The following is a 110,445-nucleotide window of genomic DNA, read 5'->3' as shown; positions in this document are numbered from 1 at the left end:
TAGGGTATCTGCAGTGCTCCTATTAACCCCTTTCTGACAGAACAGGAGCACTGCAGATACCCTACATTCAACCTGGCTGTAGTCAGACTGAATTCCAAGTGGGGAAAAAAAAAAAACAGTCTTCAAGCTCAGGGAAGGGGCAGACAGACAACCAAAAGGCCACCCCCCCCCTTCCCCAGCACCTACTGCACCCCAAACCCCCATCAACATCACTCTAGTATTTATCCCCTATCCAATTGCGAATGTATTCTGTCTGGGGGGACTCCATGCGTACTCTAACCGGACAGAATACATACGCTAATGTGAACCAGGGGTTGGACCGCGTAGGGACGTAGACACAAGTCGGGTGTCAGCCTGAGCTTATGTGGCCACGTCACACGACGTGTGATGGAGCGGTGGGAGGGGGTGGGGTCTGGAGAGCAAGGGAGCACAGAGGCCCGCAGGCCCGCTGCTGACTGTGGGCGGCCGCTGGAGCAACGCTGCTGCTGATAGGTGAGTGGTGAAGCAGTGCTGTCTCCAGGGCACTTGTTTTGTGTGGAAACCACATGGACCCCATTATAGTCTATGGGGTCTGTGGGTTTCCCAGGTAACCGCTTTTTAATGTGCATAGCTTTCCATTCGGGGATCCTCAAAACCCAAATGCAGATGTGAATATGGCCTCACTCACCTACCACATTAGGCTATACAGAAGTGAAACGCTTTTACACTCATGCATCCACACAAAGCTGTCACCACTCTCCACTTACAGTATGACGAGACACCAGTATGCCCACACTATGCACTCCTAGCACACAACAGGGTAACACGGCTAGCATTATTCACTCTTCAGAAATAGGGTAACACTACAGCCTAGGGACAATTTTACAAAATTTTAGATGTAAAAAAGGTATAGTGTGTTAGAATACAAAGATGAAATAACACAAAGACAAATACATGCAAACAATGTAAAATGAAAAAAGGAATAACAAGGAACAGACCTGGTTTGTTTAAGTCTGACTGGGAGCTTCAGCATAAGAAGACACACCAATCCCAAATTCGATTGGCTCCAAAGAATCTGACAACTGAAATCATGAACCTCATCATATTTATGGATCCCTGACCTCCAAGCTACAGTCATGGCCAAAAGTTTTGAGAATGATACAAATATTAATTTTTACAAAGTCTACTGCTTCAGTTTTCCTAATGGCAATTTGCATATACTCCAGAATGTTATAAAGAGTGATCAGCTTAACAGCAATTACTTGCAAAGTCAATATTTGCCTAGAAAATGAACTTTATCCCCCAAAACACATTTCAACATCATTGCAGCCCTGCCTTAAAAGGACCAGCTAACATCGTTTCAGTGATTGCTCCATTAACGCAGGTGTGGGTGTTGATGAGGACAGGGCTGGACACTTTAAAAGGAGGTTGGTGCTTGGCATCATTGTTTCTCTTCTGTTAACCATGGTTATATCTAAAGAAACACGTGCAGTCATCATTGCACTGCACAAAAATGGTCTAACAGGGAAGAGTATTGCAGCTAGAAAGATTGCACCTCAGTCAACAATCTATCGCATCATCAAGAACTTCAAGGAGAGAGGTTCCATTGTTGGCAAAAAGGCTCCAGGGCGCCCAAGACCAGCAAGCGCCAGGACCGTCTCTTAAAAGTGTTTCAGCTGCGGGATCGGGCTACCAGCAGTGCAAAGCTTGCTCAGGAATGGCAGCAGGCAGGTGTGAGTGCATCTGCACGCACTGTGAGGCGGAGACTCTTGGAGCAAGGCCTGGTCTCAAGGAGGGCAGCAAAGAAGCCACTTCTCTCCAGAAAAAACATCAGGGACAGACTGATATTCTGCAAAAGGTACAGGGAGTGGACTGCTGAGGACTGGGGTAAAGTCATTTTCTCTGATGAATCCCCTTTTCGATTGTTTGGGACATCTGGAAAACAGCTTATTCGGAGAAGACGAGGTGAGCGCTACCACCAGTCTTGTCTCATGCCAACTGTAAAGCATCCTGAAACCATTCATGTGTGGGGTTGCTTCTCAGCCAAGGGAATCGGCTCTCTCACAGTCTTGCCTAAAAACACAGCCATGAATAAAGAATGGAACCAGAATGTCCTCCAAGATCAACTTCTCCCAACTGTTCAAGAGCAGTTTGGCGATCAACAATGCCTTTTCCAGCATTATGGAGCACCTTGCCATAAAGCAAAGGTGATAACTAAATGGCTAAATGAATTCAGCGGCACTGTCGGCTTAGCCGATCTGTGCCCCGGGTGAAGAGCTTTCGGTCCAGATACCGTAGCTCTTTACAGTCAGAAGGGCGTTTTTGACAGTCTGTCAAGAACGTCCTTCTCCACAGCAGCGCCTATCGCGCTGTACAGTGTGAGCGGGGAGGAACGCCCCCTCCCCTCCTGATAATACTCGTCTATGGACGAACACTATGAGCAGAGGGAAGGGGCATTCCTCCCCGCTCACACTGTACAGCGCGATAGGCGCTGCTGTGGAGAAGGACGTTCTTGACAGACTGTCAAAAACGCCCTTCTGACTGTAAAGAGCTACGGTATCGGGACCGAAAGCTCTTCACCCGGGGCACAGATCGGGAAAGCTGACAATGCGCTGAATTCAGTGCACTGTCGGCTTTCCAGCAGTATATAGAACTGGCTGTGTCCAAACCCATTTGTGGGGGTCTACGAGTACCAACATGCCTTAATAGCTGTCACCAGGCAGCTGTTCCTGCGGATTCCTCCAGCTTTCACAGCAGGGATGTGTTTTTCATTGGAAAGAGGTCTATAAGTCGCTGCCATGTATTTACTAAAGTGTCCTGTTAGGGTATGTTCACACAGCAGAATTTGGTTTCCACGTGTGAACATTCCATGCGGCTAGCCGCGACAGGATCCCGATGCAGTGAACCAAGGTATGCCGATGCAGATTTCCGCTTCAGCTTAGGCCCCAATGAATGGGCCTATTCAGGAGGGAGTCTCACACCGTGGCGGAATCCGCGGCAAGATAGGTCATCTTGCTTCTTTTTTCCACTACTAGAGGAAAAAAAGAAGCGAACGGCTCCCATTGAAGTTAATGGGAGCCGTTTTGGCAGGCAGATTTTGAGGCGGATTCCACGTCAAAATCCGCTGCCAAAAAACTCTGCGTGAAAATACCCATATAAGTCTCAAAAACTGTTGTTCTTCTACAATACAGAAAGTACAAGGCGGCAGCGCTAGTCTACCACTTTGAATAACTGGAGATTGTGTTCTATAGAATAATGATTGTCATCCTCTCAGATGTTCAGGTAGGTCCAGGTCCCTTTGTCAGGAGGTGCCAGTGTTAGACCGTGTAACATGCCTAATTGACCCATGAAATGATAATGACCAGGTGTCTATTAATTCACACATTTCTAGGGAGGATGATAGAAGAACAGAACAATGAAGTGTATTAGAGAAAGATGTTCCAGAACTGCTATGGGCCACAGAAGCTGTTACTGCAAGGACACGTCAAGAGAGATCAACTGGAAAATATAAGGTTCTGTACAAAAAGTAAAATGGATTTTATTGGGGGCATTTTCTTCACTACTTACTACTTCTTCCAATTTCTTGTACAATGGTAGTTTTTCCATGAGACCCCTGGTGCTCCTGCCATTTATCCAGTTCACAGTAGTTACTTTTCTTGGCACTTGTGAGATTATTACCAGAACTGTTCACCTGCCTCCATAGTAAGAAAGATGAGATGGAGCATTTCTAATTGAAAGTAATACAGTCACTGTGTCATTCTTCTCCAGGTCACAATGAAGTTCAGACCTGTCACTGCCAGTAGTCTTCTTAGCGTCGTGATAGCTTCCTCTGTTATAGGACTATACGGTATCCATGAGGGTTTTGGCTTACTTCCCTGATATGTTTGTGTTTGACATGACAACTTCTACAAGATTCTTGTATCAAGTTTGTAAAAACAAAACAGAAAGTTCCCTAGTGTTTTATCCAGTATTCCATGGCTTGCCAGATATGTCACTATAATGCACAAACCTGTATAAAAAAAATAACATCATCACACAGGTTGTTAGTGTTGGTTTTGCTAATAAGCCACCATTACCACCATATAAACCACCATTACCATGCTTGGCTGCACAAGGACAATTGCATCTATGTATAAAATCCTTTAATGTGACTCGGAGGGGTCAGGACAGTATACAGGGAATGGCGGGTATGACGTTGATCATATATCATGTTATTTACAAGGATTTGCCAACACTTGCCAGGACTTTCACTGATCATACTCAATAGAAACCTGCCAATTTCATCAGGGCAGGATGATCGTCTAATTTGTACAAGGGTGCCCTAAGCTTATGTAAATTCAAGATGCTACTTCATTTGCCTGCTATGTGAAATTATTCCTCCCACTGTTTACACGTTGTTGTCAGCCTGTTATCTGTCTTCAGGTTGGATTACTCACTCACTTCTCTGTGGAACTGTTATTTACTCTTCTTCCACCCAGGCAAACAGGTAAGCTAATTGCAGTTTGCTGATAAAGGCTCAGGCAGTGTCAGTTATCTCTCTATGTAAGCAAAAAGATAACTCCTATAAAACAAAATGAATTCATCAATGTGCACGTTCCTGCGCAACCATCACAGTTAGTTTTGGTGCCTGATGTGCTATTTAAAGGGGCGTTCACACTACCGCCATTGTCTGTCCCAGGGTTTACATCTTAAACCCCGGGGAAACTGGACCGGGGACGGCTTGGTGGTCGTGAGTTTCAGAACCTGTTCATTTGAATGGGTTTTTCAAGGTAACCGCTGGTGTTCGTATGCAATTTTTTTTGAACGAACACAAAGTTCTGCATATACGACTTTGTGTCCATGCAAAAAAAAAAAAAACGGTTTCCAGGCGGAGAGGCTGCATACAGATACCAGCGGTTACCTTTAAAAACACATTCAAATTAATATGTTTTAAAGTTCACTGCAGGCAAACCATTCCCTGTCCAGTTTCCTTGGGGTTTAGGACGGAAACAATGTGGTGGACAGCGGCGGTAGTGTGAATGCCCACTAAGCTAGAGTCAGAGCTCATAATCACAACCTTCCTCTGCTCCTGCCTGACACCGCCCTCCTGGCAGTACAGAGCCTAAATTACATATCAAAGATAACATCATAGATTGCTCAGGAACTGAATCAGTGGAGCAGCTCCTATTAACAGATGCTAAGAACTAGAGTTGGTAGAGGTGGAGAAAGATCCTCTTTAAACAGTGAATGTAATGCTATATAGTGCCACACTCTTCAGCATTTCCTCTGTCCTATGCTGCCCTCAGATACAACAGCACTAAATGCCTGTCAGATCCTCTTTGTACATATGCATTAAAAGGGGCGCTATCACTGGGAAAAGTCATTTTTAACTAAGAACATACTTGCATAGTCTTTAGAAAGGCTATTCCGCACATAACTTTTATAGGTAAATTGCCTCAGTAGTTTTTGAATGAGCCCCTTTTTATCCATATGCTAATTAGCCTCCAGGAGCACAGGAAGTTCTCATCGAGCACTGTCTGCTGTGTGCAAGGAGATGAGTCATCAGCAGCAGCAGCCTGTGCAGTACACACAGCAGAGAGTATGCTCGCTGAGATTTCCTGCGCTCGCTGAGACTTCCTGTGCTTGCTGGAAGCTAATTAGCATATTAATAAAAAAGGTCTCATCACTGAGGCGATTTACATACAAAGGGTACGTGTGGAATAGATTTTTCTAAAGGCTATGCAAGTATGTGCTTAGCTAAAAATGACTTTTCCCAATGATAGAGCCCCTTTAATTTGTAAGTTGCTAACATAAAAAACACTGTGACAAATGGAGAGGTTTATAAAAAATGTACAGTTTATTACACTGGCAATGTGCTATGCATCACTCACTATGGATCTACAGCACGTACAAATGTATTTTCATTGTATATGTACATTTTGAACACAGTATGGTTTAAGGAAACCAAGCTTTTAACCTTTTTACTGTCAAGGGACATATAATTTAATGCAAACATATCCAGCAGTAAAAGGGTGGTCATATTTTAAATTATCCACATATATATAGAGAGATATAAAACAAAAGAAACACATTTCAATTTTAAAAAGAAAAAAACAGACAAACCTCAATAGATCACAAACACTCATGCACATACAAATAAAATGGTGAAAAACAGGACATTAGGGACCCCCCTTCCCCCAGAAACATACAATAGGTTTCATTCAAGTTTCTTTTCAGTTCCACTGAGGGAACAAGCATTCGTACTAATCTCTTTCATGTAAAGCTGGCCATACATTTTAGAACCTCTCCATGCTCACGCACACTCAGCTTTGCCGAGAGTCTAGGTATTCTGCTTGGAGAGAGGGGAGAAAGTCACCGCTAACGTCTCTAGTAGTGACTTATCTGCCCTGAGAACAAAGAATCAGGCATGTTGAAATCCAATCCTTTACTTCGCTGACATCTGATGTCAGGAGACCCCAATACATATTAGCTGGTTCTGAGAACATCATGTATGGCCAGTTTGACTATAAAGTGGCACAGTAAACTTGGGAGCTGCAGGTGCTTACAATATGATAAAATGTACACAACCTTTGCCAAAAGATAATGCAACAATATGCTGTCTAAAAGTGATAGCATAACTACACACGTACAACAAATTCTACTACACTATGCAAAACTATACATCATAGTAAAATCTAACAAGTACAGACATCTACTTTCTACATGACACATTAAATATGTGCAAACATAAGACGTCAGGCTTCTAATGTAAACCACAAATGGGGAAATATCTGTGGATTTAGAAATGCATGATGCTAAACATTAGTTATACATTCAGCAAAATGCCTCAAGCTGCTTTTGGTACAGGAAACACACACCATTTAAGGCTTTATGGGTTCTGTCGAACAGCAGGAAGACAAAAGATGTGACGTGCACGGTAACTTAAGTGTGTATTTGGGAAGTCTTTATACTGGTTCATACTTTGCTTCGCTATTAAACATGTTTAGTACCGTCACTCATACAGTGAGTTAAAGGGGCTATCAAGGAAAATGAAAAAAAAAAAAAAAGTTGCAATGATACACACAACCCTTGAACAAGCGTGGTGCTGGAATAAAGTAGTATTTTTACAAATTCACGACACCCCCTGAAAAAAAAAAAAGTTGATGCCTTTTGACGGAGTTTACTGTATACAGCGTTCCTCTGAACTTGAAAATGAATCTCAATGCAGTAAGCTGTAAAGCTCCCCCTTGTGGTGGCTACATGCAACTAAAAATGTGTTATTTAAAGGGAGTCTATCATTGGCTATAGTGATTTTTAACTAAGTATATATTTGCATAGCCTTTAGAGAGGCTATTCCAGACATACCTTTTATTAATTAATCATCCAGCCAATTTTGAACGAGCCCACTTTTATTGATATGGTAATTATCCATCACGGTGCACATGGAGGTCTCTGTGATGTTCCCTGAGCACTGCTTATGACATCAGCCTTCCCTGCTCTCACCTCCCCGTTCTTTACACATATCACACAAGCGGTGCTCAGAGAACATCACAAAGACTTCCGGTGCTCGGTGGTGTCTAATTAGCATATCAATAAAAGCGGCTAATTAAAAAACGGCTGGGAGAATTAATGAGTAAAAGGTATGCTTAGTTAAAAGTCACTATAGCCAATGATATATTCCTTTTAACACCATGGCTAAACAGAGCAATTCGAGCTTTGTGTCAAAAATATAAATCCCCAGTACAAATATATTAGGAAATGAACCTGTACAGAAATATGGAGCCAAAATGGACAACATTTAAAGTCCAAATTTCTTACTGACAATGGTTGTCTATAAAACATCTGCTGTATCTGGAGCATTGACTGTTCATTTCTCTTATTTATCTGTTCAGTAGTGGCCACCAGATAGCTCAATTGTTACTATTATTACTGGAAAAGACTGAAAAAGTCTACTTTACATTAAACCATGAAGGTCTCTTGGTAAGATAAGATATTCCCAAAGTGCGCAAGTTGAATATTTAAAAAGAAATAAAAATACATGAAAAAAGCAGAAACAAACAAAACATACGGACTTACACCTGAACTAATGAAGAACAAAAAAGTGCAAAACAACAAAACGTAACATTAGTATTTCTGCTGTAAATCTGGATACAGCACTTTAGTGGGATTCCACACAGTTTCATCATCATACCAGAGCAGCTTATTCTCTGCATGCTGTACTACAATGTCTTTTACCAGGCAGAGACACTGGCAATGCAGCTGGATTCAGGTCAGTGATGCTTCACAAAGGGTCAGTCACGTACCCATTACTGTATCCTCCTACGGGACAGCACAATACAATCTGCTGCTTAAAGCTTTACCTGCCATTATGGATTGTGGACAAGCACTGGCAATGGCAAGTCTTCAATTTTCTTCCCTTTTTAGAGAACTGAAATGTTTCACCAGAAACCTAAAGAGTAATATCCCGACTCTGAACTAGTAATAGGATAAATGCAAATAGACTGCAAAATTTGTTGGGTTTGTTTTCCTTAAGTCAATGCACCATGATCCTCCCCAGATTAGAAGATGGCTTCGTGGAAAATGAAAAGCTAAAATCGAAAAATACCAAGAGAGTATCTAAAAAAGGAAAAAGGTTCCCTTCCATTCCTTTTCGTCTAAGAACCATCTTGGATGCTAATGTCACACGTTTTAGTTTGTCACATCTTCTGTGGATGGTTCAGGACGGGCAAAGAGTTTTTTTCATATCCCTTTTGTTCACTTTTTCACATTTTCTAAACATTAAAATATCAACGGATGAATGAAACATTTTCCCAGACAGCAAAAAACACAACACTAGAAGCTACTGAGAGGTGCTTAGTATGAGAACTTTCTGAAGGTGCACACTCTTGAAGGTTCCTCCATCCCTGCTGGTTCCTCAGCTAGGCTTGGTGGGGGCTTTGATGCGGACAGTAGATGCTCGAACCTGGAGCTTTGCCTGCTGATTTTGTGCATCTGCAGTGGCCGAGGCTGGCGCTGGGCTCTGGTTTGATGAGGTTTGAAGCTGTGGAGATGCCGCTGCCACCACCTGCTGTTGCTGCTGGAGGATCTTCTGCTGCACCACTTGGGCTGCTGTTGAACCAGCTGGTAGGACTTGAACTTGCTGCTGGCCAGCGGCTGTAGCCTGGGTCAGTGTAACAGTCTGGGACTGGACCTGGAGTAATAATTACATGGCTGATATTACAGTATGATCCATTTATTTCTCCTCTTTATATCATTATTTCCTCTTTCAATAATAACACACGTATTCTAAATAGCATGAAGCATGACCCAAACTCTTTGGTATGACACAGAAATATGAATTGCATTTATGATGGAGAAAACCACTGACCTGCTGAGTGGCTGGTACCATCTGCTGGATGCTAGCCACTGCTGCCTGCTGTTGGACCACCTGAGGAAGCTTTGCAACCTTGAGGAAATGAGCAGATGATGAAGCGATGAAATGACCTCTTTATGAATTTTAGATATGAAATACAAGGGCAGAATATGGCAAATCCGCAAAGTCTTGAAGCCTTATTTTGCTGATTTTTAGTTCTCAGCTCAATCCCCTAGTGGCATCAAGAGCCAAACTAAAGAGCTTGCTATGTGACCTGAACAGAATATGTCATGACCAACACAAATGTTCAGTGACTCTTAACCATTTGACTTAACCCTGAATGTTTACATATACATAGGAGATTGGTATCCTATGGACATCCATCTCATGTTATTAGCCCATCTTCAATCATCCCTTCTCTTCACATCTACCCATCACTGTTCCTTTCTTCTGCTCTATCTGTCACTTCCATTTTCACCTTTGTTGAATGTTCAGGATTAATTTAAAGGTTTGCCAAGATTAGTCTAAGGTTCGGTTCACATCAGCTCTTGCACTCTGTACAGGGATTCCGTTCCCCTCTCCACATGAAAAATGTGGAGCACAAAACACAGTTTTTTCACCTTTTTCGGGTGGAAACCGAACAGTAACCATGCGAACCCCATTACAGTCTATGGCGTTCGTGGATTTCCACGGGTAACAGGTTTTTTTTTAAGCCGATTAGGTTTCCGTTCAGGGGGTCCCCAAACGGACCCCCCGAAGGGAAACCCAAAAGCTGATGTGAACCTAGCCTTAAATGAATGTGTATTCACATACAAAAACTATGGAAATGTGATGATGCTTCACTTTGTTGTCATTTTTGTCTGTGGCTTCTTTCAGGATATTAAAAAGTAACTAAACTGCTGAACAACTTTTCATTTTCTGGCAGTATTTGTGTCATTAATACATTTTATAAGTTACTTTATTAACACATTTTGTCTCCTTTTTTTTGGAAATCCTGCATTTTGTCATTGTTTCCCTTGCTTCTGTATTGAGATCTGTACCTGCTTCTCATTGTTACAGTCTACAGGCTTGTGTTGTAATGAAAGTTGACTTATACTGTATATGTGATTCATCTGCTCTATAATGTCTGTTGAAAGTTAATAGGGTTAAAGCGATGTAAATTAGCATGGGACTATTGCCGGTATTTCTAGTAGCTTAGTTTAGTTATTTAAAAAAAAATTATCTTTGTACCATATTAGCCAGAGGATATGACATATAAAGATTGAGAGTTCTCAGTAGTTGATATCTTTTTTAATGGCTAACAAAAAATGACATATTGCAAGCTTTCGGAATAACTTGATTCCTTCATCAGGCTGGTATAACACAATATCTGAAGGCAAGCACATTTATACAGGGATACAGTGTTCGATGCACCATTGTTAGCCATTAGAGATGAGCAAGTACTGTTCGGATCAGGCGATCCGAACAGCACGCTCGCATAGAAATGAATGGACGTAGCCGGCACGGTGGGGGTTAAGCGGCTGGCCGCCGTCAAAGCGGAAGTACCAGGTGCATCCATTCATTTCTATGGAGCGTGCTGTTCGGATTGGCTCATCGGATCGTACTCGCTCATCTCTATTAGCCATTAAAAAAGGTATCAACTACTGAGAACTCTCAATCTTTAGTTATTTAAGCATATTTACAATTGCTAACTACATTTTATACATGTTTGACTATGAAATGTTGCAGAATGTGTTGAAGGACAGCAATAATATATATATATATATATATATATATATATATGTTCACCACAAAAAGGACACTGCTGTGACATGGGCATCTAAATGATATATTGTACAACATAACTTTCCATGTACATTGCTGACAAAATTCTAACAAGGGCTGCATTACCAGAGGTTAGATATGAATGGTTGAAAAACATCTATAGCTGTTTTTATGCATGACTTATGTGAATGAGTAAATTGCCAAGCATGCCTGCCTTTGTTACCTATACCTGAATTTGAGCCTGTACTTGTTGGGCACCAGGCGACTTCTGATTCTGGGTGATAGGGGTGGTGAGGAATTGTGTTTTAATGGCTGGCTGAGTGGCGTAGGTCAGCTTCTGTTGTTGGGACTGTTGCTGTTGTTGCTGAGCTTGAACAGTGACTTGTTGAGTTATCTGCTATGAAAATACAAACAATAATGTTAACTTAATGTCTATAGATATAATGAAGAAGACACATGAATACTGACGTAAGAGGTATATCCCACCACACAAAATGATTACATAACCAAGAATAAGCCATCAGTTTCTGAGTGGCCGAGGTGCAACTACTGGGACTCCCACTGATATTGAAGGGGATGCTAAACTGACTCCCCTTCAATATTTTCCCTGCACAGTAGCAGCACTCCCGCCATAAGGTATACCGCAGTTCCTAAGATATCACTTGCACGGAGCGCTGCTGTTTATGGGAAATCTGTAAAAGGCACAATAATGATTTTTTTTCTTTGCACAATTCATTTTCATCTAGGAGAGAACCTGTTTTTACCTTCTGCTGCTGCACAGAGGCCTGTCCTGGAGATGCTCCAGACTGCAAGGCTTTTTGTTGTTGCTGTTGTTGCTTTAGTTTCAGGAGCTGCTGTACATTCAAGGGCTGAGCAACCACAGTCTGCCCACCTATAAGACAAATGTTGGAAGATGAGGACCTTTACAATGTATTGCTAACATAAAAGCATAGCTTTGCCTTTGTAATTACCTTCCTTAAATTAGTTTTTATTTATTACTATTTCATTTCTTAAAAGTGTAGTCTTATTTTGTAAAATAATGGCATATTGCTACGACATGCCATCACTTTATGATTGTGGGGGTCTAACTTCTGGGACCTGCCCTAACCCTAAGAACATTTTTGTTGGCAAAGCAGACCTTGACTTTTTATTTCTGCTCGGTGTGGGAAAAACAAAAGATGGCATTGACCCAGTGCTTTGGATCCTTCAATATTAGGACCAGGGAGGGGTTCATATGCCATCACTTTACAATACAGGACTACTCCTTTAAATAGTTGATTCAGTAATACAAAGCTAACTTGAAGGGCTTACAATCTGATTGAAAACGAATCTGTCATACCAGCCAAAGTTTGCTTGATGATCTTCAAATCCATAAACTCATAAAAGTCATGACTACCTAAAAGAACTTCTGAAGCCCCATAATCCTTGCTGACCTCTCAGATCGGCAGACACAAACTATCCATCTCCAGGATCCAGAATAAATTATTTAAAGCCAGAGCCTTCACCATGCAGCCCCGAATCTCTGGAATGTGTTACCCGGATTGATCCAAGACATCTCATCTTGAGCATTTTAAATCAAGACTCAAAACACATCTCTTCATTTGAAGGCAAATCATAGGATGCCACAAAATACTGTTTAGTCAACCACTGGACTTAGAAAAGGGCATTACAAATGTTTGTAATTGTTGTAATTGACCCCATTATAAAGGGACACAAACAATTCAAACAATAAGAAAAAAAAAGTATTTGTACAAATTATTACAATCTGCTAAATATAAGTAATAGCTACATAACATACCTGCAGCTTTCTGTGGTTGGCCAATAGCAACACTAATTCCTGCCACTGTGACTGGTAGTGTGGTTACCCCTGTGGATGACACAACAGCAGACACCACTGGAGGCTTTGCTAGTGCCACTTGTGCGGTTTGTCCTGGTTGGGCCTGGATTTGCCCCTGAGCCTGAAGCTGAAAAATTGACTTCATTAACTCTTCCCTAGAAACTCACAATTTTTCAAAAATGCAATATACAAAAGGTGAGAAATTAGTTAGATAGTGATTAATGAAAAGAAAACAATACAAAAATTATACTAAAATCACACAAAGCATACTAAGGCTGCATTCACACAGAGTAACGCCAGGCGTCATTTGTGTGTAATTTGTGTGTCTTTTACGGCCGTCATAAAACGTTTACATAGAGTTCTATAGGAAAAGACCCCGTCATTTACGGCCGTCATTTACGGCCGTCATTGTAATGACGGCCGTAAATGACGGCAGTAAATTACAGACGTCTTTTCCTATAGAACTCTATGTAAACGTTTTATGACGGCCGTAAAAGACACACAAATTACACACAAATGACGCCTGGCGTTACTCTGTGTGAATGCAGCCTAAAATGGAAACATGGCATCAATTATGATTGATACATGGCATGTCGGGTCCATTTTCTGCGTGGAACCCATTGAAATCAATGGGGAAAAAAGCCTCCTATGCTTACTACTAAACTATATTCTATACTTACTACTAAACTATATTCTATACTTACTACTAAACTATATTCTATACTTACTACTAAACTATATTCTATACTTACTACTAAACTATATTCTATACTTACTACTAAACTATATTTTATACTTACTACTATACTATATTCTATACTTAGTACTATACTATATTCTATACTTACTACTATACTATATTCTATACTTACTACTATACTATATTCTATACTTACTACTATAGTATATTTGGGAATTATTATATAATTGCACTTATTCATGCGCTCAAACTACATTGATCTAGAACCTTATGTCTTCTATGGGTGATATGGCCTTATATTACAAATTGTGTTTTTTTTTTTAGAATTTTTGGATTTAATAAAGATGATTATTGGGTTTTAGATTTTTTTCTCCTGTGTATTGTTTGTTGGAATGGATCTTCCGTTATAACAACTGAGAACTGTTTAAAGGGGTATTCCCATCTCAGCTAACCATGGTCTAGATGGGAATCTGCAGCTCCTTCTCCACCTCCATGAGGTGGTTGAGGGTTATGAATACAGTGTAACTTATTGTTGTATACTGTTTGTGTAACTTCTATTTGTCCCTACAGGAGTTACAGAGAGTATAGAGCAGCCATTGCCAGCTGTCTCCATAAGTCCTTACCATTTCTGGGAGCCAGAGGCAGGGCTATTCCTATTTTAGCCATGAAATGGGAATAACCACTTGACTTATAGCTTATTCATCACAACCTCAACACTCACTGACATACACATTTATATAAGTACCAAGGTTGTACATATAAATAAATAAATGGTTGTACAGGGTTAGAAACAAGAGCTGAGTTGCAATATTGCACATAACCTATGGATGGTTCTGTAGCACTGATTTAGGAACAATTCAGGGATTATTCTTAAATCTTATACTATCCCTATAAATGATCATTGTTATTATTATATACTGACTGTTAAAACTTACCAGACGAGCCACATGCAGATTAGTAACAGCTCCTGTGAGTACAGCTCCAGCTCTTGGTGCAGTGACTGCAGTGAGCTGCTGGGCCTGTTGCTGTGTTGGTGCTGCCTGGGGTTGCTGCTGCCCCTGTGCAGGTGCTGCCTGTGCTGCACTTTGCGGAGCTGGCTGCTGCGGTTGCTGTTGAGTGACCGACTGGGATGTCTGTTGTGGAAGCTGCATTTTCTGCTTTTGCAATTTGAGTAGTTGTTCCTTGTTCCAATAAAAGAATATGCAATGGGTATTTATGAACCTACTGAAGATGTAAAGAGCATGGAAAACCAAACTGTAGCCAACCTACCTGTGATAATTTCCCAACAGCTTTTATTTGTCCAGGGGACTGTGACTGAGCCTGGATCTGGGGAACCTGTACTTGGGCAGCCTGCTGTTGTCGAAGAAGCTGGAATTGAGCTGGAGTGATGGTTTTACTTGCAAGCTGAACCCCAGCCGTTGTAGCTGGAAAGTCAATGGGCACATCAAAATGAAGTCAGAGAACATTGTATAATTGGAAGAAGACAAAAGGATATTAAAACATACAGTACAATAATTCAATACCTGTTGTCACCTGAGTAACAATTGACCGGGCCTGTGTCTGGACAGGGGTAATACTGCTGCACACCACAGTTCCCCCAGTCACTGGAGTTACTGCTCGTACACCTTGGTTTGTAGCTATTGTGACCATCTCTGCAGGGGTCGCTGAAGTGGCTACTGCTCTTTGCTGGGCATGCACAACCTGTGCTGCCCCACCAGGAGCCTAAGAGAAATGCAATCAATCAGTTCAGATATGTTTTAATGAAAACCTAATTATACTTTGTTTTGAAAAAATTTAAAATTACCTGAATATCCTACAAAAGATCTGCAAGTTTTTTTTGCTTTTTTTTTTACTGTAATATATTTTGGCCTTTTGAAAAATGAAAGGTATACCAAATCTAAAGTTTACAACTTATGCCTTGTCTCAGTGCTTGGATCTACACAGATCACAAGAATGGGGGGTCCCTTGTACCCCCATCTCGATGGAGCAGAGGTTGCTCAGGCACACTGCAGATTCATTCATCCCTATTGGTATGCTGAAGAAAAGCACTATGCTCCCCTCACTTGACACTTGACTTGAGTTGTCTCCTTAAAGGTAAATTCCATACTCTTGTAAACCGCAATCTGTATGGCAGATTATGGTTTTTCAATGCCTATTTTGGAACATATTACTTTTTACTTACTGTAAGGGTCCCTGGTATAACAGGAGATGCCAGTCTCTTATTGATAGGTTGGAAGGTGGCAGAAGGGACTCCTGCAACAGTATTTACAATGACATTTCCACTCACAGCAGCTGTAATTAAAAATACCACGTATTAAAGAAAGAAGAGACACATCAAAAAACTCACTCTGAGGCAGGAGGGTTGTGCTTTACAGTATAAAATGACAAACTATCTGTTGTAATCTGTGGGAGAACTTGCAGTAAGAGTTCAATTTCGCAGCAGTGCCACCACAGGGGAGATTAAGCATTGCATTGTGACCATTTAAACCAGCGGGCTGGGTCTGTGCAATGCAAGATATGGTTCTCCAGAATAAGAAACACTCCCTATATGCTCTCTCCTCTGTGGCCCAGAGATAAATATGCTGAGCAGGGGAATCCGTCTATTAACTGACAGAACTGACAGGGTATATGTGTCTGATAAAATTTGGTTTATGGACATTTATAAACAAATGGCTTACATCACTTTTGTTGCATGTACACCAGATAAACCAGTTTGTCAGTAAAGGCTTTCTATGCTTTTCCTGCATGTTTAGATATAAACTCTGTAAAGGACTGATCCTATATATCTCCTTTCCATACTGATCACTTAGCTAGCAGGACACTATAGCTATATAATTGTCACAGAGGACTACAACATACATAGAACATACATATTTTATTTGGTGCCTAGTAGGACTCCTTCATATTTTGTTGTAGCATACTGATATGTATTTGGTGATCTTACCGGCTTGTATACTTGCTCCTGTTACTGCTGTCTTAATGGTTCCAGCCTGTACAAACACAAGCAAAGTTATGGAATATACAGACTTGCCAAAACTTGGCAAATTTTTGACAAAAGCATCATAATAACTGCATATACATTTTGTTACTAATAAATAGTAAAATATATATATAATATATATATATATATATATATATATATATATATATATATATATATATCAAGAGACAAAAGTAGACGGCACTGCTCGCTCCAATAGTATGAGCATAATTTTTGATAGTCCACTGATTAATGATAAATCCTTGTAGATCGGAAACACTGCTGATAGAAGGTGGTGCTCACAACCCTTGGAACAACAGTTAAGGATATGGAAAAACGAAGAAAAATATGGGTGGGCACTCACCAATCAGTAGACGGCATTTTCTTCTTTATATAAAAATAAACACTTTATTGAAATGTGATAAAACAAGTCCTCAGGGAGGGAGAGATGACATACCGTATTTTTTGGACTATAAGACGCACTTTTTTTCCCCCAAATTTGGGGGGAAAAGAAGGGTGCGTCTTATAGTCCGAATGTGGCGCCTGGCACCCGCCGTAATAGAGAGGCGAATGCCGGCAAGGGATAGACGCCGGGGCCTGAGACATCGCTACGCTCCTCTGCCCTGCATGAAGCCAGCAGCGGCAGGGGCGATGCTATTCCGCTCCTCCGTCCCCCCGCCACTGGCTTCATGCAGGGCAGAGGAGCGCAGCGATGTCTCAGGCCCCGGCACCTGTGCCAGCGTCTATCCCTCGCCGGCATCCGCCTCTCTAGTACAGCGGATGCCGGGTCAGTATCGGTGGCCCCTTCTCCCCCGGGGCCGGTCCCCACCGGCCCCGTACCTGTGAAGTTGCAGGCTGGCTCCTGCGCGGCGATATCGCAGGAACCGACCTGTTCGGGTGACAGCCGGGAGCCTAATGAGGCTCCCAGGCCTGTCACTGCTGTATTAGTATTGCGGCTGGGTCTATGACCAGCCGTAATACTAATATACAGAATGTCCCATAGACGGCAATACAGTTGTATTGCCGTCTATGGGACTTGCAATCAAGTGACCGCAGGTTCAAGCCCCCGGGGGGGAATAAAATAGTAAAAAAAAACAAAAAAAACTTTAAAAATATATAATAAAAATATGAAATAAATAAAAGTTCTAAATCACCTCCTGTCCCTAGAATATATATATATATCTAAAAGTAGAAAATCATATATCATAAACCACCGGGTTTTTTTTCAATAAAAGGTGATCTAAGAAATAGATATTCCCCAAAATGGTATAACTAAAAAGTACTTCTGGCCCCGCAAAAAAAAAACACTCTATGCATCCCCGTACAGCTGCAGGGTCACCTGTCAATGTGGCCTTGCAGCTGTTGCAAAACTACAACTCCCATATATTAAATATTTTACCATTTTTTGCTTCAAAATTTTTTTTCCCTATTTTCCTCCTCTAAAACCTAGGTGAGTCTTATAGTCCAGTGCGTCTTATAGTCCGAAAAATACAGTAGTTGGCAGAAAAACAGGCAACAGCCGTTTCGCGTTAAGTCAAATGCTTTTTCAAGCCTAGTATGCATACTAGGCTTGAAAAAGCGTTTGACTTAACGCGAAACGGCTGTTGCCTGTTTTTCTGCCAACTATGTCATCTCTCCCTCCCTGAGGACTTGTTTTATCACATTTCAATAAAGTGTTTATTTTTATATAAAGAAGAAAATGCCGTCTACTGATTGGTGAGTGCCCACCCATATCTTTCTTCGTTTTTTCACATATATATATATATATATATATATATATATATATATATATATATATATTACATTAGTTCAGTCAGTTTATCAGAGACATATCCCTTCTTGGCCCCATACATTACAAAACCATGTCTGAATAATATAACGTAATACCACTAAAATGAAAAGAGTAATAGAGTAATGCTGATCTGGTAGTTCTTGTTTGGGAAAGGTACATCTAGTGCTTTAGCTAGACACTACCTGATCATCGTCAGGGACATTTACTTACTTGTAACTCTAAATTATCTGATTTCTAAGACTGATGACCTATCTTTAGGATAAGCCACCAATATTAGATCTATGGGGGTCTCATATGGCAGCGCTGCAGCACCTACATTCGCTACTATAGTTTGTACCATGAGTGAGCAGCGCTGCATTGGTATTGGTGATCTCTGCGGGTTTAAGGTGCCAGAAACCCACAGATCTAATATTGAACTTAGAAATTGGAAAACTCCTTTAAGTTTTACTTCCACTGTTTGCTCACAGTACAATTTTTTTTTTTTTTAGGAATATAGTGGGTGCGTTTTGTTTTGAAGCTCTAGATCAGAATTGGAAACACAAAACCAATATGGTTATGGTGACATCTTACCAGCACTGCAGTGGTTGGTACATTTGTAACAGCTGGACTGGCAACTACTGCTTGTGGCTGCTGGACGACCTGTTGCTGAACCACTTGTTGCTGAGGCTGAGCCTGGACAGGCTGAACAGTTGGGGTTGATGATTGTTGCCCATTCTGTAGGGCCTGCTGTGGAGCCTGAGGACCAGTCTGTTGTTGGGACCTGTGGTGCTGCTCTACTAATGCCTGCACATTTACATTATACAAGAAAGATGTCAGAGGTCAAAATACTTTAGTGACTGCTGAATTAGGTTATGCCTTCAACTCATGTGGTGCTTGCTGACAAGGTTCTGTTCACATTTGCTGTTTTCTAGAAAAACGCCCAGTGTATACAGCAAACATATCCTCCAACAGAGGCCAAGTTAGGCTAGGTTCACATCTGTATTCGGGTTTCCGTTCAAAGGTCTGCTTGGGTACCCCCCTGAACTGAAACCTACTCCTCTTAAAAAAGTGGTTACCTCCGGAAACCTCCGGACCCCATAGACTTTAATTGGGTCCACGTGGTTTCCGCCCAAACAGGGCGAGAAATGCAGAGAGAAAAGTACTGTATCATTTATGTGTATAAAAGGAGAATGGTTATATTGGCTTTAACCTATTTATTAAAGAAGTGGCTTCACATTTTATCTTTTAGAAATATCATATTATAATATAAAAAAAAAATAGTATATAATATTGCAGGCTGAGGAGGAGACTAGCATGTGACTGCTGCCAAACTGTTACGATAGCTGAATATCTCAGTTAGTACTAGTTGCTTATGAAACACTGTCTAAGAGATAACATTTATATGGGACTGTTGAACAGCGTGGTCCAAGTAACCGTTTTTTCTCATATTAAAAATGGTCAGTAAGTATCATTGGTTTACAACCACCATCAACAATAAATTGCTGATTCTAATTCCTCATTTACCGCACTAGGACTGCAGGTACTTTTCTACTTATTGCATGCATATACTCCCCCATTTCGTCTGCGTCCTAGGTATCATATGTACAGTGATTTATATTCTAAGCTGCACATTGGTTTATTGGACCCACTGCCTCTGCTGACATGTTGGTTTAGTAAAGAGGAATAACACAGAAATGGCACAATCCAGAGTTATAAGAAAAGATTCTTCAGTCGTGTTATATTATAGGGAACACAAGTATTCTGTGAAATGCGTCCATGTTAATGACTAGCAGCAATGAAGTGGGAGTAAATAATACCTTCTTCTCCTTGGCAATGCGCTCAGCTCGGAGAGAGGCCACTTGAATAGGAGGCAGAGGCTTATCATAGTTTATTCCACTGCAGGTAAGAGGTGTAGCAAGTTAATTCTGGCAATAATAGTGGAGATATCCCAGACAGACATTAGCATCAGTCTTACATACTACTATATGTAGATAATTACCTTTCAGCAAGTACAGAGGCATGCTTTGGATTTTTCTGAAATGGGTTCATCCCCAGGCTGAAAAGTAAAATACAATAAAACATTGAACTAAATATTAAATCTAAATATATTCAAACTCAGTATTATACAACACTTCTGAAGCTCCTTCCCAGGAATTCAAGTTTACAACAATTCATGTTCTCGTACCTTTACAGCCAGCGTTAATAGATACAATTCCATCTACCTGCAATTACCATTAGGAGGGGGTCTCACGCATGACTTGCCACTCCATTCACACACAGGAGATGAGATTGGTGAAGGTCCCAGTGGGCAGACCCCCATCAATCAGTAAGCTATGAGCATGTGTCAAAACTTGCTTTGGTGGCACATTCGCTTTAATGTTATGGCTCTACATAGGTTTAAACCCATGTATGTAATAGTACAAAATGCTGTGTATAAAGTGTAAAGGCATGTCCAACCAATCTGAAGATGACACTTCATAAATGAACAGCAGAACATTAATATTGGAATTTACGGATCAGATCAGATGGCAGAAATTGAAGAGGAATTCCAGATTCCTCTTCATTTTCCAGTCCTCCACCTCCCTGGGGCAAAAAGGCAAAGCTTTGGCTTTCCATTATGGATTTCACTCGCTTATCAGCTCCAGATCAACTTTATTTTTTCAGTGTCCTGTTTTGATCTCTGTCTTTCATTGAAAACCCTAAGAGACCTGTCACGGAGCAAAGGTATACGTCTTCCTCCGGAAGGTCTTTTGAATCAACACGGACGCAAGAGGTCGGGAGACAACAGCAATTTATTGTAATCCACAAAGTTAGTAGCCGGCGGCGGTCACATCAACCATAATAACAATAAGTCCACAGAAGTCACAACTCAATGATAGCTTTGGTTCCCTGGTCCTGTAACTAAATCCTGGCTCTCTTCAGAGCTGTTCACAGGCCTGCTAACACATACTAACTGCTAGCTACATCTATATACTAAACTGTTACTTCCTCTATCTGTGGGTGGGAAGGGCTGAGTCACAGATCCTTCCCCCCTCACCTATACCAAGGAGAGCAGACTCCCTGTCTCTTTTGAACAATGCACAGTCCAACATCTTCTTGGAGACACTGATCAGATTATCTCCACCCATTGTCCTCACTGGTCCTCACTAGTTAGAGGGATTTGCATACAATGTGCTAACACACTAGACCCGAATCAGCCAACTACACACTGATGTTTACAACAGGTTAGAGAATACATTCCACATGAAATATATATTACACATTGCCTATTGCCGGACTCTAACCATCCCGTGACAAGACCATAAAGCTGTACTTGTTGACATAAAATAAGTCCTTACAGCGGCTTAATGGGTGGGCTTCGCTTCCCTGCTGTCATTTTCATCAGTTCAAAGCGGTTGGTGTATAGCTGTGTGTGAGTCACACCTTCATCCTGGGCATAGATCTGACTGGTCCGGAGGGGGCGACTGTTCTTAGTCTGAAGGTGAAAGGATGCATTAATGAACAATATAGCCTTGTAGAGAAGCAATATCATTGTGTTTTATAAGACCATTTTTACAAAGATATTAAAGAGCATGTCCACCTGAAAACAATAAATCACCAGAATCTATATATAACATATAAATTATTGATCTGTTCTTGGCCCTCAAGACTTTTAGGAGTAGATTCAGTCATTTCTTTATTACAAATGCTTGTTCTCTCCTAAAAGTGACAACAGGCAGTGGCAGCCATTACAGCTACTAGAGAGATTAGCTTTATTGTTTTAAGCACCTGGCAGCATAAATCTGCCTGCTTATTCATTGCTTCTCTATATTACCATGCTGGAGTCTGGCATAAGAGCTTTCATTCCCTGTTATCACCTAAGAAAAACAAGGATGAACAGCTACAACTAATTGAATGGGATCTATCTATCTCCTATCTATCTATCATCTATTTTTATCCTATCTATCTATCTATCTATCTATCTATCTATCTCCTATCTATCTATCTATCTATCTATCTATAATCTATCTTCTATCTATCTATCTATCTATCTATCTATCTATTATCTATCATCTATCTATCTATCTCCTATCTATTTATCGTATCTATCTATCTATCTATCTATCTCTCTCCTATCTATCTATCTATCTATCTATCTATCTATCTATCTATCTATCTATCTATAATCTATCTTCTATCTATCTATCTATCTATCTATCTATCTATCTATCTATTATCTATCATCTATCTATCTATCTATCTATCTATCTATCTATCTCCTATCTATTTATCGTATCTATCTATCTATCTATCTATCTATCTATCTATCTATCTATCTCCTATCTATAATCTATCATCTATCTATCTATCTATCTATCTATCTATCTATCTATCTATCTATCTATCTATCTCCTACCTATCTATCTATCTCCTATCTATCTATCTATCTATCTATCTATCTATCTATCTATCTATCTCCTATCTATAATCTATCTTCTATCTATCTATCTATCTATCTATCTATCTATCTATCTATCTATCTATCTCCTATCTATCTATCATCTATTTTTATCCTATCTATCTATCTATCTATCTATCTATCTATCTATCTATCTATCTATCTATCTATCTATCTCCTATCTATAATCTATCTTCTATCTATCTATCTATCTATCTATCTATCTATCTATCTATCTATCTATCATCTATCTATTATCTATCATCTATCTATCTATCTATCTATCTATCTATCTATCTATCTATCTATCTATCTATCTCCTATCTATTTATCGTATCTATCTATCTATCTATCTATCTATCTATCTATCTATCTATCTATCTATCTATCTCTCTCTCTCCTATCTATCTATCTATCTATCTATAATCTATCATCTATCTATCTATCTATCTATCTATCTATCTATCTATCTATCATCTATCTATTATCTATCATCTATCTATCTATCTATCTATCTATCTATCTATCTATCTCCTATCTATTTATCGTATCTATCTATCTATCTATCTATCTATCTATCTATCTATCTATCTATCTCCTATCTATAATCTATCTTCTATCTATCTATCTATCTATCTATCTATCTATCTATCTCCTACCTATCTATCTATCTCCTATCTATCTATCTATCTATCTATCTATCTATCTATCTATCTATCTATCTCCTATCTATAATCTATCATCTATCTATCTATCTATCTATCTATCTATCTATCTATTAATCTATCTTCTATCTATCTATCTATCTATCTATCTATCTCCTACCTATCTATCTATCTCCTATCTATCTATCTATCTATCTATCTATCTCCTATCTATCTATCTATCTCCTATCTATCTATCATCTATTTTTATCCTATCTATCTATCTATCTATCTATCTATCTCCTATCTATCTTCTATCTATCTATCTATCTATCTATCTATCTATCTATCTATCTATCTATCATCTATCTATTATCTATCATCTATCTATCTCCTATCTATTTATCGTATCTATCTATCTATCTATCTATCTATCTATCTATCTATAATCTATCTTCTATCTATCTATCTATCTATCTATCTATCTATCTATCTCCTATCTATTTATCGTATCTATCTATCTATCTATCTATCTATCTATCTATCTATCTATCTATCTATCATCTATCTATTATCTATCATCTATCTATCTCCTATCTATTTATCGTATCTATCTATCTATCTATCTATCTATCTATAATCTATCTTCTATCTATCTATCTATCTATCATCTATCTATCTATCTCCTATCTATTTATCGTATCTATCTATCTATCTATCTATCTATCTATCTATCTATCTATCTATCTATCTATCTATCTCCTATCTATAATCTATCTTCTATCTATCTATCTATCTATCTATCTATCTATCTCCTATCTATTTATCGTATCTATCTATCTATCTATCTATCTATCTATCTATCTATCTCCTATCTATAATCTATCTATCTATCTATCTCCTATCTATAATCTATCTTCTATCTATCTATCTATCTATTATCTATCATCTATCTATCTCCTATCTATTTATCGTATCTATCTATCTATCTATCTATCTATCTATCTATCTATCTATCTATCATCTATTTTTATCCTATCTATCTATCTATCTCCTATGTATCTATCTCCTATCTATCTATCATCTATTTTTATCCTATCTATCTATCTATCTATCTATCTATCTATCTCCTATCTATCTATCTATCTATCTATCTCCTATCTATAATCTATCTTCTATCTATCTATCTATCTATTATCTATCATCTATCTATCTCCTATCTATTTATCGTATCTATCTATCTATCTATCTATCTATCTATCTATCTATCTATCTATCTATCTCCTATCTATCTATCTATCTATCTATAATCTATCTTCTATCTATCTATCTATCTATCATCTATCTATTATCTATCATCTATCTATCTATCTATCTATCTATCTATCTCCTATCTATTTATCGTATCTATCTATCTATCTATCTATCTATCTATCTATCTATCTATCTATCTATCTATCTATCTATCTATCTATCTCCTATCTATAATCTATCATCTATCTATCTATCTATCTATCTATCTATCTATCTATCTATCTCCTACCTATCTATCTATCTCCTATCTATCTATCTATCTATCTATCTATCTATCTATCTCCTATCTATAATCTATCTTCTATCTATCTATCTATCTATCTATCTATCTATCTATCTATCTATCTATCTCCTATCTATCTATCTCCTATCTATCTATCTATCTATCTATCTATCTCCTATCTATCTATCATCTATTTTTATCCTATCTATCTATCTATCTATCTATCTATCTATCTATCTATCTATCTATCTATCTATCTATCTCCTATCTATAATCTATCTTCTATCTATCTATCTATCTATCTATCTATCTATCTATCTATCTATCTATTATCTATCATCTATCTATCTATCTATCTATCTCCTATCTATTTATCGTATCTATCTATCTATCTATCTATCTATCTATCTATCTATCTATCTATCTATCTATCTCTCTCCTATCTATCTATCTATCTATCTATCTATCTATAATCTATCATCTATCTATCTATCTATCTATCTATCATCTATCTATTATCTATCATCTATCTATCTATCTATCTATCTATCTATCTATCTATCTATCTATCTATCTATCTCCTATCTATTTATCGTATCTATCTATCTATCTATCTATCTATCTATCTATCTATCTATCTATCTATCTATCTCCTATCTATAATCTATCTTCTATCTATCTATCTATCTATCTATCTATCTATCTATCTATCTATCTATCTCCTACCTATCTATCTATCTCCTATCTATCTATCTATCTATCTATCTATCTATCTATCTATCTATCTCCTATCTATCTATCTATCTCCTATCTATCTATCATCTATCTATCTATCTATCTATCTATCTATTATCTATCATCTATCTATCTCCTATCTATTTATCGTATCTATCTATCTATCTATAATCTATCTTCTATCTATCTATCTATCATCTATCTATCTCCTATCTATTTATCGTATCTATCTATCTATCTATCTATCTATCTATCTATCTATCTATAATCTATCTTCTATCTATCTATCTATCTATCATCTATCTATCTATCTCCTATCTATTTATCGTATCTATCTATCTATCTATCTATCTATCTATCTATCTATCTATCTATCTATCTATCTATCTCCTATCTATAATCTATCTTCTATCTATCTATCTATCTATCTATCTCCTATCTATTTATCGTATCTATCTATCTATCTATCTATCTATCTATCTATCTATCTATCTATCTATCTATCTCCTATCTATAATCTATCTTCTATCTATCTATCTATCTATCTATCTATCTATCTATCTATCTATCTATCTATCATCTATCTATCTCCTATCTATTTATCGTATCTATCTATCTATCTATCTATCTATAATCTATCTTCTATCTATCTATCTATCTATCTCCTATCTATTTATCGTATCTATCTATCTATCTATCTATCTATCTATCTATCTATAATCTATCTTCTATCTATCTATCTATCTATCATCTATCTATCTCCTATCTATTTATCGTATCTATCTATCTATCTATCTATCTATCTATCTATCTATCTATCTATCTATAATCTATCTTCTATCTATCTATCTATCTATCTATCTATTTATTTATCGTATCTATCTATCTATCTATCTATCTAATCTATCTATCTCCTATCTATCTATCTATCTATCTATCTATCTATCTATCTATCTATCTGATCTATCTCCTATCTATCTATCTATCTATCTATCTATCTATCTATCTATCTATCTATCTATTATCTATCTATATAGTCAGACTGGGGATCCATTAGATTTAACAAGTTATTTATGAATCATCCAACAAGAAATAGACCCTAGTCTATTGACTTCTGCTGGGGCCCATGATTATGTCACAACCAGAGTCCACCTGGGTACTCTGGAGGGCCAGCCCAAACCTATCTGTCTATTTGTATTGCTAATAATTCCATTTCAAGTTGAATTGTTATTTAACCATATTACTATGGTTTTCAGGATTTTGGAACGAATGACTTATTTTTAGGCTAGGTCATCAGTATCAGAATGATCACACTCCCTTTAATGAGAGCCAAAGTGTTGTAAATCTGCTGTGTACTTCTGGCTCTATACACTGTTTTGGACCCCCAATGAATTGATATTGATAACCTATCATAAAGACAGGTCATTCAAATCCTGGAAAACCTTTTAAGGGCGCAATTACATGACTAAGGTTCAGCCTTGACACTGAGTCCATCTGTTGAGCAGATTTCTTGGCCTGAGCAGTATACTGAAAGAGTGACTCCTAGCAGTAGAGTTCCTGCATTCCAGCGCCATTCTGTCCCATACCAATTATAGCACAGGACTGTATGTCGCTGGGAGGCCAAGACTCCTAGCAGCGTAAATAACTATAAGGCCACTAGGAGTCCTTCTCCTGGAATAAGGTGCAGGATGGTAAATCCGGCTAACACATGGACTGAAACTCAAGCTGTAACTCAGTCATGTGAATATGCCCTAAGGGTTGTACTGTGCTTGGGATGGACAGTGAGCTAAAATTTCATGGGTGGAAGAGGAAGACCTTCAAACTCCACTTAAACATGAGTTACTGTTTTGGATACAGATTTTCCTTTTATACAAAAAGCACACTTTTTTTTTACATATTTCAATTGCATTCAGTGTTTACTGTATGATGCTTCATTTAACATAGCCATTTTGTCATAAATAAGATAGCTCCTATATTACGATATAATAGGGAAATAATATACACAACTGCTGTAAAATAGAAGCATGCTACAATGCTCCTACCATACTCTCAGTTAATGGCACATCTGTTATTACAGATTTTCAATGAGCTGGTAATTCAGAATTGGTAGTTTACTTTGCCAGTCTTATATTATTGTAATGCTTTGCATAATGTGATTGAACATGCAGAGATCTTATTATTATTGTATGACATTGTACAAGCGCTAAAATATATTTATATTGTATGTCCACTACACATAGCCAGTATACTATCAAACAGCAATAAAATTGTGGCACCTTGTTAGTCGTGTGTAAAAACAGGCAACATAGAGTTAAATGATATCTTTTATTGGAGTTTATAATGTATATTATCAGTAAAGATTATTGCGCTCAATATCCAATTTCCAAGGACAATTTTAATTTTGCTTCTATTCATACATAATTATTATGTAGTTAGCAGTAGTGCATATAATCCACAGTACTGCACACTGCAAATACAGAGTGCGGCAAAATGGTTTCACGCCAAAGTGACAGAAGCAAGAGCAACTATAGTTATATAAACTTATTTTTAGTGTTATAATATTATATTCTGCCACAGTATTAAGATGCAACAAAATGAGCTGCGAGATTTTCTATTAATATTTCATATCATACTGATATAATTGAACAAAATTCATTTTCTTTGAAATATGTATAACAGACAATATTACCCCCCTCCCCCAATAAATTAAATTTATGTAGAAGCTGGCGATATTTCTAATTTAATCTGTGACAACTGTGGATAAACCATAATTGGAAAATGATTAGAATTTATCATCACTCAATGACGAGGGGAACGTTGTTTATTTCCAAGTAATCTGCTTCCAGCCGGATTATTATGCTGTGGCGACAGGCTTATGAAGGATTTAAACATGTCTGAAGATCTGATATCCTCTGCTTGAGGCTCGGTTCACATCTGCGCATGGGTTTCTATTTGGTTTGGGGAGTCTGCTTGGGGTCCCCCTGAATGGAAACCTAATCCGCATAAAAAAGCGGTTACCTAAGGAAACCCGCCGACCCCATACACTTTAATGGGGTCCGTGTGGTTTCCACGTGAAAAATGCGAGAGGACATTTCTCTTTGCATTTTTCATGTGGAGAGGGGAACGGAATGGCCCAAACGAAGATGTGAAATGGGCCTTACAAATGCTAGATTTTTATTGTGGTAAGATAAAATTCTAATCCATATATAGAGAGAAAACATACAAACCTTGTATATACTCTTCGTTTTCTTCTTAGGGTTAGCTTCAAACATGAGCTATTAATAAAAAGGGACAATGGTTACAAGTAAATGACTTTGTAACACACGTTACCTAAATTAATACAACAAGTGAATGCATAAAAAATGCTTCTTCTCCAATTATCTGTATCTTCTTCTCCACCCCAAACTGACATTCATATCGCTATTTCTCATGAATCCTGAAATTCATCTGTCCTCCTACCTAAAACTGTATAGAGATATACCTGAGAGAAGAGAGTAGGAGTGATAGAGAAGACATACAGGAATAGACAGAGGCTGCTGGAGCTAAATAGGACATTTCTAGCACCTGACATTAATACTGTTCACACTTCTCTATAATCTCTCTTATGATGCTGCTGCTTCTGACAATGAATGGATTATGGAGAAGACTCTCTCACGTCTGTGTGAAGTCTATGGTACATATTAGAGCAGTGAATCTCCACCCACCAGTTCTCAGTATTGGAGAAGGAGTCTGCATAAGATAAAACTGCTAAAATGCAAAATATACGTCATATAATGGGCAAAAATTGAACACACACTATACTATTCATTTATGCTAACTTTGATGAAACCTTAGGAACAATTTGAGTAATAAAACACTATCAATATTGATCATCTCTTCCCACAAGTTTGAAGCAGCCTTTATGCAATCTGTGCAATCTCCAGTCAAGTCTATTGAGAGAGAGAAAGTACAGGTGTTCCTTCAGTCGCAATTTTTGGCTACACTTAGGGTCCCCGGGAATAAACACCCAACTAACCTATATATATATCCTGTAAGAATTTTATTGATAGGATAATTTATTCATCTTATAGTTGTAGAGCAATAAAACACTTCTCACCTTTCCTTCTTCTCTTGGGATGATGACATTTTCATAGCGACTGCGGCACTGTTTAGAAGATCGATAGATTCTGCTACATGAGTTCACCACATCACTCACTAGATCCCAGTTTGGGGTGTGAGCCGGTGATACCACTGTTAGATTTAAGGGCAACTCCAAGAGATGTTTAACAGCCTGTAAAGGCAAGAGACACAGTACAACAATGTCTAATAGTGTCATTTGTATGATATACAATTATCTCAATATTTCATGAAAAGAACACACACAGCTTAATGCATTTGCAGTGTCAGGAGAGTGTCAGCACAGGGTATCTAATGTAGAAGAAAACCGTCACAAAATCTGTATACCCTGCTATATCTAAACATGTATCTATATATGCATTCAATATTTCTCTAATAACAAGGCCATGTTGATGCTATCTGCCGTAGGTGGTACTGAGTTCTCATACAAAAAAATAACAAATAGGAGCCAAGTAAATAAGAAACTATTTCAGTTGGGGTCCAACAATTCCATTCAAATGAATGGGCTGCAGTTCTAGGTACAGCCTTTATTTACTAGCTGGTGAAGGTCTCAGAGGTCAAACAACCCCCAATCACACTTAAAGATAAGTCAGAGATGTTTGTATCCTGGAAAGTGTTTTTATTCATTTACACAATAAAATCAAAGTATTGTGTACCATGGCTGCATGAATCAGTGTGTATATAATATAATTGGGTTATGAGTAGCTAAATATATTTCATTGACTAGGTTACGCAGGAAGTCTAGCTGACTAACTTGAGCCAACATGGCCAAAGTAGGCTACCTAGTCTCCCTTGTATGCATCCAGCAGAGTCCTGGTCCATTCTTAAGGGATATGGTGGTATTTTGGAAATGTTGCCATATAACTAATAACATATGACTGTATCGGCATGGAAAGCACCCAAAGGAGTCAAAAATAAAACTCTCACTATGAGCTAGCGTTCATGCACCTGCAATAAGGCCCAGTCTTCGCTGATCAACCACTCTGGATTATCAGGTCCTGTTTCAGTTGCTGGTTTAACTAGGGTTGGCAGCGGTTTGGCAAACTGGGTTTGCTGTTTGAGCAAGATATTCTTCTTTTGTTCTTTGCCTTCTCTCTTCACTTTCAACATACCAGGGGTCGCTCTGTCAAACAGGGAGCGAGGAGGAACCACTGATTCCCCATGTCTCTGTTTCTTCTTTCGACCTGCAGCTAAATATGTAAAGAGCATATAAAACAATTCTTTATAAGGAACTGGTATTACGAAAAATGGACTGTAAATTTTAAAACAATTGGATCTTCACACAAAACAGCACTATACACACTTAATCTGGGTACTGAGTACGGTAAAGTATGTTACTAACAACTCATCTCATTGGCCAAAGCTTTACTTTGTCTGTATCCAGTGCTCCCTTTGACGCGTATGGGTGCCCCATCCACCACAAGTCACGCCAACATTGATCTTGGCTGCAGTCAGGCTAAATGTGCAGCAAAGGGAAAGAACCCCCTGCTCTCAAGATCAGTGGGGGTCTCAGCAGTCAGATCCCTACCAATAAGTTATTTATCCTCTATCCTGTCCTAAGGATTAGAGATGAGCGAACACTATTCGAAACAGCCGTGTTAAATAGCACGCTTCCATAGAATTGAATGGAAGCGGCCAGCACGCAGACTTTGCTGGCGGCCGGCCGCTTAACCCCTACTAAGGATACATCTTTAATATAGTTATTTTTAATTATGACAAACCAACCTGCAGGATCTGTCTTATGTCTCTTGTGCTCCTTCCTCACATAAACCGGAGGCAGCTTAGATTCTGGGATAGGGTTGGTATCATACATCAGACACATAACAGAATCAATATAAATGTCATTCTCATCTTGTGGGGGAGTGGGTGGTGTCCAGATCTAAAAAAAAAAGGCACAAAGTTTCATGTGTACTGTACATTATGAAAGTATTAAATATTGCTAGTAAACTATAGGCTATGACACTTACTGGCATCACCTCTGTCTGCCCCTCCGGATTGTCATAGATAAATTCCTGTTAGAAACAGAAAGCTTATTATTCTGAACAACTTTGTGGGACTTCATAGTTTGACATTAAATGGCAATAAGTTAGTGCCTGAGCATTCTATAGAATTATTAAAAGGGTCTTTCCTGTTAAATGCAATGAAGTAGATTTATCACTGCTTGTGCCCCAGTATTCTGGTATGTATTTTTCCTATTTTGCATCTTTTTAATTAAATGCCTGCACCATTTTTAAGATTTTGCTCATGATGTGACTTTTTTTCAAAAGTGACTTGCAAAGTGGGTTTGTTTTAGTTGGTGCAGCGGTGCATGCCTAATTCACTATATGCAACTTTTTAAAAAAGTATATCCCACTTACAGCTAAACAAAAATGCTCCAAAAATTATGGAGCATGAAGTGGAGTACAACTTGCAACAAATGTGTGAACCAGTATGCAACATTTAGAAATTTTGATGCAAGAAAAACCCACCAGAAATAAACAAGTCAGAAAAATGGCTTCAGAAAATACTCTCATAATAAACTGACCCCAATGTGTTTTAGTAACTGGTGGAAAGGTGCAAGCCGCTCAGAGGCAGAATCTACCTTATTATATGCATCCTCTCTGGTGTAGGTCAATAGTTCTTCATCTGCTTCTTCCCAAGCCATTTTCTCTTCCCATTCCTTGTCATCTTTTAACTTCCGCACTTCCCATTTTTTCTTTGCCATGTTCAGATCCTTTTACAAGAGAAATATGAAATACTGTAAAATGATCCACATTTACTAATGCTGTCTATTAGTGAGCATAAACTTAAACACTGCAATAAATAAAACATGCAACAATTTTATCACTGTAAAGCACACGGTGTGACAGATTTGGCACATCTTGCTAGAAGTTATACAGTTTCCTCTTTTTAAAGGGTATCTCTCACCATGAAAATGCAGATTATAGAGTAATGAGGATAAGCTGAGCATACTGAAATATAGTTTTGTGGGAAAATATTAATTTATTGATGTATTTCTCTCCTCTTTTAATGCTTAGGAGGAGTAATCGAGTCCCGTGGGGTTCTAACAGTACAGGACAGCCTGCCCTCTATGACTATGCATACAGACATAGTCATCAGTCACTGTTAGAATCACCCCCTGGGCTCAGTAACTCCTAAGCATGCAAAGAACTGAGAGATAAATGGATAAAGAACAATTTATACTGAATCTTTTACTACAAAACTGCTCCTCCTGCTCTATAACATGCTGCCTGCAGATTACACAGCATTTTCATGGTGACAGGTTCCTTTTAAGCTAGCTTCCTGTAGACCATTAGCACCAACATTCTCCAAAACGTTTTACAGATTGTGTCAAAACGGTGAAAGATAGGGTTCACAATTTCAACTTCCTATCAGTGTGTCTTTAAAAAACCTACACAAACACAGAGAGAACATACAAACTCCATGCTGATGTTGCCCTTGGTCGGATTTGAACCTAGAACTCCAGCGCTGCAAAACATCAATGCTAACCACTAAGCCTAAACTGATCCATGACAACAAGGTGGAACTTACACTAGATATGTGGTGGAAGGACCTTAGTAAATGTATGACAATGTGGCTTTTCTTCTACAGGGTGACAGCTTTGCAAGATTACCGTAATTCAAAAACTTTTCATGTGATTATACTGCCTTCCCATAAAGTTTTACAAAATTTAGTAAGATTAAAAATGGTTTCTTTTATTCCTATACCTGAAAAAAAGACGGTGGCGCATCTCAAAAAAGAGGACACCACAGCCACCTTAAGAACCTTTGCTGCTAGAAGCCACATTCCTAGAGAAAAGAGAGATTCTGCTGCCACAGGATTCTAACAACTTGCTGTCAGAAATAGGCTCCCTTCTGAACTTCATCAAAGATTATACACCCTCTGAATAGTGGAAATCACCTCAAATCATGCAAAACTTTTTGAAACATATTTATTCAATTATTTGTGCAATATGACAGAATTCCAAATCAGAAAACAGAGAGGAACAGAAGAGATCGGCTCAAAAAAAAAGCCATTGTAGGACCCCAAAGACACAATTAAAATCTTATCCTGTGAAAGCAGAGGACATAGACATGACCTGCTCACAGCAGAAATACAGACATAAGCTGAGAACAAACAAGCATTTATACAGAAAACCAATTTGAAAATACAACCAACTTTATATCCCAAACTTTCTCAGAACCTTTCAATTCTCAGCGACATCATAAAAGGTATCTAAATACAAACAGACCTGTGCGTATTCAGACCCTACTGCCATGTGTTACTCCTTTCCCTCTACTCCCTCTCCTACTGTAGATTAGCGGAGCAGACTACACACTTTCTTGTAGTCTGTAGTCAAGGAGATACATATGACTGAATTAAAGCCGTATACATAAAAAGTTTTTTTGATTTTTATAATGGATGCATATAATGAACTTTTGTTATCCTCTCTTTTCGTTGCTTCATTTGTTCTTTTAGATGCATAGAAATAAAAGTTGCAATACGCACACAGCCTATTAAACAATTTTTGAAGTCTAACTACTGCTTAAAGAAGGGTATGTTCACACAGAAAATATGATATAATAAGTAAACTTCTCGAGTTTACCTTAAGGCCGGGGCCCCAATGGACGTAAACGCCGCAATTTGCCCGCAGCGGAGACGCTACGGGAAAAATCGCGGCATTTTACAGTGCAAGCAAAGGGGATGGGATTCATGCCAATCGCATGCCCACTTTGTGGAAAAAAACGCAGTGCGGATATGCTGCGATTTGCAAAGCCGTTGCGGCTTTGCAAATCACAGCATGTCAATTATATCTACGGAAACGCCAGTGGCTTTCCCATAGATATAATGGGAAGAGAAAGTCCGCGGAGGAAAACTCCACAAACTTTCTGTTGAAAGCGCTGCGGAAAGAACCACAGTGCATTCACACCGCGGTTCTTTCCGCAGCGCTTTAGTGCTGCGATTACGGCCCGTGAGGCCTTAGCCTAAGTCAGTAAATGTATTTTTTTGGGTTTTTTTCATCAGTGTGCTAAGTATGAAGTATCTGGCAATAGTTTGCTGATCTTTCAGGGCCTAAAATAGCACAAATACCGGTGGCTGATGGTCACATAATGATTAGCCCTATTGACTGCATTAATGCCATCTGAACATATAAGTGAATTTTCTTCTCTATAAGGTTACAGTAATATGACCTCTTGGTTTGATTTCAATTTATCATCTGCTGAGAAAGGAAAAAATGCCTTCCAAGGTTCATGCTCGTTTCGCCATGATATTTTGAGTCTAAGTGTTACTTGGATACAAGATTACCAGACTCATTCTTACAACCTAAACCTACTGTCTACATTTTCAGGCTTGCAAACTACAAGGAGGAAAACATTTATACACAGTAACTGTAACCTTGATTCCTGGCGTTCATCAATGGTACATGATTTAACCAAAGGTCTTTGAGAAGATACAGCATCTTTCTAATGCTCTGTTCACATCTGCTTTTGTATTCCGTCCATCCGTGCACTGCCCATACGAATCATGCGGACAGAAAAGTAGATGGTGAACTACTTCCCTGTGTGCACGATCCCTGTTGAGATCTGGCAGTAAGCACACGGACCCCCTTATAGTTTAGGGCAGGGGTTCTCACACTTTTTCAGTGTGTGAGCTACTTTTTAGCTGACCAAGGCAAAAGATCTACTAGGGCGGGCCTGTGGACGGGGCCGGGGTGGGCCTATTGGCTGGACCGGGTGGGCTTGTGGGCGGGGTGGGCGTGTCTGTGGGCGGGACCGGGCATGTGGGCGGGGCCGGGCGGATCACGAGAGCAAGACAGCGGCGTTCTGTGGCTGCCCAGGGATCCCCAGTGTCTGCTTCTTCACAGCGCAGGCTGAGAGTCATCTACAGAAACTGGTAGGCGGGGCTGCCGCAGCCCCAGCCTGCCAGTGTCCGGAGATGATTCTCAGCCTGCACTGTGAAGAAGCAGACACCGGGGATCCCTGCATCCCGTGATCGACCCATACGTCCTTTGCGATCTACCAGTAGATCGCGATCGACGTATTGGGCACCCCTGGTCTAGGGGGTCCGTGTGCTTTTCCTGCACCAGCGCTTGCACTTGGTCTTTAGTTCGGGGGGGGGGGGGTATACCTCTTCTAGTGTATACATCTAAAGTGATCAGCCAAAAATTGGGGTTTTTATGTTTCACTGTTTCATGCAAATTGAATGTCCATCTCTAGGTAAGGTCAGCACTGAAGGAGTTAACGTGTAACCATTCTTTTTTCATCAAGCACCAGGGGACAACATATACTAACCTCTGTTTTATCCGACTTTTCTGTAGCACTTGATGTATAGAATTCCTCCAGGTAGTTTAAGGCATACTTCTCAATGGGGGTGAGCTGAAAGACACAGCGGGAGTTATGTTTAATGATATCGGCACTTCATAAAAAACGCTACGAGACACAGGTTCACACAAACATCCTTTTAAACAGCATGCTATTTTATGATAGCTCCTAAAATGAACACGATGCTGCTGCTGTGACCACAATATGCCGGGGTATTCTATAAGCATTCTAGTCTTAAAGTGCCCATACACATCAGGTAAAGATGGCTAAACCTACTGATATCAGAGGACCTGATGGAATATCTAATGTGTACTGGGGTTTCCTGACACTCTCGGATGGCAGATGTGAGGGGGGGGGGGATGATAGATTTCAACATGGCTGGTCGTTTGTTCCTATGGAAACTAAGTCGCTGCCAGACCCTTCTCCAGAGGCGCTTTCAATACCATATTTTGGCCTCATCTGGTAGATGTTACTCGCATGTTTTGTCTTAAAGCTTATTAGGCACGTCAAGTATTTCTGTTTTGTATTCTAGTTTTTATGGTGCTTTGTATATTAATAATGGGTATGTATACTTTTGGTGCTTGATATGAGGCTACTAATAAAGAGACATGTATTACATATGTGAGTTAAGCTTTCATTTGCAGTTTTTCTAAATATTATATCTGAAAGTACATGTAAAGTAATATATTCTATTCTATATATTATATATAAGTCACACCTAAATTCTAAGGTTTACGTATCGGGACATAATAAAAAGCATCAGGTCCTTAGAAGGTCTTACAATTAGATAAATATAACCTGACATGAATAGCACACAACAGATTCCACTGTTTCTCTATTTATTCAACAAAAATGAAGCTGAAATTGAAAATCCCCGTGTGAAAAGCTTTAGCAGCAATATTTTAAAGTAATAGTGTTCTGTAGGACTTTATCATTCTCTCATATCATTCTGGGATCATTTTGGTTCACACCATTGCTTTGGTTTATTGAGACATTCTTTTATGCACATCACTCTTAAGGTCCCGCCGCAGCATTTCAAGTGGATTGTGGTCTCAGTTTTGACTGGGCCATTGCCACCCCCTTGATTCTTTTCTTTTTCTGCCATTTTGTTTTATCTGTGATGGTGTGCTTGAGATTATTGTCCTACTGCATGACACAGATTCAGTCAAGCTTTAGCTCATCTAACTCAAGAATACTTATTTATACAGGAGTTTACTGTCAACTCAATGACTATAAGGTGCCCAGGTCCTGTGGCTGCAAAACAAGCCCAAATCATCACCCCTCCACCACCGTTCTTGACAGATGGTATGAGGTGTTTGCGATTATATGTTGTGTTGTTTTTGTAAAATGAGGCGCTGAGCATTATGGTCAAACATTTCTGGTCTAATCTGAACAAAGGACATTCTTCCAGAACTCTTGTGGTTTGTTGAGATGCAACTTTGCAAACAAGCAGTGTTGCCATGTTCTTTCATTCCTTCCAAACAGGCTATACTTGTTCAATCATAATTGTATTGTTAATAAGGTTAAACAATGACACAGATGCATCAAGTTCAATCTATATCCCTATAACGTTCACACAGGAAGGTGAAAACCCTTATGAGGCAGACACCAATTTCACCATATTAGGAATGTAAACATTTAACTTGCTAACTGAGGCCTGTACGTTTGAGATGTAGTTCTTGAGTTTTAAGTAATTTCTCTGAGCATTGCAAAGTCTGACCTTGGATGAATTTGCTGGGATTTCCACTACTGGGAAAACAGTCAACGGTCTTGAATGTTGGACAGGGAAACAAGGGTCCAATATCTGGGTGCCAGATCACTGGCTTTCCAAGTGATCAGGGGAATGGGGGACTGAAAGTGCTGCTAAGGGCCCCTTGTGAATGGAACACCAGTGAGCTTGTGTGACCAGTGCTCCATTCGCTTCTATAGGGCATCCGGGACTGTAATCTCCGGCAGCATCCAAAACCCTACAGAAGTGAATGGAGCACTAGTCATGCAAGCACACTGGTGCTCCACTGACAAGGCCTCTTTAGGGGATCTTTTGGTCCTCCTGATCATTGAGGGATTTTGAGGGACCCTGCGATCGTGCCCCCTGCAATCAGACACTTAGGTTCTGCCTGTGGTTAGTCTATAACAGGACAACATCTTTAATTCCTATAAAAGTAGCAAGAGTGGAGTTATATTTTCACACCCTGCTTATTTTAGCTTAGTTTTTGTTAAATAAATGAGAATATTGTGTAACTTATCAAGATTTAGTCATCTAACTATATTTGCTATTTTATATAACTGTATTTACCAAATGTTAAGACCTTCCAAGGACAATTTTTGTTTATTATGTCCTGATATGTAAAACCATTCAAAGAGAATGGACTTTGTTTTTCTCATGGCTGTAAATATATCGCTAGGTTCACACTAGCATTTGGTTTTCCATTCTTCGGGTCTGCTTGGAAAAAGCAGTTACCAGCGGAAACCCACGGATCCCGTGGACTATAATGGAGTCTGTCGGTTTTCCACCAAAAAAATGTGGAGATAAAAATCCTGCTTGCAGGATTTCTCTCTCCACATTTTTCAACCAGATTTGGGGACAGAAACCCCGAAAAGAGTTTGAATGCTGCTGTGAACCCAGCCTAAGGTGTGTACAGTAAATTCAGCTTCTGCAAATTCAATTAAAGGGTTTACCAGTTCTTTTAAAATGACAGAAGTGGTCCATCCTTATCCACTCATACAGATCAGCTGTTTGATGGGGCTACAGCAGTTAAGCCCTTGCACAGCTTCATTGTTTAGCTGCTATATACTCCTCCAGGGCATACACTTAGTATCATCTGTCCTACCTATTCGATATTTGTCCCAATCACTATTGTATATCCCACTGCTAGGCTGACCCTGAAATAAGTGGTAACATCTCCCATGTGGGCTGCATACCCTCTAACAACCAATGCTCATTTAATGACAGATAGGTTTTGTACTGAAACATGAGCTGAGTAGATGTTATTGGTATATGATACATAAAACAATTGTTCTGGCCATATACACTACATAAACGAACTGTCATTGTGTATGGGTAGCCCTACTATCCTACATTGCCTGTAGTCAGGGTAAAACGGAATTGTTTCATCATCTCTGTATTGAAATAAACTTCTCAGGATCTGTGTATTTCAATGACCTGACATGATTAATGTGTTATGTTATATATATATATATATATATATATATATATATATATATATATATATATATATATATATTTATACACGCACGCACGTATATATACACACATACACATGTGTATGATAATAAATGTATTATTTTTTCACCTGTTCCACCACTGCAGCCAGCTCTTTTAGTTCTGAGGTCTCCTCAGAACTATCTCCTGTTTCTTCTACCTTAATGTCTTGCTCGCCTTTTGTCTCAGGCTCAGATAATTCCATGTCTATTTCAGATCCATGTTCAATGCTCTTCAAAGCCTTTATGTTTTAATAAAAAGAGGTTATATTTTTACTTGTACAATAACACTTCTCGTGAGTGATTCTAACAGCAGAGCAATTTCTACTAACCTCTATAAATGGTTTGGCAAATTTTGTAGCTATTGTCTCTGCTGGAGGTGGTTCTTGAGAAAGCATTACAAATTCTTCTGCCTTTACTCCGAATCCCGAGTCCTCCAGGGGTGAATAAAGCTCAAATAGCTCATGAATTGTTTGCTGGGAAGGAAAATAAATACTCCTAGTTATCTTTGTCACAAACAAAAACAACTTTCCGAATATTAAGAATAGGATTTGGAGTCTGTTTTCTCACAATCTTAAATGTATTATTCAGTCATTAAGCTACTTGGCCCATACAGGGACAAAGATTTAGATTTGAAGGTAACATTAAATGTGAAAAAAGTGAAGACAGCCTGGTAAAACATCACCAAAATTTTTCCTACAGCAGTGAAAAATATACAAAGAAATATCTTCCTTTTCAGATATAAGGTTCTTACAACTTCTATACATCAGAGGTATACGGGGTATTCTCTGCTGTGTACCCCTGATGTATGCCACTGTATAGCAATAAAGTGGCGTATGTTAGCCACTGGCCACAACACAAAAATAAAACATTTTTCTGTGCAATGAACAATGCATGCCACTCTGATGGAGACCAAAGGAGACTCTTGTGAAGGGGGCCTATAGCTACATTCAGAGTATAAGCCAAAAGCTCTTCCAGCATATTAAATTGAGAATATTTGCCAGAAAACAATATGAACACAGCCTCCATCTCAAAATACTTTAGTCAAAATGAGGAATTTTACAAGCAATCTTTTGGATGCAGAAGCACACCTGTGTCAGAAAAGCCATAGAAAAGTCATTTCCCTGAGCCGCAACTTCTCGAATCAAATCCTTGGTGCCATTCTTCAGTAGCTTCTCTTCAACTGAATTTCCACTTATGAGCCTATAATTAAAAAAAGTTATGTTTAATAAAGATAGACCAATGCATACTGTAATTCCAGATAATGGGTTGTCAGAATACATCCTACCTATATATGTGGATATCTTTCGTCCTACCGATCTGATCACACCATGCCTGAGCTCTGGAGTCCATCACTGGATTCAGATCACTGTCATAAAAGATCGCTGTGTCTGCTTCCACATAGGGAGCTCCAAGAGACCGGCTTTGGGTTGATATTAAAATGCAAAATATTCGGGGATCTTGGTTAAAGCTTCTCATTAGGTCCTGTGTAAAAAAAAATATATTAACAGTTCAGGTGTTTCTATTAAGGTTTGTTTTATACTATAAAAGTGATTTAGGCTGCAAGAGGCAATAAAGTTTGCAAATACTGTATAACACGTGATAAATAGAGATTAGCGAGTAGTATTTGATCGAGTAGGTATTCGATCGAATACTACGGTATTCGAAATATTTGTACTTGATCGAATACTACTAGCTATTCGCAGTAAATATTCGATTCAGAACCAGCATTGATTGGCTATACAGTGTACAGCATTCAGCAAATCAACGATGGTTCTGCAGCAGGCTCGTCCTTGCTAGGAGCAGGCAGCTTGCTGTTACGAGCAAGCTTACTTTTTTTCATAGGAATGAATTGACCAGCGTTGATTGGCCAGTGTACAGCATTCGGCCGATCAACGCTGGTTCTGCCGGAGGCTCGTCTGTGAGGAGGCGGAGTCTAAGATTGGACCACAGCAGTCTCGATTGTGGTCCGATCTTAGACTCTGCCTCCTCACAGACGAGCCTCTGGCAGAACCAGCGTTGATTGGCCGAATGCTATACACTGACCAATCAACGCTGGACAATTCATTCCTATGAGAAAAAGTAAGCTCCCTCGTAACAGCAAGCTGCCACCTCTCTTCCGACTAGCAAGGACGAGTCTGCTGCAGAACTAGCGTTGATTTGCCGCAGGCTTGTCTTTGCTAGTCGAGAGAGCTGGCAGCTTGCGGTTATGAGGGAGCTTACTTTTTATCAGCGCAACTGCAAGCGTTGTGCAGTTAAAGCGCACGGACCCCATAGACTATAATGGGGTCAGTGCGCTTTAACTGCACTTCGCTCCTCCTAAACACTCTCCTCCTGCTACTCGTGGACTTGGTGACTCTCCTTTAGTCGAATAGTGGTTTCCCCTGAAACAAGCATTTTTGCCCATAGACTATAATGGGATTCGATATTTGATCGAGTAGTCGAATATTGAGGTTCTACTCGAAACGAATATCGAATCTCGAATATTTCACTGTTCACTCATCTCTAGTGATAAACAAAAGGTGGCCATAAACTGAAAGTGAACCTGTCAGGTGATTCTATCTGCCCTATGTAAGATTAGGTTATGATTGTGGGGGGAAAGCTTGAGCTCTGTGATATATAGCTTTATATAATTCTGAGAAGTATTTGTAAGTAAAAGCAGGGCATTCGGTCATAAGTTATCTTGCAGTGAACATGTCAGATGATTTCTGCTCACTATCCAAGAGCAGGACATGTTGGTAAAGTGAGACTTTACTGTACTTTAGGATTTCTGAGTAAAGAGCAATAAATCCTGACAGGACTCCTAGGAGACAGTGAGAGTCCTGATGACTTCCCCCACACAGGCTGACTGACGGCTCTCCCTGTAAAAAGACATCTGCATGAGGCAAAAAGGACTTTCACTGTCTCCCAGGAGCACTGTCAAATTTTATTCTCTTTCTTACTCCTAAATCCTGCTCCAAATCACATAAACTTATATATCACTGTGCTCAGCTGCTTTCCCTCTACTATATTGTGCCCTTGGACAGAGCAGCAGAAATCTTCTGGTAGGTTCACTTTAAGATAACAGTTGGTGAATGTTCATCGCAAATCCAAGTATCAGGCGTGTTGAAATAAAACATGTCCAACATTGATCCTTGGAGATAAGTCAAGAATATTGTTCACCTATAACAAATACAACAGTAAGATAAACTACTACATACATGGCACTGTTCATAGTTTGCAAACTCATCGATCCTCAAGAAAGTGAAACTGTTGAAGTCCAGGAATGTCTCCAATATATCGAGCATAAGTAGCATCTGAGAGAAGATCAACACGCGTCGACCCTCAGACCTCAGTTTCCGGAGAAGTATGGACAATGCTTCAAGCTTTCCTGTGTGTAAAAATAAATGTGAACAGGCGGCTCTTGTAAACAGAGTAAAGTAGAGGAAGACAATTCATTGAACTTCTACAAGTATCTTTTTTCAACTTTATCAACTATGTAACTTCTGATTTTAATACTGTCTATGCAGTTGTGAATCAAGATTTGGGGGAATAATAGCATCTTTAACCCTTCACAGCATGCAACCGACCTGAATCACACTGGATGAGCCGCAGATCAGAAGCCTGAACACAATTAGGAGATGTTCGTTCTCGCAAGCATTGCATGTATGGTGCTGCTTGCTCCCTTAAACTGTGACTTAGCATCTTCATGTTGTGGGTATATAAGGGAGGAGGATGTGGCACTGTCAATACTGGAGGAGAAGCAACAACGGCGGGAACCACACACAATGCACTATGGAACAAGAAGATGTTACAGAAAAAAAAGAGATGTTACAAATTTCTCATATTCTACCAGCAAACAGTACATATATAAACATGCAATAAGATAGGTGTCTTCATTTTTGTTATAACTGTTTTCTTTTCCATGAGGAATTCTTATATGATCGCAATTTAGAAACTGGGTATTGCCTGGGCTTGTACTGTCCATTTCTTGTTACTTTCTCTTGTGTTTTTCCTTTTTTTTTTTTTTTTATATATGCTTCTCTTCATGTAGCCATTTGGACTTTAGCCCAGATCTACTCTTTACGGACAGTTGACACAAGTCCCTCCTGGGGTCTTCCTTTTGTATCACTTTCCAATCTGTGCTGTATTGGACAGACCTCATCTATTTGGGGCTCTGCAAGTCCTCCTATTTTTCACGTCTTATGTCCTTTCTTTGATCCTTTAAGAAAGTTTTGTTGATTCAAAAAAAAAAAAAAAAAAAGATGGGTGTCTTCATATACTGTAATACTCACCTTTTTGCAAGGGTTTCGAGTATTGCCTTCTGCTGCTCTGCAGATAGAATAAGTTGCCCCAGAGGGTCACTGATGTCTTTGGAACACTGAGAAGATAAGAGACAGTTCACAGATCCCACCCATCTCCACTGGGCTTCTTTCACAGATGAGTGGAATTTAGAAGACTGCATCTGACAAACGGATAACAGGTCATTCCCATAAATGGGGGCCTGCGCACAGCGCCTTTCGTTACATGTGAACAGTCGCTCCAGGCGGTCTCTCAATATACGCTGCTTTTCTTCTGCCAAATCCTGCAAAAAAAATGCAGTGCAATCAAAATATTGCCTCAAGGGTGTCCAAACTCTTTAGAGAAGCCTAACTTAGTGCCAGACCTTAAACTATTACCATAGTACAAATAAGGCATCCTAAACTGGCAAGAAACTGCAACATACACGCCTTGGCAAAAATAATAAAGCACCAATTAGAAGTTGTTGAAATCAAATGAAACTTTCTATGTGTGAATGCAGTGATGATATATGTAAGTGATTACAATATTAGAGCGAACAGATACATTTATTGGGGAACACTGTACAACTGAAAGATGGCTCTAGGAACCTGCTGGGCCACCGCTAGCCTGAATACAAGATGAGTTACAGTTGGACATGGAGGCATACAGGTTTCATATAGTATCCTTCAGCACATTTTTTCCACAGTTATAGCAGCTGGGCCTGTAGATCCTGCACATGTGTAGGTTACCGAAATTCACATCCCAGTTGGTTCCATAAAGGTTGAACTGGTGATAAATATGGTGACCAGGCAAGTCAAGGACATTCCTGGCAAACTGTTGCTGCGTGCTGAAAAATGTTAGCTAGAAGCTCTTGCATGAGAGCACATGTGCCGACAGGATGTGCTGCTCATACTGCTGAGCTGTTAGTGTCTCTCGTTTCAGTGCTAGAGATGACTGACTGTCATATGTCATGGCTCTCTGGATCATTGCACCAGCAGTCAAGGCAGTGTGTCACTTCACAGCTAATGCAGGAATGAAGTGCTCACCAGTGCTCATACTAGAACCAGAATGTAGTTGGATCTCAAACAGAAATTGGATCTGTTGATACAACACAACAGCACTACAAAGTAAGGCGAGGGTAGCTGCCCGACAATGGCAGGACACATAATAGGCACTATCACACAAAATTTCCTTCTGTTAAGTGTCTGGAAATGGTCCTGTTAGAGACAGTGGGTGTATAAGGAAGATGCCACCTGTGTCTGCATGATGGACAAGGAAACTGTTGGAGCTGTTTTTGGTTGTCAGTGAAACAAACAATCCTCTCTGTTGGTGGTTTGTCTGAGCCAACCGGAGCCTATTCACTGTGTGTGTGTGTGTGTGCCCTCATGTAACCTCTGTTCCCACAGTTAGATCAGAATAGCCTAGATGGTGAGGAATGATAATAATTATAGTAATAATAACTTTATTTACAAAGTGCCAACATATTCCACAGCACTTTACAAATCAATTTGTCAAAATGACCATCCCTCTCAAAGTCTATCAGCCGGACAAAACGTCCTTGAATGTCAATGATCTCTCACCCAGAGGTACACTACCCAAAAGTACCTCCTGAGAGACTTTTTATAAGGTAGCACTTTTATGCCCTCTTTTGGCAAGACCAAACCTATAATCATTTACATATTTGTGTAAGTTTTGTAATAATCTAACACTTGTATCTGGGTGCCTTTTTTTATCAATGAGTGCAGTTATCGCACAACATATGAATCCATAGCAAAGCTTTATACTACACATGCTGTAACTTTGTTATTTTCAGCAATTGTTTACTTTATTTCCACAGTTTCTGCTTTGGCCCCATACAAATTTTAATAAAGTAACTGGAAAACGACAGTGTAGCTGCACAACTGCAAGTGCACAGTAATTAGCTTTTTATTGGACTGATTTGATAAGACGTTGCTCATATGTTCATGAGATATACTTTTAGATTTCTTGTTTAAAGACTTATTCACTAATAGATATATCAATGGATTACCTGTGCTGGGATCACTGAGCCCTGTGAGGTTTTGAGAGAAGATGCTGAATCGCCACCACCAAGGTAAGGCATGATGCTTCTTCCTTGAATTCCTGTAACATATAAACCAAAGCAGTGTAGAACGCCTTTTCTGCTACAGCCTTCGCTAATAGTTATTTACATTTTCATTTTGGAAAAGAGACACTAAAATAAAATATTTCAGGACACTTTATAGACGTATAGCCATATATAATAGTCACACCTGCAATTTTTTTCTTTGCTAGTCATTGCAGATGGTGTTATTCACATCCTTTCAAGCAGTACTTTTCTCTCCGAATGATTTGTGTGGACACCGCATGGAAAACACACGGACCCCATTGTACTCTATGGGGTCCGTGTATTTTCTTTGCTAACCACTTTTTAATGCATTCAGTATTCTGTTCAGGGGGGTCCCCATGCGGACTTCCCAAATGGAATACCGAATGCAGATGTCTAACAGTGGAGCATTAGGGACACTGAAAGGTCAAGATTCAGGTATGTTATTTCAGTCACTGATATCTCTCCATAAGAATACAATAGTAAACATTTTCCACACCTGTCTGAGTAGTCATAGATGGTATGTTGGCAGGATGCTGGTTTCCCAAAGCATTTATTGCATTTTGAATGGATGTCCCTTGAGCCACTGTCTGCATTACTACAGGTCCAGGGGGTCGAAGATATTGCTGTCCAGGAGCTGAAACAATCTGAAGAACACTCCCTGTGAATGTAGAATACAAAATGTTATAATAACCTCATACCTTCAATAGCAGCAGAGATCTTGATTTTAAGTCATTCTTTCCAGTACAGGTGACAGATGGAACTACCTAGGAGAGTTCACACAAGACTCACGATAATCCAGTATTTTACCCAACAAGCACCTATGACATAAGTCAATAAGGAGTCACTTTTCCTTCCACTGATCTTAGCGTTGTAGTACAGATAAAACTGACCTGGTGTTCCAGATCTCTAAACTTCACAGGTGTCTACATCACACAGTTACCTTGCAGTTGCAGTGGTTGTCCAGCAGTTAGCTGGCGCAGTTGGCTCTGGGACAGCGTGAATGTGTTTCCTTGAAACTGCAGTGTAACTGGGGTTTTGGGCTGTGCTATTCTGCCTTGAGTTGCCCCAGGAGTAGCCAGTTGAGCAATTTTTACCACTTCACCACCTGCGGAAGCAAAAACTAAATTAACAAAAAAAAAAAACGGTAGTTATTTTCATTAATCATACTCATTTACAGTTGGCCACATTTAAAGGGAGTTTACAATGACCAAATTTTCTGTTAAACCATATATAAGCTGTGGCAGGTCTTGTTAGTAGTGAACATTCCTTACATTGTGAAAGTGAAACCTTGCTTACCAACTCCTGTATTGCAACTAAAAGTTTGCTAATATGTATCTCGGAACTTCTTTTTCTGACATTTTTTGATTGTAAATTTGTAAAAATTCAATAAAAATTGAGAATTAAAAAAAAAATTCAGCTTTTGTTCCATTATGCAAATGAGCTGTTTGGTGCACGTGGAACTGGACCACATCTGCTGAAGCACCATTTTCTTTTGTGGTTGTGATTTCCTTTTTGGGGCAGCATTGTGTGGTGATCATACAAGAAAATGGGTGCTCTTGCAGGTATGGAATAAAATTGATTTTGCCACCCAGGCATTTATTCTTTAGCAGCCCTTTAAAGGAAGGCACGTACACAAATCAGGAAGGAGGGGAGAGGCACTTCTAAAATTTTCATATGTCTTAACATGATCAGAGGTTATCTTTATGAGACAACACCTTTAAAGGGATTGTGCAGGACTTGGGTTGTGTTGTAGAAGGTTGTGAATGTATAGCTACATTCTTCCTCTTCTCAGGAAGTGATCTTATTTGTATTGGTCATATGGCAATGCAACGTCTCCGTCTCATTAAAATGAGTGGGATTGAGCTGTGGCATGGTATTGTAATCAATGGACATGATGTTACTTCCTGAGAAAAAGAAAGCAGCCATGTTTTTCGAAGTCCTGTACAACCCTTTTAAGTAACAGAGAAAGAGCCAAATACAAAAAAGATAAGGGACTGCAATATAGAAAGTAAAACAACTACACACAAATGCACACTGTGAATAACATCACAAGCCTGTGCTCAGACACTTCTTATACCTTGATTTGCAGAGGCTGTTGTGATTGGGGATCGTCCTCGGGCCTGGCCCTGCTGGGTTACAGTGGCGGTTGTTGTCGTAACTAGTCGAGATGCTGGATTATTGGAGAAAGCTACAGTTCTTCCTTCTGGCTTTTGACCATAAGGAACTGGTTGAAACAACCTGTATGGTCAAAGGTGCAATATTTGAAATGTTACAAACTCTTTCTAAACACACGGTAATGGTGCCCATACACAATGTGCCTAAGCTGTGGTCTGGGCTTAGCATGCAGCATCACCCTAAGGTGTATGTTTATATAATGCAGTTCTTTATTAGGGTTTACTGGTAAAAAAAAAAACTATTGAACAAACCAAATTGATCATACTTCAACTTCAGCAGGAAGAATTAAGACATGGCAATATACCTGTTTGGTTTAATTTTCACTGGGTTGGGTTGAGATATAGTGTCAAGAGAGTTGTAAATTTCCTCCATTAGTCTTCTAGTCACCTTTAGGACAGGCAGAACCTGGGACTCATAATGTGTCATTTTATTTTCAAGTCCCACAAGATCAAAGAAAGAGAGATCTGTCTTCTGTTTAATGAAAAAAAACATGGCATCACTTTCACTATAACAGAGGAAACCTGAATATAACAGCAGATGGATGTGATAATGAAAAGATAGATAGATAGATAGATAGATAGATAGGAGATAGATAGATAGATAGATAGATAGATAGATAGGAGATAGATAGATAGATAGATAGATAGATAGATAGATAGATAGGAGATAGATAGATAGATAGATAGATAGGAGATAGATAGATAGGAGATAGATAGATAGATAGATAGATAGGAGATAGATAGATAGATAGATAGATAGATAGATAGATAGATAGATAGATAGATAGATAGGATCTATTTTCTTTTTTCACATAAATTGATATAACATAACTTTCTTATCAATTAAGAAAACTAAAGTATACAATATACTGTATATAAAAAAATATCATTATAGCAGCTGGAGGTCCCTTATTTCATAAAGAGTTCCAAAATTCCTGCATAGATGTAGCACCACCTGGTCTCCAAACCCTGCCACGTATAGGACAGGGAATTTTTTCAAAATGACACAAAGACATTTACTTAAAGCAACAACTATGTACATCTGTGAAATGACGGGAAACCCCTGATAAACTCTGATTACCAACATACAAGGTGGGATCAGCGCCTGCTATCTTCAGCAAGATGGACTTTTAGCTTACGTATGGTACAGCCAGTGTATTGTTTTTTGGAAACACAACATGCAATAGGATATAGAACATGAGTAGTATAGCATGTGTTGTGTCTTAGTAGGATAATGAATACGGTTAGGTCCATAAATATTTGGACAGAGACAACATTTTTCTCATTTTAGTTCTGCACAATGAATTAAGATGCAGTTGAAGTTCAGACTTTCAGCTTTAATTCATTGGGTTGAACAAAATGATTACATAAAAATGTGATAACCTCAATCCCTTCATTTCAGGGGCTCAAACGTAATTGGACAAATTAAATAATTTTAAATAAAATGTTAATTTGTAATACTTGGTTGTTTACCCTTTGTTTGCAATGACTGCCTGAAGTCCTGACCTCATGGACATCACCATACACCGCTGTGTTTCCTCCTTGTTAATGGTCTGCCAGGCCTTCACTGCAGCGGTTTTCAGTTGCTGTTTGTTTGTGGCCTTTCTGTCTGAAGTTTAGTCTTTAAAGGGGCTCTATCAGCAAAATCCTGCAGATAGAGCCCCACATATGCGTGCATAGCCTTTAAAAAGGGTATTCAGGCACCGTAAATGTTAAATTAAACTACCCCCCCCCCCCCCCCCCCCCCGTTTTAAAATAATAACTTAAAAAAGAATGTGCTCTACTTACGGAACGTGCACCCTGGGCGGGCATTCAGGGTGTGTCTTCATCTTCTTCCCCGCCTCTTTTTCCTCCGACGTCTTCGGGTCCCGTCCTCCTCCGGCGCTTGCTCGCGGACACTGATAAAAAAGAAAAATAGCCCGGGCGCATGCGCAGTACACGCGGCTTCTACTACGGCTACTGCGCATGCGCCCGGGCTATTTTTTTTTTTTATCAGTGTCCGAAAGCAAGTGCCGGAGGAGGAGGGACCCGAAGACGTCAGAGGAAGAAGAGGCGGGGAAGAAGAAGACGGCGCACCCTGAATACCCGCCCAGGGTGCACGTTCCGTAAGTGGAGAACATTCTTTTTTAAGTTATTATTTTAAAACGGGGGGTAGTTTAATTTAACTTTTACAGTGCCTGAATAGCCTTTTTAAAGGCTATGCACACATATGTGGGGCTCTATCAGCATGATTTTGCTGATAGAGCCCCTTTAACAAGTGAAATGCTGTTCAATTGGGTTGAGATCAGGTGACTGACTTGGCCATTCAAGAATATTCCCCTTCCTTGCTTTAATAAATTCCTGGGTTGCTTTATGGTTTTGGGTAATTTTAAATCTGTATTATAAAACGCCAACCAATCAGTTTAGCAGTATTTGAGCAGGATGTACTGTAGATTTTGACACTCCCAATCAGTGGCGTAACTAGGAATGGCGGGGCCCTGTGGCGAACTTTTGACATGCAACCGCCCCCCCCCCCCTCTTCCCCCCTGCATTCCTGCACGCTCTATTATGCCCCATAGTGGCCCCTGCACACAGAATTATGCCACATAGTGGTCCCTGCACATACTATTATGCCCCCAGTGGCCCCTGCACACACTATTATGCCCCATTGTGAACACCCATGAACAGCTATTATACTCTGGGGTCTTTTCAGAACTCAGAGTATAATAATCAGAGACCGAGAGAGGATACCAACATAAAAAACACTGTTACTTACCTATCCCTGGCTCCGCTGCACTCCTAGGTGGTGTCGGCCATCTTGAATGACGTCTGGGACATCACATGACCCAGGACGCAAGCCCCAGTCATGTGACGTCAGGGACGTCACAGAAGTAGGCCTGAAGCCTGTCTGGAACCCGGAGAGGTAAGTAACTCTGTTTTTTATGTTCCCTTACCTTTCCCGGGCCTCCAGTCATTATATAATAGTGTTTGCGGGGCCCGCGGTGTCACTTACCGATCCCAGCCCCTGCCAGGATCGGTACGTAAATAGGGTCCATTACCGGCTGGAGTAACTCCAGCCGGTAACGGCCTATTAAGAGAAAAAAAAAAAAAGCAGCGTAGCAGCTGTCGCTGGGCCCCTAATATCCCGGGCCCTGTGGCAACTGCTACCCCGGTAGTTACGCTCCTGCTCCTAATATTGTAGCAATTTCTCAGATGGGTTCTTACTGTTTTCTCAGCTTGCTTCACCTGCATGGAGAGCTCCCTTGACTGCATGTTTTCTTCACAGCAAAATCTTCCAAATGCAAGCACCGCACCTTACATCAACTCCAGGCCTTTTATCTCCTTAATTGAGAATGATATAAGGAAGGAATTGCTCACACCAGCCCATGAAACAGCTTTTGAGTCAATTGTCCAATTACTTTTGGTCCCTTTAAAAACAGGGTAGTACATGTTAAGGATCTGAAACTCCTAAACCTTTCATTTAATTTTAATGTGGATACCCTCAAATGAAAGCTGAAAGTCTGGACTTTATGTCCATGTCCATTATATAACTAGAACTTAAATATGCCTCACTAAACAGGTTAAAAAAAAAATTTAATTTGTGTCAGTCTCCAAATATATATGGACCTAACTGTATATGTCACAAAACATTGGAACAAGGTGAACGTGTTCATACAGCATCAAGCCCACATCAATCACAATAACGGCCATGATACTGCCAGAGTTAAATAGCCATTTATTGCCCACCACTGTATTCACATGGGGCTCTTGGGGATCCCCATTCTTGTGATCACAAGGGGTCCTTGTGGTTAAACCCTGAGTGACCAGACACATCCCGTAACCTGCAACCATCACCAAGAAGAGTTTACAGAATACTGCATATTGTTTATACATTAAACTCAATAGCAACAAACTCCAAACCAACTCCTGGGGGTTGCCACCATATTCTTATCTTTAACTGTGCCAGAAAATGCCATGAAGATACTGTATATTATGCCATTAATCTGCACAAATGTCCTGATCTCAAATAACATTGTTAAAGAGGACTTTTTACGTCCTCATAGATATGCTGCATTATATATCACAATCAATTCAACGCACTGTCAGCTTTCCTGGTATGTGCCCCAGTACTATAGATATAGGTGCTGTTAATTTTGGCACCAATATCTCCCTACTGTCAGAAGGGCGGGACTTAAAGATCCCCTGACAGTACAAGTCTATGAAAGAGTAGTCAGTGGAGGGGGAGGGGGGAACGTTCCTCACAGCCAATCGATGATGGCTTTCTAGAGGTATATAATATTGCACATATATGAGGATATGAAAAGTCCTTTTTAAAAAGCAGAGAATCAGTTTAGTAAGTCCAATTTAGATGATCTTCTGTGATAAACCCATGTAAGGCCTCATGTTGGGGGATTGCAGCTTTTTTTGTTGCAGATTTTGCTGTGTTTTTATATGCCAAAGAAGTAGCTTGAAAAGGAATGTAAAATATAAAGGAAGCTATTAGATGTTTCCCTTCTGTTTACTCCACCTGATTTTGGCTCGAAAATCCGCTGCTATATCTGTAACAAAAAAAACGCTGCCTTTCTGCAACGTGAGGCCTTAGCCTAAGCGGTATTAAAAAGCAATAACCAATAGCATGGGAAAGTAAAAGAATCTGAAAAACAATGTGAAAGATATATAGGACCTAGAGCGAGGAAACAGAGCAGGAGCCATTGGTCATAACAACCAATCATTTCAGTCGTTATTTTCCAGAGGCAAAGTAAAAGCATCCAAAAACAATGGGAAAGAGGTCTAGAAACTAGTGCTAGGAATCAGAGCAGGGGTTATTGGTCATGACAACCAATCGGATTTCAGCGCTCATTTTCCAGAGGTCCTTTAAAAAACGACAACAACAACCCAATAAGCTGCTCTTTTCCTTAATTTTCAGTTATCCTGTCTAAGGATAAAATGGTTCTCACCTTCCAGGGATCATACTCTAATGCTTGTAATACAAGTGATGCAGTCTCATATTTCAGAGTTTCAAATGCATAGGAGGAATGTCCAAACCGGGGATCCACCAAATCTGGATGGTTACAGATCCTTTGTAACTGCATCAAGACATGAAGCACACTGACAAAATGTCCTCCCTTCAGTGAATCCTGCGTTCTGTCCAAAAGAGTTGATGTCAGAAAGTGTACTAAAAAAAACGCTTCACATGTAACACACGCTTTTCATGGCTATACACATACAAATCTACACACATCATGTGGGTTCACACTTCCAATTGTCAATAGGGTTCTGAAATTATATTTTTGACAACAAGCTGGGAGGAAAGAAAGGATTATTTCCAATAACCATTTATCCTAATCCATAATGGTACAGTATTCTCCCTACACAAATCTCTTATCACCACCAAATAATTTCTAATCCATTTACATGGTGTTGTAAGAACTGTTAGGGCCCCTTCACACGGAGTTTACGCTCGGTGTATTCTGTACATTTTACGCGTGTAAAAATACACGTGTAAAATGTAGTTCAATGACGCGCGTTATACGAACATGTCATAGAACTCAATGGCTAATTACATTTTACACATGTATTTTTACACATGTAAAATGGACAGAATACACCGAGTGTTAACAGAATACACGGAGCGTAAACTCCGTGTGAAGGGGCCCTTAGTGGCACAGAGAAGATCATTTTTTTGTGACAAAGTGCAAAAGGGGTTTGTCTACGTTGCATTATCTTTAGACTACTGCCTGTAAATGAGCTGCACGTGCCACTTACTTTGAGGCACCCCCGTGCCATTTTCCTTATAAATAAAGTCACCCTGCTAGCTCTCTGCCTTATGTGGAAGGTGCTCCTGTCCATAATACGGTTATGTAGGCCGCTCAGCCTCCTCCACTATGCAGGTACTCCTATCCAAAGCACATTATATTACTATGGTGGAGGCAGTGTTTTGAAACGGTCACAAGGCCCTCCATCTGTTGCCATGAGAGTGCCATAAGGAAAGCAGTGCAGAGGGTGAAGAGTGCCACATAGCAAAAGACAGTTCAGTTACAACCAACAGTCTAAAATGAATGTAATATGGACATCCTCAGCGAGAGTACACAAAAAAAAAGTATGTTCACTAAACAAAAGCTGCACAACAACATATACGAGTCTTAGATGTGATGGTGGTCGACTCCCTTTACAACTCAAAGAATATGTACTCTTATTTTAGTGCATTTTTATCTCAGATCTGTTGTGTTGTTAAACAGAAATCAGTACAACATACACCAATCTGTGTTCTGTGTCTTGATCTATCAGTATTTTATTACTTGTATGCATAAAGACTAAATTAAAACCAAATTCTATAAAATGAATAAAAATCAAATAAGAATGAATACTGTTTATGGGCAAATAGGAAACGTCTATAAATAAGTACAAAGTTTATAAATGAAGCTATAAGAATAAAAGAGACAAAAATCTGCAGTACCCTGGCTGTAGAATGACATCCTCATATAATGCTCTCTGGCGATTGGAAAGACGACACTTGAGAACATGCTCATACTTCTTTGTAAGTTGCTTTTCAACATCTTTTTTTGATCTTCGTAAAATAAATGGCCGAACAGTCTACAAAAGATAATACGAATTATTAAAGACATAAAAAATAATACTGTATGTAACTTTATGGAATAGCACGGCATTTAGAAGAAAAATATATAACCTTATAGCAGGTTTTATTTTTAGATGCCAGTCCTCCTGACAGGAACCACAGACACACACTGCTAACAAAATGTGTAAAGGCATAAGGGGGAGTCTGTCAGCAGTAAATGGGTTATAAACCTAATCCCATCACCTTGTAGGGGCGATTCTACCGTTTACAAATATGCCTCTGTTATTCGGATTTGGAGCCTCATTTTTATGTAAATTGCCGTTTTCATGATATGAAGCAAATGAAGTGAAAAGTGCTTTGACCTGGGATCTAAAGCTGAGACCAAAACCCAGGCAAGCTAAGAACACCACAAAGCACTTTTCCTCTCATTTGCATATGAATAAGACAACCATTTACGTGAAAATGGGGCTCCAAAGCTGAAACCTTCAGAATCACCTCTACAAGGTTTAACCAATTTACTGCTAACAGACTCCCTTTCACTACACCACAAGGAAAAGAAGAAACCTGGGATTTTTTAGATACTTCTTAAACCTGTCCCACAAGCATGCCTTCACCATACAAGACTGTGCTTCTTTTGTCCTCTGCCCAGAAGTAGACTGTATATTATCAGCTAACAGAACTGGTCAAGACTTGCATGTCCCTACAGTGTAGGATTTTGCAAAGAGCGTTTTACTACTAAAAACCTGGTGACAGCAAAATGAACTGGAAATTTATGAGTAGAAATGTATCCCAGTTCTGTGAATATTCTCGTAGCCAAGTACTAAGATCTATCGGTACTCTCTCTGAATAGGTCATTCTAACATTTTTCACCACTGCTCTAGGGTATATATAGTTGAGCCTGATAGAATAATTGTTCTGGCCTGGATGCATAAACTAAAGAGAGTCTCTCAACCGTCAGACATTTTTATCTTAGTATTTGTAATTACTAGTAGATGCCCCAACTGTAAATTTGCTGCTGACCATCTAATGTTTATTGAGGTCTCACAACTGTTCCCTGATGGCAGATGGCAGGGAGCGTAGATGAAGCAGTTAAATTTCAGTTACCGGTAAGTCTTTTGCTCCCGAGGAAATAATATGATGTTTGGCAGAAGCATCTTCTCCTTTCTCCATTATAGGCACATGGATAATGGGCTGTCCACAGGTCTTCTGTCAGAGAGCTATGAACCCCTGGCTTCCACCCTCAGTTATATAGTAAGCATACATTTATACAGCTCATTACTTAATGGGCGTCTTTAGCTGTTAACCCTAGGGCTGCGTGACGTGAACTAAGGAATTTGGAGATCAATCTAAAATATTTTTTGAATAATAATTTATGAAAAGATATCTGCTATAACAACTCTATGAAGGCTTTCTATAAAACCTAAGCTCTGGGGCTTAGACCATATCCATGACCGAATGTGCATCCAAGGTGGAGCCGTGTTTGCAGCAGAATGCAGTCAGAGAGTCCTCCGAGCGAATTCTATGATCCACTTACCTCAAAGGCTTAGTTCACCCGTGAATAGGGGGTGGCGTAATTTGGTCTGGAAAAAAAATGCTTCAGGAATAAGGAACCAGTTTGTGGACACTGAAGCGTTTTTTGGAGTAGTTTCGGTAAAAACCGCCTCAAAAAACACCAGGCGTTTTTTCCCTCCCGCACAGTGAATTGAGCTTAAAAAACCGTGTCACAGTTTTGGGCAAAACACCGCGACGCGGTTTCCGCCTCCCATTCACTTGTATTGACTTCCTGAGGCGGAATCCAAAAACAGCCAAAGCGGCCAAAAACCGCAAGCAGAAAAACGAACGCTAGCAGTCTACATAGACCACTATTGTATGGAGGTGGATTCAGCATCCAAATTCTGCCCCACTGGCCCCGTGTGAACGAGCCATAACACTCTGTTCCGATGAAATGGAGAAGGATAGAACGTGATCTATTTTTATCGGAATAGAATGGACCATTGTGTGCCCCATTGGATGGCACACTCAGACATGTGCATGGAGCTTGGCTATGAACCCCTAAAGTGAATCTTCAGTTTCAGGTGGTCACAGAAGCTCCTTCATTGATTACTGGGTCACGCCATCTCCCCAATTAAATATTTTTCCCAAGTTATGTATTTCCTAATAGAGATATGTGACATTATATTGTTGATAATCCTTTCACATATATATTACTTATATTTTTTTATATTTTCCCTGTAAGAGTATATTGGGTGGACCTTTTCCCCTTTTTGATATACTTAATAAAAATAAATATTGAATCTAGAAAAAAAATTTTAAATCCAGTAGCACAGATTTGTGAATATCGTACAATATTAAACAACAAACCCTGTGCAACATGATGAAAAGCTTGTGGCACTTTTCCTGGCTTTCTTCTCCACTGGTTTTTAGTGGGAAATCCAAGTAAGGTTTGGATATTCCAGGGATTAAAAAATGCACCATGGTCCAGTGATCTCTCCATGTATTTTGCAGAGGGGTGTCCCTTAGAAGCAGTCGGTTTTGACTACGGAAAAAACACAATGTATATTTTAAGGATCAGTGAAAAATAACTGAATAACACATCCTATCCTTCATCATTATTACTTACAATCTAACTACTTAACTTTTCCATCTTGTTTCAGCTCCAAGTATGTAATCTGAGACCTCCAAATACACAACGCAGGAATCACATATGTACACAGCATTATATGAGAAATACAGCTTCTCATATAAGTTAACCTGTAACATTATCGATACTTTCACTGCCTTTTGTTTGAAGGCTTATAGATGCTTTGGAAATAAAATAGGGAAATGATACTGCTCAATTTGATTCATTAAGATTTAACCAGAATTATTAAAATTATAACACAACTTTTCTTAAATAAATCGTACAGGTGAATATAAGAAATTTTGTAATGTATCTGATTTGAGAAATATGACTCTTTCTCCACTTATTAGTCTACTTTTTTTTTATCTTCACTCAGACTGTTTGTTCACATTCACACCCACAAGTCTATGAAGAGAGGAGGGGAGGATGTTGATTGGTTTATTGCCTCACTCTATGCAGTAGATGAACAACCGCTAAATGAGGGACTCCTTTAGCCGTGGTAGGACAAACCGCGCTCATATGGGGTGGATGGAATCACACTATCCAGTGAATTGGTTCAATAGTGTGATTCCATCCCCCCATAAGAGCATGTTTGTCCTACCAGTTAAAGGTAGCGGTTGTTCATCTGGTTCATTTGACGTTGCCCCAACGTACAAGGACAAAGACGCAGCCACCACCACTCGGGTTTATGTGGCTATATGTGGTTGTGACGATTCACAACCAGTGTAGGTAAGAGGCCAATTAGGCCCCACCTTCTATTATTTTTTTAACATTATTGAAGTTTTTCAACTGTACTACACTATTGTGCCGCTCGGCGTTTCTCTCCTTTTTGCTCATTCTATGCAGTGGTAGTCTTTATTGTGAAAGTCAGTAGTGTTTGAAGAACACCCTCACTAACACAGCAGCAAAGTATAGCATCCTCAGTTGTGGAGCAGCACCCCCCATAGAAATCTAAATATAAGGTGATTCTGCTTTATAAATGAAAAAGTAAACACATTTTTTAAATAAGACATATTACAAAACTTCTTATATTCACCTATACTATCCATTTAAGAAGAGTTGTTTTATAATTGCAAGTAAAGCCCCATGTTACGAAAATGCTGTGGAAAAAAAAAAACCGCTGCGTTTTGCAGTACCTGAAACGTGATTGAGATTCTGGTGAATCCCATCCACACATTGCAGAAAAAAAATCTACTGTGGAAAAGCAGCGTTTTCAGAAACGCCCAAGTTTTTGAATACCACAGTATGTCAATTATATCAGTGGAAATGCTGGCGGTTTCCCTATAGGTTTAATAAGGGAAGGAAATATGCTGAGTGTTTTTCTGTATCATTTTTTTAGCTGCGTTTCATTACGTAGGGCCTTGGCCTAAAGAGGTATTCTGGCATTCAAACGATAAACATGAATGAAGGCGGCAGGTGATTTTGTGTAAAAATAAAATCTAGATTTTATTTTGAGTTTATGGTTGATTCACAATTTTAATCTCAATTTCGGAAAATAATTCCATATTCTACACAGTACTGGAATATCTCACATCCACTTTTATTACAGTATTTAAATATCTACGGTAGTATTACTGTAATTTTATTATGAATGCTAAATATTCCAATACTGTAAAAATGAATCTTATCCAATTGGCAGCTCAACCTTGGCAGATTGAAGATGGCTTCCCAATGCTTCTCATTCAAGTTGCGAATCTGATGGACTTCATCCAAAACAAGGTATTTCCATCTCATTTTCATGAAGGCCTGCAGTCCCTTGAATAGCTGTTTATAAGAGGTGATGCAGACATGGAAGTTGTTGGGCTCCTCCCATCTCTATAAAACAAACATTTATAGGTATGAGTAAAATTGGTTGAACACATGGGGGTATAGAGTATTGAAATTGAAATGAACACATGGGGGTATAGAGTAGTTCTGATAGAAACCATGTGACAGAAAGAAGGCCCCATATAAGGTACACAAAAATACTTATTCTAACCTTCTTGTTTATTTTAGTACAAATGTTTGAAAATTTTTTAAAAGTTAAAACACAAGGTTCGACAATTACTTAAAAATGGACACATCTACAACACCACAAGAGAGTCACCAACACGGTAAACAGACATTGGGAAATACCTCCAATGTATTGGATCAAATGCTATGTGAACAATGCCTGGCTCACACGAAGGCGCAGCAGTCTGTCACATAATTCACCCACTCATTGCTTTACCTGTCTCTTTATCTTTAGTTCCCTTTGCTTGCCGAAGTATAAAAGCAGTTTTAAACCTGGACACCATCTTTTAAATTCCAGCTCCCACTTCAGAATTTTACAGCTTCTCACCACAATCAGATGCGGACCCCAGTTGCCTACAAGGCAGATATAGTGGAATATATAAAATAGTATTAGTGGTGGAGAAAATAAAACATTCCAGCATAACATTCTCCTGTACAAGGTAATGACATCAAGGAATTGATTGTCAGGACATCTAAGGGTAAGTTCACACGGAGTTTTTTGGTCATGGTTTTGAGGCCGTATCCACCTGAAATCAATGGGAGCCACTCAGGTCTTTTTTTCGGGAGCCGTTTCTTCTGGCTCCTGGAAAAAAGAAGCAAGGTGCTCATTCTTCAGGCCGAGTCGCCACGCGATTCGGCCTGAAGACACATCCTCCTTCAGACTAGGCCCATTTATTGGGCCTAATCCGGAACAGAGTGCGTGGCTGGATGCTGGTGCAGTGCACCAGCATTCAGTCGCGGCTACAAAGTTTTTGGATCGGAACCTGAGGTGGCCTCCGCCTCAGGTTCCGATCCAAAAAACCCTGTGTGAACTTACACTAAAACAGAAATCTCTGAAGCTTACCTTCATTACTGGCTAGGTGCGCCATGAGAGCAATAACCTGAACGTTCTTCCCCAGGCCGGACTCATCAGCCAGAATGCCATTAAGATTCTTCTTGTATTGCTTCTCCATCCAGTCGAGCCCCACCTGCTGGTATTCTCGCAGAGTTCCATGAAACAGATGAGAAGGTCTTGGCTTCACCTGGAAAGTACAAAATGCATTGACTTGAGTTCACAACCCCTTGGTGTTCGGCCACTTACATGCATTCCTATGGCAGCGAGGTATTCGATGGAATACTACTCGCTCATCTCTATTCAGGGTCACAAACATGCACATTGGAGATAAAAGGAGGAAAAAAAAACAACAAGCAATAAGGGCTCGTTCACATCAGCGTTGTGAACTCCGTTATGCAGGTTTCCGTTTCCTGACTAAAACAGAGGCAGGAGACGGAAACCTGCAGGAGCCTCTCTCACCCATTCATTTGAATGGGTGAGAGAGATGTCCGGCCGTGAGCGGTTTTATAATCCGGACACAGAGTCGGACATGCAGTACTCTGTGTCCGGATAAAAAAATCCGGTTTCGCGGCGGAGAGCATAAAACGCTCACCGCCGCTCACGGCCAGACCCGGTCTGTGCTTTCCGTCTTCTGGCATGCAGAAGACGGAAAGCTCAGAACGGACAGGTGAACGCTAGTGTGAACCTAGCGTAACCTGTTTAATACATCAGCTGACTGTAACATAACCTTCAGACTACAGACGACTGAAGCTAGCACTTTTGCCAGAACCATCTGTGTATCTAGAGTGTATGGTGGTGAGCGACTCTTCTCCGATAGAGGGATACCATAGGAAATAAGGATCAGTATGCTAGATTTTAAAATGCTCGATTCTTTTCTTGTCATAATAAACACCACTTCCATCTCTGTCTAGCAGCAATTTTTTCCCTTTCTCTTTATGGAGAACATGAATTTTTGGCCAAACCGAGCATGCATGTATATAGGGTACATGAAGACCTTATGGGCAAAACATCAACATCATCACAACTGCAGTGTTTTCTGGGAAAGTATGCTGCAGTACAGTGACAACTGCCCATTGTGAATGGAGTCTTATGGTCAGTAATAATCATTTGCCATTTACTAATAAATGATCTACTCTATACCAGACATATATTTCTATTCTACAAAACAATACAGAAATATAGCAGCCAGTAGTTCTCCTCATTGCTGTGTCCATTTTGTTCAACAAACAATTATAGTAACAAGCGTGTTTTGCCGTGAAATAAGCAATAACAAATCTATTTAAAGGCTGAGGCCCTACGTTGCAAAAAACGCTGCATTTTACAGTACCTGCAAAGTAAATGAGATTTTGGCTAATCCCATCCACGCATTGCAGAAAAAAAATCAGCAGCAGAAAAGCTGTATAATCAAAAACATCTGTGTTTTTGAAAACTGCAACATGTCAGGCCTCATTCACATCTGCGATAGTATTCCGTTAGGGGTAGTCCGCATGGTGACCCCCACTCCCCGAACGGAATACCAAATGTATTTGCAAGCACTGCACAGTAAAAGCACATGGATCCCCATAGACTATAATGGGGTCCATGTGCTTGCCACGCAATCTCCGCAGGGAACATGCTGACAGAAAAGTACTTCACAATCTACTTTCCTCTCTGCATGTTCAGTGCGGAGATCGCGCGCCAAGCACACGGACCCCATTATAGTCTATGGGGTCTGTGTGCTTTTACTGCACAGCACATGCAAATGCATTTAGTATTCCGTTCAGGGACTCCCCATGCGGACTCCCTGAATGGATTACTAAACACTGATGTGAACAAGGGGTCAATTAAACCTGCAGAAATTGTGGTGTTTTCCATAAATGTATAATAGGGGAAGAAAGTCAGCAGAGGGCAACTCTGCAGACTTTCTGTAAAAAATGCTGTGGAAAAAAATGTGATGTGTTTTCACCATGTTTTTTTCCACATCGTTTTTTTGCTATGGCTCGCTACGTGGGGCCGTAGCCTAAAGGTGTTATCCAGGGTTTTGATTGATATTGATGAACAATTGACCTGATCCTTCAATATCAGATTAGTGGGGGTATAACACTAAGCATCTCCACTAATCAGATGCAAAACTACAGTGTACAGAGTCTGAAGTGCTGTAGTGGTTCTGCCGGGTTACTGCGGTTCAGCTTCCATTCACTATAGTATAGATATCAAGAATACAGAAATTCACTTTTAGGGTGTAGAAGCAAGATATGCACTGAATGCTTACTGCACATGAAATCCGTGCACTTCCACTAGGAAGAAGTAGCTCTGCTGCCCTGGCCACATCTCCAATATCTGTGGTGTGCTTCCTGGAGCTCAAATGTGCAGGGCTTGCTCTGTCAGCTGTTCTAAACTGGTCAGTATCCAGCAAAGAGTCAATGAGGATAGTATGTTTCTGTGGCACATCTGAATCTCCACTTAGCTCTTTCACATCTGCAAAAGTAAACAATTAAGGTTAATTAAGTGTTAATAATTACTTATAAAATTGTAGCCTTAAGAAAAAGAAAATGCAAGCTACTATTTTGTAAAGGGTTGACTGGAGTTTCCTTTCTTCTCTCAAGCTTCCTCCGTAAAAACATCATCCACCTCAGCCAACACAAAGCTAACATTTCATCCTAGCATTCCTTCTATTTCCTTCTATCCTAAACCTGAGACCTAAACTGCACTCAGCGGCCTGAATAATAACCAGAATAATAGCTTTATATAAATGATTGGAGTATCCTGTCTCCGTTCTTCATTCTGGCTTAAAATATTAGGCCATTAGACATTTTCTAGCTTTACACACATTTCAGCTATCTTGGCCAACACCCCCATACATATGCATGCTCTGCAACTTCAACTGCTGGATCCAAGACTTTTAAATGGTTGGTCAAACCCACTGTAGATATTACAAATTTAAAGTGTATGGGCTCCTTATGTCAAAGTCATACCTACTTCAAGAAAGTCAAATTGTAACACAAAAAAAGGACAAAATCCCAGAACTCAAAAGAAAAGTTAAAAAAAAAATGCATGGTGCTTTATTATTAAATGTATAACATACAGCCAAAAGAAAAAAAACAAACTTATCGTCTTCTCTCTGTGAATCGCTTCTGGTCAGTCGGCCCTTAGTCATAGAGAAGATATTAATGCTAAAGCATCCCACAGTGCTTTTCAGAGAATGTCCGAAGAGGAATTTCTGCTTCTATTTTACCTATAGGGACACTGCCAGCATTTACGTAGGTATAATTGACTTCCTGCGAGTTCCAAGACCACAACCGCAGTTCCAAAATCGCAGTATTTCTGCTGCAGTTATTTTTCTGCAATGTGTGAATGGGATTTGCTAGAACTCCATCCACTTTGCAGTGACTGTAAAACGCCACAATTTTTGACGTGTTTATGCCACGTGGGGCCGGGTCTAAATCTGTTTCTTTTTGTCCGTTTGGCTCTATGTTATATATTTATTAATAAGGCACCATCTTTTTTTTGTACTTATCTCCCCCGGGGCCGGTCCCCACCGGCCCCGTACCTGTGAAGTTGCAGGCCGGCTCCTGCGCGGCGATATCGCAGGAGCCGACCTGTCCGGGTGACAGCCGGGAGCCTAATGAGGCTCCCAGGCCTGTCACTGCTATATATTAGTATTGCGGCTGGGTCTATGACCAGCCGCCGTAATACTAATATACAGAATGTCCCATAGACGGCAATACACTTGTATTGCCGTCTATGGGACTTGCGATCAAGTGAACGCAGGTTCAAGCCCCCGGGGGGGAATAAAATAGTAAAAAAAAAAAAAAAAAAAAAAAAAGCTTTAAAAATATGAAATAAATAAAAGTTCTAAATCACCTCCTGTTTTTTTTTCAATACAAGGTGATCTAAGCAATAGATATCCCCCAAAATGGTATAACTAAAAATTACAGCTGGCCCCGCAAAAAAAACACTCTATACATCCCCGTACAGCTGCAGGGTCACCTGTCAATGTGGCCTTGCAGCTGTTGCAAAACTACAACTCCCATATTATATTATTATATTATATATTTTACCAGTTTTTGCTTCAAAATTTTTTTTCCCTATTTTCCTCCTCTAAAACCTAGGTGCGTCTTATAGTCCGAAAAATACGGTATATATAATTATATATATATTAATATATTTAATAATAGATACATATTTCTTGTATAATATTTGACCTGATGTCACCATGACAACTATGTCGCCTTATGCGACCACTACAAAGACAGAAATCCTTTTACCTTCCCGTAGTAATTCAGAGAGTTCAGCCTGGTGGTCAATGCTCCCTTCTTTAGTTTCGTGCTCTGCAATGGTCTCCTCATCTTCACCTAAATAAATTAGGAATTTTTATTTTCACATGCTCCTCATATTAATGCTAAAATTAAGATGTAACAAACTTTAACTTGAATTTGTGTGAGTTATCACACCGTAGAATTCATTGTACTTCTAGACCTACATTCTAGAAAAAAATGATGTAAAGAAAAACTCCTTTGCAAAATAGATGTGAACAAACCTTCACCATCACTCCAAGAGGCACTTGCTTTTCGTTTTCTCCAGCTTGCAGAAATCTGCAGGAAAACACAGACAGATTATTCCATTTTATGATATGTAATTGTGCCTCATAGATGTTGGACATTATGAGCATTCCTTGTGGATATATACCTCTATTTTGTATACATACCTTGTGTATTATATGCTGCATGTTGTTAACGTTTTAATCATATTTTGTATTTTAGTCTACAATTCCATATCTACAGCATAATATCATACTGGAGGCTAGATGGACTACATTTCTGGGAATAGTTGCAGATGTCTGATATGTGAACTGAAGAATGCATTCTTGACTGAAACTTCCATTTTATACAGGGTACGTTAGTAAATCCTCATGTGATTCATATAACGAATCTCTGTGGATGTGTATATTTCAATGTCTGTTTTAAAATAGGAATAAAAATGAATTGCTAAAAACATATAGTGAATCTCCAGGACTGGACACCAGGTACAAATACTAAATGCCATACATGAATTGATTTGCGCTCTCTATCATGAGATATGGATGGTCATAGATCTGATTCTCCAAATGGACAGTAACCTTATGTTTATATATGAGAAAATAAAAGCTTCCCACCCCAATGGAGAATCAAATCTAGTTTACATATAATCTTCCACGAACTGTATCTTTTGAATGGATGGACAGATTTTAAAAATAAAACAACAAATTGTTAAGGGAATGGCAAGAATCAAATGATGTATGTTATTTAGCATTCTCTTCTTGGTAACAGTTCCTCTTTAAACTCAGATGGCCTATCTCATGGTAACAATGAAGATTTATACATTTGCCCACCAGGGGGTGCTATTACAAGCAGATACTGTATTTTTCTGATTATATGATGCACTTTTTAGCCAGGAAAAAGCTTGTGTCTTACAGTGTCAAGATGAGCAAGGTGGAAACTGAAAAAAACAGCGGCAAGCGCTAATAGCGTGATACTGTAAACTGATAATGTATGGTTTTGAAATAAACAGAAGATTGAAGGCTCATCTTTAGGGGTTGTGACAATAGTTCACAACCACTATGCATGCATGTAACTCCTATAGAAGATGCGGACCCCAGTGTGCGGCAGTTGGCCTCAGGAACATGGTAAACGAAGTTCACACGTCAGGACCAACACAGCGTAGAAAAAAGGAGGCAATGAGCGTTCTGGTCCAAATGTAGATTCTTTTATTAACACAATGCGTTTCGGAAATAGGTCCCTTTTTGCACACTTGAAAAAAGGACCTGTTTCCAAAACACGTTGTGTTAATAAAAGAATCTATGTTTGGACCAGCGCGCTCATTGCTTCCTTTTTCTACACTGTGATTTTACAGTGTCAAGTTAGGGTAGATGCTAGAATGGAGCTGGTGAAATAATATGCTGTCTGGACTGCTGTGGATGCAGTAGGGGATCTGTCTCTTGTGGCTGTTAATATGAGGCATCACCTGCTGAATCCACTTTGAATTACCAGTCGAGTTAGTGTTGCATATAGGAGATGCATGGTCTGTACTTGAAGTATGCCCCCCCTTCCTAAACATGCCGAGGCAGAGGGTGTCGAGCAGAGCCTGCTAAACCGCACACCTAATACTCCTAGAACCCAGGCAGCGCCAACTAATGTATCCACACCACACCTTCTTTTAACCACTCCCATTCAAGACATAAATGTGAAATCATTGGCATCCATAAGCGCCAGTTTCCCTGACCACATTATTAATATTTGATTAAATAAATCTTAAAGTGATCTACAAGAGATCTTCCTGTAATGGACAGGACTGTGTAAGAAACACAGCCCTCTCCTTGATACAGGTCCAGACCAATACGCCACTGCACTTGACAGATCAAGGAACTTTTATAATGTTATCAGCACATGACCAGTCACATGCAGGGGAGGATAAGGGACAGGGATTTAGTCAGCATCAGCAGCTATGAAAAGGTTCTCTATTAGTTTAAGCTTATACTCACATGGCAGATTTTTAAGTCCCTACACAGTTGTGTTACATTAGATCTGACACATACATAAAATTTATTTGATAATGGAAGATTATATAGATAATCTGTTTTCCCTTAGCCCAAACAGCAGCACAAGATGGGGTATTCCTGCCCCTGTGTACTGTTAGGACAGGTGGAACTTTTAATAAACTAACAAGTTCCCTCCCATAAAAGGCCCAGGAGACCTCCCCCTCCCTGTGTTAGTCTCCAAGTACCATATAGCATAAGACCACATATAATCTTAACAAGCCAAGGGAGGGAGCTTTGTGCTGCTGTTTGGGCTAAGGGAAAACAGATTATCTATATAATCTTCCATTCCCCCTACGCCCAAACAGCAGCACAAGATGGGGACTTAACAAGTAATACCCCTTCTAGGGTGGGCGATCCTGACAGGCCGAGGTCAGGATTGAGTAACCAAAGGACTTCGCCTTGGAGGTATGCCAGTCCAATCTATAGTGCCTGGCGAAAGTCAAGTGGGAAGACCAAGATGCAGCCGCACAGATCTGGTCTACTGAGAGGGACTGCCTCTCTGCCCAAGACGCCGCTACCGCCCTGGTAGCATGGGCTCGCAAAATTTCTGGGACCGGCAGCCCCTGTGTCTGAAGGGCCACTGAGATGGCCTCTTTGATCCACCTTGACAGAGTAGTCTTGGACGCCTTATTACCCCTGTTGTGACCAAAAAAAATTTTTTCTGACCTGCGGAATGGACCTGTCCGGTCCAGATATATTCGCAGAGTTCGCACCAGATCCAAACTATGCATTTTCTGTTCCCACTCCGAGGAAGGAGAGGGGAAGAAGGTAGGTAAGGTTATAACCTGGTTTATGTTTTCCACTGAGGGAACTTTAGGCAGAAAACCTTGAATAAACCTAAGCTGGACTCGGTCCGGAAAAAAGGTCGTGTATGGCTCTGATGCCGCCAAAGCCTGGAGTTCTCCTACTCGCTTGGCAGATGTGATTGCCAGAAGAAAGGTTACTTTCCATGAGAGGTATTTGAGCTCCACCTCTGTTAAGGGTTCAAATGGAGGGCCGCATAGTCCTTGTAGGACCGCACCTAGGTCCCATTGGGGGGCCGGGGGCCGTACCGGGGGTCGGAGCCTAGAGGCCCCTTTCTGGAATTGCCTTATGAGAGGATTCTGAGACAATCTAGTCCCCAATAGAGCGGATAGCGCCGAAACATGCACTCTCAAGGTGGCCGGGGACAATCCCTTGTCCAATCCCTCTTGTAAAAACTCCAGGACTGATTCAATGGACGATGTATCACACTGTCTTCTGGCCCCCCAGTCCTTAAATACTCGAGCAATCCTCTGGTAACTGCGATTGGTCGAATCCGCTCTAGAGTGGGCCAATGTTCTTAAGACGGCCTGGGACAATCCTCTGTCTCCACGTACGGTGCGGTCAACCTCCAGGCAGTGAGGTTGAACCTGTCCAGATCCTGGCAGAGCTGACTGTTTAGAGTTACCAGGTTTTGGACACACGGAAGCCTCCAGTAGGTCCCTCGACTCATTACCATGAGGTGGGTAAACCATGCCCTTTTCGGCCAGAACGGCATAATGACAATGGCCGAAGTCTGGTCCTGCCTGAGTTTCGCCAACACCCTGGGAATCATTGGAATCGGAGGGAAAACGTATGCTAGTTTGAAGCTCCAGGGTATTGACAGGGCATCGATCGCCAAGGGATTGCCGTCCCGATACAGGGAGCAGAATTGTCCCACCTTGGCGTTGTGTTGGGTGGCCATCAGATCCACCTCGGGGAGACCCCACATCCTGGTGAGTTGTTTGAACACTTCCGGGGACAGAGACCATTCGGCTGTTGTTATTAGTCCCCTGCTTCACTGGTCTGCCAGGACGTTGAGGTGGCCCTTGATATGCACCGCCGACAGCCGGGACAAGTTCTCCTCCGCCCAGGAGAATATCAGGTTGGTCACCCTCATCAGGGAGGGAGACCTGGTGCCTCCCTGTTTGTTGATATATTGGACGGCCGTTGAATTGTCTGTCCTTATTCTGACAGCCTTTCCCTGAAGATGGGGAGTCAGAGTCCGTAGTGCCAGATAAATTGCCATAAGCTCTCGCCAGTTGGAGGAGCGAGTTCTCTCTTGATGGTTCCAGGCTCCTCGTATTAGGGTCTCCCCCAGATGCGCTCCCCAGCCTGTAAGGGAGGCATCTGTGGTCAACAGGGTCCAGGAAGTCTGGACCGTGGACCTCCCGTCCTTGAGTTGAGACCACCATTCCAGTGATCGACGGGTACTGATGGAAAGCTGGATAGACTTCTGAAGTCCCGAAGGACTGTGGTTCCATACTCTCAGGATCTCGAGTTGTAAGGGGCGCATATGCCATAGTGCCCAAGGAACTGCCTCGATGGTTGCGGACATGAGACCCAGGACCTTCATCGCTGTCCTGATTGTAACCTTCCTGGTTCGGGATAGGTAGTGAACCGCTCGACCAATCTTCTCCTTCCGAGGAGAGGGCAGGGAGATCATCATACTGAGAGAATCCAACATGAACCCCAGGAACTGAATCCGGGTTGATGGAACCACTACCGACTTCTGCCAGTTTACCAGCCAGCCCAGCTCGCTCACAAAGGCCACTGTGATATCCAACTGTGTGGCCAAGACCTCCCTTGACTGAGCTTTTATCAGCCAGTCGTCTAAATAAGGGACAATAAATATCCCCTGGAGGCGCAGGGCGGCTATGACCGGAGCCACTACCTTTGTGAAGGTGTGGGGGGCCGAGGATATACCGAACGGGAGAGCTGTAAACTGGAAGTGATGTAATCTTCCGTCTAAATACGTGGCAATCCTTAAGTACTTCCTGTGGGGAGGATAAATGGGGATATGGAGGTATGCGTCCCTCAGATCCAAGGTGACGAATAGTTCTCCTGGCTGCAGAAAGGGGAGAACCGATCTTATGGTCTCCATACGGAACCGGACCTTGCGGATGAATTGATTTACATACCTCAGGTCGATAATCATGCGCCACCCTCCGGTGGACTTTGGTACTAGAAACACGGGTGAATAAACGCCTTGCCCTTGTTCGTTTAGAGGGACGGGTTCCAATGCAGCCTTGTCCACATACTCCTGCACGGATCTTTGAAGATGAAGCTGTTTGGTGCCCTGAAGAGGGCGGGTCCTCCTGTATCTGTCTGGAGGGGGGGATAGGAAGCTTATTTTGTAGCCTTCCCGCAAAAGCTGGAGAACCCATGGATCCTGGATATGATGGTGCCAGGCGGCTAGATGTAAGGAAAGCCGACCCCCCACCTTGGCCCTGCAGGCGAGGGAATCGTGATAGTCAGAAGGTGGATCTTTTTCCACCACCACGGGAGGAACCTCGACCGCCTGTAGGGCCAGAGGGGCGCCCTCGAAACTGGCCTCTTGACATGCCTCTCGCGGGGGCGTAGCCACGAAAGGATCGTTGCCTGGATCCTGTTGACTGAGGTAGGTTCTTACCTTTCGAATCGGCCAACCCCTCCATTAGCCGGTCAAGTTCACTCCCGAATAGCCTGCCTGGCTCAAAGGGCAGGGCGCATAAATTGAATTTTGAGGCGTTATCTGCCTTCCAGGGCTTGAGCCAGAGGGGGCGCCTCGCGGCGGTAGACAATGCCATGGTTCTCGCTGCCAGCTTGGTCTGATAGAAAGCGGTCTCAGAGAGGTAGTCGGACATGAGGCTAATGGTTGTCATAGCCTTTAACAGATCGTCCCGATGGACACCGGAGTCGATGTCCCTCTCCAGATTTGAGACCTCCGATCGCTGTTTAGCGACTACCTCACTAGCCGCGATGCCCACTGAAGCTTGAGCTGAGGAAGAGGCGTAAATACGCCTCAGGGACCCCTCCACCCTGCGATCCATCACATCCTGGAGGTTAGAGCCATCCTCCGCTGGCACCACCGTGCGTTTAGATAATTTGGAGACCGCTATGTCGACCTTAGGCGGGGGGCCCTAGGAGCTGGACTGGGCCTCGGCCAAGGGAAAGAGCGCCCTAAAGCGCCTAGAAGCATTGAATGGACGCTCAGGGAACCTCCATTCAGCTTCAAACCTCTTGACCATATCAGGGTTGGCCTTAAAGGTTTTGAGGGAGGTGGACGGAGTCTCCTCCGTGGCCTCCTCTGCGTCCTTGGCCCGTAAGACCCTAAGCAACTTAGGCATCCTATCCACCGGGAAGACCGGCTTAGTTGGGTCCAGGTTGTCCTCTTCTGAGGAAACCTCGTCCAAAATGTGCAGCGCCTCCATAGGTGGAAGCGAAGGGGGTGATGACTCCATGCGCGGTCTTTTAGACAGCTGAGAGATTGAGACCTTGATTTCTCTCATTGATTCCTCAACGAATTCTCTCACCCAACCAACCACGTCACGGACAGAAGTGTCTTCTGAAGGCGGACCTCGGCATCCGCGACAACACTGGTAGGTGTAGCCGTCCGGTAAAGGCACCTCACATTTAGCACAAGCAAGGTGACGCCGTTTGCTAGAAGCTTTCCTCCTAGGATTTTCCACAATAGAGGAGGAAGATGACATCTAAAGAGAAATATATTGCTCATTATTCCTCTTACCTTAAAGCTTCTACCCTCAGGCCCCACCAGGGGGCATACATCACCTTGGATATAGTTCAGAAAATCTCCAAAGTAGGGGAAATTCCGCCTTCTGGTTCTGGGTGCCCAGGAACAGTAGGAACCTGCAAGCTAGAGCTGACAGGCAACCTACACTGGGCAACCCAGAGCTAAATAAGGGAGAAGGGAAGGGGGAGGGGGGGGGGCGGAGTTAAGTTAACTCCGCCCTCTCTACCTTCTTGCCCCCTAGAATGGCTGGGGATTACAAAACCTTCCCCCAGCTTAACCTAATTGCAAACTAAGGCAGGGGGGGGGAACCTGTCCCCCTGAAACGGCCTTCTAAGAAGGCACAGAGCGCAGCGACGAAGCGCCCTGGACTGCGCATGCGCGAGCCGGCAAAGCCGCGCATGCGCGAAGCAAACTCCCCCGCGCATGCGCGGAGAAGCGGAAGTCCGCGGCGCACCAGACAGTGCCCGCGGCAGAAACATGTAGAGCGCCGCGAGGTTCCTCCTCCCCCGGCCGCCAGAGCCTGCACATCCAGGCGGCGGGGGAAGCGCGGCGGGACAGGACAGCAGTCCGAAGGATGCGCCGCAAGACTCACTCCCCCCCCCCGGCCGCCGGAGCACCATTACCCAGGCGGGGGGGGAGCAGAAGCAAGCGGAGCCGCAAGGAATCCCCCTGCCCCAGGTAAAACCCAGAGGGGGAGGGGGAAACATAAAATCCAAAAGGAGAGGAAAAATCTTTAAAAAATTGTGGGAGAGGAAAGGAGACCTCTCCCTCCACCTGTCCTGGTCCACAGGACAGAAAAAAACACAGGGAGGGGGAGGTCTCCTGGGCCTTTTATGGGAGGGAACTTGTTAGTTTATTAAAAGTTCCACCTGTCCTAACAGTACACAGGGGCAGGAATACCCCATCTTGTGCTGCTGTTTGGGCGTAGGGGGAAATTAAAATATATTTCTCTTTACACTAAGCTCACACTAGCTTTGGGTGTTCGTTGTTCTGGCCTGTCAGAGGACCAGAACAATAAACAGGGGGGCTGCTAAAATAGTGGCTCCATAAAGAGTCTGATGGACCTCAATGACTACAGAGACTTTCAACTAACAATTTCAGGGAGACACTGTGACAGAGTCTCCCGACGGAGAGATGTGAATGTAGACTTAGTAATAAATCAATTGGAACTTACAGGGGAATGACAGTGTTTAGTTACTCACTTTGTTGTTTCCATGTTTGTGTTTCACACAGGCTTCTTCAATTGCTTTAAGTGGACCTGCAAGTTATCATTAACAGTCATGTTATTTATAGCATGGTATGGGAGGATAAAACACAATTAAAGGTATTTTCCCTATGTGGCCTATTAGTGCAAGGGGTCTCCCACTCTGTGAGCCAGATTGTAGGAATAGATGCTATTGTGGCAGACTGGAGTTGTCCTTGCATTACATATAATACTACATTTTATGATTCCTTACTGGGTGCAAGTTTCACTGGCAAAAGCAACAGCTCACTACAAAGGTGTCACCATATTCAAAATCACTAATGATGTAATTGGATTTCTTTTACAAGGATCTCCAGAGAAAAAAAAAGGGTGTCCCCTGTGCTGCCTGAAGACTCTCCAGTGAAGAGTCTTGTCGGACATTTTTCTGTGGCCACTACACGAGTGAATGCAGTCACCAGAAGAAGACGCAGGAGGACGCACACGGCTGCAGAAGAAGAATGGCGTCACTGGAGAGTCTTCAGGCAGCACAGGGGGCACCCCCTGGGCTGTTTGAGCACAGGGGGACCGCCCCCTATGCTGTTTGGAGACTCATTTGCATACGCTGAAAAACAGAAATATCAGCAGAATGGCGGGGCGGAGCAGATTTCTAAAGGAAGGAGAAGAATAGTTTTTCTTAAGACTATTCCTATATGTTCGTAGTAAAATATGGGATTCCAATGATAGAATCCCTTTAAGCTGCCTGTTATTACAGAAGACATCATAAAACAATGAAAAGTCATTGAAAAATGTTTTTTCCAATGATTTTTCATTGTTTTTAATACATCACAAAAGGAGAAGTTTAACCAACTGCAGAAGTTTCTCTGCTACATCTGTATATCTTAACTTAACATTTTCTGAGGTATCATTTACCTTTCATTGAGTCCATATTTAGATTTAGCGCTTTCCTCCTTTTCTCTTGGAACTCCATTTGTAATTTAATCTCCACAACCTAAAAAAAAAATGTTTTTTTTACCATGTTATATCATCACTATACGTGATCTAAACAGTGTGCAACATATTTGCGACAACCATCTAAAATTGCATTAAAAATAGTATGCTATAGCAGTGGTCCTCTGAAAGAAGAGGCATATATATATATTGTGGTAAAGTGTACGGTAAGGTGGTTTCCTCAGCTAGGTGAGATAAAGGAAAGCCAGGGTAATCCTGTTCTAGCAGAGCATAGTCTGCTAGAGCTCTTGTTCCTTATATGGGCTGGCTTTTCTGGATTGGAGGGCAGGTTGGTAGTGGGAGCCTTCCAGTCCACACCCTTACTCCACCACGGGTTTTGCCCTGAGTCCGGGGCAGTCACAGGTGAGGCTTCCTTGGGACTATTTTACTGGGGAAGGAAGCTCAGTTAGGAGCCTGGTACACACATGGAGAGTGTGAGCAAAACACTCCTGAGACAAACAGGTATTGTGTGGATTTGGACCTGCTTATATGGTGACTCAACCTGCTCTAGGTCAGAGAGGTAACCTGCTGTTTAGGTAGAGCCAGACAAGGTTTAGGTTTTCTTTGTTGTTTTGTTACTTTGCTGGCACAGTGTTTTATGCCGAAAACCCAAATAAAACACTGGACTTGTTTATCGTACTACCTGTCTGCATGGTGTCATTGCCGTTCCCAACCGGGTGAGCTGAACCCCTTACAATATATATATATATATATATATATATATATATACATATATATATATATATATATATATATATATATACACTCACCGGCCACTTTATTAGGTACACCATGCTAGTAACGGGTTGGACCCCCTTTTGCCTTCAGAACTGCCTCAATTCTTCGTGGCATAGATTCAACAAGGTGCTGGAAGCATTCCTCAGAGATTTTGGTCCATATTGACATGATGGCATCACACAGTTGCCGCAGATTTGTCGGCTGCACATCCATGATGCGAATCTCCCGTTCCACCACATCCCAAAGATGCTCTATTGGATTGAGATCTGGTGACTGTGGAGGCCATTGGAGTACAGTGAACTCATTGTCATGTTCAAGAAACCAGTCTGAGATGATTCCAGCTTTATGACATGGCATTGCATTATCCTGCTGAAAGTAGCCATCAGATGTTGGGTACATTGTGGTCATAAAGGGATGGACATGGTCAGCAACAATACTCAGGTAGGCTTTGGCGTTGCAACGATGCTCAATTGGTACCAAGGGGCCCAAAGAGTGCCAAGAAAATATTCCCCACACCATGACACCACCACCACCAGCCTGAACCGTTGATACAAGGCAGGATGGATCCATGCTTTCATGTTGTTGACGCCAAATTCTGACCCTACCATCCGAATGTCACAGCAGAAATCGAGACTCATCAGACCAGGCAACATTTTTCCAATCTTCAATTGTCCAATTTCGATGAGCTTGTGCAAATTGTAGCCTCAGTTTCCTGTTCTTAGCTGAAAGGAGTGGCACCCGGTGTGGTCTTCTGCTGCTGTAGCCCATCTGCCTCAAAGTTCGACGTACTGTGCGTTCAGAGATGCTCTTCTGGCTACCTTGGTTGTAACGGGTGGCTATTTGAGTCACTGTTGCCTTTCTATCAGCTCGAACCAGTCTGGCCATTCTCCTCTGACCTCTGGCATCAACAACGCATTTCCGCCCACAGAACTGCCGCTCACTGGATGTTTTTTCTTTTTCGGACCATTCTCTGTAAACCCTAGAGATGGTTGTGGGTGAAAATCCCAGTAGATCAGCAGTTTCTGAAATACTCAGACCAGCCCTTCTGGCACCAACAACCATGCCACGTTCAAAGGCACTCAAATCACCTTTCTTCCCCATACTGATGCTCGGTTTGAACTGCAGGAGATTGTCTTGACCATGTCTACATGCCTAAATGCACTGAGTTGCCGCCATGTGATTGGCTGATTAGAAATTAAGTGTTAACGAGCAGTTGGACAGGTGTACTAATAAAGTGGCCGGTGAGTGTATATATAAGAATTGAGAGTGTGGTCCATTTAAATCTGCTACAGATCAGAAAAATGGCTGAAAATAGATAAGTTCATTAAAACGGGCACTGTAATTTTCGGTTCGAGGGCACTCAAGTGATAGTACCAGTAAGAAAAAACACAACAACTGAAAGGAACATAATGCAGGTCTGTGCCAGTCGCTACATTGGCTGCCTATTCATTATAGAATAAAATATAAAGTTATCACTCTCATCCACAAGGCTCTCCATAATGCCGCACCTCCCTACATTTCCTCCCTCATCTCTGTCTACCGCCCAACCCGTGCTCTCCGCTCACTCAATGACCTAACACTTACATCCTCTATTATCAGAACCTCCCACGCTCGTATACACGACTTCTCCCGAGTTGCACCACTTCTCTGGAATACTCTACCCCGGACAATCAGATTAACTCCCAATTTCTACAGTTTCAAACGCAAACTAAAGACGCATTTTTTCAGACAGGCCTATCACAATTCCTAATGCAAACCCTTCTTGATGCCTTTTCAGCCTAACATATTTGTCCATGCTCTATCCACATGTTAAAGGACACTACTAGTGACGGCCCATAAAGCTTTGTTTGTGTAATGGCTGCAACCTCTATTACAAAATTGTCTGAACACTGTATAAGCAATGCTGCCCCTCCTACCTCTTGTGTCATCCTCTCTACCTCATAGATTGTAAGCTCTTGTGAGCAGGGCCCTCAGTCCCATTGTGTGAAATGACGTTCTTTGTTTTGTAGCTGTCTGTATCTGAACCCTACAAATTGTACAGCGCTGCGGAATATGTTGGCGCTATATAAATAAAATTTATTATTATTATTAATGCAGCCCTGTTTAAATATTCATTGTCCTATAGGATGTATAGTCAAAGTAATAATGGAAACTCTCACTTGTTCAATGTTAGACCAAAAGTACTCAATCTCTCTAGCAATTGTAGCTGCGATCCTCTTCAATTTGTTCTCTTCTTCTTTTCGGGCTCGCTCACTGTTCACTCTCTTTTCTTCATGATAACGGGCGGCAGTTCTCACCAACTATGCAGATAAAATAATAAAGGTAATAATTGTGAAAAATTCCACATACACATCTGCACTGAGCTATTTGATCTTTAATGAGAAGATTTTTCCAGGCAAAAAATATTGAAGACCTATCCTAAATAGCTACAGATCAGATCAGTGGGGCTTTGACACTTGACACCCCCATCAATTTGCTGTTCTAAGCAGTTCTAAGCACCTGATACACAGAGAATGGAGCAGGAAGCAGACAGCTATGTTCTCTGAATAGTGAACTTGCACTTTAAATCCCATTTAAATGAATGGAAGCTGATCTGCAGTACTTAGTCTGACCATGAGTGGCGTTCTACAATGTATTTATTACTGAGCTCTGACTTTGTTATTGAGCTCTTATTTTGGTATTGAAGTGGTGGTGGACTAGTTGACCGGTATAGTGATATAGTCACTTTGCTGGCAGACGTATGTATATTTATGTAGGGGCTTAGACTTCTATATCGCTTTCTCCATGATTTTTGCACTATTTATTAATTAAAAATATATTTATCGGCATTTGTTGTGGTGATATTATTATTCTTTGTTTTCAGTATCGTGCAACTGTGAATTTTTTTACCCACTTTCTAACCTGTCTGTATCCTTCTTTTTATGTATTATGCATTAAGATATATGAATGAATAAAATATTTGATATTTCATGAATTATTGATATAGGTTTCTTTGTTATTATATGTAGTTCCCCTATTTAAGTAGCTTTTTGTCATCAATATTTATAGCCTGGTAAAGCCATTTAAGAAAATGTGCTTTTTTGCAGTTTACCTTCTTTGCACAAGCCATCTTCCACATCCTTTCTTGAGCAAAGTCTGCTGCCATCCACTGCATCTCTTCTAGCAAGTAATCCCAGTGAGATTTGGGCCTGGATGGTTCTTGTAGTTTTGGAAGCCTCCTTAAAGACCATAAACCTTCCTTACGAAGCTCAGCAATACGCTGATGGACAACGTTTTCCTACGAGGCACAGACTTTTACATTACTGAGTACATAAACAGGGACATAAACCATTAAAGGGGTATTTGTACTAATTATATTATAATTACACTCACCGGCCACTTTATTAGGTACACCATGCTAGTAACGGGTTGGACCCCCTTTTGCCTTCAGAACTGCCTCAATTCTTCGTGGCATAGATACAACAAGGTGCTGGAAGCATTCCTCAGAGATTTTGGTCCATAGTGACATGATGGCATCACACAGTTGCCGCAGATTTGTCGGCTGCACATCCCTGATGCGAATCTCCCATTCCACCACATCCCAAAGATGCTCTATTGGATTGAGATCTGGTGACTGTGGAGGCCATTGGAGTACAGTGAACTCATTGTCATGTTCAAGAAACCAGTCTGAGATGATTCCAGCTTTATGACATGGCGCATTATCCTGCTGAAAGTAGCCATCAGATGTTGGGTACATTGTGGTCATAAAGGGATGGACATGGTCAGCAACAATACTCAGGTAGGCTTTGGTGTTGCAACGATGCTCAATTGGTACCAAGGGGCCCAAAGAGTGCCAAGAAAATATTCCCCACACCATGACACCACCACCACCAGCCTGAACCGTTGATACAAGGCAGGATGGATCCATGCTTTCATGTTGTTGACGCCAAATTCTGACCCTACCATCCGAATGTCGCAGCAGAAATCGAGACTCATCAGACCAGGCAACGTTTTTCCAATCTTCAATTGTCCAATTTCGATGAGCTTGTGCAAATTGTAGCCTCAGTTTCCTGTTCTTAGCTGAAAGGAGTGGCACCCGGTGTGGTCTTCTGCTGCTGTAGCCCATCTGCCTCAAAGTTCGACGTACTGTGCGTTCAGAGATGCTCTTCTGGCTACCTTGGTTGTAACGGGTGGCTATTTGAGTCACTGTTGCCTTTCTATCAGCTCGAACCAGTCTGGCCATTCTCCTCTGACCTCTGGCATCAACAACGCATTTCCGCCCACAGAACTGCCGCTCACTGGATGTTTTTTCTTTTTCGGACCATTCTCTGTAAACCCTAGAGATGGTTGTGCGTGAAAATCCCAGTAGATCAGCAGTTTCTGAAATACTCAGACCAGCCCTTCTGGCACCAACAACCATGCCACGTTCAAAGGCACTCAAATCACCTTTCTTCCCCATACTGATGCTCGGTTTGAACTGCAGGAGATTGTCTTGACCATGTCTACATGCCTAAATGCACTGAGTTGCCGCCATGTGATTGGCTGATTAGAAATTAAGTGTTAACGAGCAGTTGGACAGGTGTACCTAATAAAGTGGCCGGTGAGTGTATATTATATATTACTCCACAATGGTAGCACATATATACTATACACTATAATGCATTTACAACACTTTACTTATTATTTGACCCAACTGCATAGGCAATAGTGTTATAGGATAGTCAAATATTGCTGGGACTACCAGTCTTACCTGTTCCATCAGTTTGTCCTGTGAGTTGTCTGGAGTTGCTCCAGCTGCGCTCTGTGCTGGAGTCTGGATTTTAATGCCAACTGTTCCGGCAGAGCCCTTAGAGACTGCAGAGGATAGCGCTTTATTTGCAGTTTGGTTTGTTCTGTTTGTTGGCAGTGAGAAAGATGCCACAGAGTTATTAGTAGAGACGGCAGCAGGAGCCACAAAAGAAGTTGGCTGTGCGCTGCTGTTGGAGAGACGCTGTTGAGGAGACTCTGATGTGGGTCTCATCAGGGTGACAGTCTACAAGGAAACAACATAGTCTTTACAGAATGCATGCATCCAAATTTGCAAAAGAACAGATTTATTCAACAACCACAACAAAATGAGAATGACAGATGGCAGCGATGCCAAAACAGACTTCAGCCTGGCTGAGAAAATTCCAAGAGAACCTGTCCCCGTGCATGTACTTATACAGGAAAATCTGAAAACATAAACCAACCTCATGAATGCCAAGGAAAAGGATGGTTAGATAAACACTCATTTCAATGATTTTTTGCAGCAAATGTTAAAATATACATACCTGTACATGAAAACATAGGTATATATCTGCAGATATGAGTGAAAATAAGCTTGTAGAATGACAATAAAAAAAAACCAAAACATCCATACCTGTTGCTGAACTGTGCTCTGTGGCTGTGATACAGTTATTGGTATCTGAGCATGAAATGCTGGCTGCAGGGACTGTGAAATCTGTGATGGCAGCTGATTCTGGGAAGATGCCTGGATCGGAACCCCTGGGGTCTGTGTTTTAACTTGTACCTGGATCTGAGGCTGAATCTGACCTTCTGAGATTTGTTGTTGCTGTTGTGCCAGGTGCAAGGCAGCTGGAAGGGAAGATATGGGAATATTGGGAGTCTGTACCCTACCAGGTAACTGAGGAGGAGGGGTGTGCAAGCTGGCAGCATTCTGCACCGGGGGTCCCTTGGAGGGATCGTATTGTTGTTGGTTCTGCTTTTGCCCTGTCAGCTGTACAGTCTGAGGAGTAGGAGGCATTCCCCCTGGACAGAAGAACACAAGAACATAATAATCACATCTCTGTAAGGAAATGCAGCGACAAAATAACATTTAGGTGTAAAGCAGGTTAAAAGAAACAAAAAAATAAAACAAACGTCTGTAATAAACATTTACCACAAAGAAAGTTCTAGTGGAGGACAAGAAGGTGGAAATACCTTGTGCAGTGGGCATAAGTTGCTGTAGGGGGACCCCAGATGCCACCCCTGGATGCTGGTAAACCATTCCATGACGTGTTACATCGAGGCGTGGTCTCTTGCTAGGGTCTGCAGTGATCAGAAAGACTTTTCTTATAATAAGCAGCAAACATGGCATCTGGTCTATCTCAATGCATTGTTACAGCAGACAACAACATTATGTACCAGGCGAAGACGAGACTTCACTGCTGGAATGGCTGATTTTCAGAGATGTAGCTATTACCATTCACTTAATAGCAGATTTCTGTCAGTGATACAAGTGGCACCATCAGGTGGGCGCACTTCATTCTGCTGGAGACATACCTGCTTGCGTAAGGGCTTGCTGTCTTTTAAAGGCCTCGATATCTATTGCATTGGCTGCTCCTACTGCTCCGCTCCCTGGCAAAGATTGCTATTTGTGATAAAACACAACATATACAAGAGACGTTAAAGATAACGCTTACAAGACAATAGCAATTCAATTCCATATTCTACAGATATTTTATAAAATATGGATTCTCTGTAATTCTGTAAGACCTAAGGTTTACCATTACATTAGGAGTAGTATCCAGAACATGAGCTCTCATTAACAGTATTAACCTCAGTTAATCATCATTTTAGGATTAGGACTAATTCATTACCTTGACCGGGTTACCCAATCGGCAGTCGGGGATCGCAGAGTCGCCATGCATGCATCACATCTAATAATAGTAACTGCAGACACTTTCTGATTTACAAGTTACCACAACAAAATGGCAGAAACAAATACGACAGGTTTGGGTTTTGCAGTCTCCACAACTTACTTGTCACATAGCATGTACTTTCTTTTAGTTGCTGTGCAGACTTTGCCTAAACATTCATTCTCAGTATCTATCAAGAACTAACCTGGGCAATAAACTCATAAGAGGGCACCTCACAAGCTTCAAGAATTCATGTCAAGATAGTTCACAGGCCCATTAGTGCACTTAAAAATGTAAAAACTTTTTCTTAAAGGGGTGTTCCAGGCCTATCCTAAGGATATGAGATCTGTGGGGTCTCATCAGATGACAGAAGGGGCTGCGGTGTTGAATAGCGGCAGTGGCTCTTCTGTAACTGCAGACCCTTGCTATCTAGCCCTGTGCTGGGTCACTTTGGCGCTAAATTCAAATGAACCAATCACAGAAGAGCCAGCGGCCATTACTGATTCCAACAGCATTCTGTGATTGGTCTATTTGAATTTAGCGCCTTGGCACCTGCTATGGTGCTGAAGGGTCACAACAGTGACTGCAGTTCCACTATAAGGTTTATGTATTTAGCCACTGACCACAATGTTTTTAATCCACTCTGCACTGTGATATCCTGGTGTCACATGATAAATCAGAGCTATTAGCTGCTGCGGCTCTGTTATAACTTCTCACACTGCCGCCGCCTATGATTGATCTTTATAGTAGACTGCAATTGTTCCCCTGTACTTTCCTACACATCCCTTAGTACCGCAAACAATCCTGCAAGCTGGATCTTAGAGGGGTATGCTCTATGCAAGTGTGTAAATAAGAACACCCCTGAAAATACACTGGGTAGTTCAACATAAGGGACAGAAAGTTCTTCTAACAATACAGATGACAATCATGTGTGACGACAGTGCTTGTTTTTTTGCAGGGCAAGCTGTAATTTCTATTAAAACCATATGACCTTTTGATCATATTTTATTACATTTTTGGGAGATGAGGTGACTCTGGCATGATCATGTATAAATACTAATACTTGGCTATTCCAGTGTATTGCACCAGCAGTATTAACTGTCAGGCAGGCCTCAGAATGCACCTCACAATCGCATCACAAGGGACCGTGATGGTGGGTGGGTATCAATTGGGGACAGAATGACCCCCTCCCTATGTCTAATCCAGTGGTTCTCAACATTACTAATGACATGACCCTTTAATACAGTTCATCATGTTGTGATGTCCCCCTACCATAGTTTTTTTTACCTCCATACTGCTGCATTAAACACAATAACTGCTCTCTACACATGTGACTGGTCCTCATAAGTACGTTATATCGCCAACCCTGTCACATACACCTGTATTTGTACAGGGTGTTTGTGATGGGGTTGGTGAAATAAAGTCATCATGCCGTGTACTCATATGTGGGTGTATCTGCATGTGGGCGGAACTGCCTGCAGACGGATAGAGAAGTGGTAAATATTTGTTTTCTGATGGTCTTAGGCGACCCCTGTGAAAGGGTCGTTCGACCCCAAATGAGTCTTAACCCACGAGTTGAAAACCACTGGTCTAATCCTAAGAATGCTGAAGATATCAGGTATATAAAACAGCTGCTACCCACTGTGCATACTAAGCCCACATCATATTGGAATAGAGCACATAGATGAGCCCCCTCCTTCTGTCCAACTCCATAGATGCCAAGGGTATCAGGTGTATAACACAGCTGCTACCCACTGTGCATAGTAAGCCCACGTCATATTGGACTGGCACACATATGTTATCCCCTTCCCTTTATCCAATCGCACAGATGCCGAGAGCATCAGGTGTATAACACAGCTGCTACTTACTATGCGTAGTGATCTCACATCATACTGCAATAGTGCACATCTGTCTAGTCCCACAGATGCCGAGGGTATCAGCTGTACAACACATCTGCCACTCACTGTGCACACTGAGCCCACATCAGATTGGAATCCAGTGTAAAAACAACAGTGTTGCAGCCAAATAGACCCAACCTCAGCTAAGCCACACGCAGGGGATTCGGAAACTAAAGCTATCATTGTATAGCCAACTTTAGATACTTGCTTCTTGCACCTTATAACATGCAAGTGACATACATATACACGGTGCATGTCTTTAGTACAGCTGGTGCACTTAAGTATCGCAACTGCATCATACACTTACATCATCCTTCAACCATATCATACATTTGCTTTCCCATCCACTCCTGCATTACAGGCATTACACCTGGACCCCTCCCTGGTCTGTCTTTATCAACCGATTTTTGCTCTGTCTGGAACTTCTTCCAGGATATGTTCAGCCTGAGGAAGGGCGGCCTTGGCCAAAACGTGGCACTATATTGATTATTGCTCTACATGCACCAAGTTCTTCTGAATTAGATGTTCTATATCTGAATCTATTACCGCATATTAAGTACAAGCTGGATATATAATATTTTTCGACTGTTTTCTTCATATGGCTCTCAATATTAGTGTAAATAAATCAAATAGCTAGCAAGCTCCAAAGAGAATTTTTGGAGTGCTGTCCTATGCCTTCCTATGCGATACGGTGTCTGCAGGGAGTCCAGCCAGTTCCCTTAGGGAAATTGTATCCAGCAATATAAAAGGGGAGTGTGCTGCTTGTCTACTGAATAAATATACATTTGCATCCTGTCATGAACTGATTTTGTGAGTTCCAATATATGAAAAATTTGACATATTTTCATTTGTGGTCCAACATAACGGATACTGTTTACATTTATTTTTACATTTTTTCCCCCCTGTAGGTGCGTTTTTATAAAATTTAGTCTTTAAGGTTTTGATCCCCATACAGAATGCAGGGAAGTTTAGGCATGACAATTATTTTTTTGTACAAATGTAATATTCAGGTCGGGGTGAGGACTCCTGGCTGTCTATATTCTCTCCTCTCCCTGCATATGTCTTTCCAATTTTTAAGCACTGATAAGGGCTGGATAAGCTTCTTCAGCAGTGTCTCTGTTATCTGTGTGTATAAATCCAGAGATAACTGTGCTGTTTGAAGTAAGCAGGATAATAAAGAGGTGGAGGGGAGAGGAGATAGGAGGGAATATGAAGGACTGAGATGAGAAGTTGATGACTATCGTGAGGCACACTGGAATTAACAAAAGGCTTCGGCTGCTCTTCTGGGCACCAGAAAGGAAATCTGTGCCAGTCTGCTTTCTGGTGTGAGTTATATTAAATTTGTCGGGCCAAGGCATTCCCATCCCAGCTCACCTTTCTTTTCACCCCAACCCACTCAAAAAACGGCAAGCTGGGCACAAAATAAACAATGTGGCACACCTCTGGTGCAAAAAATGGACAATGCTCAGAAGATGGACCACATTAATACCAGAAAACTGGCAAAGATGAGTTACTAAATTCCCACCTGTATATACTCTAATACTATGCTTTTTTACCGTTTTTATTCTGATCACTAAGGCTCACTAAGGCTCATATTAATATAATGACACTTCCTGTTCTGTAGAGATCAATTTTCAGCATTCATCTCATTATCATGACAATGAGGATGATGATATGCGTCACCTATATACAAATAACACAGGATCACATCATTCACGGAAGGAATGATGCCCATGAACACTTGCTCATAAAAGTCAATGAGGATTTTTCTAGTGTAGAAAAGCTGCAAATTTTTGGTGTACAGCTGAATTTGTGAAATTGTGACTGTTTGGCTCTTTGCTTCGCACACCCCACATTTCTGAAAAGTAGGAATGTTGGGGCAGGGGCATAACAAGAGAGGGCATGGCCTTTTGTTTGGCTTTTTTGCCATATTATTATTATTTATTTATTTAGCACCATTAATTCCATGGTGCTTTACATTCGAATATGTAATATTTGTATATGTATATTTTACATCAGAAACTGGCATAAATTATTGCTATGATTTGCAACAAAATGAGCCTAATATATAAAAAATTTGGCACCTCTCCACTTCAGGGTACATGGGATCTAGACTGGCGTATAAAATACTAGTCTTGATAAATTCCCATTAAGTCATCATGAATCATCAGATTACTGTGTCTATAGTTCATGTGGCTGTTGTAATTTATATCTCTACATACTGTTAAAGGGGTTGCCTGGCTCCAAAAACAATTCTTCATAGTGTGGATAGGTTATCAGTATGAAAATCAATTTGGTTCTGGAAAACCCTTTTAACAACAGCTAAGACAAAATGACTATTCCCATAAACGTACATAAAGTAGAAGAAAGATATAGAAATACAAAATGAAAAAAAAAACTATTAGTATCTAGGTAATATAGATTTAGCCTGTTTTCAGATATATCTCTTTTTGGGAAACCTGGCTAACAACTATCATGACCCAATTATACCAAATCTGATGACATCACCTCCTAAACAGTTGCCTGGCTATAGTGAGTGCAGTGGTAGCAGTTACTACCAGGCCCTGGACCCCGAGGGGGGCCTAAAGGTCTTTCAGTCACATGAAATATACCACTATCCTATGTGGCACAAGGTAGGTGGAGGCTCCCGTGCAGATGTTTCTTTGGGGCCCAGGAACTTCAAGTTACGCCTCGAAGTTCCTGATATTTAAAGGTCAGTAAAAGCTCAATGACAACCCCTATAGGAGTTATTCAGCTGTGATGCAGCTTCAGGGGAAAGTCTCCTTCCCGTCCCTATGTGTTGGTGATATGTAAGCCATATATAGTAAGCCGTATACTTTATGTCAGAGCTGTCTCAGAATCTGTGCTCAGTACAGCTCTTAGCCATTTTTGTTAGACTTTGAATGGACTGAATTGAAAGAGGAGGCACAGGACCCTACTTCTCATGATCAGTGGGCATCCTAGCAGTCAACCACCTACTCTGTGGAGATAACTATTGATCTTGGGATATCTTCTGTAAAGAGGTATTCTTGCAATATTCATATTTCATATAAAAGTAAGTTGCTAAATATCAGTCACCTATTGAAAGTAGTTAGCGATTGTGTATATGTCACAAAAAAAATCTGTGAAATCCCCTTATCCCTACCACTGTTTGAGCAATGTTGAGTTTGTACTGTTAACAATGGATACGACCGATGCTCCATCTTCATTCAGGACAAGCGTGCTCAGATTCCTTCTCTTACTTTCCTATAGCTGCTTATTAGATGTATATGCCATACCGGAGCATGTGCCATACCAGAGCATGTGCCATACCGGAGCATGTGCCATACCGGAGCATGTGCAGTGCAGGAATGATTTCTGTTAGGAGGAATAGCCAGTGCGGCAGTTGCAAAGTACAGAGTAAGGTATAGCTGGGAAATGTACTCTTTACTAGTAAGCAAGCCTAATATGTACTGTTCACTCTGGCCATAGCAAGCTATGTAAAGCTGCTATTGGGTTGCAGATCTTGAAAGAAAGGACACATAGGATACAGGTGAAGTCACAGATACAATGTAGATACTTTATCTACATTGTTGTTCAAGTTTTAAAAAAAAAGTTGTACGTTGGGAAAAGCCCTTTAGGCTAAGGAACAATGTTATGGAAATGCACAGAGTATTTTGGCAGAGCATTTTGACGCAGAATCCTCCTGCAAAAACGATTCCCATTGACTTCAATGGGAGCCACTCACTTTTTTTTCCCGCTAGCTAGCAGCGGAAAAAAGAAGCGACGCCCTATCTTGCTGTGGATTCCGCGGCTGAATCAGCCGTAGCTTGAAACACGCTCCTGTTTAGGGCCATTCATTCAGGCCTAATCAGGAGCAGTATGCCGCAATGGAATGCCTATGCTGCTTTGGCATCCCGTCACAGCTAGCCACGTGGTATTGTTCATAAGACGGAAAGGATTTCCGCGAACTTTTCCTCTATGTGAACATATCCTAAGGGCTAGTTCACACGGAGTCAAATGAACTCCGCGTGTACACATTCTGTCATGGCTAGCTGCTGTGCCGTGGCTGTCGTGGTTAGCTGCCGTGGCTAGTGGCTACCTGCCAAATGAATGGGCCAGAGCCTCGTGCCGCTGCAGCTGATTCAGCCATGGAATCCGCGGCAAGATAAGGCAGCTCGCTTCTTTTTTCCGATACTAGATAGTGAACAGCTCCCATTGAAGTCAATGAGAGCCATTTCTGGCAGTGGATTTTGAGGCAGATTCCGTGTCAAAATCCGCTGCCAACTTCCCCTGTGTGAACTAGCCCTAGGAGCTTCCTTTATATTTTCCACTAGCTGGTACCTGCGACTTCGTCTGCGGTGATTGTAGCAGTGGGTATATACAGGCGTGGGTAAGGTTTTTGTACTGTGTATAAGGTATGGGATATGAAATGTAACTTTGTATCTTGTTTTTGCTGAAATTCATAGAATACGTGAGACTTTTGTGTTGGATGTAATTTGTATTTGAGCTGCTATACGGTGTTGTGAGAAACTTTACATAGTGACTTTGGGACAGAGGTATTTGAAGTTAACCCCTTCCCGCCGGTGGCATTTTTTGATTTTCGTTTTTGACTCCCCTCCTTCTAAACCCCATAACTTTTTTATTTCTCCGCTCCCAGAGTCATATGAGGTCTTAATTTTTCCTGGGACAAATTTTTCTTCATGATGCCACCATTATTTATTCTATATAATGTACTGGGAAGCAGGGAAAAAATTCAGAATGGGGTGGATTTGAAGAAAAAATGCATTTCTGCAACTTTCTTACGGGCTTTGGTTTTACGGCGTTCACTGTGCAACCAAAATGACATGTCCCCTGTATTCTGTGTCTCGTTACGATTCCGGGGATACCAAATTAATATGGTTTTATTTACATTTTGACCCCTTAAAAAAAATCCAAAACTGTTTAAAAAAATTATTTTTTGAAAAGTCGCCATATTCCGACAGCCGTAACTTTTTTATATGTGCGTCTACGGGGATGTATAGGGTGTCTTTTTTTGCGGGACCGGGTGTACTTTGTAGTTCTACCATTTTCGGGAAATGTTATTGCTGTGATCACTTTTTATTCAAATTTCGATCAGAATCAAAACAGTGAAAAAATGGCGGTTTGGCACTTTTGACCATTTTTCCCGCTACGGCGTTTACCGAACAGGAAAAATATTTTTACGGGCGATTTTGGACACGGGGATACCTAACATGTATGTGTTTCACAGTTTTTAACTACTTTTATATGTGTTCTAGGGAAAGGGGAGTGATTTGAATTTTTAATCCTTTTTATTTATTTTTTTTTATTTTTTTTTTTCCTTTTTTAAAACTTTTTTTTTTGCATTTATTAGACCGCCTAGGGGTATTGACATGGGTGGGCGGTGTCGCGGATTGTCAGAGCGGTGGGGGTCGGCAAACATGGCTGCTCTGGAGCGTTAAAGAGAACCTCCTGGAGTATCGGTAAGAGGAGGGGCAAAGTGGTAAAGTATATGTATATGAGATTGTGTGGGGTTAGGGGCGAGGCTGTAGAGGGCAATAGGAATTTTGTGGCTTGCTATGGTCCAAAGTGTGTGAGATTGCAGAGATGGTGGTGTGAGTTTGGGTTTTGTGGGGGTCCTGGCACAAACGTATGTGCGCTATTGTGACAAAAAGTAGCCTATTGCGCAATCGGGTGTATTAACTATGTTTGTGGAAAATTTCAGCCAAATCGGTGGAGCGGTTTTTCCGTGATTGAGGAACAAACATCCGAACATCCAAACTCACAAACCCACAAACTTTCACATTTATAATATTAATAGGATTCCTTTTCAAGCCACTCCTGACTGGCTCAAAAACCGGCAGCAAAATCTGCAACAACAAAAAAACAGTGTTTCCACAAGGTGGGGCTTCAGCCTAAGGGCCAATTCATACGGAGTTTACGGGCGCGCATTCTGGCACGTATACATGTGTCAGAATGTGAGAGCTCAAAACAGATACAGTCCTATGAAAAAGTTTGGGCACCCCTATTAATCTTAATCATTTTTAGTTCTAAATATTTTGGTATTTGCAACAGCCATTTCAGTTTGATATATCTAATAACTGATGGACACAGTAATATTTCAGGATTGAAATGAGGTTTATTGTACTAACAGAAAATGCGCAATATGCATTAAACCAAAATTTGACCGGTGCAAAAGTATGGGCACCTCAACAGAAAAGTGACATTAATATTTAGTACATCCTCCTTTTGCAAAGATAACAGCCTCTAGTCGCTTCCTGTAGCTTTTAATCAGTTCCTGGATCCTGGATGAAGGTATTTTGGACAAACAATTCAAGTTCAGTTAAGTTAGATGGTCGCCGAGCATGGACAGCCCGCTTCAAATCATCCCACAGATGTTCAATGATATTCAGGTCTGGGGACTGGGATGGCCATTCCAGAACATTGTAATTGTTCCTCTGCATGAATGCCTGAGGATTTGGAGCGGTGTTTTGGATCATTGTCTTGCTGAAATATCCATCCCCGGCGTAACTTCAACTTCGTCACTGATTCTTGAACATTATTCTCAAGAATCTGCTGATACTGAGTGGAATCCATGCGACCCTCAACTTTAACAAGATTCCCGATGCCGGCATTGGCCACACAGCCCCAAAGCATGATGGAACCTCCACCAAATTTTACAGTGGGTAGCATGTGTTTTTCTTGGAATGCTGTTTCTTTTTGGACGCCATGCATAACGCCTTTTTTTTATAACCAAACAACTCAATTTTTGTTTCCAAAATGAAGCTGCCTTGTCCAAATGTGCTTTTTCATACCTCAGGCAACTCTATTTGTGGCGTACGTGCAGAAACGGCTTCTTTCTCATCACTCTCCCATACAGCTTCTATTTGTGCAAAGTGCGCTGTATAGTTGACCGATGCACAGTGACACCATCTGCAGCAAGATGATGCTGCAGCTCTTTGGAGGTGGTCTGTGGATTGTCCTTGACTGTTCTCACCATTCTTCTTCTCTGCCTTTCTGATATTTTTCTTGGCCTGCCACTTCTGGGCTTAACAAGAACTGTCCCTGTGGTCTTCCATTTCCTTACTATGTTCCTCACAGTGGAAACTGACAGGTTAAATCTCTGAGACAGCTTTTTGTATCCTTCCGCTGAACAACTATGTTGAACAATCTTTGTTTTCAGATCATTTGAGAGTTGTTTTGAGTAGCCCATGATGCCACTCTTCAGAGGAGATTCAAATAGTAGAACAACTTTCAACTGGCCACCTTAAATACCTTTTCTCATGATTGGATACACCTGGCTATGAAGTTCAAAGCTCACTGAGGTTACAAAACCAATTTTGTGCTTCAGTAAGTCAGTAAAAAGTAGTTAGGAGTATTCAAATCAATAAAATGATAAGGGTGCCCATACTTTTGCACCGGTCAAATTTTGGTTTAATGCATATTGCGCATTTTCTGTTAGTACAATAAACCTCATTTCAATCCTGAAATATTACTGTGTCCATCAGTTATTAGATATATCAAACTGAAATGGCTGTTGCAAACACCAAAATATTTAGAACTAAAAATGATTAAGATTAATAGGGGTGCCCAAACTTTTTCATAGGACTGTATCATTTCAATGGGTCGTTAAGGGCATCTCCCTATCTCTTTAGCTATCCCGCCCTTCCCTACCTACTCAGCCCAACCCCCAATCCATATTATATACTTATCCTCCACGCTTCTTCCTGTGAGGCGGCACCTCCTTATCTGGTACTGATTCAGTCTGTGCAAGCTCTTCTCCTCCAGCGATGATCTAGCTCTACTGCGCATGCTTGGATGTGCAGTAGACATGAATTACTGGTAGTAGTGCGCATACACTGCTTGAAGAAGAGGAGAAAAGTACGCACCCGGCAGAATCAGTACAGAAGGAGGGGCGTCTCGCCGGAAGAAGTGTGGGAGGTAAGTATAATGGTGTGGATGGAGGGGGGGGGTCAGTAGTGATGATCTGTTCCAGAAATGGGGCAACCGATCCTCACAGGATAATCAAAACATGACCACCCCAGGGATACGGGTAAATATACTTTTTTGATTAATAATGGAATTTAGAAAGTAGGAGGGGGAGGGTGTTTAGATTAGTGTAGGGATTTCCAGTTATCCCGGACAACCCCTTTAATGGGAAAACCACTTTAAGCATATCCATATAAAGATTTAGCAGAGTTAATCTGAAGTTCTGCAATTGGTTAAACTGCTGCATCCTGATATCTTATTGCTGAAGAAGACAACAAAAAAAATATGAACGGTCATTTGAAAATGTCTTTCCATAATTTTTTTTTTTTCATGGTCCGATTTCATGGATTCCTCAATAGATTCGTGTCTATGAAAGATTTGTGAAAATGTATAACCCTCGGGTGTACGTTTATATAACAATTAAAACAGGTTTTGGACAAAAGGGAAAGGTGGAAAACATTCAATAGAGGTGAAGCTTTTGGGCCCCAATGCACAAACTGTGACATGACATGGCTACCTACCTACAATAAGCCATTCATAATACCAGTGTATGTCATTGTAGCAAAAAAGTCAATGGAATCCCTCAATACCAAGACTGGACCGCACCTAATATAGCTACGCTATTCTTTGGCTGGTTCTTTGGCCGACAGTACTTGATAACCATCAATATCTCCAAAAGAAACCTTTTCATTGATGTGACAACACTATCATATTATTGAGTGTGTATATGAAAAGCAGTGTTTCTATACTAGCTATCCATATATATTTAATGTGAGCTGTATCTCTCAGAATAGTAGACACACTTGAAGATATGATTTACCCAGGTAAAAATGGCAGAAAATAAGTAAGAATGCAGTTTATCAGATAGAGAAAAAGGTTCATACAATTTTGCCCTTATAGTCAGAAAATACAGTAAATTCTATACACTGATAGTATTAGACATTTTGATCATTTTACCTGTTTAAGTATTTACAGATTGACATAACTATTATTATCAACATGTAATATGTACAAGTACGATCTACCATAAGCTATAGATTTATATCAAGAAGGCAGAGAATTAGAGCAGAAAACAGAGAGAGGGGATTGGCAGGTAAACATGAGAAGAGAAGCCAACAAAGACAATTTATGTAGCACAAGCCAAATAAGAGCAAAAGCCAATGGTACTTCAGGAGCAGGGGTAGGCGGCTTTTAGTCATAGCAGCTAGTAGTTTTTATATGTATACAACCGCACAACAGCAACATCCTTAAAGTTCCACTAAACTTAGAAGTCAATTCGCCTCATAGAAAGTAGTAATACTAACAAACCACGCTTGCTAAACAGAACACCGATAATATGATGGGGCACGAACAAGGATGCACATACCATAGAGGCAGGCTCACAAACCTGTGCCTGGTGCTACAAACAAGGCTGTAGCTATTAAAAGGGGTTTGGCCAGAAATGGCATTTATCACCTATCTACAGGATATCTAAGTGTCTGATCACTGGAGACCCCCCACCAATCACAAGAATGGGGGGTCTTGTGTTCCCCATACACAGTGAGGAGAACTATGAATGGAGTAACCTTTGTGAGCTGCCACTTTATTCAATATCTATGGGACAGAAGAAGATGTTTGTCAGTCCTAGGAATCGGCAGTATGCACATTCGACTATCACTCCATTCATACTCATCCTCGCTGTTCAACACAAGTAACAGATTCTTGTAATCACAGAGTGTCCCAGTAGTGGAGACCCCAGAGATCAGACCAATATCCCCTATCCTGTGAATCGGTAATAAATGTCAATACTGGCAGAACCTCTATAAAGAGAACCTTTTACCACCTTCAAGTCCAGCTCTTTACCTCAGTAACTCAGTAAGTCCACCACAGTTAGACATTTTCTCTAGCCCTCCACCATTCCCAAACAACAAGTGCTGCTAGTTTTGGGGCCTCATGTGTTAAATAGGGTCTCTACTGTCAGATAAGTAGAACAGACAGGAGCAGACGAGGGGTGATTCTGAGCACTGACACTGTCCACCTCTGGTTGGAGCTCAGACTCTCATCCCTTGTGTGCTCCAGCCTGACACCATCCACCTGGCTATACAGAGCCTAAGTTACATATCATCATCAGCATCAAAACTAACTGCATTGATTGCTCAGGAATGGTGGGGGCTAGAGAAAAAATTCCAACTGTACCGGAATCAGAGGAGCAGTGCCTATTAATAGATGCTAAGAACTGAAGTTGGTGGAGGTGGTGAAAGGTTCCATTTAACTAGAGATGAGTGAACACTATTCAAAACAGCCGTTTCGAATAGCACGCTCCCATAGAAATGAATGGAAGCGTGCTATTCGAAACGGCTGTTTCGAATAGTGTTCGCTCATCTCTACATTTAACCCAAGTCCTTCTGTCTTAGTGGTTAGGGATATGGTAGCGTTAACCACCACCAGAGAGGCCACATTTTAATATTTAATACGGGTTCCCCTCCCCTAAGTAACAGTGCCTGGATAACTTTCAGTTATCTTTGTAAATTTCTTTACACTGTACACTAAAAGAGCACAGTGTGTGAGCTGGTTGCTCTGGGATCATTTTAGCCAATTTGATAATAATATCTTCCCAAAAATAAATTCCCTTAAGAACTTTAGTTTAGTGGACATTTAAGTAGTGAGACAAAAAGCACAGCAGGCAAGAATAGTCAATGGAAAATTTACCAAAGTGATTCTACCTGTTTTTTTTTTCTGCCAAATAAATGTTATTTTTAAGCAGTAAAGCAGAAGATCCATACTAAGGCCCCTTTGGTGTGTTTTAAAAATATTTTTCCAAAATTATTTTTGTGCAAAGGTATCAAGCTATGTTTCATGGATAGGATGTCCAGAAGTCACATGATAACACTGAACTACTAGAGCACTTGAAGGGTTGTCATGTACACACGGCACGTAAGGTCTTTTCATAAAAGGCCGAAAATAATAGCACAAGAATAAGTCACCTCCTTATTACCTCTACTGACATGTCTATCTTAGGAAATAATTGAGTTCCCCATAATGCAACAACTCTGCAGCATCTTTCCTTATATAGATGTATATATATATATATATATATATATATATATATATATATATGCGGGAACGTTGTTAGAAACTGTTTATTTCTGCTGCCATTTCTATCTTTCACTGTTTATTCTGTTGTCTCACATTTATTATAGGCGGTAATATTATTAGAGATGAGCGAACACTATTCGAAACAGCCGTTTTGAATAGCACGCTCCCATAGAAATGAATGGAAGCAGCATCCATTCATTTCTATGAGAGCGTGCTATTCAAAACAGCTGTTTCGAATAGTGTTCGCTCATCTCTAATTATTATATGTAATATTCCCAACTCCATCTCAGAGTTATCCAGGATTCGTAAACATGGCTTATTCTCCAATGGGTTGTGTCTGGTATTGCAGCTCAGTCCCACTGAAGTGAATAGGACAGAGCTGGAATATCACGTATAGCCTGTGGATACTTGTGACGCTGTTTCTGAAAATAGCTTTGAATGCAGGAGAACCCCTTTATGTCACCTGGTTGTGAAGTATGTGCAAGAAATATGCTGTTTTACTATCACTTGAAGGAAAAGTTCAGATCAACGTCTTGTGCTTTGGAATCTACACATCTTGTTGTTGGTAAAAAATGGATAGAAATAAAAAGAAATGCTTCACGAGAAAAATGGGAAAAAAAATTCAAACCAAAAATAGACAAATGCAGGAATCACACATGTTGGTACGTGTGAGAATATCACAAAAATGTTGCTCATGCATTTCAATGAGTTGAAGACTTGTTATCGGGCCCTTTCACCCCTGAGTTTGGTGCCAGAAGTGGGATTTTTTTTTTTCGCCAAAGCATTAAGCCCGTCAAAACGGATCACCCCACTATATCACCTGTTTCAGTGAGAGTCTACTAAATTCCAAAAGTGCTGGAAATGTTTCTCTCGGGGTGAAGGAGTTACATGAGAAAATGATGGCCTTTAAATTATGGAAGTCAATTTATCAGCTTAGAAAAAAAACTGGAATGGATGAAAAAAAAAAAAAAAAAAAGGAAATCTGAGATGAGGCCACATTGTAGAACCATCAAAAAGGTACCTGAAATGGCTGCTGCTGAGATGAAAAAGCAGCAGAAACATTGGGAGGAAGCTGGGTTGCTATAGCAACAGGTGTACCAGTCTGCCCATCTTTTCCTGTCACAATCTTTACCTGAGAGGAAATATTTCAAGAAGAGGAAAAATCATTTTGTTTCGATCTTTTTCCTCACCCATACGAATATGGTGTCCAATATTCAGACATACAATATTCCAGAGGACTTTGGAATTCAGTTTTAACACTAAATTGAGCAATAATTGACACCAGGTTGTTTGCTGGAATCGAGAATCACTGGTTAGTCATTGCTCCACCTCTACAAGGAAGGCAAAGTGGCATGACGGACAGGTGTCACACAAAGGCGCCCCCAACACTTAGTAAGCAATGGATGCTGCTTGAGCGGATAGTTGACCACACAACCCTTGGAAAGGGGAAGACTTCCAGGAAGGGTTGAGGAGCACTGCAATAGCAAGAAGTGGGTAAACAAGAAAAACAAAGAAGGGAAGAAAGAGAGAAAGAAAGACAAGGAAGAAATACAAGTAAAGCAGAAATGGATTCATCTGGTGCTGACTGCGCTGTATACACTACAAACCTGCTGGGTGTTAGGACGGCTAAACCGATATAGTCACCTGCTCCCTATATACAAGGACTACAGCTCCCATATACATCATTGAGGTAATAGTCCAAATACACATGGCAATGTAATACAAGGACTACAGATCCCATATACATCATTGAGGTAATAGTCCAAATACACATGGCAATGTAATACAAGGACTACAGCTCCCATATACATCATTGAGGTAATAGTCCAAATACACATGGCAATGTAATACAAGGACTACAGCTCCCATATACATCATTGAGGTAATAGTCCAAATACACATGGCAATGTAATACAAGGACTACAGATCCCATATACATCATTGAGGTAATAGTCCAAATACACATGGCAATGTAATACAAGGACTACAGCTCCCATATGCATCATTGAGGTAATAGTCCAAATACACATGGCAATGTAATACAAGGACTACAACTCCCATATACATCATTGAGGTAATAGTCCAAATACACATGGCAATGTAATACAAGGACTATAGCTCCCATATGCATCATTGAGGTAATAGTCCAAATACACATGGCAATGTAATACAAGGACTACAGATCCCATATGCATCATTGAGGTAATAGTCCAAATACACATGGCAATGTAATACAAGGACTATAACTCCCATATGCATCGTTGAGGTAATAGTCCAAATACACATGGCAATGTAATACAAGGACTACAGATCCCATATGCATCATTGAGGTAATAGTCCAAATACACATGGCAATGTAATACAAGAACTACAGCTCCCATATGCATCATTGAGGTAATAGTCCAAATACACATGGCAATGTAATACAAGGACTACAGATCCCATATGCATCATTGAGGTAATAGTCCAAATACACATGGCAATGTAATACAAGGACTACAGCTCCCATATGCATCATTGAGGTAATAGTCCAAATACACATGGCAATGTAATACAAGGACTATAACTCCCATATGCATCATTGAGGTAATAGTCCAAATACACATGGCAATGTAATACAAGGACTACAGCTCCCATATACATCATTGAGGTAATAGTCCAAATACACATGGCAATGTAATACAAGGACTACAGCTCCCATATGCATCATTGAGGTAATAGTCCAAATACACATGGCAATGTAATACAAGGACTACAGATCCCATATGCATCATTGAGGTAATAGTCCAAATACACATGGCAATGTAATACAAGGACTACAGCTCCCATATGCATCATTGAGGTAATAGTCCAAATACACATGGCAATGTAATACAAGGACTATAACTCCCATATACATCGTTGAGGTAATAGTCCAAATACACATGGCAATGTAATACAAGGACTACAACTCCCATATACATCATTGAGGTAATAGTCCAAATACACATGGCAATGTAATACAAGGACTACAGATCCCATATGCATCATTGAGGTAATAGTCCAAATACACATGGCAATGTAATACAAGGACTACAGCTCCCATATACATCATTGAGGTAATAGTCCAAATACACATGGCAATGTAATACAAGGACTACAGATCCCATATACATCATTGAGGTAATAGTCCAAATACACATGGCAATGTAATACAAGGACTACAACTCCCATATGCATCATTGAGGTAATAGTCCAAATACACATGGCAATGTAATACAAGGACTACAGCTCCCATATACATCATTGAGGTAATAGTCCAAATACACATGGCAATGTAATACAAGGACTACAACTCCCATATACATCGTTGAGGTAATAGTCCAAATACACATGGCAATGTAATACAAGGACTATAACTCCCATATGCATCATTGAGGTAATAGTCCAAATACACATGGCAATGTAATACAAGGACTACAGCTCCCATATACATCATTGAGGTAATAGTCCAAATACACATGGCAATGTAATACAAGGACTACAGCTCCCATATGCATCATTGAGGTAATAGTCCAAATACACATGGCAATGTAATACAAGGACTACAGCTCCCATATGCATCATTGAGGTAATAGTCCAAATACACATGGCAATGTAATACAAGGACTACAGCTCCCATATGCATCATTGAGGTAATAGTCCAAATACACATGGCAATGTAATACAAGGACTACAGATCCCATATGCATCATTGAGGTAATAGTCCAAATACACATGGCAATGTAATACAAGGACTACAGATCCCATATGCATCATTGAGGTAATAGTCCAAATACACATGGCAATGTAATACAAGGACTACAGCTCCCATATGCATCATTGAGGTAATAGTCCAAATACACATGGCAATGTAATACAAGGACTACAGCTCCCATATGCATCATTGAGGTAATAGTCCAAATACACATGGCAATGTAATACAAGGACTACAGATCCCATATGCATCATTGAGGTAATAGTCCAAATACACATGGCAATGTAATACAAGGACTACAGCTCCCATATGCATCATTGAGGTAATAGTCCAAATACACATGGCAATGTAATACAAGGACTACAGCTCCCATATGCATCATTGAGGTAATAGTCCAAATACACATGGCAATGTAATACAAGGACTACAGATCCCATATGCATCATTGAGGTAATAGTCCAAATACACATGGCAATGTAATACAAGGACTACAGATCCCATATGCATCATTGAGGTAATAGTCCAAATACACATGGCAATGTAATACAAGGACTACAACTCCCATATACATCATTGAGGTAATAGTCCAAATACACATGGCAATGTAATACAAGGACTACAGCTCCCATATGCATCATTGAGGTAATAGTCCAAATACACATGGCAATGTAATACAAGGACTACAGATCCCATATACATCATTGAGGTAATAGTCCAAATACACATGGCAATGTAATACAAGGACTACAACTCCCATATACATCATTGAGGTAATAGTCCAAATACACATGGCAATGTAATACAAGGACTACAGATCCCATATGCATCATTGAGGTAATAGTCCAAATACACATGGCAATGTAATACAAGGACTATAACTCCCATATGCATCATTGAGGTAATAGTCCAAATACACATGGCAATGTAATACAAGGACTACAGCTCCCATATACATCATTGAGGTAATAGTCCAAATACACATGGCAATGTAATACAAGGACTACAGATCCCATATGCATCATTGAGGTAATAGTCCAAATACACATGGCAATGTAATACAAGGACTACAGATCCCATATGCATCATTGAGGTAATAGTCCAAATACACATGGCAATGTAATACAAGGACTACAGCTCCCATATGCATCATTGAGGTAATAGTCCAAATACACATGGCAATGTAATACAAGGACTACAGATCCCATATGCATCATTGAGGTAATAGTCCAAATACACATGGCAATGTAATACAAGGACTACAACTCCCATATACATCATTGAGGTAATAGTCCAAATACACATGGCAATGTAATACAAGGACTACAGCTCCCATATACATCATTGAGGTAATAGTCCAAATACACATGGCAATGTAATACAAGGACTACAGCTCCCATATGCATCATTGAGGTAATAGTCCAAATACACATGGCAATGTAATACAAGGACTACAGATCCCATATACATCATTGAGGTAATAGTCCAAATACACATGGCAATGTAATACAAGGACTACAGCTCCCATATGCATCATTGAGGTAATAGTCCAAATACACATGGCAATGTAATACAAGGACTACAGATCCCATATACATCATTGAGGTAATAGTCCAAATACACATGGCAATGTAATACAAGGACTACAACTCCCATATACATCATTGAGGTAATAGTCCAAATACACATGGCAATGTAATACAAGGACTACAGATCCCATATGCATCATTGAGGTAATAGTCCAAATACACATGGCAATGTAATACAAGGACTACAGCTCCCATATACATCATTGAGGTAATAGTCCAAATACACATGGCAATGTAATACAAGGACTACAGCTCCCATATGCATCATTGAGGTAATAGTCCAAATACACATGGCAATGTAGACTACCAAGATATATCTAACTGACATTATATTGGCAGTCTATGCCTATAGTATAGTAAGCTGTTTTGTTCTAAAAATATATCATCTGCCATGCCCAACATCTATAAAGGGCAGGAAAATGCAATCTACAGACTTTTTCAACGACTAAATACAGTAAAATTCCTCTTGTAAACTATCAGGCATAACACAGACCAGAAGCAGAAGGCTTGATGTAAGGTTTTTTTTCATGTAGATTGTGAGCCCCATATAGGGCTCACAATGTACATATTTCCTTATGAGTATGTCTTTGTAGAATGGTAGGAAATCCTGGCAAACACAGGGAGAACATACAAACTCCTTGCAGATGTTGTTCCTGGCAGGATTCAAACCCAGGACTCCAGCGCTGCAGTACTAACCACTGAGCCACCGTGTTGCCCCTGAGGTAAGTTTTCTCTAATGATACAATGCTATAGTAGCAAATTCTATTAAAGGGGTATTCTCATCTTAGACATAAGAGTATATGACAGAGCCACAACTCCAGCACCTAGTTCCAGAACAGGGATCTCCCAACTCCTGTACATCTGTAGCTCTCAGTCTACTTCAATGGGATTCTCAAAATAGATGAGCGCACTTGCTTGTATCTTGGGACCTCTCCATATTTACAGCGACTGTGCCGCTAAGCAGAATTATGCTTTGAGGGGTCCCCATTGCTGGACACAGGTGTGGGTCCCAGAACCACTCACATCTATGAGTCATTATTGGAATAGCCTGTGGATACATCATAAATGTCTAAGATGAGAGTATTCCTATTACTCTTCTTCTTCAGGCTGAGGCCCCACATTGCAGAAACACAGATTTTTGTGATGCATATTTTATTGTGGCATTTTGAGCCAAATCCAAGAGTTTGAAAATGAATGGGGAATATATAGGAAGTGCTTATACTTCCATCCACTTTGGCTCAAAAAATTGCAGCAAAATCTGCAAGAAAAAAAGCTGCATTTCTGTAACGTGGCGGAAGCCTGAAAAAGGTTCTGAGTTCAATACAAAATTCCACAGCACCCATTAACCCATATTGATGCCAGATTAAAGGAATTTTACTGTACATTAAAGTGAACCTATGATCAGTAGCCTCAGTACCAAAATTTTTCCAATCTCATTTTGGATCACATGTTTTAAACACAAAATATTAACTAAAAAGTAAGATAAAATCATTAAATGTTAAAAATAAAATAAGTAGAGAAATAGAACAACCATACTGGTTTCTTAAAGTAAAAACCTTTATATCAGCACATGATGTATAAAAGGAGACTTTCACATTCAGCCTGTAAGTCAACCTTTTATCACCTCTGCTGACTCCTGTTCTTTATATAGTTTAAGAGGAGTTGTTCACTGATTCCAGTGCAGTTGGAATTGTTCTCTAGTCCCTACCATTCCTAAGCAATCAATGCAGTTAGTTTAAGGGTGCATTCACACTGAGTAAACGCTAGCTTATTCTGAACGTAAAACACGTTCAGAATAAGCGGCGTCTAAAGCAGCTCCATTCATTTCTATGGGAGCGGGGATACGAGCGCTCCCCATAGAAATGAATGGTCTGCTTCTTTCACTCCGTGCAGTCCCATTGAAGTGAATGGGGAGTGCCGGCGTATACGGCAAGCTCTGCTCATGCCGGAGCGTACACGCCGGCACTCCCCATTCACTTCAATGGGACTGCACGGAGTGAAAGAAGCAGCCCATTCATTTCTATGGGGAGCGCTCATATCCCCGCTCCCATAGAAATGAATGGAGCTGCTTTAGACGCCGCTTATTCTGAACGTGTTTTACGTTCAGAATAAGCTAGCGTTTACTCAGTGTGAATGCACCCTTAGTGTCCAATATGACATTAGGCTCTGTACTGTATTAAGTGGGTAGTCTCAGACAAAACCAGACAAAGGGGTGTCATTCAAAGCTCTTTAACACTGTCCAATCAGAGGGAGACAATGTCAGAGCTCAAAATCCCAACCCCTCAACTGCCTTGGCCCAAAAGAACCCACATGACAATATAGAGCCAAATTAGCATATCAGGCACAAAAAACTAACTACACTGATTGCTCTGGAAAGTTGGGGCTACAGAAGAAATTCCCAGAATCAGTGGAGCAGCATCTATTAAAGAACTGGAGTCAGTAAAGGTGGTGAGAAGTCCTTTTTAATCTAGACAATATTATCTAGCACTAATTGAAGTCCCACCCAAGATACTGTATGACAAATAAGTACTTTAGAAACTAGGCGGCCATTTCTCCAGAAAAAAACTAGGTCCTATTGCTGATTCAGTCAATACAACCTGATCCTGTACATTATGTTTATGTTATCATTACTGATAAACCATAATGCAGGGTTATCAGGAGGAAACAATATACCAAAATGACATCTTATGCTAAGCTATTTCCATGAATGTTCTAAATATACAGAAGTGTCATTCATACTAGACATACCATCAGTACTAAGAGATTTTAGGAGTAGGCTCTACCCTTGGGTCCATTCATCAACATAAAGCATACAATGCTTATTTTAATGTAAGAAAAAAAAGATGGCAACAAACAAAAAGAGGAATGACTGAAGTCAAACAACATCCCTTATAACTGCTCACAAAGGAATACAAGTCAGATCTTACCTCATCATTAATAACCTCGGATTGTTCTTCTTCTTCTTCCTCTTCCAGGTCTAGGTCATTTTGTCGAAGGTAACCCTGGAGACCCATGGAGGGTTTCTTTTTGAAAGCCAAAAAATCCATCATGTTTCCTTGAAAATGTTGTAGAAAGAACAACTCAATGAGATAATCTTTGAAGCTGTCCTTCAGCATCTTCATGCTTTTCTGATGATGCTCCAAGCACTGTTTCCTCATCTGTGCATCTTCAGCAGTTGCTGGTGGAATCTCCTCAAGTTTCTTACTTTGTTTCTTAACAGTGTTCACTGTTGGAGTAAGGGGAAGACCAGAGAGTCCTTGAGTACCAGAAATTCGTGAAGGACTGGTTGGAGTTGGCGGTGTTGTTATGCCAAATGATGTAGCACCTGCTACTCCTGCTATCATTCCTCCAGAAGTCCTATCGAAACTAATGGTTCTACCAAGCTGCTGGCCATGGAGGACCTGTTGCTGCTGAATCAGCTGACCTTGTATAATACTGCTTATCTGTGGTGGTAGATTGGTTGTGGTTATGTGACTTGGTGTGGTCAGTGTCTGCATATTTGCTCCACTTGCCACAGGACTTTGGGGACCAAGGTGATGGATAGTTCCTCCAGTCTGTGAATGAGGCTGTGACAGTCGTCGTTCCCTCATGCTGGCCTGTGCCGCCCCAGATGGAAGTTGTACCTGTGCAGTGGCTCCCTGTGTTATCTGTGCAAGACCAGATCCCTCTTGAAAAACAAAGTGACCACCATTTGAAGGGCTCAAGCTGATCTGCCTCACAAGCACACTGGCATCCACAAAGCCACGTGTAGGACTCTGGCTACACATTCCCAAACTGGCTCCAGCAGTTGCTGCTCTGACGCCTTGTAGTGTTTGGATTGGCACAGCATTGGGTTGTGTGGGACTTTGTGTTTGTACCTGTTGAGACATTGGGGACGTAACCTGAATATAGGATGGAGAACCATGTTCAAATCTCCTTGGCTGGGAACTGAACTGGAACCCAGGAGAGGCTGGGTTAGGAATAGGCAGTGGGGTCAGTGTTATCTGCTGGTTTCCCGCTACCACTTGCCCCACATTTTGTAGAGTAATGTTCACATTCTGACCAGCAACTGGATTTCGGCTCATTATTAACTGCTGTATTTGGTAACTGGGTGACTGAGGTCCAGGAGAACTGACTGCTGGTGAAAATGATGGTGCAGGAGACTGAGGCAAATTCGTCTGCATTGAAGATTCCTCTCCTTCATTACCGGTGAAAGATCTGGAGCGCTGAAGCTGCCGTGTAGTGTTGGGGGGCCCGTTACCATGATGCATTGTTTTCTTGTTTCAGTCAAAAATATAATAAAGGCTTCCTGATGAATTAAACAGAAACAGGCCAATATTATTTTCTTTTTTTTTTTGTTTGAAGAGTAGTAAAGCAGTGTTAACAGGTGCCACTGAATCCTATTGTTGCAGAGGTTATCCAAGATCTAATATTAATAAACTATCCAAAGGATACGACTCAGTACACCGTGCAGTGCCAGGCTGTGCTATTGCACTGCTCAGTTTCCATGCAGATGAAATTGGAGGTCACCGTGTAATGGAGCCGCCTGCCTCACATCATCTGAATGGGAACTGAGCTGTAATTGCACAGACTGGCCACTGCATATTGTATGGAGCTGTCTGCTTCTGGCTCCATATACTGTGTGTAGAACAATTGATCAGTGCGGGTGCTTACTGTAGGACCTATGCTAAGGATAGGTCTTGGAGTACCCGTTTATTAGGTTATAATAAAGCTCTGTTCACATTGGCTTCAAGGCTTCATGTTTTCAACAAATTAAACCAATGTCTAACAGATGCCATTGACTCTAAAGGAATCTTTAAAGAGGACCTTTCATCAGATTGGGCACAGGCAGTTCTATATACTGCTGGAAAGCTGACAGTGCGCTGAATTCAGGACGCCCCCTCCCTCTGCTCACAGTGCTCGTCCGTAGATGAGTATTATCAGGAGGGGAGGGGGCTTTCCTCCCCGCTCACACTGTACAGCGTGATAGGCGCTGTTGGGCAGAAGGGTGTCCCTGGCTAAGTGTCAGAAACGCCCTTCTGACTGTAAAGCGCTACGGTACCGGGACCGATAGCGCTTTACCCCGGGCACAAATCGGGAAAGCCAGCAGTGTGCTGAATACAGCGCACTGTCAGCTTTCCAGCAGTATATAGAACTGCCTGTGCCCAATCTGATGAAAGGTCCTCTTTAATGTTATGATAGTGCAGAATAAACAGCAACTTAACAAAATACAACTGATACCAGCAGACAGCATTTGCATATGGAAAAATCACATTGAGGTGTTAGAGCTTTCTCTTATGTGACTCTTGTGAGACTTAGGTCACTGGTCAATCTGAAGAGACAAAGATTTATTCATTGATTGGAATCAAATCACCCAAAGTACATAAGTTATTTCATTTACACAATAGGGACATTGCAGTATATAAAAAAAACTAATACACAGTGATATTCTGAGATTACACATATATAAAATCTCTGAACAATTGTTTGAATGTGGAGCATGAAACTCATGTGGAGTGTGAAGTGTTTACAAGCGATGCTCAACTAAACCAGAAGTAGATGTCATTTCTATTTTTTTATACAGTTCTGTGCTGTACCTTTGTTGCGATGTTGCCATAGCTTGCTGTGCGTGACATTACCAATGTGAAGAACTATAGACCCAATGAAGCGTCTACACTTTCAGAGACGTTGATTTTATTTGCAACTGCTGGCATGTCACTTTGTTACAGTTTTCTGTGATAGTGTTGTAAGTACATCCTGTTGTCTCTATTTGCTGCCTGGAATGTGAAACATGATCTTGTCAAAGACAGGGAGGGAGAGCCAGCAGTAGTGGAGGTATGAGGTATGTTATGTGTGACATGATATACATACAGGAGAGGGAAAATAACCATATGTTCAGAATCCGAGATATCCACTAAGCAGGAGATAAACACCAGGAGCATGGTCATTTGACTGCGCATGACACTAGCTTACAGAAGCACATGACAACCATCAGAATCAGAAAAGAAACCCTTTTACAGAATTTTTCAATCCCCCTGCAGCAAGAACAATTTAGCGAGAGGTGCCTCTCCAGTGTATCCATAGGACCTGGTATTTATTAGGAAGTCTTTTCAGATACTTTTTTTCACGTCATGTCAGACATTTTAATTTGCTGACAATTAAAAGTTAAAGTGTACTGTTATAAACAACTTTTAATAAATGAGCAGTACGGGTTACTATATGAAACATTGTAATATATCTAACTAAGGAAATAAGTTTTCTTCTCTACTTTTCAGGTTGAGTTACTTTCTACTCTTTTAACTCTATTAGGTTGAAGATAAGAGGCTTAAGGGCCCGTTCACACAGGCACAGAGGGGGCGGATTATGGTGCGTAATCCACGTCATAATCCGCCCCCTCACAATGGTTGTCTATGTTGACCGCCAGGCTTCTTTTTTCCGTGAGCGGCAGTATGCCGCTCACAGAAAAAAGAGGCGAGCTGCCCTTTCTTCAGGCAGATTCCGTGGCTCAGTGAGCCGCGGTGTCCTTCCTGCCGGCAGCAACCTCTAGAGTCTGCCCATTCATTTGAGCCGACTCCGGAGGGGAAGCTGCAACCGCGACAGTTGTGGCAGGCGGGTTTTGACCCAAGAGTGATGCGGCTTGCTGCGTCACTCTCGGTGCCAAAATCCGCCCCCCATGTGAACTAGCCCTAAAGGGATTTTCCGGAAAAAAAAAAAAATTATCACATGACTGCCCCAGGGATATGGGAAACTATACATTTTTTTTATTAATTATGTTATTTAGAAAGTAGATGGGGGGAGAGTGTTTAGATTACTGCAGGGATTTCTAGTTATCCCAGACAACCCCTTTAAAGTACACAGAGTTAGGCCCCGTTCCCACAGAGTAACGAGCCACTCATTCTGACACGTAAACACGTGTCAGAGTGAGCGCTTCAAAACAGAATCCCATTGACTTCAATGGGTTCCATTTAACGCGCGTAACACATTGAAATCAATGGGTTAAAAAGCCTCCCATTGGTTTCAATTTATAGCGTGCGTAAGACGGAACCCATTGAAGTCAATGGGATTCTGTTTTGAAGCGCTCACTCTGACACGTGTTTATGTGTCAGAATGAGCGGCGCGTAACTCCGTGGGAACGGGGCCTTAGGCAAGAAATCAAGAAGCCGTCTGGAGAATCCTACTCCATCCCTCTGTTCTACATAGAGCTCTGTGTGAGGCTGAATATGCAGATGGATATAATGTAAACAATCAGAATAAAGACAAGGAGCAGGAGAACAGCTTCATAAGTGGAGAAGGAAGCAGATCTCCTCTTTCTCCTATTCAAACGTTCTATTCATTTATGAAAAGTTGTTCAGAACTGGAGGAACGAGTTAAACATTTCTGCGGGTTGTCTGCTCATGTATGTAGTGTTCCTGCCTGATAACCAGCCCACAATAAATCATAGCCGGGTTTCTAACAAGTTCCAGACCATAGAAAGTTCCTGCATTCATGGTCATATCCAATGGCAACAAATCAAAGCCAAAGACTGTCATCACTAAAATGGTAAGAGAATATCTTTAAAACTTTGCAGAATTTTAAATTATTTATATTTTCAAAAATGTTTATCTTGGAAGTATCTGCAAATATAAATATGGTTCCATTTCTGGGAAAACCTCTAATGTCTTCATGGCTGGAACCTAGATTCTTCGGCAAATGGATATATTATTTTACAAAGCAGCACAAGACTGGAGCTATTGGACTAACCACACCTTCATTTTATAACTGGACTTCCACTGGTTACTATGGGAGCTTTTGTTAGCCTATACCCAATGTCTCCTTAATATAGAAACTAATGTCACAGTAGAGATGATAAAGGATATCAGATGGCAGCCTCCTGCAGAGAGCTTTCTCCAAATAGTAGAAACACAGAAGTATATGGCAGTTACTCATCCTGATTTGCCTTATTGGGTATACTTCAGTTAGCAGTTTTGTTCTGGATATTAGATCCATAGGTGACAACCAGAACTCTGAGAGCAAAAAAGTTTATGCAACAGTTGTCACAAGATGCTGTGAAATGGGTATCACAAAAGAAGAATAGAATACACAGAATTACTCCAGTGACATGACACACCAGGATATTGGTGTCAGTCGTGGGGTTTGCAGGCATTAAAATGACAATCATAGTGTGTATTACGAGAGGGGACCTTTAAGAGCACCTGTCACCCCTGTTTTAAAGCACATAGAAGGCAACGGGTACAGCAGATCCTACCAGGTAACTCCCACTGGATGTGTCTGAGCAACAGAAGGTGCAGAGTATGTGATCTTATTTACATGTCACACAGGGGAGATTGGGGACCATTTATTGGGTGTTTGTGCTCCCACTGACTCCACTTTACTCTTATACATGTTCTAGAATATAGTAAACTGTCCAGTGACATTCATTAAAAACATATATGGGGCAGACAAACTGAAGGCTTCACCAACTTGTCACAGACTAATACATAAAAACCAATACTGACCCAACGGTCAGCGTTATTAACCTCCAGACCTGACTCAGTGTTTCCCCATCGGCAGCAGGACAAGTCACTTGTGGAAAGCAGTCAAGCACCACTATCACTTGGAACCCCTCAAGTTACGCCCCTGCCAACATTACTTGACACCTAAGAACAAGTTTGAGGTCAGGCAATCTCCTCAGCATGGCACAGGCTGCATTATACTAAGGTGGTGGAGTGTCATGTCTATGCAGAGGGGCACAGTCACCTATAGTATGGAGTGTGCCCACCTATTACTGCCTATAGATAGACCTGAAGGGGTCTCATTCTTCATTGGAGACCTCTCAATTCCAGAATTGTAACCCTTTGACACCAGCCCTTATCCCACCACAGACACCTTCCTATGTGTTATAAGGACAGGTAGCATGGCCTGGTACCAGCAGGTACAGACAAGGCTACTACACACTGAGACTGGCATATCAGTCAGCCGGGTAACGAGCACAACCACCGGGCCGGGATGCTGCCGAGTAACGGGCACCATCAGGCCACAGCAGCATCCTCCTACTGGCGCAGGTGACAGCTCCAGGCTCGGGCTGACAGCAGGCAGTAGGGCCGGGAGGGGGCGGTGCAAGCCCGCAGCTACGTGAAGGGGCAGGCCTGCGTTCAGTGATAGGCCCAGCACCAGGGACAGCAGCCAAGTCTGGCGGACCAGGCGCCGCTACTAGGCCTCAATAGTCCGCTCTCTGCTCAGGTAAACACACTCACCTGTCTCCGCCATCAGTAGCTACACCGGGCGCCGCTTGCTACTGACAACAGAGCGCTCTACGGAGGCCTGGATAGGACAGGCGGCACGGATCATTTACGCATGCGCAGGACATCCCTACGCAGACAAAGGCATCAGCTGAGCTGTGACAAGTGTAGATAGCGGCCAGTGGGCTAGAGAAGGCGGCTAGGATCCATGCTTCGTAACAGCTGACGACAGCAGCGGAGGAGCGGGGCTTCCTATAGGCTGCATCAGCTACATCAGCACCAGCCACAGGGACCACATGCACATTGTGCGGCATGTCAGCCAGGAAACGTTCCAATATCGCCTGAGCAGCCGTAGCTCTACATTACACAGTATTCATGGCAGGGATCAGTTCAGAAGAAAATAAAATTGGAAGGAAAGCTGGTGAAACTACTTTGAGGCGGCCACCCACAACTACAGTGAAAAGAGCGCACATGTGCACACCGATATTTATTTAAAAAACGATGAAACGGTCAGTTTGTGAACCCAACACTGACCGATCTATCTATCTATCTATCTATCTATCTATATATATATATATATATATTTTTTTTTTTTTTAACAGCGATCATTTGGCAATGAAAAACAGCGAACAAAAAAGGACATTGTATTTACTGACAGATGATGTTCACAGTCTGTTAAAAATGGACATGTGCCTATTTTTTATGCTCACATGAATGGCCTAGAGATTTATGGATTCTGGAGAGTATTCAGTGCACCGCAGACAAGCCCTGACACTCAAGTCCCACTGTTACCTGGTGAATCAGTGACCCATAAATCTCCTTAGGATTAAAAATGCTATAAAGAAAATGTCAAAATAATATTATATTGGGGAAAACACTTGTCAAAAAACTCAGCGTGAACATATCCTGCAAGGGATTGTCATAACACCTACAGCAGTAAAAAGGTGACTGGAGTGTGGCCATGGGACACTGCAGGTGGGGGGCACTTCAAAAATAGTATACAGTGCTAGCCCTAGCCATGCTATAGGTCATTTCAAACAGGCAGAAAATGATCAGGATTTTGGGGTGGACACCCACATCGGTTTCTTTATATTCCAGGCCCCTGCAGCAGAACCCAGAAGCAGAGTATTGGATGAATGGACATAATGGGCAGACTGTACCACATGCTCCTATCTCTGCCTGGCAGAAGTGAAGGGGTTTTTCGGCCCGAATCAAATTTTCATACGGATGACCTATCCTCACAATAATTAACTAATGGGAGTGGTGAAGCAGCCCCATCTACTACAGAGCAGTGGTTGCAGGAAATTGTAGCACCACTCCTTATTACTTGGTGAAGAAGAAGAGCTGCACATCCTCCTGCAGAGTCCAGGACCGGAATTCTTCTGTAACAGCTGATCTGTGCAGGGTCCGCGAATAGTACCATGAAAGTGTAGTACAGACTGCAAGCCCTGATATGCGACTGTAAGCAAGTTGAAGAATAGCTGGATAAGTTTTTCCATCCTACTAAAGTCTATGAAGTCCAAAGACTTCGAATTAGAAATAGATCATGGATATGGCTCTTGTCCTTCAAAACCAGCACCACGCCTGTCAATTGGTTACGTGTGATACTGTATCTCAGCACCTTCAATTTTAGTGGTATATCAGTGGTGTGTTATGGTTTCTACCAGCAACCAGTAATTTTTTTCAAATAAAATCCCATCCACACATTGTAAAAACATGTGGAGTAGAAATGCTGCAATTTCCAAAAATGTTCAGTTTCTGGAAATTGCAGAATGTCAATTATACCTAGAGAAATGCCAGTGGTCTCCCTATAGGTATAAATAAAGCAGAAAGTCTGTAGAGGAATACTGGACTTTTTGTAAAAAGCACTGCAGAAAAAAAATGCAATGTGTTACTGCAAAGGTTTTTCCCACAGCGCTTTTTTGCTGCAACCCATTATGTGGGGCCTTAGCCTCACTGGCCAGATTTTTTTTTATCTAGAGCACCAAAACCTGACCAAGCCAGCCTATGGCTAAGGTCACTTTCAGATGGCAATACTTTGCATCAGTACTTGTACGCCCAAACATGGAAGGGAACAAATCTCTCCATTATAGCCTGTCTGTGTAGTTTTCACAGCTGGATATGACTTGTAAATACTGATACAAAAAACTGACCAAACTAATGCCAAAAAAAAATGGCCCTTTCAATAAGTGATGTTTGCCAAGAGTCGTACCCCCACCGATCTGACATTGACTACCTACCCCTAAGGATAGGTCATCAATACATTGATACTAATGAACTATGGCATAAACAACAGTAATTGAGGCAAGCAGAAACACAAAAACTCACACAGACACAATATACTTCTTTAGAAAAGAAAACTTCTTACAAAATAAAAATCAAAATGGGAGAGTCAAAATGTATACAACTCCAAACAGTAATGTTCACATTGAAGTTTTCATCTTGGTTC

The 110,445-nt window shown here is 40.9% G+C and overlaps 1 protein-coding gene across 3 annotated transcripts; it reads right to left on the bottom strand.

The window, feature by feature from the left end:
• Positions 1-5,792: 5,792 nt before the first annotated feature.
• On the bottom strand, positions 5,793-108,161 carry LOC142203603 (E1A-binding protein p400-like). 3 transcript variants are annotated; one of them, XM_075274488.1, is made up of 53 exons: positions 108,012-108,161; positions 101,727-103,087; positions 94,499-94,609; positions 80,181-80,268; positions 79,839-79,946; positions 79,279-79,667; positions 78,628-78,909; positions 76,990-77,175; positions 76,058-76,198; positions 73,083-73,161; positions 72,172-72,227; positions 64,420-64,474; positions 64,148-64,234; positions 62,152-62,357; positions 59,910-60,087; positions 59,283-59,419; positions 58,719-58,888; positions 56,815-56,989; positions 54,334-54,470; positions 52,835-53,021; positions 48,203-48,369; positions 47,801-47,961; positions 46,664-46,828; positions 46,220-46,381; positions 45,646-45,737; positions 43,631-43,920; positions 42,926-43,128; positions 42,557-42,726; positions 40,645-40,841; positions 40,448-40,559; positions 39,689-39,832; positions 39,449-39,598; positions 36,105-36,188; positions 32,414-32,545; positions 31,800-31,844; positions 31,558-31,711; positions 30,781-31,022; positions 29,813-29,986; positions 28,944-28,991; positions 21,701-21,837; positions 20,362-20,418; positions 20,180-20,258; positions 18,954-19,166; positions 16,556-16,601; positions 15,794-15,903; positions 15,135-15,333; positions 14,881-15,035; positions 14,547-14,792; positions 12,873-13,038; positions 11,839-11,966; positions 11,304-11,471; positions 9,326-9,403; positions 5,793-9,148 (listed from the first exon to the last, which is right to left on the bottom strand). In XM_075274488.1, the coding sequence occupies exons 2-53, from the start codon at positions 103,047-103,049 to the stop codon at positions 8,873-8,875; spliced, it is 9,045 nt and encodes a 3,014-aa protein (XP_075130589.1). In that variant the 5' UTR covers positions 103,050-103,087; positions 108,012-108,161; the 3' UTR covers positions 5,793-8,872. The 3 variants fall into 3 exon arrangements, with proteins under 3 accessions (XP_075130589.1, XP_075130597.1, XP_075130603.1); XM_075274496.1 differs by lacking the exon at positions 94,499-94,609; XM_075274502.1 differs by lacking the exons at positions 9,326-9,403; positions 94,499-94,609.
• Between the last annotated feature and the right edge of the window lie 2,284 nt (positions 108,162-110,445).

The sequence above is a fragment of the Leptodactylus fuscus genome, chromosome 1 (assembly GCF_031893055.1).
Source record: "Leptodactylus fuscus isolate aLepFus1 chromosome 1, aLepFus1.hap2, whole genome shotgun sequence".
Taxonomy (NCBI): Eukaryota; Metazoa; Chordata; class Amphibia; order Anura; family Leptodactylidae; genus Leptodactylus; species Leptodactylus fuscus.
This window is presented reverse-complemented; position numbering and strand designations above follow the sequence as displayed.

Coding starts and splice junctions, on each gene's coding strand:
- LOC142203603 (XM_075274488.1), bottom strand. CDS start 103,049: ATGCATCATGGTAACGGGCCCCCCAACACTACACGGCAGCTTCAGCGC. Junction 60,088..62,151: donor GTGCACGGATTTCATGTGCA/GTAAGCATTCAG, acceptor TGTACTTTCCAG/GTGAAGCCAAGACCTTCTCA. Junction 29,987..30,780: donor AAGACTGGGCCTTATTGCAG/GTGCATGAACGC, acceptor TTGCCTTTACAG/GCTGTTAAACATCTCTTGGA.